The sequence below is a fragment of the Melopsittacus undulatus genome, chromosome Z, assembly GCF_012275295.1.
Source record: "Melopsittacus undulatus isolate bMelUnd1 chromosome Z, bMelUnd1.mat.Z, whole genome shotgun sequence".
NCBI classification, from domain to species: domain Eukaryota; kingdom Metazoa; phylum Chordata; class Aves; order Psittaciformes; family Psittaculidae; genus Melopsittacus; species Melopsittacus undulatus.
Window position 1 is genome coordinate 73,643,681 of NC_047557.1, and position 144,179 is coordinate 73,787,859.

Here is a 144,179-nt window from a genome sequence, read left to right on the forward strand (position 1 = left end):
TGCAAGAGACACCCAGTTATATATATGTATTGCCATGTCTTGCAGGGGTTGTTTTACACATATTTAACAGTACGGCAGGAGGAGAGAATGTATTGCATGAGAGTAAAGATAAATCTTTTGTCACATTCTTCTGCACAAAACAAAATTAATGGTGGGACAGTAGATACAGCTGTAATAAACAGTTTGTGCACTACAGTCACAGTTCACTGTTAGCTGTGTAACAATTTAATACATAGATGAAATGAAAATAATGGGAATAAAATGGTTTAATCTTTTTAGAGTGCAGCTACTGAATGTTCAGTGAAGGCTATATCCTAGAATCCTACCTCAGTTGCAGTAGAAGAAAACATCAGAGTTTACTACAGAGTTGACTACATTGTAAATACTCGACTGATGTTTTACAGGAGACCTCAGTATTGTAGATCCATTCCTTGCATGCTACCTAGTGATAGTTTTGATTCCAAACTTCTGAAATGAGCTAAAGGGTTTTTCTACATCTAATCTGAGCTATAATCTGTTCCATATTTTACACAAAAGTAACTTTAACTGCCTTGTAACTGTAAGTGCTTATTTTAATCCACATGCAATATTTACCGTTCACAAAGAGGGTGATATGGTATTTGGGCAGAAGAGTAGTAATCAAAGTTCATACACATAAATCATCTTGGCAGGACCCTACAACTGCTTTCACTGAAACTGGTGACAAAACACCAAGAGAGCTTATTAGTACAGAAGCAGTTTTCTAAAAAACCTCACGGTAATACAAACAGAAATACTAATACTAATACTAATGCTAGTGCTACATACTAGTAGTTCTACTACTAATGATAATAATGGAGAAGAGTAAACAACTGGAAAAACAAATAGTTTCATGGCCCATGCAGAAGAAATTAAAGTTTTTCTGAGGTTTTCATGATAACTTTTTGTTCTGCACTGCAGCTGATAACTATCTCTATGATGTTTTGTGCAAGAGTGATTTTATGTTGGTGTTGATGCCAGTTTTAACCCAAGCATACCTTGCCAGAAGTTGGAATCTGCGGCTGTTTTATAACATCTATCATGTTTTCACATGTTTAGCAGCAGTGCTAATGAAAGTATGATATGTAGAGGGTGTGATATTTTTATGTTTAGCTAAAACATGTACAATGCTTAGGTTTGAAAATGAAGGTGGTAATAACGAGATTAATGGGGTCTAGATAAATGGTTGCTAACAGATTAAGTTATAATGTTCAACATATACATTCTATTCTGAAAACAAAATTGCATTGTGTTGTCTAACTGTTAAAGAAATTTCTTAGCCTGGAAAGAATATGCTGAAAAAAGAATTGATAATGTATAGTTATTATCTCTTAAATTGCTTCAGATTTTGGCAGCAGTTTATTTATTGGTACAGAGGCTAACAATCTAGTCATGAATCATGGCAGAGTATTTGAGATACCTCTGTGGACAAAACTGTAAATCTTTACTTGTTGTGGCCGAATTTACAAAATATTTGTGCTTACTGTGTATTAGGAAATTACTTAAATAACACACTAAATGCCCATTTAGCATGTAGCTTGATTCATTGCTGTATGCAATAGGAAGACATAAACATCTTAAGTGTGGATTTAACATTTTAGTTGCTCTCTAAAATGTGAATATGGCCAACAAGTGAGCTCAATAGAAAACTGAAATCTGTATTTATATCCCACTAACAATACAGGTCTGAACTACAGAGTGAAGGATGCCAGGTAGTGACTGCAAAATCCTCTGACAGCCCTTAGATAAGTAAGATCAACCTTTTTGTCACTACCTCATACCCTGTCTGTGAACACTGCCAGGGATGAGGCAGCCACAGCTTCTCTGGGCAGCCTGTGCCAGCACCTCACCACCCTCACAAGGAAGAACTTCTGCCTAAGAGCTCATCTCAATCTCTCTTCTGTCAGGTTAAAGCCATTCCCCTTTGTCCTGTCCCTATAGGCCCTTGTCAAAAGCCCCTCTCCAGGTTTCTTGTAGCCCCTTTAGGCACTGGAAGCTGCTCTAAGGTCTCCTGGAGTCTTCTGTTCTCGAGGCTGAACAAACCCAACTCTCAGCCTCTCTCCAGAGCAGAGTATCTCTGTGACCTCCTCTGGACTCGCTCCAACAGCTCCATGTCCCTCTTCTGAAGCTCTTGGGAGCTTCAAAGCTGAACACAGGGCTGCAGAGGGAATTCTTGCAGGAGCATACTATTAAGGTGTAGCTCTTGGCAAGTAAGTTTTTTGACCATTTAGAACATGTCAGTAGGTAACATTTGTCAAAAGATTTTATTCTGGATTCTGGCTTTGCTACTGGTGGCTTAGGGTTACATGGTGGGAGCGCTTGGTCCTTCTGATCAGCAATTAGGGGACAAATGCTGATCCAAGTGCAGAGCAATTTCAGGGTCTTTCTGCACCTCAGTTGCTCAGATACATGGTATGACTGAGAACTGCTGGATTGGTTTTGAGACAGTTTCTCTCTGCTAAAAAAACAGGGTTGCAGTCTACACATGATTGATCAGAACAGTAACATGCTAGTCAGAAGTCTGATGTGGATGACCTCTGCAGTTGACTTCAGGGGGTGCAGAATTGCTCTTTGCAGGAGGAAAATATGATGCAGTATGAACAAGGACTGTATTGTCAAAAATGTGAATCTCCTGTGCTAGAACCAGCCCATGCTATTCAACACAAGGTAGCATAGCAGGATCTGTTCTTCAGCTGAGGTGGTACGCACATGGCTCTCCCCTGGAGCAGTCTGGAAAATGTTATTTCAGAGTAGTGCACAATGACTGTTTTCACGTAGCTCTGTGTGCTAATGTAGCTTCCACAAAGTGTAGCAGGAGCTACACTGCAATACAGAGATAAATGGCTTGCTGCTTGAGAATCACTCTCAGTCTTTTTTGCCTGTACATTTTTTGAAGGATGCTGTGGTGCTCTAAGAGTATATTAAACATATCCCAAAATCAAAAGTGTTCTGACTGATGATGCAAAAGATTAAATTTCTCATCTAAGAGCTGAGCTTGGTAATACAAGGATAGGGAGTTCAGCTAGGAAGCAAGTTTAATACTTCGTTTGTGTTATAAAAATGCATTGACAGTTTACAGTGTCCAGAGACTGCTCACAAAAGTCCCATGAGAGCTAGCCTGTTTCTCCACAGCCTGGCAAGCATTAGTCTTCATCACCATTCACCACCACCCTGCCCAACCTTTACATTATTTACTTTCCCGTGGTAGTAAAAAATGTTTCCTGTCTGTTTGGTATACCAGCAGTTAGATGTAGCAAAGATGCAAGAAATATTTCTCTAAAATACACACATCAGCTAGCGTAGGAAAGGATTTTTTTTTTAATGAACAGAATTAAACTGATTTATCTGATTAGTACTAGGAAATGTGTTCATTATATGATTATGTAGCTATTACATAGTGGCATGCCTGTATTTATAACTATTCTGTGCCACCACTATAATTTCTGTAGAGTATTTGTGTGTCCTTCATGTTTTCTCTTTTGGGAGGGAAAATGGTTACTGTTACTCTGTTAAGTCTACACACCAGTATTTTTGGCTGGGGAGGATAAATGGCTCATCAGACTGGCATAGCTTCACACAAGTATTCTAAAAATTTATGTGTTGCAATCTGGGAGGGAATAATACAAGCATGGATGTAGCCATTGTCAAAGCAGCAGAACACTTGCTTGTACAATCTAAGTTGTATTCCCTCTAAACAATTAGCTGAGCAGGGTGTAACAGTTCTGGAAGTTGAAGAAGTGAAACCAAAGCAGAGCTAGTGCTGCTATATTTTTAAAACAGGGTGCGTGAGGAATTTGGAAAAAGATACTTCACCCCCCCCCGGAGAAAGAGATAAAAAAAAAAGAGTTAAATGAGTTCCTGTGAGATTTTTTGAAAAGGGGTTAGTTAGAACTTCTGCTCCTTTTCATTGAAGGAAATGTATTATTGATATGTTGGAAGGTTTTTTCTTGCAATGAAGCATTGCTGGGGGAATCCGGATCCCCTCCCCTGATCCCCCAAAATTTTTTTGTGGGTTTATGAAAGAGCCATGGTAGTACCAGAAAAGTGGTTCCTGATTTTAGACCCCACTACTAAAGCCTTCATCCATTTGTGGGCTACAGGAGTCATGAAGGGATAATCAGTGAGTGCATCAGAGGCTAGGTATGACAGAACAGCTTCCAAAGTGGCAGCAGGATTGCTCTCTCCCAGCTCAGGTCACAGCACCACCCTTATGGTCTCATCACAAAGCTCTGGTGCTTGAACATCAAATAAAGTCACAGGATGGTTCTCTCTTGTATTACCCAACATCTTCATCTTTGTTTCCATATGGAGGGTTTCAGGGCAGCCCTTTCCAGTGATTACAAAACCCCTCATCTCCCATCCCTGGTCTTTGCCTGTGTGCATCCCTTTGAGCCTCTGCTCTCTAAACAATCTGCTCTGATGTATTCTGTCCTTTCTATATTTACTCCCAGTCCAGGCCTAATGCACTCACTTCTTGTGAACTGGTAATCCTGAGTATTAGACCACCTATTTCATCAATGTTTATGTTACTAAAGGTTTATAGTAAGTGGTATTGTATGGATAGTAACTTCCTGTGACTGACAGGCACATTTCCTGCTGACAAGTGTGTAATAACTTCTCCAGTCTTCTGGCTGAAGTTTTCCAGGCCAATTTTCCACATCCAACTTAGGCACGTAAATAAACATGCTTATATTTTGGAGTTAGATGGTCATACAGTGTTTTTCACAGGTACTCGTGCCCTGTCAGTGACCAGGGCGATCTGGTTGTGCATGAACCATCACTTGGAAGAATGTTTTCTGTTAAGACTTCCAACTCATTTGGCCTTGAAAGTAGAAGGTATTTGGCTGTTAAGTCAAGATATTGCTAACATAGAAAGGACCCTTTAATGGTTAAAACCATTGAATCCTACCCTGGTAAATCCCATGACAAGACTCTGGCTCTGTCATGGGATTCATACGTGACATAAAGCAAGTCATTAAATTAAATTTATCACAGGTGGCCACTATCTGTGCCCTCCTCTTTCTAGCTTTCCTACCTGGAGACTCTTCAACCTCATTTGTGGAAACTGTGAGTGTTCAGGGTTGCAAACAAAATCAGAGGGGACTGTTCTTGGCATATATAAGTTCTCTGAAACAAAAAAAAAAAAGAAGTCCTAAGCAGATCAAATTGACAGATATCTCAATTTTTCTTCTATGTACCACAGCTCTCTGCTATAAATGGTGTACAGTCATAGAAAGTACTGCCCATCTCGCACATAATAGTGAAGATTCCTCTGATGAAGTGGAATGCTTAAAAGACACCCCAAAAAGCATTAAAGAACTGAGTCTTCCACACAGGGCTTAAATTCAGTACAGTAAATAAAACCTGCAACAACATACTAGAGAATGGGGAAATGCATAAAAAATGTATAGCTGCTCATTAAAAGAACATAATCTATTCTCTGCTCTGAAAAGGTGGGCAGGTACTATACAATTCAGTCACTAATTACTATACCAGAATGCTGATCTGGAAGGCAGCCAAAGTAAAGCTTAATTCTATATTTTGTGACTTTTGAGTACTTAACTTTGCAAGTCTAATAATATTTTAACATATTTGTCTGTGTGCAGTATGTACAAATGCTGATAGTATTGCTAATACAAACATTGCTCTTCAGAGGGCCACTTTAGTAGTGGGAGAGTATCTTAAAGCTCTGGATGAATCCCCATTTTATGAAACCAAAGAAGTAATAAACATAAAAGTACCCAAAGAAATAAGCCTGTATATATATTTTAATCCCTCAGCAGGCTTCATAAAATACTAAAGGGCACTTCTTAATGAGGTAAACACAACCAAAAAATTGAAGCAAGGATTCCAGAGAAAAGTTCAGACAAAAAAACTCCAAACCCAACAACCCAAAAACCCAAACCAAAAAGAATTTTCAGCTTGTCTTCAAAAGATGCAATTCAGTATCTTATTTTATACATTTTACAAAAGTAGCATAAAAAATCTTATTTGGAAGTAGAGAAGGATGTAGCATTTTAGGGGAAGTTGTTTTATTACACAGAAGCTAAAAAGGGCAAAGGGAAAAAATGCTTAAAATCATGTGTATATCAGAAAGCAAATTTTTACTTTATCTCTAAAGTAGCTATTGCAACCTTTTAACACAAGATCAGGATAGCTATGAAGACAGAGATAATGCAAAGGTGGTAAGGCTGTTTTTCCTTCATATGGTGGGTTTTGGAAAGACAGATGTTGTGATTTCATATTTGATTTAAAACTGTAGCTTTTACAAGGAATTATGTTTTAATTGCATAATAACTGTACAGTAATGCTGAGCTCTGTGGCAACACTCTTAAGGTTTCTAAATATACTGGTAGCTGTTCAGGAGTATAATACATACCTAGTGCTCTGAGTGCTGACATACAAGCTGTCAGCGAACATTTCAGGTAACCAAAATAACCCAGGCTGGAAAGGACCTCAGGAGGTTTTATGTCCTACCTTCTGCCCAAAGCAGGGTGAGTTATGAGATCAGACCCAGTTACTCAGCACTTTGATCAGTTGGGTCTTGAAAGCCTCAAAGGCTGGAGACTGGAGACAACCTTGACTGTACTAATGATGTTTTCTCCCCATATCTAAGCCAGAACTTCTCTCATATCAGCCTGCATTGTTATAAAGCATATTTTAATTGGATTGCAGATGTTATACATGACTCCTCATCAACAGCATTTTAAATAAATAGATAATTTCAGCTGTTGTTGAAAGTGGTTGATATTAAAAGTGATTTTAGTATGGAATAGTAACTTTGCATGATTAGAACGCTCCAAATTCGAAACAAAATTGTAACATCGAAATAGAAGAATCACTGGGTGATAAAATATGTTTGTTAGCATCATAAATATAAGCTATGAATAATGCAGGTACTCCCCAATGAGAGTACCACTCAGCAAAATGAATCTAAATACAAAACTAGACAAGCTCCAATTTGTACAAACTTGCCCTGCACACACCTTCAATAAATATTATATACTGCTGTGATCAAAAGGATCATCTGCAGTTTCCGTATGATACCATCATTTTATGACTGGCATTTAGTGTTATAGCTCATGGATACAAACTCTGAAGAAAATTAACAATATCCCATCTAATGACCCTGTCTTCTTTACCTTCTCTGCCTCAGCACGTCTACTCGGTGAGAGGTTTTCTTCTTTCTAACGAGCTTTTCTCAGTACCATTCAAAAAGTTTGTGATGTAATTAGTTGACAGTGACAGAAGGCATACCTGTAACTGAAGTGCTGAGTAAATAAATCAAGAAAAAAGGGCACAGGACTAGTAGGAAGGTGGCATCCCATCATAGTTCCAAACTATTCTTAATCATCCATCCCATTAGGCAGCAGGTCAGGGCTATAGTAAAGAACATGTAGGACAGAAAGTTTCCCTTTATGGACTATATACTTTTTGCAACATGCATTTATCTGACTAAAATCTGAGTCAGAACATTCCAGTGTTTCAGGTTACTTCTTTATAAAGCTGCAGGTCAAATGATGTCTAAAATGTGTAGTAAGATTTGATCACCTACAACCAGCTGCTATAGATCCTGTAGACTTAAAAAGACTACATACTAACATTATAGGACGAAAAGATCTATACTTACAGGACAGATAAATGTTTCAAAAGTAAGACCAAGTGCCAACAGAGTCATGAAGTTTATGCTAAGCATTGCACTGTAACCACATGCCCTGGAATGAATTATTGAGCTTCTTAAATGGTCATGCTGATGTTTTTACTTATGAGTTCTTACCTGTAGAGGTATGGTCTCATAATTACTGTAATTACAAGGCTTATGAGTCTCATCACTCAAATCACGTTGCTCCCTCAAGACATTCTCAAAATTGCTATCTGTCTGATTCCCACACACTAAAAAAGGTAATTTTGGAGTAAAGTTTCTACCCTGAAAAAAACCCAGCCAAACAAGTCAGAGAAAAGAAATATGCAGTGATGTAATTCCTTTAGACACCCTAAACTTATGCTGTGTCATCCCCACCATCCAGAGGTGACACAATGACCCCTGTACTTCAATCAGACACACCACAGCATGTACAATTAGCTTCTGATGATGACCACAGGTAAATCACATAAATTATGTAGTGAAAACTGCTGCACATCATTTTCTTGGCTAGTGTTTGTGTGAATGTCAGATGAGGTGGTGATAAAGAAATATTTATCTGTAGTGCCACTCTTGATATTTCTAATAGCATCAGCTACAATTCTGAGACCTGCACAAAGGGATGCACTGGCAAGTGTACTCAAGATTAAGGTTGTTTAATATTTACTGAGTTTATTTTTTGCCTTAAAAACTAGCATCATGGCGTGGTTTGGGTTGGAAGACATAAAGCTCATACAGTCCAGCCCCTTGCCATGGGCAGGGACACTTTCCACTAGACCACATTGCTCCAAGCGCCATCTGACTTGGCCTTAAGCACTGCCAGGGATGGGGCAGCCACAGTTTTACTGGGCAAACTGTGCCAGGGCCTCACCATCCTCACAGGGAAGAACTTCTGCCTAAGAGCTCACCTCAGGCTCCCCTCTGTCAGGTGAAAGCCATTCCCCCTTGTCCTGTCCCTATGGGCCTTTGTCACTACCTCACTTTTGTCACTACATCATAACCTGTCTGAACGCTGCCAGGGATGGGGCAGCCACAGCTTCTCTGGGCAGCCTGTGCCAGCACCTCACCATCCTCACAGGGAAGAACTTCTGCCTAAGAGCTCATCTCAGTCTCCCCTCTGTCAGGTTAAAGCCATTCCCCCTTGTCCTGTCCCTCCAGGCCTTTGTCTAATGCCCTCTCCAGGTTTCTTGTAGCCCCTTTAGGCACTGGCAGCTGCTCTAAGGTCTCCCCTTAAGGACCCTTCTCTTCTTCAGGCTGAAAAAGCCCAGCTCTCTCAGCCTGTCTCCAGAGCAGAGCTGCTCCAGCCCTTGCTGCATCTCTGTGGCCTCCTCTGAACGCACTCCAACAGCTTCATGTCCCTCTTGTGTCATTGCCCCAGAGCTGGATGCAGGACTACAGGGCGGTCTCCCCAGGGTGCAGTAGAGGGAGAGAATCCCCTCCCTTGACCTGGTGTTCATGCTCTGGGGATGCAGCCCAGCACACAGGGGGGTTCTGGTCTTCGAGCACACACTGAACCTGGGTCATGGGGAGCTTCTTGTCAACAAAAACCCCAAAGCCCTTCTCCTCATGCCTGCTGCATCCAGTCTGACCCAGCCTGTGTTTGGGCTGGGGATCAGGGCCAAGAAGACCTTGCACTTGGCCTAGTTGAAGTTCATGAGGTTCACATGGTCCCACCTTTCCAACCTCCACAAGTCCCTCTGGATCCCATCCCTTCCCTCCAGTTTGTTAACCTCACCACACAGCCTGGTGTCAGTAAACTTGCTACGGGCACATCAATCCCACTGTCCATGTAACTCTGAAGATACTCAACAGCATTGGTCCCAGCAGAGACTCTTGAGGGACACCAGTCATTACTGGTTTCCACTTGGATCTGAGCCATTGACTGTAACTCTGGACACACCCATACAGACAGTTCCATGTCCATTGAACAGTCCTTCCTTCAAACCTATCTCTCTCAGCAGAGAAGTCTGAGTCTAGTTAAGCATCCCACAGAGCTAAGTAGTTCCCCTGGCTATCAAGGCAGAAATTATTTAGAATGCAAAATAAATCTATCCTACAGGGAATAGCTGTATGCTTAATTTTGAAAGTTCAGAATTGCCTTATGGCTAAATACATGCATGTGTGAAATCTGAAATTTGTAGCAATGGGACTGTTTAGCCCCAAAATACATAAAACAAAAACAGGAGGAAATGTAAAGGAGTAACATTTAGAAATGTGTCCTCTTTCACAGACCCAAAGAACTATAAAAAACATCTTTTGAAAGAATACTGGGTAACTTTTGAATCTAAATTCAATTATTAAAGGTATCTTAATTCTGCTTGAAGGGCCTAATTACTGCTTCATTGAAATTAATGGAGGGGCATCCAATGAAGACAGAGCATGCTATAAATAGAAATCCCAGCTTAGAGGGCTGCTACTACTATGTTCATGTGTAATCCAAAGAAGTGGATAAATTAAAGAAAGTTCAATGAATTAAATGTAGGGTAATAAAACTTTTACTTTCCTAGTGTTACATCTCATGTATGTCTAGCTGTACATCATGAACAGTACAGTCACAGCTAAATCTGATTTGTGGCAACCCGAGATTTATAAATGTCACCCCTTTAGCTTTTTCTGGATTAAGTTGTAGATACCCCATTTCATGAAGTACTAGATATTCTCTGAAAAAAGAACATTTGTTACGGAAATAACATTGGCTTCTCAGGAGAAGTTAAGTGCCGTGAGGACAACTGTGGGTTAGTTTGGACCTTTCATCTCTTGGAAATCCATATATGGTTAATCTTCATGTACTTTAAAAAGTCTCACAGTATTAATAAACTGATATTGTCTCCAGTAGATCTTTATCTGGCAGTGTAACCAATAATAATAAAACAGAAGGAATCTAAATTGGGTCTTACCTTGCTAATGTTTTATCCTCTGGGACTGTGAACATGGTTAAAGGATCATGCCCTTAAAACACTATTTTACAACTTCTTATTTCCAAGCATACTGTGACCTCCTACATCTTGTTTCGGATACTGAAAAGAAAAATAAAAGAAATCATGAAGGAAATGAAGAACTTTTTTTTTTGTTTTGCTAGGAAACCCCTCCCTAAGCTCAATTAAGTGTTCTGCTTTTTACTTATTTAATACCATGTCTCAAAATCCTTCACTTCTAGTGGTCTCATTATCTCATCATCCTAGCTTCAATTCCCTTTTACTCTAAACAATAATGTACATTTTCATAATAATTATACTTTGATTTTCTATACACCCATGTTTTCACTTGCGTATCCGAAAAGGCCTGAAGTACTATTGAGTTAATCTTCAAAACACCTATTACATTATCATCCTCATCCTCATTCTGCAGGTAGATGGAAATAACAGCAAGAAGCAAGTAACCTGACAAAGGTAAAAAGGAGAGTGGTAGTGGCAGAGATGGATGCAGATGTGAGCTGGAAATTGATGACGCCACTCTCATGATTTGCTATCAGTAATCCTCCAGTTAATAAAAAAAGGACACAGCAGCTGTTTCTCAACTTCTGGACACCTGCAAAGAGTTGTCTTTTCCCAGAGTGATAACCACAGCTTTTAAACCAGAGAGACAACATTTGTAAGTGCTAAGTTACACTTGAAAACTTAAATGAAATTGTTCTTTACATAAAGAAAATACACCCATCCTTAGAGCCATGCCATTTGACTGTGAGAGAGTGAGGGGACAGGAAAAGTTATGGAGTGTTGGTATAGATTAAACAGAAAGTGACCTGGGGTTGTGTATGCCTTTGGGATGGCAGGCAAAAGAAACAAGGCTGGGAAAACACAGCACTCCACTTGTGCTGGGTGGGTCTCATTTGAATTGATGCTTGGGGGCACGTTCCATTATTGCTATGTAGGAAACTTCTACCTCTGAATTACAAATCACATACAAGATGTATATATTGTACATCAGGGATCCACAATTTAAATTTACATCTTATTTTGGCTTTGCTTCTTGAATTTGGCTGGTTAAGTGAAAATTCCTATAAAAAGAAATCTCTTAAAAATGATTTAGTTTGTATCATATTCAGTTAACTCTCAATTATTTGTGGACAATGTGTGCCAGATGTGGCCCATTTTGGTATAGAGCTATATGTAATCTAAATGCTTATAAGCTGTATTTTAGTGATATATCAGCAATAAACCAACTATAAATTCATGCCAGCTCTGTGCAGATCCAGCCACAATGTCTCAGCATTGTCCTGCAGCTACCAGGACAGCGGGAATGAGTTGCTTTTCTGATGCTGCATGGACCTGTCTGGCTGATGCTGAAATGGAGCAATAAAACTGGTGGAAGGAGACCTGATTCCTCCACCTTTCCACTGTGCTGCTCTGTGCTCAGGGAGGACATACCAGGTCTGGAATGTGCACTTGGCCTGCAGCATCTTGGAGCACTGTACATAGGTACCTGAGAAGTTCATTTCGTCTCCCATTCTGGGCCTGTGCTGGCTATGCTGGATCTCAGTTATTTCCAAGCTGTGTGCCACAGTACCTGTGCTATCCAGATTTGTCTATTGCCAGGTGTTGTAGCCCCACCATTACTCCACATCATGGAGAGTAATTGCCAGACTAAATTAGTTCTGACATACCTTCATCAACATCTGCAGAGTTACACTAGATGGAAATTTGGACCATGGATATGTGGGCCCTCTCCAGAAGGAAACAGAAGACCTGTTTACTTGGGACATGGAAAAGGCCAAGGCATTTAATGACTTTTCTAACTTGGTCTTTGCCAGCAGGAGCTCCAGCCACACTGCCCTAGTCACAGAAGGAAAAGGAAGGGGCTTGGAGAAGGAAGAACTGTCACTGTAGAAGATCAGGTTCAAGATCATCTGAGGAACCCAAAGGTGCATAAGTCCATGAGACCTGATGAGATACATCTATGGGTCCTAAGGGAACTGGGGGATGACCTGGCAGTGCTTGAGCTCAGAACCCTGTCATGTGCTGGGCTGCATTCCCAGAGCATGAGCAGCAGGTTGAAGAAGGGGATTTTCCCCCTCTACAGCACTCTGGGGAGACGTCCCCTGCAGTCTTGCATCCAGATCTGGGGCAGGAACACAAGAGAGACATGGAGCTGTTGAAGCGAGTCCAGAGGAGGCCACAGAGATGCTGCGAGGGGTGGAGCAGCTCTGCTCTGGAAACAGCCTGAGAGAGTTGGGCTTGTTCAGCCTGGAGAAGGCTCCAGGGAGACCTTAGAGCAGCTGCTAGTGTCTGAAGGGGCTACAAGAAACCTGGAAAGGGGCTTTGGACAAGGGTCTGTAGGGACAGGACAAGGGGGAATGGCTTTAACCTGACAGAGGGGAGATTGAGATGAGATCTTAGACAGTTCTTCCCTGTAAGGATGGTGAGGTGCTGGCACAGTCTGCACAGAGAAGTTATGGCTGCCCCATCCCTGCCAGTGCTCAAGGCCAAGTTGGATGGCGCTTGGAACAATGTGGTCTAGTGGAAGGTGTTCCTGCTTGTGATGGGGGATTGAAAGTGTGTGGGCTTTAAGGTTTTTTCCAACCCAAATCATTCTATGATTCTGTGATTTCACTTTTAAGAAGCTCTGTCAGTGTCAGTGTTGCATACAGATTAGGGGAACTGACACTGATGAGCTGGTGAAGGTAAAGCATGCTAGGTCATAGTCTTATTTAATAAACCATTCTAATTTCATTAACAGTCTGCTCTTCATCCTCTTGTCTTCCTGAGTTTGACTCTTGTATTATTTACCTTGCACAAATGCTGCACATGACTGAAGTAGAACAGCCGAAGCTCAGGACTGGCAGTGGTCTGGGAAACCTCTACACCTACCCTGTGTGAAATATTCCAGTGAAGTGTAACTGTGTTACAGGTAAATGTCAATGAAGCGGAGCTACAGCCTCTTATGCCAGGGTAGATTTAGTCAACTGGGTCAGTGCATTTGGGAATCACAGAGAAGTAAAAGATGACAAGTGAGTATTAGGAGGGAAAGGAGTAATGACACTGCAAAATAGCTTATTTTGAAATTCTGTTTACAGTGGTTTGGAGGACTGGACCCCTTCAAATCCTTTTTTGCATTCACCTCTGTAGTGGCAATTACCAGTGGGTAAAGCGTCAGGAGAGTATTTCTCCTGTTCAAACGACCATCTTACTTGATACAAGCAATGATTTTATGCAGCCATGCTGCAAGTTAAACTCCATCTGAATGAATATATGTTCTTTTGCTGGGGGAAAATTACAGTTGGATAATATATCAGTAACTTAACAGCTGATTTTAATTTTGAAGATCTGGTAAATTTCTGGACTATATCATTCAAGGGAAAGAAAAAAAACCTGTGGCCTTGTCCAAATAAGGATGAACAAAAACATGACTGTCATATATTAACTTATGCTAGTTAACAGAATTTTGGGCAGTCTAGTATAGGGACAACATTTTAGCATGTGCTAACCTGTCAATTTTAAATGACAGGTCCTTTATTTAGTGTAAAGAAAAATATTTACATTAATAGTTCACTGTCAATTGAATGGTCAGTTCCTTGCTGCTCACTTCAGCATTCTACCAGGCCAGCTTCTGATTTTCTTCCAGTCTGGCAGGTGACATGTATAATTTTCAGGCAACAAGAATTTTCTTTGTTAGTCCAAACTGATAAGGAAACAAACTTGGCAGATTTACTCCTGAAGTCTCTATTAGTTGGTGCAATGTTCTTCCACTGGGCTTCTAGAAATCTCATTTGTATACCCTGATGAAAACAGCTGACATGCTGCTCTTGTCTTGCATTCTGAAGCACTCAGTACATTCATAATGTTGGTAGTAAGTCTGGAAAACAAGACTCATGACAACAGAAGATGAAGTGTTAGGAATCAACCCTATTCTCAATTTGCAGTACATGCTGTATGATAAAAGAAATGTAATTTTAGGAAGGATTGTAACTGTGTTACCATGCTGAGGCTCTTCACTTGCTAGATTGCTCACAAATGGGATAAAGAGGTATACTGAAATCAAGTTAGAGGACGTGATCTTATGCTGATGAAGACAATAAACTAGGGGGCTTTTTTCCAGTGCTTTACATCAAGCTGGATAAATACTCTTTCTCACGTTTCTATGGCAGGAACTTCCAAGTATGAATAGGTGGCTATGCTATTCGGAAAGATGAACAAGTGAACAGTCCAGCATTCAGAAAATGAGAACAAATGTTAGATACTGTGTTTGAGAAACAATACTGAGTGAGGAACAGAGGAGGTGGATTTGGCAGCTATGAAAGGGAACTGCAACAGAAAGTGAAAACTGAAGTGACAGCCTGGTTGGTGAGACGCAGGGCCTTACAAACCTGACTAGCCCACCTCTGGAAGCAGCAACAGGAGAAGCAATTTCAGGATCAGAAGTCAGCGTTGTCTTTTCTCTGGTCCACTCCCTGGCAGACACAATTGTATTAGGAACACTAGAGAGCAATAAAATGTTAAAAAACCTTTAGTTTGTGAGGAGAGGCCTGAAGGATTGCTGTGCAGTGACCAAGTACATCAGCAGTGGCTCTCACCAAGTGCCAAATACACGGTTGTTCATGCAAGGGCTGTGTAAGTGCAAATGCCTCTTGCTCCCGCTCCTTGCTGTGCACAGCTCCACAGGGTGTGGGAATCCTGTGAACTGGATGCTTCAGCCTTGGCTTGGGAAAAGGCCAATACACTTGAACTTCTGTGTGAACCCCTGCAACACATGTGAGAAGAGGCATTGAGAAGAGCAGACCAGGGGCATACCAGATGGCAAAACCAATTCTCCCTCTATCTGGTTGCAGTTTTAGTTATTGCTTTCTCTGTTGCATATTAAGGTGGAGTTCTGTGCTTTAGGTTGATTTGTTTCTGCACCCAGTTAGCTTGTATTTAAAAAAGTGGCTTTGAGGTAGCAGAAAGATCATCACCAGGCTATGCACCTGCACCTGAAAGATATTTAATAACTTTTCTTCAGAGTAAACTTGTAAATTTCTTACAGAAGTATCTCCAATCTGCACTTCCTGACACCACAAATCAGTTTAATTTCACTATCGTAGATTCACGTCCATAGCCAACTGAATCTTTTTTAGGGTACAGATGTCCAGAGCCATACCTACTGCTTTTACTCAGCTGGCATCAGAAGTTATTTCCACAGCTTTAGTCAGTCATATGCACACTCAAGTTCCAATAATTCACTGCTAGCTGGGAAACATTTGTCTCCCTGGACCTGTGCAGTTAAAAAAGGATTCCATGGTCTTTAATAAGAGAAATTGGTTGCTACTAAAATATAACATGGAGCTGTATTATTCTGTGGGTAACAAGGTTACTGGGAAGGACCTAATTTTGCCTATGAGCTAAAGCACTTGTGTTCATTACCTTCAGTGTGACAGGTTTTGCCATATTTCCCATACTTCCCAAACACTGTCCTTATCCATCAAGCCTTTACTGAGATAGAACACATCACTCTTCTGGCTGGTTTAAGTCTTTAAGCACAACCCGGGAGCATCTTCTCTCCATTAGTGTCTCTAGATCTGTCCAGAACCTATTGCAGCTACAAAAGCATTGGTCTCTGAAAACTATTTAATTTCCACTTCAGGAAAAACAAGGGTATACAAAGCAAAATGAAACTCAATAAACACAATCTAATTCCTGGAAAGCCACCCATGATGATCAGATCCTTACCTGATCCCAAAAGTCATCAAAAACCAAAAAAGTGGAAGAAATATTATGACACCCAGAAATCCTGAAATAAATGTGTAGCCCACATACATCCCTAGTGTGCAGGATATTGTGTGCGTACAATGACGTAGCATGAATAACATATATTAAGTAAAAAAGGCTGGGATCCAATATGTACTGAACTATATACATAAAGACTTTTTAGCAGGCATACCTCTGCTCTGTTCTGGGGAAAGCCCCCCTGCAATCCTGCGTCTAGCTCTGGAGTCCCCAGTACAGGAAAGACATGGGCCTGTTGGAGAGAGTCCAGAGAGCTGCTGTTATCTTTTATATTAATGACTTGAGTATTCTGTATAGTAGCCTGTCTCAAATTGATTTCAGTTTGTCTAATAGGAAATAAAACCAAAACAAACAAAAAACCCCATACTGGAACATCAGTAACAGCAGCAGAAAGAGAACACAAAACAATGAAAAAAATCTGAAAGAAGTATTAAAATTTTAGATAAAAAAATAGAAAGAAGTAGGAAAAGCTGCCAAAACCAGAATGTGGCAACAATTGCTGCATTGTGCTATTACTTTTTTTTCCAGTGCTGGTTGGTAGCTGCTGGAATGGAATAAAAATATTCATGAAAAATGTATGATGTTTGTATACCTCTCAGTTTGTTTCCTTTTGAACTTTCTCTCAGCACAATCAAAGGGCTCAAGAGCAAGTATGTTCAAGGCACAGACCATGTATCTACAAAACTGAGCTCTGTTCACTAGCCTAATAATTTCCACACCCTTGTACAACTTATTTAATTCCTACTTTTCTGCCAGCAAAACGAAAATATCACTACTAGCCTAGTTTGTAAAAGCACTGTGGTATTGTGCTCTTATGTGATTATTGGAAAGTGATTGTTGGAAAATAAGCTCTCCATCTACAAAGCTCTTAACAGGAATTTCAACTATAAAGTCTCCTAAAGGGACAAAGCAAAAGAATGCAGAGTAGTTTACTTTTAATTCTTATTATGTATTACTGGGGCAGAATCTCCATAAGCACTGTTAATCTAATGACAGACAATGAAGAGATTTAAATTCAGCAGTCACCCATGGTGTATGACAGCTAGTATCAACTGGAATGAGGTCCAGCATTTTGGTTTTGCAGATGTTGCCTGTATATGTAGTTCTTCCTATACTGTAGATAGAGAGCATTTCCTCCTATGACTATACTAGTACAGCAAATTAAGAAATTATTTGTTGCAGCACAAATGATATGCTGGGTTTAAATGTGTTGTCCAATAGCCTCATGAGATATCTTCACAAGCATTTTGCTTTGGTGATACCATTATTTCTCATTTGGGTTACCTGGCAATATTCTTTTATTATAAAACTTTGCAACCCAGGTCCTGCCAGGCATTGGTAATAACAGATTGTGATTTCTTTTTGCTTAGCAATATCGCTCGGCATTGGAAGCTAAGGGTAATAAAAAACCAAAGTAGAAGAAATAGCATTAGAATGACTGTGGATCTTAACCATACTAAAGAGAATTTTTGAAACTGAATGTACATGATGTTAAACCTATCAGAGCTGTAATGTTATCTGTTTCTTTGAAGAGTTGACTGTTGCCTAAACTGCTTGACTCATCAATGGGTTCTGGATGAAGCTGTTTCTTGGGATCAAATTACATGATGAAGAGATGAAAAACACCTTTTAGAGATCAACCAGTTCACAGCCTGGCTTATGAAGGATTGCTGTCTAAGATCTTAGTTTAGTTCTAAACATCTCAGCCAACAAAGTTCCTACAACAATCACAGTTGACTCTTAAAAATTATCAATATGTGATAATTAATTAATCATAGAATCACAGACTGGTTTGGATTGGAAGAGACACTAAAGATCATTCAGTTCCAACCCCCTGCCATGGGCAGGACCACCTTCCACTAGACCAGGCTGCTCCAAGCCCTGTCCAGCCTGGCCTTGAGCACTGCCAGGGATGGGGCAGCCACAGCTGCTCTGGGCACCCTGTGCCAGGGCCTCACCACCCTCACAGGGAAGAACTTCTTCCTAGGACCTCTCATCACAATCCCCCCTGTCAGGTTAAAGCCATTCCCCCTTGTTGTGTCCCTACAAGCCCTTGTCAAAAGCCCCTCTCCAGCTTTCTTTGTGCTTGTGATTGCCCTGATCCATGTGCAGGACATTGCACTTGGCTTTTGTTGCTGCAGTTCAGGTGCTCCCTTGCTGACCTGTGGTCACTCTACAGGCTCTGGGCACCTACTGGAACCAGAATCAAACTGGTCTGATGACTTATTATGCATTTGCTTTAAGTATATAAACATCTCACTAGCGACTCAAGGAACAGGACTATTAAAACCTTTGTATGCAGAGATGAGGTGGAAATCTGAGGCATTGATTCAGAGTACAGACAAAAGAAGGAAAGGAGAGAAACCTGTGTTGAGAGTTCTTGCCAAGTAATTTTAGAACTACAGCAAATGCATTTCCTTTGATAAAGCGGCACTCACTGCAACTTGCTGAAACGCCCTGGCAACAATACTGGAGATGACCAAGCTGATACCAGATGCTGTAAGAATATTCCATGAATCTGATCTGCTCTGCAGACAGACAAAAAGGGAAACAGACACAAAAAACTGAAACAGCTCAAATTTGTCAACAGCAGAGCCAGGATTAGAACCCATCTCTGGTAAGTACAGTATCCTGTCTACATAGAGAGATATGGAATTTCTGTTAGCAGTAACATATGGATACTAATAATTTTTCAAAGCTGAGTGCTTCAGACCTTAACTTTCATAACACAATGAGTCAGTTAAGCTCACCAGCAAGTCCTGGAAAGGGATACTCAGGTCAACAGTTCATTATTTTTAACAACACGTAATTAGTAAACATTGTGTATGTTCAATTTAATGCCCACAGATAATATTTGTGATGTGCCAATGGTATGGCCAAAGCCTATACTCTTTAAAAAAGTTGCTGCATGTTCTTAATTTTTACAGCGACTGCATGCTCACAATTTTAAATAAAGTAAATGGATCCGAGTAGATGGATCTGAATATACGGAAACTATGGCTTAGCTTCCTAAAAGCTGCCACTCATGGTGACTCCTTTGCTAACTTCAGTACAAAATTAGGGTCCTATCATGCACTTTTAAAATGAGCCATGCCCTAAACTTGATGATTCTTCCCTAAGAAAATCCAGAGAGACAGTAACAAAGCTAAAATTAGAAATCAGGAGCTGTAGATTCCAAGGCAATACACACTGCTTGACATTTTTTCAATACCACAGGCATTTTCTGCTAGCAAAAAATGGTTTAAGGAATAGAGTCCCACAATGTAAAAACCTTCCTTTAAAACTCAGAGTCAGATGACAACACAGTGTTTACTTACCAAATTTCATGAGCCCAAACATTTAAAAGAATCAGTGAATAACAATATAAATAATTAATTATGATGATTAAATAATGACTACAGCATCACAATTTGTGGTTGTAATAGCATAACCCAAACTGTGTAACTGCTTTCAAAAATAATATATGCAGTCAAAATAATGATCTGTGGAGGTACTACGATCCATTCAAAGCACATCATACAATCATTCTCTAGAATAATGTCACAAAACAAAACTTTGCTTATCTATACCTAATGCTGAAAATTACAGACTTGGATAGAACTCTTCACTGCTCACAAATAGTTGTGAAAATTATCTTTAAATATGAATCACAGTGCATATTCGAAGAACTTGGCTGCTAACAGCCACAATACAGTAAATGTAATTTTAAGTACAAAGAGAAATGGTTTACCTCGGGAATATTCCAACAAAATGCCTTGGGCCTTGTGAGCTCTCCACACCCAGCAAATTACAATCAAACTGGGAGCTCCATGGTTGCAGAACATCACATTATCACCAACAGCAAAGCACCATCTGCCTGTGGAGGTTCTCCATTGCAGTGTGGTCTCCAAAGCCAATGGGGTAGTTCATTTACTTTAAATGCAAACCACAAAACTCTTTAAAATGGCAGTTTTCCTGCTAAACAGGCAAACCCCACATTTTAAAGCACTGGAACAGGAAGCCCAGAGAAGTGGTGAAGTTACCATCCCTGGGGGGTATTAAAAAAACGTGCAGATGTGGTCCTTAGTGACATGGTTTAGTGGTGGACTTGGGAGTGTTAGGTTAACAGCTAGACTTGAGAATCTTAAGAGCCTTTTCCAAGTATTCTTTGATTTTGGGCTCCATTCATCCATCCAGATATATTACTATGTACTATATACTGTAAACCATAGTTTGGATATTTGTATTTCTGCACATACTATTGTTTGGATGGCTGAGTCATGCCAGACAAGACCTTACCACTAGAAGATGCATGGCTTAATAGACTTGTAAATTTTAAAAATATTTTAATATCTGTGTGGCAAAACAGCTTCTGTGCACTTGGCAAATTTTCACACCTAAAAGCAATTATACAGTCAACACAGCTGGGTAACAAAGTGCAACACACATCAGATATCTTGTGGAAGTAGCTCAGCATTAGTATTTTAGTGAGACCCTGGTTTTTCTTCTTTTTACCCAGACAGCTGCATAACCATAGAATAAGAATCCTAGACAGGTTTGGGTTGGAAGGGACCTTAAAGCTCATCCAGTTCCAACCCCCTGTTCACTGGCAGGGACACCTTCCACTAGACCAGGTTGCTCGAAGTCCTGTCCAACCTGGCCTTGAGCACTGCCAGGGATGGGGCAGCCACAGCTTCTCTGGGCAACCTGTGCCAGGGCCTCACCACCCTCAGACAGAAAAACTACTTCCTTATATCCAGCCTAAATCTTCCAGTTAAGTTTGAAGCCATTCCCCCTTGTCCTGTCACTAGGGTCCCAGATGAAGAATCCGTCGCTTCATCACGGATAACCACACTGAATACTCCTTCACTCATCCACCATGTTACATTCCAAGACAGCACTTAAGTGAGTTGGCCATTTTAATTTCGCGTTCTTCCCTCCTCACTAGGAGGAAAAAATATTTTATATTTATCCTGTAAGGAGCGAACGGCGGTGAAGCCTGCAAAACCGATCAGAAACACGCAGATGTGTCACTGCTGAGCTCTTGGAGCGAGGCCAGCGGGTCTGAATTAACCCGAGGCTAGCACGGGACGGTGGCGGAGGGAGCTGACACCGGAGCTAGGCACAGTTTCGGTACCGCGCAGCTCGCTGTGACCGCTCCCGGCCCATTGCCTCACACTGACAGCGCCCACAGACACCGACAGCGACCAAACCCCACTCCCTTCTGCTCGCGGCTAACGCCAGCACCTTCCGCTACGCATGCGCTACCGCCCCCTTTCTCCCGCCGACAGCGGACCGCCGCACGGCCCGCATGCGCGGAGGCCGGGCCTGGAGCGCGGCGCTGGCGGGAGGCGGAGGCACGGTATGCGGAGGGTGGTGTGGTGGGACAGCTCCCCTCCACCCCGTGCTTGCTCGCCTCACTTCACCTCAGGCGGGGTGGACTGCCTACGGCTCCCCTCGGGCCCCGCCGCTTGCCTCTCCCTCCGGTAGCCCCCGGCGGAAGGCCTGAGGGGCTCCACATGGCGGGGCGGGCAGGGAGGAGAGGGGCCGGCCTGGCCTGGGTTTGCCTTGTCTCTGCTGCCTGCGAGCCCTGGACGAGCGCGGCTGGTTAGCTCAGCCCTGCTCGTCGCTGTTAAGTGTTTTCGGGTTAATTAGAGGGAAGAAAGATGTGCTGCGCGGGTACCAGCAGCCTGGTGTTACTGCACAGCTGTTATGTTCCAGAGCATACCTCTTGCCTGTGCCAGCGGGTTGAACTAAATGATCTTAAGGTCCTTTCCAACCCACACCGTTCTGTGATTCTGTGATCTCTGCTTAAAACGTATGTGAGAGCTGCACTCTCCTTTACATGTACTTAAGCAGTTGAGCGGTCCATCATACGAACTGGGAAATTTGGGAACTGCGGAAGCGTTTACCCTGTCTGTTTTCCACATTTCCTCTTTCTTGGCAACTGGGTATCACAGAGTAGCGGGGGCTTGAGTTAACTGCCATTGAAAATGAGGTGTTTTCAAGTGCGAGATTAATGATTTATGTTATGGGCTGACACGGTGATGTTGTGATTGTGAGCCAGATCCTGAGATATAATGAACTTTACATGAGGTGCTGTGTCCTCTGTGTTTTTTTTTTTGTTAAGAAAAAACATGTAATAGTTACTATTTGAATGCGGTGCTGCAGTGATGCCTGATGTCTGTAAACTGGCTGTGTCTATGATAAATCCTCTCTGAAAGAGGGGAAAAAAGGTAAAATTGGAAAGATCCTCTGGAAGCTTTTATGTTACCTTTAAGATCCTGGAGGGAAGCATCCAAGGGGAAGGGAAGGTACTCATTTGAAGCATGTTGTGACCCCCTAAAGCCACATTGTTGGGCCATTGAGAGCTGTGTTGCTGGCATGAACAGGAGCAATTGTTTTTTCGGGGCTCTGATGGCCATTGTGGAGGTTCTGGGTTTGCAAACACTTTGTTAAGGTGTTGTGGAGCCGTTCAGTTCTGCAAGATAAAGGTGGTAGGCCTATGGAGTCTTTCATGCACTGGCTGGGCCATGCTGCTAAGGAAATGTATGTCAAACCAACCGTACTGTGTCCAGCTCTGGTGTCCCTAGTACAAGAAAGACAGTGCCATACAGGAGTAAATCCAGTGCGGGGCCACAAAGATGATTAGGAGTGTCTTGACATACAAGGCAGGGCGGAGGGATTGGGACTCATCAGCCTGGAGATGAGAAATGTCAGTGTGAAATACTGGTGGGAGAGAATAAGGAAGAGGGAGCCAAGCTTTTTGCACTTTATGTTGTGAATGCACTAGAGGCGTTTATCACCAATAGATACATAGACTTTCGTTTAAACAGAAAGCAAATTATTTACTGCTGTGGTAATTAAACACTGGAACAGGTTTTCGGGAGAGGCTGTGGCATCTTCAGGCTTTGAGATCATCAAAACCCAACTGGAAATGGTCCTGAGCGACCTACTCTAGTTGATCCTCCTGTGAACAGGCAGATTGGACTAGATAATCTCCAGAGGTCCATTCCAGCTTCACCCATTTTGTGTGTCTGTTTTCTAATGTACTTGAAGAAATTTGTCTTAGTTTTAAAGAACTTGTCTTCTCTCCTCCCGCCCTTCCCAGTACTTTGTTGTTTTACTATTTAATTGCTAGAAATTAGTGAAAGTTTTTAGTATTCACTTTATGTGCCAGTACTAACATTTAGTTTGCTCTGCATATGTCCCATAGCATGGCAGGTGAAAAGGACTTCTTTTTGGAAGAAAAGAGATTCAAGCAGTACTGTGAAGAATTTATCAAACATTCACAGCAGATAGCAGATGGTTGGGAGTGGAGAACTAACAAGGTAAAATAATCGTGTCCATTTTTAGATACCCTTTCTGGCCTTTTTGAACTGTTGACAACTGCCACAAGCTGGAACATCCTTCTCAAGGGGAGTTTACAACATATGAAATAAATGGTATTTTGCACAGCTGGTCCAAGATCAAAATAGTGCATAGATGATTTACATGAGGACATAGGCCTGTATCTGTATTGAATAGGGTTCATGAATCCAAAAACTACTGCACCTTCTGGTGTAACCTTGTAGGGTTACCCAAGGTGATTTCTGTTTTGGTCCAGAAATGTCTTTTAAGGCATTAAACAGTCTTTGTTTTCAGAATTTCCAGTGTTAGAAAAACAGTCACAGCTTTCAAGAAGTCTTTCAAGTGGCTGGCTATGCTTAAAGTGAATTAAAAAAAAAAAAAAAAGAGGCTGTTCCTTCTAATCTTAACTGCCTAGCTTCATGTTCCAGCCGTTGGTATCTGTACCTTTGTCTTCTAAGCTGGGCACCCTTTTTTCATCAGAATTCTCTTTGTTTTGGTACTTCAGCTTTAGACCCTATAGAACCTTGTAATTGTAAAAGCAAACCATGTTGAGATCCCTTGGCTACTTGACATGTTTTTCAGTAGTTTAACCATTCTCAGGGATCTCCTCTGAATCTTGTCCAGTATATAAAAATCCTTTTTCAGCTGTGGGCACAACTAGACAATAGATGTTGTATCATTGTGAAATTCAGACCTTCCTACTCTGGGCAAGAGGTTGTGGTTATGTATCCAAGGATTACTTTAACCCTGTAAACTGAAATAGCGTGTAGTTTTTGTTCTAAATATGTGACTTAATGTTTTGCATTAAAATATGTGTTAGTTGCATACAGCAAGTGGAAAAATCCATATAATGATCAATCCGCCTTATTTGTTGGTTCCCCAATAATTTTCAAACCTCACCAATAATAATTACTATTGTTTCTAGGTCATTAATCAAAATTTTAAATAAACGTGGGGCCAAGAAGAGTCCCGCAGGACCCCATTAAAATAACTTCTTTTATGATGATTCCCCGTTTTTTTAAGTTACATTTGACATCTGTGAATTAATCATATTTTCATCCTTTAGTGGGAGTCAGATTAGCATGCGATTATTTTAATGTTTTAATTTCCACTCATGAAATCAGCAGTTTTCTTACAGAAGTCTGAGCATATATTGTTTGTGTTTATCAAATATGTCTTTACTGTGATAAAACCTATTTTTATTAAAAAACAACTACATGTACTATATGTTTTTATTTATTGCATTCTACATGATGACTGCTGTTCTTTTGCGTGGGATGACTTTAGTGCATGGAGATGTGTACAGTTACTCAAATAAGCCAGTATATAAATATATATTGATACATGCTGGCTTTATCCAAGCTTCCGTGAATCTTCTACAATGCTCGAAAACTTAAAGATCAGCTCTTCTTATGTACTGATTTAAAAATACCTAACAATAGCCACGTCATGTTAATGTCCTGCTTACCCACTACTGAAATGAAAACTTCTTAATAGTTACGGGTTATAGCTACATAATGTATCTGTTCTCTAAATAAGAACAGAAATATTTTGAGTAGTTGCAGTTTCTACTTTGAATGCTTCTGTTATTTTCCATCTAATAATAAATCCACACTGTTCTAGGATATCTTTTTGCCCCACTTTTTTTGATGTGTGAGCAATACAGGTTTTCCTATGTTTTCTTGGTTTTCTGACTGGTTTTCAGTGTGACAGTTTGGGATACTCATTATTATCTGTGTATTTCTTCTCTTTGCTGTAGAAAATTTACTGCTTTAGGTTTCGTGGTTTACTTTAATGGATTTAGTGGTTTTGCATGCTTTCATGATTTTTGGGGAGAAAAATCCTGCTTCTACCGTTTTGAAGTACAGTAAGTCCTGCAGTAAATGTATGCCATCACTTCTGTGGCAGTTGTACATTAGCATTTGTAAATGACAAATTAACAGAATTTCAGTAAGAAGTGGGATTCTGGCCTTAGGTACATTCTGTTTAGAAGTTTTTAAAAGAGTGCAAATATTAGCTAAGTATTATAGAGAACCCTTTTTTACAATGAGCCATTTGAAACTTTAGTTTTCAGTCCAAGTCTATATTTGTGAGGATTTATTCAACAAAAAAGGATGCTCTAAGCCTCTATTGGGAATTTAATACATGGGTCAAAGTTTGAACTTCCTGTGAAATAAGAAGCTTTGCTGAAAATAGCAGAATGAGATAGAATTTTGTTTTTATCTATGAAAAAAATTGTAAGAGGTGTTGTTTTTTTCTTTTTTTTTTTTAAATGGGTCAAGTTGGTGATTCTGTGATTTCAGTGTGATAAAAACCTGGCCATTGAGATAATCCATTTATGTAGTATGTAGTCTGGGAAGGAAGATTGTTGTTAACAAGATGTCCCATTGTTTTTTTCCTTTTTTTTTTTTTTTTTCTTTACCCAATGTATGCGTTGTGGGTAGTTCAGGGCACTCTTAGTTTTGCTGATGTAATGCACTTGGATCCTGTTCCTCATTTTTTACTCATGTGAATAGACCCATTGATAGCAATAAGACCACACAAGTAAACCAGGATTGTAGAACTGTGTTCTTGCGTTCCTGTGTTTTCTGTAGAGATGAAGTTTGGATGGTGAAATACTCATTGTTTTTGTGGAGCTGGCTTTTGTGACATAGGCTCACACGGCCCAAGCAGAACCCTGTATTTATAGCTGTAAGTGAAATATTCTAACCTATGTTATTTTTATAATCTGTTTCTTTCTCCCAGAAGAAAGCTGTAAAAAAGCCAAGAGCACCTCTACTGTAGGACTTGATGAAGCTAAACTGGAGTGCTGTTATTAGGGGTGGATAGTTAAATCTTGGCTGTGAAAACTGCCCCCGTTAGCTTTCTGCTTTGTTTCTTATTCCCACTCTTCCAGCAGCACTTACTCCAGTATGATTTTGTTGATATCCTGAGTGAAGAATCTCTCTCTGCCTTCTGCCTTGGCAGTTGTGGCAGCCTGGAAATTGGGAAACAACACAAGACACAATAAGTTCCCAGATGCAGTCAACAAGAGCATCACGAACAGAGATAAAGATGTCATTATCCCACTCAGTGCTTGGCAGGCTCCACCTTGAATAATGTACTCAGTCTGGGTCCCTGACTTACTTAGGTTAATCTAGGTAATCATATCAGAGGCTGTATCAGTTCACTTTTGGTTATGATACTCACAGGATAGCTGGAGTAGAAATGAACTTCCTTTCCACACTAATGAGATCAAAGTCCTTGCTAAAGTATCGATACATTCATAGGGGCAGAAGGGTGCAAAACAGGTATCACAACAGGGGGTGCAACAGGAGGGTTGCTTCTCTTCCCTGCCACCTCTCCTCTAGCCTCTGACATGCAGCGATCAAATACAGAGACTGTTAAATCCAGCTGTCCATAGGTATGTTTTCACGGCACTCAAATGCTACAGAATGCACAGGCTATGGCACTTGGCTCCTTCCTGCTGACAGGAAGAACTGGTTCAGGGAGGTGAATGCTTCAGTGAAGCAGCCCTTCTCTGGCAAACCTCACTGTGCCTTGGGGCATTTTACCTCTGTGGGTGGCTGTTGTAGTTTCTTTGCTGCTCTTATGGGGATGAATACCAGTACATGTAGCTGTAATTCTGCTGACACTCCCATGAAGCTCAACAAGGAGAGACTTGAGAGAGTGTTGAGATAGAGGGAAATGGCTGCTGCTTTGGCAAGTTAGCATTAATTTGTCTGTCACTGTTGCCCTCTGCATACTCAATTCTCCACTGCACAGGCTGCAGTTGGTTCTGCACCCGTGACATCCAGTGAAGTGAAGCTTAATGAGGAAATAGGGCAAGCAGTAGGAAATGTTGTAAGCCAGGGCTGAAGTATACAAATGGTGTGTATGTGTGTGTATATGAAGTGTACAAACATAGTATGATTCATGGTTAAAAATTCATGGACAAAAATAGGTGTAAAGAGCATTATAATTTTTAATGTGTGGCTTGGTGAGAAAAAAGTGAACGAGTAGCCCATAGTGGATTTTGGAGGTACATATATTCTACAGTAGCCTTGAAAAGAGATAACTAATGTGCTGGAATAAAACTGGTGTTGATTTAAAGGTCAGAATACATAAGATAAAACTGTGTCAGCAATGAGAGATTAACCAAAGAGTTAAATTACAGTGAAATTTGCAGCCAGTCAACAATTTAATGCTACTTAATGAACTTTGTGGAGAGACTGTTCTGAATAGAATCGTTTTTCATCAGATGTTGTGCGTATGGTTTCTGTGTTTGTTTAAAATAAAATGTAATGAAACAGCTAATAAAACCCCTATTCATTTGTTTCCTTTGAGAAACAAGTTTTTAACATGCAGCTACTGTGCTTTGTGTTCTGTATACTTTTTCTTCCTTTCAGAGTGTTTTTCCAGTGATCTGTTACTAAAGTTTTTCTCTCCTCTTGATTCGAATTTAAAAAAAATTCATGTTTTTATATGTGTGTAGACAGCCATGTCAGCAAGGAGAGAAAGCTCCTAAAACCTCCTGCCACTCTGAAATTGCAAAGGGGCTTTTTACAGGAGTAGGCCTTGTGGGCCTGAGAAGCAGAATGATAAAAAAGAAACTGGGATAAGGTACAGCTTTGTCTCCTTTCTCTTACATTTGACCCTCAGAGGTGATAAAAGAGAAGGGAGCGAATAGTGACACTGCACACATGTGTTCTGAAGTGTTGCTTTTTTTTGGGTTTGTTTGCTTTTAGGGCTTTAAGAAAGTTAGAGGGGGAACAGAGCAAGAAATCAATCTAAAGAACTGGGAAGTTTATACAGGCATGTATGCATTGCTAGAAATAGGTCAAAATCATTAATATCTGCTCGTCTCCTAATGACTTTGGTGCAGTGACTTTCCTGTTTGGTGCATATCTTGATTCCCATTTAGCAGTTGTCCTATTCAGTTAATAGCTGTATAAAATTTTATTTTTACTGTTCAGGTCTCTGACTTCCTTTAATGGCAACAGCTAGTGTAAACTACTTAGGAGAAGATGCTGAAGAGCAGTGCAGTCATGGTGACTATAAAAACACTTGGAGTTTACACCTAAATACCATGCTCTGTTTATCTTCTAGAACAGTGATAGCATTTAGCATTTGGTTACAGTTTTTTTTTTTCTTGTTTTCTGAACACAGGATCTTGGTGATGGCTATCTTAGTAAAACTCACTTCCAAGTAAGAAATAGAAGCATCCCACCAGATCTCAAGGAGAAATGCAGTGATAACATTGAACAGCCATTACCTACACATGCTGAAGTAAGTACACGTTCTAGACTTTTGTGTTTGTAAAATAAATTATGAACAGGATTTTTAAAAGATACTATACTGTTAAATTTAGTCCTGCCAGAAAGATTTCAGATTTACCAGTGGCTTTAATTATTTTTCCTGTGGTTGTTCTCATTCAGATGTACAGCTCTATTAGTGATGAGAACTGGGATGAAATGGGAAGGCTCCAGCACCTTGTATATATCTGTTTTCCTCATGGAAGGATACCTCTTTGCACTTTGATTCACTGACATTAAGGAAACTTTTGTGTGTGTGGAAAAAAGATTAAGCATTAAAATCTAGCGATCTTAGAGATAAATATTAATTAAAAAATAAAGAAAATTTTATGTTAATACTCATTTAAATGAAACTTACTGAGTAAGTTGCGTATAAATATTTTACAATTAGTCTATATTTTTCTATTGCGGAACTAACCTAAAATACGGAGCAATGTTTTGAAACTGGTGAGGGGAAATAAAATAAATCTGGTGTTCTTGAAGGAGAATAAACTTCTTTATTCCAGAAAATGAAAACGAATCATTAAACCCAGGGTGAACTGATCTGAATAATTACTTGATTGTTTGATTCTGCATTACTTCAAATTACTGAGTAATCAAGATATAAACAGTAGATATTCACTGTCTTGTTATGTTGTTACCATAAATATGAAGAGAAATCTGGGGTTATAATTGACTGAAAACAATGTATTCCGTATACTATAAACTGTTGAACAGATGGAGATGGTGTATTTTCCAGGTACCTTTTTCAGTAGCAGTTCCTTTTCTTTTTTCCTCAGCCTATCAATTTTTCTTTTTTTTTTTTTTCTTCTTTTTTTCTTCCACAGAGACTATGGTACAGGGTCTGAAATGAGTGTTCTTTTGGCATGGTTTCTGAAGGAAATGACACTTAAAACAACCATGCTGTTTGATAGTCTTTGGGGTAGTAATCTCTACTGGTTTTTTAGTTTACTCACAGGTTTCAGCTGTATTTTGAAGAGGGGTAGGTATCAAAAAGTGTTTGGTTCTAAAAAATTTTGTGAAAGCAGACATCTGGCTAGAGGAAAGGTACTTTTACTGGCAGGTAAAAGCCTGCTCTTCGTATTCTGTTTGTCTACTCAGTGCAAGTGACTAGTGCAAGTACAGGACTAGACTAAAGCAGCATCTTGGTCCCTCAGACTTCCATAAGGAGCAGCAAGGATTCTCGTGACACAGAAGCTGTAAAAAAGATTTCTTTTATCAGCAAGACAACTTGTTCAATCAACCGAAAAAAATTAAAAAAGAGACCATTTTACAACTACTTAGCTGATACACCAATTTTGATATGAATTGGAAGCTGTATAATCTTTAAAACCATAACATTGCATTTGTTTGATAAACACCAATTATAAGCATACAATGTAAGTCACAGCTGAAGCATTTTAAGTTTTCCTTTAATTTGCATTCTAGTATTTGTTAAAATGAAGGTTAAGCAGTGCTTCAGAAGTTGTTACTTACTTCTCACTATGACATTGTTTGTGTACTTCAGTCCTGGCTAGTAAGAGCAGATGAAGAGTGAAGCAAGGTCTTGGAAAATATTGTAGATTATGTAGGGTATGCATAAGAGAAAAAATTAGTTTCTTCTTCAAAATACTCACTGCCTAATGCAGATTATGTGTAATTTTTGTTCTTCATTGAACTGAAGGTTAAACAGGCTGTTAAAGTTATTTGATCTAGAAAATGGTAGAAGCATACCAGTAACTTGGAAAATGAAATTTGCTGCAGATACATGAAGTAAAACTGTGCATTTCACCCTAAGGAGAAATATGGAAACGGTAACTGTGTAGGGGATAAATTTGCTCAATATACAGCTCAGTATACAGCAGTGGCTGTGTAAGATGCATATTCTTTCCATGGATGTTCAATGTGAGAGTCCTATTGCGCTAACAGCCTGATGTTATGAAGTTACTGCAGTGTCTTTCAGTAAGTTACTGAAATATATTCTGTTGAATAGAGTTCAGCAAAAGTTGTGGTCTTGTTAGAAATTTGAAAGGTTTCCACTGGCTACATGCTTTCAATATTTGGCATTTTTTTCCTTAGAAAATTTGTAAATTTTAGTTTTATATATTTGAATTCTGACAGAGTTCTAGATAAGAATTTTAATTTATTTTGAAAAAAAGTCATCTGATAGTTGCATATTCAATTTTCAGTTTCAGAATTACTGTTATGATCTAGATTTTTCTATACTGTATCTCTACTACTTGTGTCTTACTGAGGTACTTCCATCTCCTAGTAGTCAGATCTTCAAGGCATGGTAGGAGATATCATATATAGTTTTATGTGAGATAATTAAATTAGGAACCGTAAGGAAATTAAAGTCGAATCAATATCCAATGTTAGGAACAACCTGTGTTGTCAAAAAGATAAGGAAAAAAATGTACTGTGGCATATGCAGGCCATATGAGGCTACAAGATTTTCCTCTTCTCTTGCTGGGAAGTCAGTTGAGAGATTAGAAATAAAATGTTAATTTTGGGATTCAAGGTGAAAATCAGGATGCAAATTAGAAGTCAGATTTTTGAAGTTGGGTGGAAATATGGGCAAGTTACTGCTATTTAAGTAACCAGAGACACATCAGAGGAGAGGTAATGGTGAGTAAATTGGTGAGTATATTGTGTTGTAGCAAAGAGTATAGTTAGGATATTGAAACTGCAGAGAAGCAAAAGTACCTGTTAATCTGTGAAGAAATGGTAAAGTCTGTGATACAGTAGAGAAAATATATAGAATAACTGAAGCAACTTTATTAAAACAGCAAAATTAGTTACCAGTCAACACAGCATCAAAAATGTGCTAATTGTATGGCATCTCCAGAGAACACGATAAAATTATTTGAGCAGTTTATTTCAGCTCATTGGTCATATGGATAGTTAATGTTTCCAGTTTTCTGTCTCGTTGTCTGGTATCTAAATATTTGGAGCCTTCTTGGTGAAGGTGTGATGAGTAACTGTGTATTCTGGTGTTTTCTAGAGCAGTCTGTAGTATGTGGTAATGTTGGTGCCATTTATACAAGTTGTGTTTTCCTCTGAAAACCAAGAATAAATTTTTGTGTGGGTTTCTTTCTGCTTATTTTAGATATCTGCAATACAGAGCTTGTCACTTAGATCTTTGTTTCAGCCTGAGGAGGTAAAAAATGCATTTTTTGGTACAAATAAGTCAACCTATTTTAGGTGTGTTCTCTAGGAGAAGATGAGCTAAAAAGTGTCTGGTTTGCTTCACTGATGATCAAGGAAAGCTAGATGGTTAACCTGGATGTAGATGTCTGCCTTTTGTCATGTGGATCTCATACAACAAAATCTCATACAACCAAATACAGATCTGAGCTCCTTAAAAGTAGTAGCAATTTTTTCTGGTGACTTCACCAAAGCTGAGATTTCACTTCAGCAGTGAAGCTCAACCTTAGTTGAGGCCTGTATTTTGTAAAGTAGCAATTAAAAAAAAGGGATTTAAGGATAAACCATTAGAGCAATTGGCATTGATTTAAGTTTTGATTGAAATCCCTACATTGTCACTGGCATGCTCATGCAGCGAAATGCCTTGGTCATACAGAAGATGAGAATGTGTACTTGGTGCGTGCAGTGGATTTGCATGTGCTAGTGCAGCAAAGTACCACCCTTCTTTGGGGTGGTGGTAGTGTGAATTGTTTTATTCCAGTTCCTGTTGGAGCAGCTTACTTGCATGGAGGTTCCTGTATTGCAGGAACTGTGAGAACTAGGGGTCAGTTGATGGAAAATAAGTTGCTGTGTTGGAGACAGTCTTCTCTGTAGGACCAAGGGGAGTACAGCAGAAGCCAAGAAAGGTTTGGCAGTCACTGTGCTGTGCTGCAGCAAGTTGTCATGTTACCTAGAATGAAGCAGGTTTTCAGTTTTTACGGAACTTGAAGGGTTACGCCATGCACGTAATAGTTAATTGATGTTTTCTTCAGCTCGTTGGCAAGCCTGCTGAATTCAGATTGTCTCCTTGTTATCCTTTGATATCTGCTAGTTTCCAGACACACTCTTGTTAACTCCTGAACTGTCCTAGGCAGTAGATTATGAACTCATATGGATTTATGTCCACATAAATTCACTGACACTATGAAGCAAGGTATCTGAAGACAGGTGTGCTTAAATTCTAGTAACTACTTAGAGCAGTTTTAGAAAATTTCTCTCTTTATCCTTGGCAGTAACGAGTTGTCAAGCCTGGAGACCCTTCGTTTCATTTGCCATCATCTTTCATTTGCTATCTTACTAGAAAGGGATTGAGAATGTTCCTCTTGATTTCTGTGAATTTGGTTTAATGAAGGTATTTGTTGTAATGTCTGGCTTCATAAACAGAAACTACTAATAACGTTATGACTAACCATAAACAAACTTTAGACCAGGTTTGTGGAGAACACTCTTCTAACCAGTGAGATCAGATTCAGTCCCTAGGATATCATTCTGTGATTCTGTATGAGCTGAAGGGTACATAAATCTTTTAGAGTATCTTCCAACAGAAGGAAAACAGCATGACATGCAAAGCAAGTAGCTAATACAAACACATGGTGCCATTTGAAAATTAGTAGGTTGCAGTTTTGTTCTGGTTAAATTTTTATTGAATCAGTTGTTGTCTTTCTGTGTTCTCCTGACTTTATGCCAGATGAGTGTCATCTATACTTCTCCACAGACAGCATAAATTTTGTGTAACCACCATACTGTGTTCTGGCTAATTTAGCAACAATCTTCAGTGTATATTCTTTCTTGATCCAAGTCAAATATGTTCTGCCAAGTGATCTGTCAGGGTCTGTATCAATGAACGTGGAATTACATATTTTTTATAACTTTGTTGATACGTGGAAGCATGTTTCAAATATTTCTGTACTGACATTCTTATATTACCCAAAGTTATAGCAGAGATTCATGTAACTTGTTCATTACAAGCTCTTCAGTGAGACTAGATGCAAAGATAATCAATTTGATGAGCTTAACCTGGGCTTGGTTTTGAGGGATGCTTGTGGCACTGGTTTCTTGACTGTCCAAGGCAGTAGCTTCTGCTTCCATTGAAACTGGAAGCATACCCCTATATATTTTTAGATTTTTTTTTCCTTTTTTAATCATCCCTTTTTCCAGTCTATCATAGTGACTGGAATGGTTTTTCCTCCCTATGACTGAAACTATTCAAATGCTACAAAGTCATATTTAACTTACTTTATTTTGAACCCAGGTAGGCAACTGCACTGAAATTACGCCTTTCATTCTAGATTTTGGTATTTACCATTCCCCAACTCCAGCTTTTGTTAAGTGCTGTGTAGACGTATCTCAAGCAAGGACAGAAGAGTTACATACGTTACTATCTGAATTGTTGATAAAGTGAAGAATATTATAAAAATTTAAAATGAAGATAGTCTTCTTGCCTCAAAGAATTTATATTCTAAAAGAGCAGAACAGAAAAATCTGGATTCATTTTATGCATCCTTTTTGTTTGTTATTCAAATAGCTCAAGGGAGGCAATAACTTGGAGTAATAATTCTCTGTGTGTGGTTTGTCTCAGCTCCTCTGGGTATTGCAGAAGAAGTGAGTCAGGGTGGAACCATTTCTGAAGCTAGAGCCATTGCTACTTTATAAAGGAGTGGGCAGGTTGGGAATATTGAAGGTCTGTTAGTACCTCAAAGTAGCCTTTGGAAAATGAGCGCTGAACTTCACAAACATGTTGTGTAAGTTACATGGTTACTTTTACGTGTGGACTTCACCTTTGCTGACAAAGGTTCCTTGGTGTTAGCAGAGATCTGCTTGGTGGAGGATGTGGGAATGAGTTTTACATCTTTCTTAAACTTCATAATGCCATGTTATTTGCTGTTCAGCTGTGCAGTTCTGTGTACAACAACTAAAAAAGTTACAATTCTTAATAATTATTAATATTTTTTCTATAAACAAGTCCAGTATTTTTAGAATTAATAACAACTCATTTTTTGTGCAAAAGTAAATAAGATGAACTCTGTGTAAACATCTGCATAACCACAGTATTTGTTGAATGGTTAAAACATGTGAAGTGAAAACCCAGCGAACAATGCTTAAGGAGAAAAACGTAAATAAATTTAATAGAATCCAACAGTCACTGCAGGAAGTAATGAAGGGACCTTAGTAAAAAGGGAGAAAATCAGTTATGACATACTCAGCTGAAACACCACTTTTCAATGAACTGTCTGAGCTTAGGAGCAGTGCAGTTGCTCAGAAACAGGTGAGTTTACCCTTCGTCTTTTTGATAGTTTCCCTGTTGCTTTGAGAAAGGAAATAAATCATACTGCATCTGTATTCAACCTAGAATATGTTCCCTTGAAAAACTGATGTGGAAAGCTTTGATATGAAGGAAGTATTCTCATTTCAGTTTGTCTCGGATCTACTCAGACCCTTTTAATCACACTTGGCTTCCTATTCCAATTCCGTTGTTTCCTGGGAGTAAGCTCTTCCATTGGTGTTGCTACCCAAAATGTTGCTAGTCAGCCTTAGCTGGGCCACAGAACTTGTCTGTGCCCCATAGAAACCGCTTAGTCTGAGGAGATCTAGAGTGCGTTACAAAACACAGTGAAGATGCTTGTGATTTTGCTTAAAAAATATTAATCTGAAAATGGAGTTAGCCTTTATTAAACCACAAGAAAATTTTCTGGTGTGGATTTTATTAACTGTTTTCTACATGAAAAGGCTTGGCAACAGGACATTGTGTAGAAATATCAAGGCTGGAAGAAACTTTGGTGTAGACGTTACACTTGAGCTGGAGAAACCTCAATAAAAGAAGAGTGCTGTGGTGACAGAAGTAATTTGAATCCCAGATATGTCCTGCTTCTGGGCTACTTCACTGATGGGGTGTCTGAAATTTCGTGGAAGAGGCTTAAATGCTTCTGTTCCTGTAAAGTTTTGGAGACAAGGGAAGTTTCTGTCTCCCATGCACAGACCTTTGTAGATAATTTTCTGTGTGTCACTTTGGTATCCTGGCAAATCTTGTTAACGGTTAGTTACATTTAGTTTTCAGCGGCTTTGACGACATGCTGTTGGCTTGACTATCATTGTGGATGGTGGGACTCTGATCTGAATTCTCGTATCTCTTACATTCTTTAATTGCTGTTCTGTTTTACCCAATAGGGTATGCTTTGTATTCACAAAAATTAGAAATTACATCAAAGAAAATACATAAACTAATTATGAAGCTTTTGAAATAACTGAAAAGCCATACTGTATGACCTCCAAAAGCAATTTCTTTTTAGTTTAGATGTTAACATAGAGTGATTCCAACTTTTTCTCTTCTCTCTTAGTATTCAGAGTTGTCGCTTAACATTAGCAAATGAATGCTACATCAAACACAGAAAAAGATGCCCTAATTCAGATTTGGTAACTGAATGTGACAGTTTAGTCAGAGTTACCATGGTGTAATCCCAGTAGAATGCCTTCCTTCTGCAATAAATAAACCTCCATTTCCCATGGAGCACACACTGAGTTTGTGGTAAGTGAAGATGGTTTTGTGAGGATCTGAACTTTGAGAGACTATGAAGTATTTTAAACATTTTAATTCCTCAAGTTAAAATTAAATACTTTAAAAGTGTGATTTAATTTCATAAATGTACAGTCTGTCTTTTTTTTCTTTTGTGTGTGTGTGTGTCTGTGTATGTACCTCTTGGTAAATTAAGGCATTATTATGAGAGTGTAAAAAATAGCTTTTAGAAATGGTGTCAGAGTGTACCTCAGCAGTTGTCATTGCCCTGTAAATTATGCTAATTCATCTTAAAGCTGCGTATGATTACATGTACAAAGAAGTGACAGAGGCATGTAGACCACATATTCAGATACTAACCTACCTGGGCTGTGTGTTTCACCTGTCAGTTTGCTAGAGCACTGTCTTGTACAAGGCTCAGTGACTTTTTCATCGAATGTTTTTATATCCACAAGGTTGATGTGCCTTGATGCCTGGGCAAAACATCCAGAAATCCTAGCTTCTACAGTTTTATTATGGAAAGGGCTTGTGAGAAATTAAAATTCTTTTTTTCTGTTTTCAATTTAAAAATATTACTGTAGTAGTCTAAATAAGAACTGTTGTAAAAAAATATTCACAATACAGTGGTTTGCTGCTACTATGTGTTGTTTATCACCTGTCCCTTTTCTGCCAAAAGCTGAAATTTAGCTACCATGAGTAAAAGCGATAATCATAGACTTTAGAAGCACAGACTGGTTTAAGTGACCTTAAAGCTCATCCAGTTCCAACCCCCTGACATGGGCAGGGGCATCTTCCACTAGACCAGGTTGCTCCAAGACCCATCCAGCCTTACCTTGAACACTGCCAGGGATGGGGCAAGCCACAGCTTCTCTGGGCAACCAGAGCTTCTGTGGGAAATCTGTGCCAGGGCCTCAGCACCCTCACAGGGAAGAACTTCTGCCTAAGACGTCTTCTCAATCTCCCCTCCATCAGGTTAAAGCCTTGTCCTGTTCCTACAGGCTCTTGTAATGAAGTCGTACGTATATCAACAGTGCTTATGGTGGCACAAATGGCTACACTGTGGCATTCAATTATATCATTTAATATATTAAAACTAATTTGTATGCTGTAAAGTCATACTGTTGTGGCATTTCCTAAACTGGGCTGTACTTGTGGATAACGAGAATGAAAGGTTTGGGGCGAGAATATCAGCAGTATACAATGATTCTTTTTCACATATGAGTAAGAAGATCCCAAATACATCCCAGTTAAGCTTCCAAAACTAGATTGTTCAGGACAATTGTACACTACAGTGTTTTTATTCAGTGCAGCTCAGGAATGGGGACAGGCATGTGGTGAATACTCACTAGAATTTATACAAGACCTACATGTGTTACTCTGAATTTTACTTTCTGAGTTTGTGTGGTCTCTAAACTGTGCATCTTTGTACTAAGACTTAAGGATTTGGTAGAACACATGATAGGTACTGGTGGTAGTTGTTTGGAGTTGATTAATCTCTGAGATGTGCAAAAGGATTATGCCTCGATTATGCCTCAAGCCTGTTCATTAAAACTGATGGTGATGTTAAATATAGTAGAAATCTAATGTTAAAAATTTTTGCATTGTTCAAAACAATTCTTCATGTACGTTTTTAATAACCTGGCTTTAACAAGGTAAAGGGAAAGAATTTTTTAGCAATAGAAATACCTTTGACATTAATTGATACAGAACTGTATTTTAGTTTGGCCAGTGCAGGGTATGGAAGTGCAAGAGCCAACCAATCCTGAATAGTGTTTTGGAAACCTGGGTTTTAAAGTATGCTTCTGTTTCATACCCATAGAATCATAGAATCATGGAATAGTTAGGATTGGAAAGGACCTCAAGATCATCTAGTTCTAACTCCCCTGCCATGGGCAGGGACACCTCACACTAAACCAGATCACCCAAGGCTTCATCCAACCTGGTCTTGAACACTGCCAGGGATGGAGCATTCACAACCTCCCTGGGCAACCCATTCCAGTATCTCACCACCCTCACAGCAAAGAATTTCTTCCTTATATCCAGTCTAAACCTCTGCTGTTTACGTTTCAACCCGTTAACCCCTTGTCTTGTCACTACAGTCCCTAATGAATAGTCCCTCTCCAGCATCCCTGTAGGCCCCCTTCAGATACTGGAAGGCTGCTATGAGGTCTCCACGCAGCCTTCTCTTCTCCAGGATGAACAGCCCCAACTTTCTCAGCCTGTCTTCATACAGGAGATGCTCCAGTCCCCTGATCATCCTCATGTCCCTCCTCTGGACTTGTTCTAACAGTTCCATGTCCTTTTGATGTTGAGGACACCAGAACTGCACACAATACTCCAAGTGAGGTCTCACGAGAGCAGAGCAGAGGGGCAGGATCACCTCCTTCGACCTGCTGGTCACACTCCTTTTGATGCAGCCCAGGATACGGTTGGCTTTCTGGGCTGTGAGTGCACACTGAAGCTGGCTCATGTTCAACTTCTCATTGACCAACACCCCCAAGTCCTGCTCCGCAGGACTACCATGAATTTCCTTTTTGCCCAACCTGTAGCTGTGCCTGGGATTGCTCTGATCCAGGTGTAGGACCTTGTACTTGGCATAGTTAAACTTCATGAGGTTGGCATCAGCCCACCTCACAAGTGAGTCAAGGCTCCTCTGAATGGCATTCCTTCCCTCTAGCGTATCAACAGAACCACACAGCTTGGTGTCATCGGCAAACTTGCAGTAAGGTAGTGGTGGTGGCAAATAGGGCTAAATGGAATGAAGAAGAGTGATCTTTGTTTCAAGTGCTTGGGGTGGCATTCCTGCACCAGAACCTTGTATTTGGATCAGTTTGCTTCCACCCAGAGTAGCCAGGGCATCCCGAGGGACATTGTATTACCCTGATCATAATCTCAGCCTTTGGCTGCTCCAGGGGCAATCTGGCGATGCACTGCCCTAATTCCAGGCAGAGGATTGTCTTTTTGTCAAGACTGTATTTTTTCAAATGTTTATGACATTAGGTCACAAGCAACATGACACCATATGTTTATCAATACTGTTTTACCACAAAGGAAACAAAATCACAATCCAGTCAGTTTGTGGATTTTGTCAGCTAGCATTTTCCTTTTTATGGTGGATCTCAAAATACTTCATGTTGCCAGTTTTGCATATATGCTTTCCTTTGTTTCTTTTAAACTGTACTGGTGCAGTATTATGCTGTAATGTTCTAGGGACAGCGATCACCTCTATTGGAGGAATACTTTTTTTCTGGCTAAGGGCCTGTATTTTGTAGCAGTTACGTGATTCAGTGTGTTTCACCTGCAACACACTGGTTATATTGGCTTGGAGTGAATATTGCGGATTTAGGGCCCTACAGTGAGCAATGGCTTCTTGAGAACTAGGCAAAATGGCCAAACTTCTGTATGTTGCTGCTTTGTAGAAAATTCATTGTTACTGTCCTTTTAGCTGTGAGGTCTAACCAATAGTTTTGTTTCGTCTGCAGTACCATCTTACCATCACTGTCTCTGAACTGTTCACCTGGGTCAGTCTTAAGATACATGAAACAATCCTTTTCCCGCCTTTTGTTACTAAGAGCAATTATTATTTCCTACACTGGAAAAAGATTCCATCTCATACTTCTTCTCTACATGCTGAATCTTTCTATACTCCAGATCTTACTTCTCAGCTTTATTAATGAATAAGCAGCCATTGCTGGTTTTATGTTAATATTGTGAAGATAATAATTTAGCTTTTTTTTGACGTCAGAATGTGGTGTTCCTTGAGGACATTATAGAGTTATACTGTGTTTTTAAAGTCTAGTCCTTCTTAGATAGAACTAAATAATACTGAAGTTCATTGAGATTTAGGAACTTATGCTGCGGAAAATATGTTCTAGATTTATGAATTGTTTTGTTGCCAGTAGTAACGATAACTGATTTTTCCTTATGCAGACAAATGCACAGTCAGGAGACACTGCTTTCTTCCCTTTTATAAGTCCGGTCTTAGTGTATGCCCTTTAAAAACACAGTAAAGGAAATAAGATTTTTTTTTCGTACTTTACTGGTATGGACGTGATACTACCAAGTCAGAGTGTTAAATTTGGTGGTTATGAACACCCCAATTTAAAAATTTTTGTCCCTCTAATTTACAGATGAAAGGAATTTGGTTATGTGAATTTGTAAGGCATATAGGTGTTTTCCTGAATGAACAAGATAATACATCTTTAATATATAGTGGGTATTTTTTCACTTGAAATCAGCTTGTCAGTGTTGTGTAATCTTTCTGCCCTGGTTTGACAGGGACTAGATCAGACATTGCTTACACATGCTTATTGACAACTTCAATGAGACACTCTCAGTTCTACTGTATACCAGATACTGATTCAGATCAAAGGAATGATTTGAGACAGGAAAATACACTGCTTAGCATAAATAGTTGTCTGTAACCGGGAGTATGTTGCTCAGTGGGTGGGTAACTTTTTCCTTATGATATGTGGTGGTAGCAGTGCAAATAAGTAATTTCAATTGACCCAAACATCTTTTACCATTTTGCTCTGAATTGTGGAGGAGGACATAATGTCATATGGCAAGTAAGATTAAAGTTTGCTTTCTGAAAAAGGCAACAGTAAAGTGTAAAAACTCTTTGGGATCATGAGGTGAGCATTTCTCTGGGATAAGTAGTAAACCAAGATGCAGAAAGGCAGGCAGTTCTAGCATAGAAGAGAGAAAGCTGTGGCTTGTGAGAGGTGAAAGACTTGTGCTGTAGGTAGTAGGTCATACTTCATAGCATAAGCTTTAAGTACATCTAGTGGTTTTTTTTAACATGATCATCAGTATTTATTTCCATTTGTATTTTCTATTTTTCTCTGTTTGATAGCTTGCCAATAGAATTTCTTCCCAAACAGTTGAACCTAGCTTGCAGACTGACAGGGCACAAAAAACCACCTTCAGAGGAAAGCACTTTAAAAACCTTAGAAATTGCCAGAAAGTGTTAACGGCTCTGTTGGCTGTTACACAATGCAATGTAGGAATTGCAATAATGTTCTTCTTCCATCTGGTGCCTGCAAACTTGATGTTTTCACAGGCATTCATTGCTGTGGCAAACTGTTCACTTATTCATTCGTGTGTAGTTGCCTGTTATTCTTTGGAAAAAGAGTTGGGTTGAAATCGGATCAGTTCTTTGTTACAGAAGTGTTCAGTGTCAAACATTATAAGAAGATGTCAGTCCAAATGCAAATAACATGAAATTTCAAAGCATCTTTGCATGTTGTATATATTTGGAATGTACTGTGAAGGTGTAGTCCCAGGAGTGAGGATCTTGACTGACAATACTCAAAGGAAAATCATGCAGTATCAGTGCCAAAATGTCAGTCTTAGACTGAATTTTCAATTTCTGTTTTAGATTTCCTGGCTTATGTTAGCTAACATCCCAGCCTTAAATTCCCTTCTTTTCTTACAGTCTCTGTAGTTGTTTTCTTTGTTGCATCTGGACTGGGTAATTTTCAGGGCTGTGAGATAACCTGCTGACTGAAGGTGTCACTCTGAGAGTGAAGGTGGACTAAATGATGGTTTCATTTCATGAACTAAAGCATGGATCTGACGCTTCTCACTCCCTGTAGCAAAAGGAGACAACTTTATTTTGGAACGTGCTTCCTGATTTCCTTATATTGGTTGCTGGTTGGGGCAGTATTGGGGTTACCAGTTTTGTCACTTTACTGCAAAACAAGGACCACTTTAGTTCCTCATGAGGAATGCTGGAGGAAGCATGGGACTCAGCTTGCTGGCAGGGTTTGTATTTACAGCTTCATAGGGAAAGCTTCAGAATTCTTTTAGCAGGAAAGTGAGTGAAGACAGAGACAGGACACTTACTTCTAGTTGCCAGATCAGGAGATAAAGGAGTTGATAGGTAATTTCTGAGCACAAACTGGTTAAAAATGTCCAACTCTTGGTCCTCCCAAGATGTCTGAAATAACCACATCCATGATGAAGATGTGGATGGAGGGCTGGAACAGCTCTGCTCTGGAGACAGTCTGAGAGGTGGGCTTATTCAGCATGGAGAAGAAAAGGCTCCGGGAGACTTAAGAGCAGCTGACAGTGCCTAAATGGTCTGGGAAGAAACGTTGAGAGGGGCTTTGGACAAGGGTCTTAGGGACAGGACAAGGGGGAATGGCTTTAATCTGACAGAAGGAGATTGAGATGAGCTCTTAGGCAGTTCTTCCTTGTGAGGGTGGTGAGGCCTTGGCACAGGTTGCCAGAGAAGCTGTGGCTGCCCCATTGCTGGCAGTGCTCAAGGCCAGGTTGGATGGGCTTGGAGCAGCCTGGTCTAGTGGAGTTGGGGAGTTGGAACTCTTTGCTGTGGTATAGGAAGTCTTTGATGGTGTTTTCATAGCAAGACAGGCTTGAAGGTTTAGCCATTGCCTATTATTTGGGCTTTTTTTCCAGAATATAAATTAATCTCTCCAGTCCTGCAGTAGTGAGCAGGTAATGAATTTACTAGTAGTATTCCTGTAAGTATTATAGGATTTATAGGCCTTGAATACTGCCAGGGGTGGGGCAGTGGTAACTCAATGACTAATTTGCACCCAAGGATGAAGAAGAGGAAAGGAGGGTTTGGAAGCTGGAGTGAGATCCTAAGATGTATTTAACCTGTGTCTACATTAGTACTGTGGTTCAGAGGAGTAGTGTAGTTTTGGAGCAGAGCCTCCAGCTGACCTCACTTACTATGAGTTGGCTGATTTGGTGTACATGAACTAGATTACTTTTGAAGGAAGCTTGGCTAGATCAGTTCCAGCTATCTGCTGCGTGGGCATCAACTCATAATTCAGGGATGAGGGTCCAGACCAATGACTGATTTTTATAGCTTTGAACTACGTGGAGTTGGTCTTTCAGTTCACTGAATAACACCAAGTCCAGTCTTCAGTAAAATCTTGGAGCTGCATACAGTGTAGGTCTGGGGGTCTTTGCACCAACTATCAATGCCCTTGATATCTTCCTGTAGTTTCGCATTACTTGTGGATGCAGGGGTAGTCCTAAGTACCTTACTGCACCAGCACTTTTGCCTAAAAAGCAGTCTTCCTAAAACACTGGGTAGTCAGTGGAGAGCAGTATGTGCTTTATGTGTCTCTGAATAAAGATGTTGTCTGTTTGAGTTTAGGCAGCAGTTAATCAGATGTGGCCTGCTTTGGACCATCTTCAAAGCCAATTATTTCTTTGGCAGCTAAGTTGGGACTTAAGACCTGAATCTGAATCAATGAATCTGAATTAAGTATCTAGCTTAAGCAAACTCAGTTCTCTCTTCCAGCTTCATTAGTTCCTCAGCTTGTGTTTTTTTGGTTTTTTTTTTTTTTATTTTCCCATGCTTTTTGGGATGTTAGCAAATAATGTCGATCCTGTTAGAAGCAAGGTGTGTCAGAAGAATTAGTTAAATATGTCTAAAGATCGTGCAAGTTTTGACATCTGGGCAATATGATTTTCAGCAGTTGCTAGAAGCTAAGTGTAGTTTTTTGAACTGACCTGATACTTAGCAGTGGTGAGTCCTGCAATCTTTAGTGGAAACTTCTGAGTACATGATGCTTTGGAAAATTAGACCACATAAGGAGTTAAATAGAAACGTGCTAGTCTAAATGGAAGTTTGTGATTTTGAGGGTTTTGTCCCAAGATTTAGAAGCTAAGGCAACTGAAGAGTTACATGGGTTTGCAAAAATGAACGCGAGCAAGAAAAAGCTACCTATCTGAAATACTAAATCCCAGGTAGGATGCATGGTATACAGTTGTTTCCTTTATAGGATCCTTGTGCTTCAGCAGTGTCACAGCATGTGTTTTAATGTATGTTTAGTGCATGTTTAACTAATCCACTGATTAAGACATAGAAATGCAGTTAAGGAACAGCTGAAGTGAGTATACAATCAAAATTTTGATCTCATGGTCTTGTCTTAGCTAGAATTCTTCAGCTTTCAAAAATAAACATTACAGTTGCAGCCATTTAAACACAAGTGTAAATGGTAGAAACTCTCATGAGTTTCTAATTTTAAAAATATTTTTATTTGCTGTCTGTTGTTAGATGGTTATTTTCACATTCCTCAGTTGTTTTTTCCCCCCCACATTTCGAAAGAGTAGAAACATACTTGCCATTTAACATCAAAGACATAGTTTCTGTGTAAACCATAACTGCACAAATTTGAATTCTAAGAAAAACGTTAAGCATTGGAAAGATGAGAATGCAAAGGGTCTGCTATACAACAGTTAGCAAGGCATAATGCTCTCCTTTAGGTTGTATTGGGAAAGCTGTTTTGCTTTGATTTTCTGTGATACGTATTTCTGTCTCTGCCCTTGCCTTTATCCAGAAATTCTTCCATCAGTGAAATGATAACCACATTTGAGCAAGGTAGAGGTTTTTAGAGATAATTAAGTTCCTTAAGCTTTAAGAAGTTAAATAGCTGAGTGGAGGACAGAGACTATAAAAGTTTTCTGCCTGAGGGAAAACTTGAAACATGTGCTGGTGACTAACTATGTGCCAGAGAGTCCACATGAGAAAGACCTTATAAATGTCCTAGCTGGAGAAAAGCCTTTCCTTGAACTTGAAACCTAGTTGACCACAAGTTGCAAATCTGCAGAAAAGAAATATCAATCAGGCAAAACATTTCAAAATAATTCAAGGTAATTTGCAGTGTACAGTATTTAACAAGCAACTTGATGAACAATTTCAAAATGTTTTGTCATGTGGATTTGATGCAATATGAAAAAAAACAAACATGAGTTGATTAAAGAGCAATGCTCACATAAATAAAAGATTGGTTTTTGCCATTCATTTCCCCCCCCTCTTTCTTGAAGTACCAATGCTTCGGGAGCACAGAGAGTGCATTTGACTGAAGTGTCTCAATGGACAGCCTTGTAGCCCTATCAGAAAATGCCAGGTGTATGGATACTAAAACATTACATTATTTGGTGAAATTTGGCATACCTTTAGTTGCTCCTGTCTTTGTTAATGGAAGGTTTGAATGTCTGTGAATAGTAGAGCTGTGCTGAACTTTTCATTTTTAATCTTAAATTATATAGATATCTGGGACTTGCTAAGTCTGTCCTAAATTAGTGGACATAAAAAATCCTATGCAAAGCTACTCTTGTGTCCGTGTATGGTGCTGAAATACATAATCTATACAGCACCCAGTGATTCCACCAAGCTTTATTACCCAGTTCTTCATATGTGCAAAATTCTTAACACTTCTAGGGAGAGCATCTCTCATATTTAGATATTGCCATCTTTGAAAGCAACATGCAGTGGAAATATTCTTTTTTAATTCAGTATGAGTGCTTTCTTTTCCTATCTTTCTGCATTTTTGAAGATTTTATTCTGTTTTCTTGGTCAATTTAATAATTTTACAACTATAGTATTGCATGGACATTAATTGATATAGTGGATTTCAGAGCAAGAATACATTAAAATTCTATTCAGCTTTCACAGAAGTCAATATAAGGACTCACTGTACTGTGGACTGTATCTGATTCTGCTTTACAGGTAACAGTCTTAGTAGCCAGACATGCAAAGCTCCTTATTATCCAAGTTCTTCAATCAAAGTGAATCATACCTTACAGATAAAGTTATTTCTAAACCCTGTTTTCAAACACTGGACCTAGTCTAAACTTTTATATAGAACTTCTTGAGCACCAGGAGTAGTGTGGCCATCAGTAATCTAGACAAGGTATTATTTGGCACTGCTAATCAGATTTGTTGTATTAAACTTTATATACTGCTCCATGTAGTACTCCAGGTTTTTCACCTCTTCTACTAACAGTACTTGTTTTCTTTTTCTCTGTGTGAAAAGAGCGTTCTGCTGCCACTGTATAGTCTTGTTACAGAATTTTGTTTTAAAAGTATCTTGAAAAATACCTCTAAAAGTAGCTAGATTTTAATGTAATTTAAAAAAAATACTTGTTTCTGAAAACTGTGATAATGCTTTGCTGGAAATATTGGTAAAAAGGAAGAAATAAAAAAATAACATGAGAGGGGTTGTAACTGATGGCTTTTAGTTAATACATTTCATTGTCTTCACTTTAAATCCCTGCTGTAATCTGATACACTTATTTTTCTGGAAGGTGTCCTCACAGTGTTTTATTTAGCTGGTACATTCATATTTTGTCCATTTATATTTTAAACTACATCTGAGAATTCACTTCCATCTGTTGTTTTTCAAAGGCAGCCCTTAATCGTAGATGTCTTAACTATGTGTAAACATCAGTTTTGTAAAATAAGCTGTCCTGGCAGATGATTATGTTGTAGGTGTTCCAGGGAATGGTACTCCTTTTTTCAGTCATGTCTAGAAATCTTGCTGTGATGAGTTGTTCTCCTATATGTGTGACATCCTTCATAAAGGACAGCACTCTTCAAAGATGTAAATAATGCGTAATTAAAAAGCGTAATCTGTTTTGTGATTGAAGAACATATAATGAGTAATATAACAAGGTGCTTAAGCAAGTCAAATTACAATCAAGGGCCTAGAAAATTTAAAAATAATAACAATTAAGGATTAAACACATAACACTTTGAACAGAACTTACTAATAATATGTAGACATACAGGGAGCGAATGGATGAATAAAAACAAATGTTAAGAGTAGGAGGGGCGTGAGCTGATGCAGTACTTTGGTGAGGAAAGGGATGAGCCTGTTCTAGACAGAGGTCAATTTAGAGCATTTTCAGAATGCCAGAAGTTAGATTACAAATAGTTTCATTTTCAGATCAGGGAAGCAGAATGGTGGGGTTTTTTGCCTTTTTTTTTTTTCCCCTCCTTTTCATCTTTTGATCTGTCTTAAATTTTCCCCCATCAGTATTAAAGAACAGATATTTAAATACCTTATCTCTGACTGTAGAGTAGATACAGTTGTATTCAGCTGGTTCTAGAATAATAATTTTGTAAAATGCTAAAACCTCAAAACACTGAGTAAATCTTATGAGGTGATGGAATTAGCCAGTAGTAGATGCCACTTAGAGTAGGGAGAACCCTTGCAAATGGATTCTCCCCCTACACTCATGCAGTTTCCAAATATGTGTTATATGTTGCAGATAATAAATAAATAAAAAGAGAAAACATTTTTCAGATGTCTCATGGCTAGAACAAGGACATAAGTTAGGTCATAAGCTGTTTTTCAAAGACCTTCTGTTTATTCTCAATAAAGTTGTGTGTACTTCCGCAGGCAGAGTAGCTATTATTTATGCACTGCTTTGTTAGACATATTTATCGCTAGCAGAGTATCATACTCATGTAGCTGTGTTCTTTCTGATATCTGACCCATCTCTCTATAAGTTGTGAACATGCCTTGCTGAAATAGATGATTCATTCTGGTAATGTCAGGAAACCAACAGTATAATAAAATGACTGCAAACACTGAATAGTTTCCATCTGTCCATACTTTACATATTTGTGTTCAAAAGTGTGTTATTCCCTGAATCTTATTGTAAAATAGACAAGAATACATGTAATTCTTTCTTTATTTTCCACCTTTCTTTTTTGCTCCACTTTATATTTTTTATTTTTATATTTTCATATTTTTGAGTGTTTTTAGTAATGATAGGTAAATAGCAAATGATACCCATAGTATTTGGAAGAATACAGAAAGGTTTCTCAACACATCTCTCCAAAAGCAGGTTAGGAAAAGAACTTCTTATGGAACTAAAAAATAGTTCTGGAGTATTTACAACTTTTTAGATTAAAAGAACATTTGAAACAAGGAGTTTTTATCATGTTAGTAATAGCATTTGAAGGTAAACTTGTAAAATTATTTTTCTCTGGTAGTCTATTGCAAGTGGTTTGTTGATAACTATGACATTTTAAAATTTATTATTCTGGTATTATTTCTCAAAGTGATAAGAATCTTCTGTATGTAACAGCTGATGGGATTTTTCAGTAGTTGGGTTTCTTAATGAACAACACCTGAAACTCTTTCAGATTTGGTTTTAGCATGTAGTTAGAATTACAGAATAGTTGTCCTTAGAAAACAAGCTTGAATGGATGTAGCATGAATTGATTCTGTTTAAAGAGATGGACAACTTAAGCATTCAAGTTTCTTAATTTCAGAAGGACAAATTTTAATTCATTAATGATGTTTAATAATTTTGGCTGATGTATGCTTTGACTTCCTTTCAGTCTAAAGTGCAGAATAATCTGAAACATAATCACTGTAGCAGGACCATTGGGAAAATAAAGTAATCTTAAAGGATGAGGCAAAGCTATAGCTTAGACTTTCATAGATAAGAATTCCCCAAAACAGAACTTGGTATATATCTTGAAAACAAGTGTGAAAAGATGCTAAGACATATGTCAGAAAGTTCTTCAACCCTGAGTATGAGAAGATTAAAGGAAGAGAAGCAAGCCCAGGGAAAAGATTGCAGACAAATTATGTTTTACTCTTTCCGGATACAAACAGTTCCAGGAAATATATTCCTATTTTCAGTAAAGATGATTTCAGAGAAGGCAGGATGGCTAATGAGAATGGGGGTGCATGTAGATGCAAATTACTTCAATCAACTGAGAAGCAAAATTAAAGAGATCATCTAGTAGAAGGCAAGAGATAACTTCAGTCCCAGAATTCCTGTCAGGTATCAGTCTTGCTGCATGATAGTGTTGAAATGACCAAAAAAAAAATTCTTTTTAAAAAGGCAAAAATCTGTAGTATGGTTTATTAGCCTAACATTAGAGTTACTAAAGGTTTTTGAACACATTCTTAAGAAATAAGTAAAGGTTGAAAATAGGATCATGGAATCATGGAATAGTTAGGGTTGGAAAGGACCTTAAGATCATCTTGTTCCAACCCCCCTGCCATGAGCAGGGACACCTCACACTAAAGCATATCACCCAAGGCTTTGTCCAGCCTGGCCTTGAACACTACCAGGGATGGAGCATTCACAACTTCCCTGGGCAACCCATTCCAGTGCCTCACCACACACACAGTAAAGAGCTTCTTCCTTATATCTAACCTGAACATCCCCTGTTTAAGTTTCAACCCATTACCCCTTGTCCTATCACTACAGTCCCTAATGAATAGTCCCTCTCCAGCATCCCTGTAGGCCCCCTTCAGATACTGGAAGGCTGCTATGAGGTCTCCACGCAGCCTTCTCTTCTCCAGGATGAACAGCCCCAACTTTCTCAGCCTGTCTTCATACAGGAGGTGCTCCAGTCCCCTGATCATCCTCGTGGCCCTCCTCTGGACTTGTTCCAACAGTTCCATGTCCTTTTTGTGCTGAGGACACCAGAACTGCACACAATGCTCGAAGTGAGGTCTCATGAGAGCAGAGTAGAGGGGCAGGATCACCTCCTTCGACCTGCTGGTCATGCTTCTTTTGATGCAGCCCAGAATACGGTTGGCTTTCTGAGTTGCGAGCACACACTGAAGCCAGCTCATGTTCAGTTTCTCATCTACCAACACTCCCAAATCCTTCTCCGCAGGGCTGCTCTGAATCTCTTCTTTGCCCAACTTGTAGCTGTGCCTGGGATTGCTCCAACCCAGGTGTAGGACCTTGTACTTGGCATGGTTAAACTTCATGAGACTGGCATCAGCCCACCTCACAAGCATGTCAAGGTCCCTCTGGATGGCATTCCTTCCCTCTAGCGTATCAACAGAACCACACAGCTTGGTGTCATCAGCAAACTTGTTGTGGGTGCACTCTATCCCACTGTCCATGTCAGCGACAAAGATGTTGAACAAGACTGGTCCCAACAGTGATCCCTGAGGGACACCGCTCGTTACTGGTCTCTAGAGGGACCAGTCTCCAGCCATTGACCACAATTGCTTGCATGTGGTCATCCAGCCAGTAGAGAGAAAATAGGATGGAATGCAAGATGGGGTGACAAAAGGTAGTGGTTGTATTGAACCATTACACGTTATTTTGCAAAATATCTGATTTTTTGGAGAAAGAAAATTCAGTGCTTCTAATCTATTTGGAGTATATTGAAACTTTTTATATTAGCAACCCAGAGGAAGGCAAAGCTGAGTCATATCTCAAAAATTCACATTTGAACAAAAGTCTTTAATTTTAACTACTAATTATAGTACAGGAGGTAGGAAAGGGTTAATTAAACTTGCTGACAGCAAAATATCTGGAAGCACTGGAAATACAGCAAAAGATTAGAAACTTCTGTGGAGAGAACCGGAGGACTTTGAGGACTGACATATCAAAACCAGGATGAACTTCAGTGGTGCAAAGTGTAACATCATGTACTTGGGGAGTAAAGTAAGGATTCTGTTTCACAATCTTGTGGCTCATTAGTTGGAAATGACTGAGGAGAAGAAATAAATGGGTGGTTTTAGCTTGTTGTAGGACTGCTGTGAACTGCTGATAGGCATCAATGAAGACAGTTTAGGTTCTGTCTGGGTGTTGCTCTCATCTGAAATTGGTATTATCACACACAGAAGCACACAGAATCCCAAGGATTGGAAGGGACCTCAAAAGATCATCTAGTCCAACCCCCCTGCAAGAGCAGGGTAACCTAGAGTACATCACACAGGAACTTGTCCAGGCGGGCCTTGAATATCTCCAACGTAGGAGACTCCACAACCCCCCTGGGCAACCTGTTCCAGTGCTCTGTCACTCTTACAGTAAAGAAGTTCTTCCTGATGTTAATGTGGAATCTCCTATGCTCCAGTTTACACCCACTGCCCCTTGTCCTATCACTGGATATCACTGAAAAAAGCCTAGCTCCATCATCCTGACACCCACCCTTTACATATTTGTAAACACTGATGAGGTCACCCCTCAGTCTCCTCCAAGCTAAAGAGACCCAGCTCCCTCAGCCTCTCCTCATAAGGGAGGTGTTCCACTCTCTTAATCATCTTTGTGGCTCTACGCTGGACTCTTTCAAGCAATTCCCTGTCCTTCTTGAACTGAGGGGCCCAGAACTGGATGCAATATTCCAGATGCGGCCTCACCAAGGCAGAGTAGAGGGGTAGGAGAACCTCTCTTGCCCTACTAACCACACCCTTTCTAATGCACCCTAGGATGCCATTTGCCTTCTTGGCCACAAGGGCACATTGCTGGCTCATGGTCATCCTCCTATCCACCAGGACCCCCAGGTCCCTTTCCCCTTCACTCCTTTCCAGCAGGTCAACCCCCAACCTGTACTGGTACATGGGGTTGTTCTTCCCCAGATGCAAGACTCTACACTTGCCCTTGTTGAATTTCATCAAGTTTCTCCCCGCCCAACTCTCCAGCCTGTCCAGGTCTGGCTGAATGGCAACACAGCCTTCTGGTGTGTCAGCCGCTCCTCCCAGTTTAGTGTCATCAGCGAACTTGCTGAGGGTACACTCAGTTCCCTCATCCAGGTCGTTGATGAAAATATTAAACAGCACTGGTCCCAGCACCGACCCCTGAGGGACTCCACTAGTCACAGACCTCCAGCTAGATTCTGTGCCATTGACCACAACTCTCTGCCTTCTTCCTTTCAACCAGTTCTTGATCCACCTCACTACCTGATCGTCAAGCCCACGCTTTCTTAGCTTATCTATGAGAATGCTGTGGGAGACAGTGTCAAATGCCTTACTGAAATCAAGAAAAACCGCATCTACCGCTCTACCATCATCCCTCCACCTAGTCACTTCCTCATAGAAGGCTATAAGGTTGGTCAAGCATGACTTCCCCTTCATAAAACCATGTTGGCTGTTCTTAATAACCACCTCATCCTTAATATGCCTAGAGACGGAGTCAAGAATAAGTTGTTCCATCACCTTTCCAGGGATGGAGGTAAGGCTGACCGGTCTATAATTACCCGGGTCCTCCTTCTTGCCTTTCTTATAGACTGGTGTGACATTTGCCAACTTCCAATCCTCAGGCACCTCTCCCGTTTCCCACGATTTACCAAAGATGATGGAGAGTGGCCTAGCAATGACCTCCGCCAGCTCCCTCAGCACCCGTGGGTGCATTCCATCTGGACCCATTGATTTACAGATGTCCAGATTGCATAGCTGATCCCTAACCCAATCCTCATCTACCGAAGCAAACTCCTCCTTTGTCCTGACTCTTTCTGGGGCTAAAGGAATCTGGGGCCCCTGGGGAGAGTCTGCAGGAGTAAAGACAGAGGCAAAGAGAGCATTCAGCACTTCTGCCTTCCTTGTATCCTCTGTCTCCAGGGCACCCACCTCGTTCAACAGTGGGCCTATATTGCCTCTTGTGCTAGTTTTATTTGCTATGTATTTGAAGAAGCCCTTTCTGTTGTCCTTAATCTGACTTGCAAGATTAAGTTCCAAGGAGGCCTTAGCTGTCCTAATTGCCTCCCTACATCCTCTAACAACTGTCCTATATTCCTCCCAAGTGGCCAGCCCCTCTTTCCATAATCCATAGATTCTCCTTTTCCACTTGAGTTTGCCCAGCAGCTCCTTGTTTAACCACACTGGTCTCCTAGATCCCTTACTTGATTTCCTACCCATTGGGACGCTCTGATCCTGAGCTTGGAAGAAGTGGTCCTTGAATTCTGACCAGCTATCATGAGCTCCTTTACCACCTAGTACCCTTTCCCATGGGACTTCCCTTAGCAGTTGATTGAACAGGCCAAAGTTGGCCCTTCGGAAATCCAGAACTGTGGCCTTGCTAGGTATTCTATTCCTCCCACACAGGACCCTCCACCATCTCATGGTCACTGCAGCCAAGGCTGCCATTGACCATCACCACTTCAACCAAACCCTCCTTGTTGGTGAGTACTAAATCTAGCAGCGCTCCTCTCCTAGTTGGTTTGTCCACCATTTGCATTAAGAAGTTATCGTCAATGCACTGGAGGAACCTCCTAGACTGTGAATGATTGGCTGTGTGAGTCTTCCAGGAAATATCAGGGTAGTTAAAATCCCCCATGAGGACTAAGGCATGTAGTCGTGAGGCTACTTCCAGTTGCCTGTAGAAAGCCTCATCAACTCCTTCATCCTGATCAGGAGGTCTATAATAGACTCCCACAACTGTATCACCCGTACCAGCCTGTCCCTTAATTCGTACCCACAGACATTCCACTTTCTCCTCATCTGCCCCTGGACAGAACTCCATACATTCTAGTCGCTCTCTCACATAAAGAGCAACTCCACCACCTCGCTTTGCTGACCTATCTTTCCTAAAAAGGACAGAGCCATCCATGAGCACATTCCAGTCATGTGAGCTGTCCCACCATGTCTCTGTAATTGCCACTAGGTCATAACCTTTAGACCACACACAGACTTCTAACTCCTCCTGTTTATTCCCCATGCTGCGTGCATTGGTGTACAGGCATTTCAGGGAGCGAGCAGAGCACGCTGATGGCACCCTTGGGAGGTGGGAGGCCTTTTGGTGTTCATTAATAGTAGAACAATGCCTCACTAGTTCAGCTACGACCCCCTCGCACTTTGAATCTAACCTGAAGCTCTGTGAGTTAGCTCTGCTAACTCTTGTCCTAGTACCCTTTTTCCCCTGCAGTACAGGGTCTATAAACAACTATCCTTTCCCACAAATGAAACAATAGATTGATAGTCCTCCCTAGTCCGCCATCCTTCAAGCCCTAGCATGTTTCTCTTGGGCTTGTCCCTAACAGGCCCAGTTAAATCCCCTCCCCCCCTTCATATCTAGTTTAAAGTCCTGTCAATAAGCCCTGCTAACCCCTGCCCCAAAACCCTTTTCCCCCTCTGGGACTGGTGTATCCCACCTGCCACCAGCAAACCAGGTGTCTCATACAGCAGCCCATGATTGAAAAATCCAAAACCCTGCCTATGGCACCAGTCACATAGCCATACATTAATCTGTAGACTCTTCCTATTTATCTCTTCACCCTTCCTTGAAACAGGTACAGAGGCAAACACCACTTGCGCTCCAGACCCTTTAACCAGCTGTCCCAGGGCCCTGAAGTCTCTCTTCATTGCCCTTGCCCTCCTTGTAATAATTTCATCACTGCCAACCTGAAAAAACAGCAGTGGATAGCAGTCAGAGGGCTGCACCAGACCAGAGAGTTTCTTTTTAACATCTCTAATCCGAGCCCCAGGTAGGAAGCAGACTTCCCTGTGGGATGGATCCGGTGGACAAATGGGCCCTTCTGTTCCTCTCAGAAGGGAGTCACCCACCACAATTACTCTTCTTCTTGGTTGGGAAAGTTCTAAGGCATGGGGGTGAGTGACAAGCCCTAAGTGACTCACTAGATAGATGTATCTCTCCATCTCCATTTACCTGGCCTTCTAGTTCCAAGACCTCATACCTGTTATTCAAGGGCAACTGGGAGGGAGGAAGGGATTGCGAGGGTTTTCGCTTACCTCTCCGAGGAGGGACCTCCCTCCATACGTCCTTGTCCCTTCTCTCCTTCTGTCTGATGGTAGGAGGGAAGGGGATCCATCACTTGTTCAACCACTTCCCTCTGCCCTGCCTTAGGGTGTGGCTCCACCAATCTATTTCACTTTTGCATTCCCTGCTGGCTCTCAACCTTTTTACCTCCTCCCTCAGTTCAACCACCTGCCTGAGCAGATCATTTATTTGCTCACAGCGAACACAAGCAGTGTCACTGGCTCCCTTCAATACAAGTGCCGTGCTCAGGCATTCGCTGCAGCCAGAGACCTGCACGGCCGCATGTCTGCAGGAAGGCTCAATCTGGATACCCACGTTATTACTCACTACTGGTTTTGATCGTGTTGTAACCATGACCTATCTGGTCAATCGATCCGTCTACGTCTCTCCACACAAACAAGCACTCCTTCCCCTCCTGAGCTCCAAGCGAGTCTTCTTGATAAGGCGGTTAGCCCGCTTGCCTGCCCGCTTGCCTGCCCGCGCAAACTGCCTCGACCCACTCTGTTCGCTGCGCTCCCTGGGTAGGTTTTTAACCACTCGCAGCTGGTGCCACTCCTCCTGGCTCCGCCCCCCGGTGAGTCAGCCCCTCGGGTAGGCTGAACTGGGCAGGCTGTCCTGTTGAGGACTTGGGACTCCCTCCTCAGTGGCTCTTGTTGCTCTGTGGTGAAGATCCTGGACGCAGATCTCTCCCCGCTCCCCTCCGGTGTTGCAGGCGTCCTCTCTCCAGCTACTCACCTCAGCAAATGATACAAATTATACAACAAGCAAATTATACAACAAGGATATTGAGGACTCGTATCTGTTATGCAGCATGTTTAATTTCAGTTGCTCCCACTCAAAAAAAAAGGGAATTTAAGAAAATTGTAGAATTGTTGCTGTGATTGGGCAAATCAGGTGGGGAAAATGAGAAAAGACCAGAAGAATTCATTGTTTAAAGCCAAAGCAACAAAGCCTGAAAAGAAATATGATTTATCTCTGTTAATACTTTGGGATAGAAAAAAAGAGGTCTGAAATGCCAGTGAATGAAAAAGTTATTTAAACTAGAGTGTTGGCACTGGAATTGTAAGTTATAAACTGAGCTTGGATAAGCTCGCACTAGAACCAGAGGAGAATTTAGATCCTAAAATGGCTTTCCAAAAGAAAGTAGTGTCCTTAAGTTTTCAGATGAAACTATTTAATTTTATAAAAGCCATTATAGGTTGTTTGATACTTGTAACAATGAGATAGTGAATGTAATGACCCAGAAGTTCCCTTGCCCTCCTATTTTATACTTCATTATTACTCATTTTGTGTTACCCAGTACTGTGGTGAAAGATGGGTAGTTAGAGTTTATGCCTTTGTTAATATATACATATATATATATATCATATTTTGCAAGGCTGCTCGGAAAGTCGGGAGTTTAGAGCAGAGGTTGCACAAGAATGTGTTATTTTCGCTTGTAAAACAGGGACTTCGTCTTTATGTTATCTGTGTGAGAGATTTTCTCTTTTGCTCTAGATAAAAGGTCCAAAAAGCTTGGGGCCTGATTTTGAGAACACGTGATTCTCAAAATCCCTCAGATTTTATTAATTCAAAACCTGGCTCCCAAGTTCCATTTTCATATGATCTTTAGCTAGAAATTTTTCTTTCTCCTCTGTCCTTCCAAAAACAAATCAGAGAGATCCTTTACCTTCACAGCAGAGGAAACAGAGGGAAGGGGATACAGGAAGTTTATGAAGAATTAGGCTAACAATTCACAGTGCTAGCTTTTTCCCTATATTATTTTGCGTCCTGCTTCATCACTGAGATTCCTGTATACTGTTGGGAATGCCTGTTTTAAGGTAAGCTTTCAAAAGAAAATGAGGCAATAATTTGGCTTAGTTAGAGCAAGTAGGCTTAGAATTCATTGGTGAGGTTGCATGAATGGTCACCCTGCATATGTGTGAGAAAGAGGGCCAATTGTGATTGCTGCAGTTAAACTGTGAAGAGAAACATGTAGAGAAGGTCTGGGATAATCAGACTGTTGTTGGTATCGACTGAGATTGTGCCTTGGTAAAACTTGCTTAGCGATGCTACAAATTGCATTTTTTTTCTACAGAGGCTGAAGAGGGAACTTTTGCAGAATCCCAGACTGGTTTGGACTGGGAGAGACCTTAAAGCTCATTCAGATCCAACCCCCATTCACTAAACCAGGTTGCTTCAGGGCCTGTCCAACCTGGCTGTGAGCACTGCCAGGAATGTGGCAGCCACAGCTTCTTTGGGCAACCTGTGCCAGGGCCTCACCACCCTCTCAGGGAAGAACTTCTGCCCAGTGTCTAACCTAAATCTTCACTTTTGTTACGTTTTTTAAACCCAATTGCTCATCTGCCTTTATCTCCATGTTAGGACTAATGGTCCTAGTTTGGATTTGTGTAGGCACTAATCTCTTGGCTCATTCGTACTGGTGTTCTCCCTCTAATGAGTCATGCAGCCTCAGGAGGATCCCCCAGGAAACGAGTCTGTATTGCATGTAAGGGTTGTATATGTTCCATAGAGGTTTGTTCAAGCCTGTCCTTTGGTCATGTGTGCCTGTTAAAGCACATCCATGCAGTCACAAGTGGGGAAGAGAGTAGACCATCTGTATAGTCAGTGTCTTTGTAGAGGCTTGTACTGGAAAAAAAAAAAAAAAGCCAACCCTGATTATAGAATTACAGTTTTATATGAGAAAATCTAATATTAATGTGCTCTTTTTAGGTTAATTTTGTCTGAGTGACTCAGACAGTTCCCAGTTGTGATTGGCAGTCAATAGCAATAATATGAGCACTGTCATGTTTCTTCATCAAAATGACAAACCTCAGAGCAGACAATATAATTGTTTGCTTTTCTGCATGGAGACTTGATTGCTTTGCTTGTTTTCCAAAGAATGAGTTCATGGGGGCTGAAGAAATTAATGTGTGAATTACCAGTGACAAAGACTTCTGTAATAATAGGGAAGTGTAAATATAAAACAGAATGGGCTTTTAAGAAGTCACCCTAAACATTTGCAGCGCCCTAAAAATAGTGACAGATATCTTATAAATACCCTTTAGAAATCTGAATCAGAGTGGAGCTTGTACATGGCATCTCAGAGTCCTTTTAATGTGAAATTAGAACTGTGTTAGGTACACGTGAAGTCACCTTTATGAAGAGAAACAAGGATTTTAGAGTTCATGCAAGTAGTACAGCTGATGGAACTGCTATATCCCAACAGTGTTTAACCTTAAACCTTAAAGCCAAACTACAATATCTAGGTTTTTTTTTTTTTTTAAATCTTCCCAACGTGGCATGTGATTTTTTCCTGTTCTCTTGAGTCTTACCTACATAACAAAGATTTAAACATCACCATGTTCTTTCTATTTTTAGTTAACAAAGTTATGTATTCCTGTTTAGCATCTAAGTTTTTTATGTGTGTTCCTAATTGTATATGTCTTTTGGCTCAGTTATGTGTGTGTTGCTTAATATCTACAATATCAACAATTCCTTCAATACCCATGTGATTAAGAGATAAGCCAGAAAAAAGTGTTATTTTGAGAGCACCTGGTATCAAAGAGATGAAGGCTACATAAATTCTGTTGAAAGAGGTTGTTTCTCACTGTGAAATTCCAAGACCTTTAGCAAAAGTAGTGTGAGGAGTCTTAATGCTTTTGAGATGGAGCTAGCATCTCTGAGAGGATCTGTGGTGTGGGATTGCTGGGCTTGATGCTGCATCCTGTTCTTGTTCATGATCATCTAAATGACATTTTGTCCCTGGTAACAGTTATTTTTCTCCTTCTTAGTAGCTAGTGCAGTGCTACCATGGCACATTTCAAGTATTTTGGTTGATGTGCAGGCAGGAGTTTTATCTCACATTAATGCATTTTAGAAAACCTGGACACCAATAAAGGCCAACAGGTCATCTGCCAAGCTAACATGATTCAAGTGTTATACATGTATTTGTATGGGGGGTTTTTATCCCTTTTTAATTCCAGATCAAATGGAATTGTGTAAAACTCTCATGTATCAAGAAGATTGCTCATTGACAACCGCCATGAACACATAAAGCAAATACACTGTACTGGTCAGTCTGTTCTAGAAAGCTGATGCCTGCTCTTTTACAGACACATAATCCTTCATAATTTTAAGGAAGTATGTGTATGTTTAGTTGTTCTTACAAAATTAATTTTTTTCTTTCTCATTTTCATCTTTTCTCCAAAGATTATAAGAATTGTGATTTTCTACTACTGTTTTATGTAAAAAACCTAAGAAAAACTTTATGATTGAAAAGCTAACAGAGGAGAACATGGGGAAAGAATTTTTAATATGTTAAACTGTGTTGTAAGTATGCTTTCAGCACCTACTTCTGTAATTAATTGGTACTTGAATAGAAGGTGAATTTGTGAAATAATTATCTCAGTGTCTAAATTATATTTCTGAGCTAAAGATACAAACACATCTCTCATCTGCAGTTGCTTCTCTGGCATTAAGTTTTGTGCATGGGTTTAGACTGGAAGTTACTAGTGTGGTAATACTAGTTTTAGAGGCACAGTTCTGTGGCTTTCTTTGGTTATATCCAGCAATAGTCTTGCATGAGCTGAAGAAATTCACAAATCTTGGTGTTACCAGGTTCAGGTCTTACTACACTGTGTTCTTTGAGGTTGCTGAAAACTGTTTATTTTTGCTGATGTAGGGGCACCCAGGTTTTGAAAGCAAGTTTTCTAATAGTTCACAGAACAACTTGGCACTATTTTTGTTCTTAGGTATTCCGGAAAGAGAGTTACCACTCTTCTTTAAGTTATTTCTTAGATTGTTTCAAAGCACAACTTTTATAGTAGTTAAAGCTGTGAAGGTGCCAGGATGTATAAGATCATCTGACACAAGATTATGTTAGTATTGTCCTGTGTTGAAAAGTGGTACTGGCCTTTGATAAGCCATTAAGCATGGTTTGTACTAATTTCAATTTTAAAATTGAACAGTTACGAAAAGGACTTTCTAAACATGTTACTTCACCACTGAATGATTACAGCTTGATAATATTTGATCTGTATTTCAAAATGTTTGGTTTTGAAAACAAAAATATCTTTAATATGTCTTCCTTGTTTTACTGACATTCCTTATTTTAAAGCTTGCTGATGTTCATAAATGGTTTACCTACTGAAGCTTCAGAACTGGTTTTGAAGTTATTTTGCCGAAATAGTGAGTTGCAAGGTAGCTTATTATTATTTTGAGTGTTTGGACATACACAGCATTTTTGCATTAGGAGTCAGAATAATTAAATTATACTCTCTGTTGCGAATTTAGCATGTAAGCTTGATCACTTCAGCTTTCTGTCTCAGTTTTCACAGAGTAGCTTGTGTTTGTAGGGGGTAGGAGTTAAAGTAAAATAACTTTGTAAAAGGGTAATGTTGATACAGAATATGCAGTGAATGTTGTAATGCCACTTTGTATTAAAAAAAATCCTTAGAATATTCAGTAAAACTGCTAAGGTGAGAACTTTACCTTGGATTAGTCCATCATTGCATTTGGCTATTTTCAGCTATTCCCATCTTAAGCAAGGAATAGATACGTTTAAGACCTTGCCTTTCCCTGTTATATCTTGGTTCTCCTTGGTCTTATTGCTAAAGATTTTGCTCATTATTTTTGTTAAAGCTGTAACTGGAGTAGCTTGAGAAAGGACACTTGTAACACCGGAGTGGAGCCAGGGGAGATCAGCGTCCAGAAATCTCACCACAGAGTGACAAGAGCCACTGAGAAGGGAGCCTCAAGCCCTCGACAGACTTGCCCAAGAGCTCAGCTACTGCGAGGTGACTCACCGGGGGCGGAGACAGGAGGCTCGGTGGAAGATTCAAACCAGCCATCAGCGGCCATTGTTAGTCAATTGCTGAGGGGAGTAGCTTGAGAAAGGACGCCTGTGGAACTGGAGTGGAGCCGGGGGAGATCAGAGTCCAGAAGCCTCACCACAGAGCAATAAGAGCCACTGAGGAGGGAGCCTCAGGTCCTCGACAGGACTTGCAAAGAGCTCAGCTACTGCGAGGAGGTGACTCACCGGGGGCGGAGACAGGAGGAGTCGCACCAACTATGAGTGGTTAAAAATCTACCCAGGGAGCACGGCGACCAGGAGCGCGGCGAACAGAGCGGACAAACAGTGGGTCAATGCAGTTTGCGCGGCAGTTCGCGCGGGCAGGCGAGCGGGATGGTGAGCACTCGCCGTACGACCAGGGTCTGGTTTGGGAGCTCTGCCCCGGCCGCCCCAGTGGTGGCCAGCGTAGGCACCCAGACAGAGCCGGTAAGTGGGGAGGTTGCTGTGCAGAGCTTGGAGTGTAGAGAATGCCTGCACTGGTCTGGTGAGGGAAAGGTGCAGAATGGGCAGGGCTGCGCTCGCTGCTCCCTGATGGAGGTCCTCCTCCAGCAGGTGGCTGAGCTACGGGATGCTGTCAGTAAGCTGCAAGATGTCAGGGAAGCTGAGAGGAAGCAGGACTGCTTGCTCCAGGACCAAACAGCACAGGGGCCTCAAGATTCTCCTCTAACTCATGAAGGAAAGAAGGAGGCTGTTGATCAGGGAAGCTGGGAATTAGTAACAAAAAAATCCCAACCAAAGGAGGAAGAGAGCAATTAAAAGCAAGGGGCTTCCTCCTAAATCTGCTGTACCCACCCAGAACCACTTTGCTGTCCTGCAGGGGGCTGATGAGGAAATGCACTTGCATCAGAAACAGTCGGCTGGTGCACTGGTACAGAAGATCTCTACTGGTGCCGCCAGGAAAAAGCGGCGGGTTGTAGTAGTAGGGGACTCTGCCTTGAAAGGGACAGAAGCGCTCATCTGTCGGCCTGACCCGGTCGCAAGGGAGGTGTGTTGCCTACCTGGGGCATGGATCAGGGATGTTGCAGAGAGGCTGCCTGCTCTAGTAAGTCCCACGGACTATTACCCGCTTCTAGTGATACATGTGGGTGCTAAGGATATAGATAGTAGTAGCCTGAGGAGTATGAAGAAGGACTACAGAGCTCTGGGAGAGGTGGTCGGGGGCTCTGGAGCTCAGATAGTCTTTTTGACAATTCTCCAAGACACAGGGGAGGACCTTCCAAAGGCAACAGGGTGAGCTCGTTGGAAATGTGACTCTCCAGGGAAGTCTTGGATGCAGTGATCACGAGATGGTCGAATTTGAGGTCCTCAAGACAGTGAGAAGAGCATGCAGTAAGCTCACTGCCCTGGCCTTCAAGAGAGCAGACTTTGGCCTCTTCAGGATCCTGCTTAGCAATGTTCCATGGGATATAGCCTTGAGGGCCAGGGTGCCCAAGACTCTTGGTTAACATTCAAGGATCACCTGCTACAGGCTCAGGAGTGTTGCATCCCGACTAGAAGGAAGTGCAGCAGGAGGGCCAGGGGACCTCCTTGGATGGATAAGGAGCTGCTGAGAAAAATTCACAGGAAAAAAGAGGCTTATAAAAGGTGGAAGCAAGGACAGGTGGCCTGGGATGAATACAGGGATGTTGTCAGGGTAGTTAAGGACCAAGTTAGGAAAGCTAAGGCCCAATTGGAGCTAAACTTGCAAGGGATGTTAAAGATAACAGGAAGGGATTTTATAGGTATGTAGTGGCTAAAAAACAGACTAAGGACAATGTAGGCCCCCTCCGGAAACTTTCGAGAGAACTGGCTACACAGGACTTGGAGAAGGCTGAGGTTCTGAATGGCTTCTTTGCCTCGGTCTTCACTGGCAAAGGCTCTGACCGCAGCACCTGAGTCTTGGAAGGCGGACACAGGGACTGTGAAAACCTAGACCTTGGGCCCACTGTAGGAGAGGATCTGGTTCAAGACCATCCTAAGAACCTGAATGTACACAAGTCCATGGGACCTGATGAAATCCATCTGTGGGTCCTGAAGGAGCTGGCGAATGAAGTTGCAAAGCCACTGGCCATCATATTTGAAAAATCATGGCAGACAGGTGAAGTTCCTGATGACTGGAAAAAGGGAAATATAACCCCCATTTTCAAGAAGGGGAAATTGGATGACCCGGGGAATTACAGACCAGTCAGTCTCACCTCTGTGCCTGGCAAAATCTGAGAGCAGATTCTCTTGGAAGGCATGCTAGAGCACATGAAAAAGAGAAAGGTGCTTGGTGACAGCCAGCATGGCTTTACTAGGGGAAAATCCTGCCTGACCAATTTGGTGGCCTTCTATGATGGGGCTACAAAAATGATGGACAGGGGTGGAGCAGTTGATGTCATCTACCTGGACTTGTGCAAAGCCTTCGACACTGTCCCACATGACATCCTTGTCTCTAAATTGGAGAGACATCAATTTGATAGGTGGACCACTCGGTGGATAAAGAACTGGCTGCATGGCCGCATGCAAAGTGTTGTGGTCAACGGTTCAGTGTCCGGTTGGAGGTCAGTAACAAGTGGTGTCCCTCAGGGATCGGTGTTGGGAACAGTCTTTTTTAATATCTTTGTCACTGACATGGACAATGGAATTGAGTGTGCCCTCAGCAAGTTTGCCGATGACATCAAGCTGTGTGGTTCTGTTGATACGCTAGAGGGAAGGAATGCCATCCAGAGGGACCTTGACACACTTGTGAGGTGGGCTGATGCCAACCTCATGAAGTTTAACCATGCCAAGTGCAAGGTCCTACACCTGAGTTGGAGCAATCCCAGGCAAAGCTACAGGTTGGGCAAAAAGGAAATTCATGGTAGTCCTGTGGAGAAGGACTTGGGGGTGTTAGTCAATGAGAAAATGAACATGAGCCAGCAGTGTGCACTCACAGCCCAGAAAGCCAACCGTATCCTGGGCTGCATCAAAAGGAGCGTGACCAGCAGGTCAAAGGAGGTGATCCTGCCCCTCTACTCTGCTCTCGTGAGACCTCACTTGGAGTATTGTGTGCAGTTCTGGTGTCCTCAACATCAAAAGGACATGGAACTGTTAGAACAAGTCCAGAGGAGGGCCACGAGGATGATCAGGGGACTGGAGCACCTCCCGTATGAAGACAGGCTGAGAAAGTTGGGGCTGTTCATCCTGGAGAAGAGAAGGCTGCGTGGAGACCTCAGAGCAGCCTTCCAGTATCTGAAGGGGGCCTACAGGGATGCTGGAGAGGGACTATTCATTAGGGACTGTAGTGACAGGACAAGGGGTAACGGGTTGAAACTTAAACAGCAGAGGTTTAGACTGGATATAAGGAAGAAATTCTTTACTGTGTGTATGGTGAGCTACTGGAATGGGTTGCCCAGGGTGGTTGTGAATGCTCCATCCCTGGCAGTGTTCAAGACCAGGTTGGATGAAGCCTTGGGTGATATGGTTTAGTGTGAGGTGTCCCTGCCCATGGCAGGGGGGTTGGAACTAGATGATCTTGAGGTCCTTTCCAATCCTAACTATTCTATGATTCTATGGTACAACTTAAAACAAATGAATAAAGACTGTTTTGGAGGGTAGAGATCTCAGGACTGAGCTCTTTGGAATTTGTGTTACAGATGATCAACATATAATTTAAAGCTAAAACAAACTGTATTTCACAGTCGAACTGTATATAACCAGTATTAGTACAATGGTCTACATTCTTCTTCCACGTGACATCTTAAAACATGTAGAATTAAGAAAGGGGTAAGTTTGATCCCATTTTCCTTGTTTTTATTGTCATCCAATTTTAATTTTACAGTTTTTCCTGAGCAGTGGAGAGGGGGAAACTTTACGTTGCCCAAATGAAACACCCTGTATGATGTGAAGAATTCCTACTGCAGGTTCTGTAGTAATGAGAGTGTGTTTATCGTTATGGATTCCCCTGCTGTAGGTTGTTTATTCGGCAGCTACCATGTTTTCTATTTGAGTACTAACATACTGTACTGTAAGCAGTTACACGTTTCTCTGGTGACTCCTATCTCTGAGCAGTTGGAGGACAATTCAAAATGAAGAAAAAGAATTGGCATTAAAGGAGGACTAGAGGGCTAACTTAACCCCCTCTATCCTCAAATTAAGTTTGAAATACAGCTTCCTGTTGGAGGTCTGCCTCTCTAGTGGGAGTGGGAGGAAAATATTTTTTCCTACTCTATGTTCTCAGTGCTGGGAAATGTGGCATGCGTTTGTGTGAATGTTGAAACTTGAGGGGAAGACAGAACCGTTGTTTCTAATTCCATTAAATTGTAGATATTTTTAAAAGCTTTCTTAGGAAAATGTAATAAGCTGCTTGCAAGCATCTCAGTAATACAACAAGTCTGCGGTAAGCATGTTGTACCTGCAGCATATACCGGCAAAGAGCTGGTGGTATGAGCACAGTTCATAGAATCATAGAATCATAGACTTGCTTGTGTTGAAAGGGGCCTTAAAGCTCATCCAGTCCAACCCCCTGCCCTTCCACTAGACCAGGTTGCTCCAAGCCCCTGTGTCCAGCCTGGCCTTGAGCACTGCCAGGGATGGGGCAGCCACAGCTTCTCTGGGCACCCTGTGCCAGGGCCTCACCACCCTCACAGGGAAGAACTTCTGCCTAAAATGTTGTCTCAGGTTCCCCTCTGTCAGCTTGAAGCCATTCCCCCTTGTCCTGTCCTTACAGGCCCTTGCCAAAAACCCCTCTCCAGCTTTCTTGTTGCTCTTTAGGCACTGGCAGACTGTTCAAGATCCACTGTTTGTGATTTCTGCCATATGTAGAACCATCTCTTGCTGCATATAAGACAAATTTGGCTGATAAAGCTACAGATTTGCCTGTATGATTGCACCACCTGCACCATCTTAGGGGCTGCTGCTGTCTCACTTCTTCACATTAGATGTTTTAGGTGATACATTAAGCAGATCTGTAGAAGTGGTAGATGCTTTAACTCTGGACCTTGGGGACTGGGCTGTTTTGAAGTTAGACTTTCAGATTTTATGTTAATTCTGATTTGCATATTGTCAGTTGTTTTCCGAGGCAAAGAACAAAATTGATACAACCATAGTCTTCTATGTGGTGAGCTGCAATAAACTGATTTTGGTTTTACATTCTGTACTGTAAATGCATACTTTGGCTTTCGGTTGTTTTTTTTTTTTCACTATGTGTGGTATGTTCATGTAGTAAAAGCCTTACAAAAGGATTTGAAATGTCCCTGGTATCAGTATGAAATAAATGGATTTTCTTTGACTAGTGACTTTAATTTTTTCATAGTGAATAATTGCAGTCAGGCTTATAAACGTGCTATTCTCTTTTCTTTGGTGTTCTGTGGATTCTGTGGTGGAGGTTATAGGTGTTAGGGAATTTTTAAATGGAAAATTAATTTTCTACAAACTCAGATTTTCTTCAGGAATTAATTTTTCTAATTAGAGAAAAGAAAACAAAGTAGCTTACCTGGGATCAATTTAATCCTGTTGAAAGTGTGTCAGTGTATTGAAGTTTTCTGATTTTTTTCATCATCAGTTCAACATCATGCTCTGTTGCCCAGCTGAGCTGTATTTTTTTTAGATCTTCTGCCACTAATGCTCTGTGGGGGAAAATGCCAGTATACTTCTGCTGGTGGAGTACTTCCCTTGCCTATATGGCCATTAGGGTAGTGAAGTGCCTTTGAATGCCTCAAGATAGAGATAGGCTGAAACTGTGTTTTGTGGGTGAGAATTGGATGTGCATTAGGTTACACACACTGCTAGGACTATCAAAACAAACGTGCAGCTGATGCCAAGTGAATCGATTCAGCTGATATGTGTGGTACACTTTAATTTAGAAATACTGATATTTCCTTTTTAATATTTACCATCTCTATTCAGAAAGCTTTTGTCCTGTGAAAAATGTTGTATTTAACTTGTATGTTGATTACAGAAACAGACAAATGTTAAAATGCTGGAATTTATTGTGGAATGGAAATTGCAGGTTTTGGTCAGGTGTCAGCATTCTGAGTTCTCTTTTCTCTGTGTAAAATACAGTTGAGCTGATGAGATCTGTGTAGTGTAGGGGGAATCCCTAGTTGCAATAGGAGAAAGAGGGGCATTTGTCTTCTGATTTGTTGACACTGTCAGTACTTTTGTGACAGAGAGGGACAGAAGAGCTGAGATCAGCTTGTGGGTAATCTTGATATGGCAACACTTGTGTTATAAAGTCTGTTTCCTCTAACAGGTTATATCTCCTGGTCTATTGACTGTCCTTCCCAGCTTCCTATCATCAGCAAAATTTGTCAACAACTCTTGCTCTTATGCTCGGTTTATTAAGGAATATTTTAACTAAGATTACTTTACAGGCCAGTATTAGAGGTTTTTGGTAAGTTGACTATTCCCCGGTCAATACTTCGCATTTTGGCACATCCCATTATGATCTCTCCTTTTTCCAGTTTCTCATATGTTATGTTTTTAATCCTCATCTTCTCCAGTTTAAGCAATAATTTCCCATTTGGCACACTACCGAGTGTTTTACTGAATCCAGCCAGACTGCATCTCCTGCATTTCCTTGTCCACTAATTGAGTTATCTAATCAGAGGAAGATATTAGGTTAGTTTTGTATGCTCTGTCTTTGGTAAACCAGTGTTGTGTTTTATCCCAGTTTCTATATAGCTCTGTATGTTTAATTATTCTTTCCTTCAACAATGGTTCTAACCCCTGTATACACTGAGGTCAGATAATGGTTACTGAAGTAGCTTCCCCCCCCCTTCTTAAATGCAGATAATTAATTTTTTATTTTTCATTCAGGCATTATCACTCCAGCATGATTCAGTTATAAAAAAACTTTGCTGCTGGATGTGTATCCTCATGTTTTCATTCTTTTAGGCTGCAGATTGTTCCAGTCCTCCCTCCTTGGCTCTCATCCCAGTGACCGAGACACATCATGGTCATCTGTCACAGGATGAATGTACCCTCATCCTCCTAAACCTCTATATCATACTCCCCTCCTCTGAATGCACAAACTGGGCACAGGGACAAAATCTGAATTATGCTTGGGGCTGTTTCTTTGTTATTTTTAATACAAACCTCAGCCTTACTGCATTTTTGCACTACTTCTTTCCTTGTTTTTCTTCTGCTAGTGTCTGTGAGGCTTTTGCCATTTGTAAGTGTAAATCCAGCTTGAATTTTGGCAGTTCTTGCTTTCTCCTTTTAATTTAGACTTCCAACATGTAGCTTTTTTTGCTTGCCATTCCTCTTTGCTATTCTCTGTAGAGGTTTTTTTATGCATACTCCTGGTATCCTTTCTGAGGTGATTATTCACTCAGTTAAGTCTTGCAGTTTTATGCTAGTGACTTTTCTTCAGGGTGGATTTTTTTTTTAATTTCAGGACTTTTTGTGTCTCTGATTGAAATAAATCAAGACTTTCTCAAATTCCAGTTGCTCACCTATTTAATTAGTCTGCTTTAACTCGTTATCTCCCTTAATTTCTCAAATATTTAAAAAAAAAAGCATTAACATAAGATTTAGAAAGTTTTGTCATAGACAGTTTCTCTGAATAGATACTCAGTACAGGAGGATCCGTAAAATACCTGTTCTGGGATTATCTGCATCGTGCAGGCTAAAACTCATTTCTGAGTTCATAATGCGAAGTGAAGATCTGTTGTAAAATAACCAAAAGCCATTTCTTTAGCTTGTAAAATGCCTAGCTGATCCTAGAAAGCAGAACACACTGGCATTAAAATTTCAGTGTTCTCTGCCAGTCTGATGATGGAGAGATTCCCACCTGGTTTGCAGGCTTGCAGTTGATTGTTTTTGAGAGCTTGAGCAAGACACAGCAGTCAGATAAGCTTAGTATCATATATGCACCTATCATGTATTTGTTTGTAATTGAAGTATTTGAGTCACATTAATTTTACATAAGCAACCATAATAATCTTGAAACGTTGTTAATCTACATAAATTTTTTTTTGTTAATTCAATGAGTTTTCAGTGGAGAAGCGTCATATCTAAGAAAAAGTGAGTCTTGCCAGTATTAGTAACATCGTCTCTTGCAGTTCCTGGCAGTACTTATCTCTCTGAATAGTATTTGAGACATTTCTATCCAAATAAAATCCTACTGGTCCTACACATATGACCCTATTTTTATAATTCCTCCTCCAGATTATATTTGACCCAAGCTGAGATATTTTCATCTACATTACTTCTGTTTTCCTGCAGCATTCACAATTGGACTATAGGCGCTGAAAGCATTTTCTTTCAAAGGGAGAAGCTGTTGTGATACCTTCCTCCAAGTCTTGCACCACATGTACACCACAAATCTCTGGTTCTTCCCATGTACCCAGAGTTCTTAAATCAGTATACAGACACTGCAAGTGCTTCCTTTTGACATCTCCCCATCTCCTGTATAACTCAGCTACAGCCCTTTCACTAGCAGTGTGCACCAGTGTAAAGAATCATACTTCCTCCCCGCTAATGGTGTTTCCAGCACTGTTAATTTTTAAAATATTCTTTTATTTTTATTTATATTTTTACTGTTTCTTTAGTTATGGTTTTATTCTCTGTTTGGATAGCAAAGCAGTCTTTCACAACACTTCTGTTTTAAGACACTTGCTAACTGTACTAGACATGACTATAAACATGAGAGAGCCATGCTTAAATGATGTATTTTTATGGAGAGTATTGTATGAATGTCTCCCAATGATGAACCATTCCCAAACCTTCTGAACTTAATCATTGTGTGCTGATTGACACTGTGAGTTTATGCCTCCACCTTACTTCTGTTGAACAGGCAAATCCCAAAGAATCACAAAATTTCCACTGAAAGTTTCATGCAACCTTTATTACTTTGAGCATTTTCCTCTGCCTGGTGCAATTGTCTATAAATCATGCCTGTAGAAATGCAGATTTATGGTTTGTCTCAATATCAGGGACATGCAGTGGAGTTTGGAATCATAGAAGCAACTAGGTTGGAAAGAGCATCAAGTCCATCCATTGCCCCAGCACTGCCAAGGCCACCACTAAACCGTGTTAAAAAGAGCCTGATCTGCGTGGTTTGTGAACACTCCCAGAGGCGGTGATCCACCATTGCCCTGGGCATCCTGTTCCAATGCCTGACCACCCTTTTGGGGAAGAAATTGTTCCTAATATTCAGTCTAAACCTCCCGTGGTGCAGCTTGAGGTCATTTCCTCTTGTCCTGTCACTTGTTCCTTGGGAGCAGAGATCAGCCACTTCCTGGCTCCATCCTCCTTTCAGGCAGTTGTAGAGAACAGTAAGGTCCCCCTTGAGCCTTCTCTTCTCCAGCCTAAACCACCCAGTTCCCTCAGCCATTCCTCATCAGACTTCTAGTCCAGGCCCTTCACCAGCTCCACTGACCTTCACAGGACCCACTCCTGCACCTCAATGTCTCTCTTGTAGTGGGGGGCCCAGATGTTTCTCATGCTTCATCTGGGGCTTGAAAGTCACAGGGGCTTGAAAGTCACATAGTGCGTGACAAGAATACAAAGTGTGGCACTGCTGATGGCTCTGTCCTGTGTGCCACACAAGGTGAAGAGTCCTGTGGGAAAGAGTCTGCTATTAAAAAAAATATTTAATCTATTTGTGTTTATCCTGTGCCAGGGTATGCAAATGTTTGTGGAAACATATCCTTTGATACAAAAAACCAACATTTGCCTTTTTTATGTAAAATGAATACAGTTCTGTAGAACTCAGTATATGAAAGATCCTGATACTTGGAAACTGATTCCTACAGCTATGACTTCCTGATCTGCTCATGTATTACTTCCAGACTCAGACAAGTAAAAAATGCAGGGGTTCTCTTTTACCTGAAACATTAGGGAATAGGGATTTCAGCCGTATTGTTTGAAATATCATATGGACAGCAGACTTTTATTCTAAAATTACTCCTTTAGGGATTACAGTTGAGTTGTAGAAACCTATAAGCAGAAGTTAAGACAAAATCTATTAAGTTGTGTCTTTGATTTTGGTGCAACATTACCAATCATAAAGTTATCATATAGGATGTTAAAAATATATTTAATGTATTTTTAGTTGCCTTTTCTTCCCCTGCTTCCTTTGTTTTGCTCATGACTGAAGTTTAATATTTAGGAAAGCATAGTCTTAGTTGATGCAATACGGATTCATTTATATAATCAGAAATAATTTAAGTAGTAAATATCTTGCCATTTCTGTGGGACCCTGTTTGGGGTACATGCAGCAGCATACAGTACAATAAAAGGTTCTTTCAGTAATTGTTTAGGAAAATACTTTCCAAGAGATCTGCACATGATTAGAATTACTAAGTGCTCTCCTCTTCAGCTTCCTGTTTTGGAATTAAATGCCTTCGGGACACTTGGAATATCTCAGTTTTGAAAAGCAAGAGCAATTTAACCAATTAAATTCTTCATCGTCTTAGCTCTGATTTCAGTTAGCTGTAGATAGGGACAAATATATGAAATAGTCCATGGGATACGTTAATCACATTGAAGGACTAAATTAACTCCAGTAGACACAGAAGTAGCTTTTGAGTGAAATGAAAGCAGATAAAACACAACAGTCAAAGCAGCATTCTGGCTCTCTTCTTGAACATGTATGCATATATACATATATATATATAAAATGTGAATATATATACACATACATATATATGCATATATATACACATATATAATGTATATATAATAGTATATATACACATTTATTATATATCTACATACTGTATATATATTTATATAAAATATGAGTATTTTTGAATCCCAGACTGGTTTGGGTTTAAAGGGACGTTAACGCTCATCCAGTTCCAACCCCCTGCCACAGGCAGGGACACCTTCCACTAGATCAGGTTGCTTCAAGCCCTGTCCAACCTGGCCTAGAACACTGCCAGGCATGGGGCAGCCACAGCTTCTCTGGGCACCCTGTGCCAGAGCCTCACCACCCTCACAGGAAAAACTTCTGCCTAAGAGCTCATCTCAATCTCCCTCTGTCAGGTTAAAGCCATTCCCCCTTGTCCTGTCCCTACAAGCCCTTGTCCAAAGCCCCTCTCCAGGTTTCTTGTAGCCCCTTTAGGCACTGGCAGCTGCTCTAAGGTTTCCCCTTAAGGAGCCTTCTCTTCTCCAGGCTGAACCAGCCCAGCTGTCTCAGCCTGTCTCCAGAGCAGAGCTGCTCCAGCCCTTGCAGCATCTCCGTGGCCTCCTCTGGACTCACTCCAAGAGCTCCGCGTCCCCCTTGTGGTGTTTTCCCAGAGCTGAACACAGGACTGCAGCTGGAGTATTAGCTCTTGCTTTACCTGTATCATGTGTTTCCGATCCTGTGTGATGCTGAGCAAATCACTTTTTAATACAGTCCGGGAAGATGGGTCTGTGGAGCTCCCATGTTTTGTGCCCAATGAATACAAAAATCACCTGCAGAGGATAGTGTGTCATGCTGTTGTTCACTGTGTAGTGTTTGGTGACTCACACAAAGTGGTACAGGAGTGATGTGTCCTCTAGTGCTTTGTGCACAACATCTGAAGGGAGGAGAAATGTCCCTTTGAGCTTCCCCATGCAGGAGAATCCGCAAGAATATGTGAATGCAGCATTGATTGAGAAGAGGCTAAGGTAGCAGCTGTCCTCAAATTTTGTGCTGCTCTCAAAAAAGAAGTTTGAACATTTAGGAGGAATGGTTTGCTAATTGCTTGAAGTATTTTATGTCCGTTGTTTATGGAGTTTGAAAGAAAATTTAGGCATGCTTGTTGAATAGTTGTGCAGAGAACACTCTCTTTTGGTCCCTCCATTTCATACTGAGCAATTCAAGTGCAAGAAGAATTCCTTAAAAGGAGATAAACTAGTTTGTCTTTAAAAGCTCCCCCATTATATGGATTTTGCATGTGTAAAATCTCTATAGTAACACTGTTCATGAGCTTGCCCAGGTGTAGCTATGAACAGCTTGTACCATTTCTTGATTTTTGTAAGCCAGTTGTGTTGTCTGTATTGTATTAAAATAGTACTGTTAACCATTACAGGTGTTTTCCACCACATACTGCATTGGGAATATTTGGGTATTCCTAACTCTGCACTGGGCTTTCTTGTCAAATAAAGCAAGAGTCTGCATGGAGACTGTTAGAAGATTCATTCCAAACAGAAACATTATGAATAATTCACACAAATTTTCTACTTGTCTTTAAAGAATTGTAAAGCAAATTTCAATTTCTTAGTTTTCAAGTATGGTTGGCTTCAAAGTGCAGTTGCATTGAATTGTACAAAGCTCTTGGTGGTGTATTATTGTAGCCAAGATCCTTTTTTACTTGTGTGTTTTCTTTATTTCTCCACAGACATCTCCTAGCCGTATTTTTCAGCCATAGGAACATAGTATATTGATATATCTATTGTTAGCTAAAGCTGACACAGGCAATTTTTAATTGCAAGATTTGTGTATTACATTTTGTCTTCTCATTTGATTTTTGTGAATTTTAGCTGCATTTTGTCAAACTACAATTACTTCTTTGTAAAGCTCACTAGCAGTTGAGTTTGCTTTGAGGTCTATTATATACCACATTCCTGGAAATCTATATTACTATGTTGTACAGCATGGCAGCTTTCATTTGACATCACAGTACTTTCTTTTTGGCTACTGTGCATGTCCTCAATATACACTTGGGCTGGTTGTGATTGATGACATTGATAACAGTATGTTTATTAATATTTAGAATAATCTTACAGAGTATTGTGTTTGAAAATGAACTGAAGGGTTTTCTACCTCCCAAATCTGAATTAGGAATTGCATTTACTAAGCAACAGTGATTAGAAAGTAGAAAGTAAGTACGTCTGTGTTATATCGTGTATTAATTAAATAAACAGTTTTTAAGGGCAAGCAAAAGCTGAGCTAACTTGACTTGGTAGGATCTGACCCTGCTACATTGAAAACCATATTTATTATATTTAGGTGTTTCTAAACAGAAAAAAACACTGGATCCTAGTATGCTACAAGTTGTAATTTAAGTAGGATTTTTTTTGAGAATTTGCAAGAAAATAATTATTTGAGTGATAGTTATAATTTTAAAATTAATATTATTTTGAATTTTAAGTAGATCATTGTGGATCTGTTACCTTCCTGTTATCTTAATATGAGAATAATATATATGCTTTAGCCTTAACCTGTAGTTAGTATCTTTGAATTTCTCATATTCAGATAAACTAGTTGTAAATAACGAGTCTTCTTTCTCTTATTTCTCCTTTCTTCTTTCTCACTTCCCCTTTCCTCTTTCTTCTTTCTCCTTGTCCTTGTCCTCATTCTTTTTCTCCTTCTCCTTTTCTTCCTTCTTCTCCTACAGGCATCTCAGGTACATTTTAAAGTTTATAATTTGGACAGATATTAACTTAACCGGATCCTGTTTCCTTTTTCGAGTGAGCAGCATGCAACTCTTACTGCAGTAAGTCACTGTCCCAGTGACACTGCCTATCTCTTATGGTGTCCTGGGGGGTCACTGGTGCAGACAAACCTCCCTGAAGTGCTTCCCTGGCCTGCTTGCCCTTTAGCCACTTCTAATTGTAACCTTTAACTTAAAATTCCATGGTTTTTCACATTTTGTGACAACTTGAGCATTTCTGTCTGTAACTTTTTCTCTTGAATTACTGCTAAACACTGTCAGTCTTGGCACCATTTTCATGCATCAGAAATGTTTCTCATCAGAGAAATTAATGAGTATGTGAGTTTGTCTCCTATAAAGTAAGGTTTGTAGGCATTCGCTGTCAGTCTCCCTGTTGAATTAAGCATCGCCAAAACTGGGTTGCTGCTGAGATTATCAAAGCAGAAATAATAATTGTTGTTCTAAAAGAAATGACTGACCTGAAATACAGCTGAACTGCTACTGTTGTCTTCTAGTGTGGCAGGTATTTTTTACTTATTGCCTATTATAAATCACAGATTCCAATCCTGGAAGCACTTCAGTTCAAAAAAGTAATAATCTTGTGAAATAGTACTTAACTTAAAAGTAGTAACTTACTCTAATTTGTACAAATGCAAGATCATGGCAAAAACAATGGGGAAATCCTGCAGTCTGCATTATGTTTGGATGAAATTCAGTGATACAAAACTTGTCTTGTGTGTGAATTTTAATTATTATACTCTAATAACTGCAAACTAACTTCAGCAACATGTGGTATACCTACCTGATCTGTTTTTGATGAGCCTTGAAAATTCTGCACACCTCTGCATGTGTGTACCTTGTTCTTGTATGGTAGCACTGTTGAGGTCTTGGGTACTCAATGTGTGTTTGGCACGTGTTTCCTTTGAAGGCTTGGGAATAAAATTCCAAAACCTCATGTTAAACATAATTTTTAGTTGTTATAGTAATCCTAGAGTATGAAAAGTCACAGATTGAAATCACTAGAATTTATATCCATGAAAAGATGTGAATGTATGTAGCAGCACTGCCCAAAATTTGGTCTGATAGAACCCCTTCTCACATGCCCCTTTACCTGGGATGTGTCTGGGAGCGTGATCCTAGTCTGTGGATGAACTTCCACAGCCTATCTCACCCTCAGTACCAGATCTAGCAAGGCTTCTGTGGATACAGATGCCAAAATACGCCCTGCAAAAGATGGCTGGAGAAGATGAAAAGCTGTGGCTGCCCAGTTCCTGACAGTGTTTTCAAGGCCAGGCTGGACGGGGCTTGGAGCAGCCTGTTCTAGTGAAAGGTGTCCCTGCCTGCGGCAGGGGATTGGAACTGAATGAGCTTTAATGTTCCCTCCAACCCAAACCAGTCTGGGATTCTGTGATTCTAAATGAGTAATTCCAAGAAACAATATTGACAAAGAATATTGGTTGGAAGTAGAGGAAATAAATCAATCTCTACAGTTCACATCTGAGATTGCTTTGTTTTTCTGTGAGATGTGTGTCCTTAGCTTTGGGTGGAGCCTTGTTCTAAGAATCTCAGATGGCTTGGCTTAGTCTGTCTTCCCTCAGCATGTGGGCTGTGTCCCTCTCACTCCTTCATCTCCTGACTTTGCAGGATCTTAGCTGTAGTTTCCCCTAGAAGAGGTTTCCTATGTACTGTGTCTCTGTGCTTCAGCCCTATTCAGACCAGTCAGTCTCAGCTCTGTGCCTGGCAGGATCATGGAGCAGATTCTCCTGGAAACTGTGCTGGGCACATGAAAAACAATGAGGTGGTTGGTGGCAGCCAGCATGGCTTCACTGAGGGCAAATCATGCTTGATCAATTTGGTGGCCTTCTATGATGTGGCTACAGAACTGATGGACATGGGTAGAGCAGTTGATGTCATCTACCTGGGTTTGTGCAAAGCATTCAACACTGTCCCACAGGACATCCTTGTCTCTAGATTGGAGAGACATCACTTTGATAGGTGGACCACCAGGTGGATAAAGAACTGGCTGGATGGCAGCACACAATGAGTTGTAGTCAATGTTTCAATGTCCGGCTGGAAACCAGTAACAAGTGGTGTCCCTCAGGGATCGATATTGGGACCGGTCTTGTTCAGTGTCTTTGTTGGTGATATGGACAGTGGGATTGAGTGCACCCTCAGCCAGTTTGCTGATGACAGCAAGCTGTGTGGTTCGGTTGATACACTGGAGGGAAGGAATGCCATCCAGAGGGACCTTGACACACTTGTGAGGTGGGCTGATGCCAACCTCATGAAGTTTAACCATGCCAAGTGCAAGGTCCTACGTGGGGGTTGGGGCAATCCCAGGCAGAGGAGCCCTGAGGAGAAGGACTTGGGGGTGTTGGTCAATGAGAAGTTGAACATGAGCTGGTTTCAGTGTGCACTCACAGCCCAGAAAGCCTACCATTTTCTGGGCTGCATCAAAAGGAGCGTGACCAGCAGGTCAAAGGACGTGATCCTGCCCCTCTACTCTGCTCTTGTGAGACCTCACCTGGAGTATTGTGTGCAGTTGTGGTGTCTTCAACACATAAAGGACATGGAAGTGTTGAAGCAAGTCCAGAGGAGAGCCACGAGGATGATCAGGGGACTGGAGCACCTCCTGTATGAAGACATGAGGTGGGTTGCTGGCCAGAAAACCCCTGTTCCCCTCTCTGGTTACCTCCCTGACTGTCTCAACTCCACACTGTATTTTCAACATGGAATGGAAAGGGAGGATCAAACACAGAGAGTCAAGGTCTGTGTAAAGGTAGGGGATGACTTGAGACTGTGCACAGGAGGGACGAAAACCAGCAGCACAATGACCTGCAGAGACTAGACCTGTGGGGTCTGCAGGCAAAAAAGTGGGACATGGTCCAAATAGATGTGGAGAACACCCAGGAGGAAGAAGAAAGCACACAGATACAATCTCACCATGCTGCCACACCCGACACATTAAGTTCTGTTTTAATTCCATCTGATGAATGCTGTCCTATCATTCTGTTTCATGTTCAGATCTCCCTGTTTGCCAAAGGAAAAGTGTTGAATGGGGAGGGGAGCTGCTCCCTAAAAGCTCTTGTGTTTCACATGGTAGCTTACAGTCATCTGAAGAAAGAGAAACACTACTCTGGGGAAACAGCAGTATGTTTATTTTCAACGTTGGAGGCTGAAATGAAATTAAGTGTAAATGTATTCCAAAGCAGTGAAATCAGATTTGCTTACGAATCTGGATTCCACCTCCTTTCTTCCCTGTCCCACCGAAACTAGCAGTACCAGTCATTGTGCCTGTGTCGCCTCTTCCTCCCTTTCCTGCTTGCAGCCCAATCCTGCTGTGCTCCTGCAGGAGAATTTCCCAGGAGACTGGCCTGCAGCAGGAGTAAATAGAGGCCAAGACAAGAAAAAAGAGAGGAAGAACATGGGAATTTGAAGAAAGGCAACCGTGACTTGAGATCCAGGAGGAATGTGCCTGCTGTTCTTAAAACCACTTCTCTTAGCTTTCCCCCCAGAAAAGGGCATTAGGGCATGCTTCTGCATTTCAAAGGGAATTTAGGCTGAACAAGGAAGGCTGGCCTCCCTCCAAAGGTGACCTTCCTTAACCCATGCCTTCCTGCTGCTCTTCAGTCTCTGGAGAACAGCTCTCTCTAAGGAGCATCAAAACATACTATTAACTCTTTCCTGCTGTCAAATTAACTTGTTGCAAGGGCTTTTAAACTGGACTTCTTCATCAGGAGAAATAAAAATAGTACAAATGTGTTATTTTGCCTTTGGAATGACGTGTAGTGTCATTTCTTGTGTATTGATTTAAATAATGTTAGCATTTTAAAAGGAGCAAATTGACTTAATTTGTTTAGGGGCTACTTAAAGGTTGAGAACAATTTTATGTGAGTTAAAATTAGTGATAATTCATTTATGATGGAACTGATATATTTTAGGTAGTTGCTGCTTATCTTTTTTCTAATACCTATATTGCTTTTAAACATCTGCTCAGTAGTCCATTATGGTAGCACAAGAATGATTTTATGTGAGACCAATGGGGGAGCAGATGCTTCCTGATGACAACTTCCCTGTTAGTTTAGGAAACAGCCAGGGAGTCCTGGCTTTAACCTGAAGCATGGCAAGCGTGCAAGCAAATTTGCAAAGCAAAAACACAAAATTGAGAAATCAAATTACTTCATAGCGTTTTTATTGATGGCAGTTTCAGCAATCCCCCCTCCTTCCCCCCCCCCCCCCCCCCTTTATTTTTGTTGTTTTTTTTTCTTAATGCAGGTATGTTTGCTTTGTCTTTGACAGATCTAAGCAAAATGTTGGATTTGTCTTGTGGTGTGTGTACATGCATAACTGTTTTGTGGCAGTTACAGAGTCTTTCAAACTTAAAATTGATTTGATATTGTTTGATGCAGTAACTAAAATTCAACATTGGCTCAAAAAGAGGTAGGACAACAGTTAAAGAATAAAAAATTAATCTCTTCTTTTGGGCTGATATGAAACTCTCCGAGGCTCCATTGCTTTATTCAGCCATGCATAGTTTTTCAGATGTTCCAAAAACCACCTGAAATGACTATACTAATTTTGTTCATCTCATCAGCAAAGTTCATCTCATTAGTGAGGGAGATACCATCAAAACTTTTAAGCTCCAAAATGTATTTTCCCTGCATTGATACTGTATGCTGTACTTACAGAGACTGTAAAGTACAGGATTGCACATCAGTGCTGTATCTTTTTATGTGAGAAATCTTGAAGCTGCTGTTTAAGGAAGGAAAGGGTATTATTAGAGGTAGCCCTAAGAAGATTCAGCTATCTACCTTTGTATGCAAATCACAAATACAGTGTGCCGATTTGTCACTAGAAACAGCAGAAAAAGATTTGAGTATCAGAAACATATTTCGAGTAAGTGTGGAAACTTAGTATGAGACTGAAGTCCATATTACAGAGCAGAAATGTCAGTTTCAGAGTTTTTTTGAGCTTTGTGTTCAGGCGAATACTTGCTTTCAGAAACTGCCTAAACCATCAGTCCCCAAAAAAATTCCAAAATAATGCAGAATTAATGTGTTCAAATGTATTCTGCTCTCCAAAAGAATAAAGCAGTAAAGCTGCTGTGTTCTCTTCTGCTTCTCCTGCCATCAGACTGTGTGCATCTACTGGGAAGGCCACTCTGGGATAAGATCAGCTTTCTCTGGAAATAATAGGATGTTTTGGGAAGTACCTGTGTCTGATAATGGCAGGAATTCTTATGCCTTTTCCATGGCTGTCTGAAGGAACAGTGAAAGTAGAAAGTCTTCCCTTTGTTTTCCTTCATCTAATCTAGCAAAAGATACTTACCAGCTGAAATCTGTGCTAACCTAGTAAGTTGAATTCTTAATGATGAAGTTGTTCCTAGCGAAATTTATGACTTTCTGAGAAAAGAAGCAGGGTTTTAGTAAAGTGTGTTTTCCCTCAGGGTATACAGGTTTGAGTATTTAATTTTTGAACGAGTATTAACTTACTTGTCTTCCTAAGTATTTGGAGGTAATAAAGACTATGACTCCTTTATCAGTCTAAAATAGTCACTAAGTAGATATCAGTATTTCTTTAAGGGTATGCAGTCATTTTACCATTATATGTAGAAGAGTATATAGGAGTGAGACATATGTGTGTACATACAGCTTTTTTCTAGAACAATAATATTTAATACATGAATGGGCAGTCTTGCCATTTCCAGGAGAAGTATTCTTCTAGGACAACATAAGCTAGTGACTAAGCAGTAGACAAGGCCATAATATCTGGTGAAACATTGATGTCTGTAAAGCAGTATGATTTTAATTGCAGGAGGCTCATCTGAAGGGCCTTTTTAAAGTTTAATGTAGGTTCAGTTCTGAATAAGGACTCTTTCTCATCCCCACCCCTACAAACTTGAAAACCAGTGTGTATTTGTCTTTTGTTCCCACAGGCTGCTGCTGTTCTTTCTGTTACTATTCTCACTAAAGCCTTGAAAATGGATCAATTTTAAAGAAAGCTCAGCCTACTGTAGAGAAGAAACTTCTTGTTTTAATCTGTATTTCACATCTGATCAGTAGGTAGGACATGTGTGAGGAGGAAAGAACTTGCCTTCTTCATCTGTTACACATTTACATGGGAACTGGGCATACAGTACCTAACCTGTGAAGGCAGATACTGTTATCATCATTGTCCTTTATATCCTTAGGATCCCTTCACATACAGTTGTTAAAACTAGGTTAACACAGAGCATTTTCTTTAACATTCCTTTTCAGTGCCTCAGATACCTATTTCCCGGTAAGATAAAATCAACCGTTCCTGCAGCCATCCAGAATTTCTCAGAAACCTTCTGTTCTGTGCCCATTTACGACTTTTCCATTCAATGTCCAAAAACGTATTTACAGTATTTGGGTCTGTAACCTCCCAAAGTCTGCCTTTCCAGTTGTGATCTTCTCTCCGTGTGCCTCTGCAGCATCTGGTTGTCCAATACACTCAATTTGGGGGAAATCACTTTTATGTGGGATATCACAAAAAATTGGAAGCATCTTGTGTATCAATACTGTTATAGTTCATCAGGTTTTATATCTCTTCGTAGATCAATTTGTTGCTGAGTTAAGGATGTGAGATAGAAATTAAAACAGCTTTAAATTTCTTGTGTGTTAAACCTGCAGAGTATTCAAAGGAGGATGGTTCTTCTCTCTTCAGTCATTTCTACTTAGCTTTTACAGGGCCAGTAAGCCAGTATTCACCGTTGCTTGGCAATAGTCAAATTATGAAATGCACACCCAACCTGTGGGGCATTATGGTTGCTTAGTTCATGCATGTAAATTTAGGGGTTTGAAAACCAAACAAGTCCACACCCATGGTGTCTTCTTGGAAAGTTTGTTCTAACATTTAATGTTACTATGAATTTAATGGTTCAATTTTCAGAGAGGTTAGGTAGCAACAATTTTTGGAAAGTCAGGACAACTGTGTGCTTACCACTGTTTGACTATAGATTTGAAATGTTAGGAAATCTGTGCTGCAGCTGGGTATATCTCAGTGCAGTAAGTTCAATCTCTTGTGTTTTATTTCAAGTTTACCGTAAGTTTTAATTACTTTACACCTGAAATCTACATTAGCAGGAAAAAAAAGTCTCAGTTTTAGAAGTACTATTAGCAAAAACAACTGCTGGCAGAAAGTCTTTAAAGAAGGTAGAAGAGAATTTTTGGTGGATACATCTGATTTGTCTTTTAGCAAGCAAAACTATATTATTTAAGGATACATTTTTGAAGTGATCTCTACTAAAGGTACTGAGGAGAGCTGCAGCTCTACTCACCTTGTTGTACCAGTTAATTGTGCTATAAACATTTTAGAGAGCTTTTGTATTTTGCTTAGAAAGGCAGCCTGAACTTAAACTTCAGTTCTGCAGATGCTTACACACAGTTCACATTTTGTGGAAGTAAGTCTGTAAGATGTCTTTGTAGGGTTTGGGCTTCAATTTCTTTTTTTCCTGGGAATCCACATAAGTACTGCTGTGAAAGGGGTGATGGCCATTATTTCTGTTCTGTGTATTTACTGAATGTATTACAATAGTAGTAATTACTTTTCTCTTGATACACAGATAAAAAAGTTGATTTATTACTTGTTTGTGTTTGTTGTTATAGGAGTTTTTGGATGATTCTCAAGTAGCTGGAGTTTGTGCAACAGAAGAAGTGATTCGCTATGAATATCATGTCTTGTACTCCAGCAGCTACCAAGTACCTGTGCTCTACTTTAGGGCATGCTTTTTAGGTAAGACCAATCTTCTGTTAGACAAAGTAAAGAATAAAAATAATTTGGATGTGATATTTGTTAAATACACAGATTTTGTATTACATTGAGATACATATTAATGATCATATGTAATAAGAAAGTAAGAGATGAGGCTGTTCAGTAAATTTTGTAATAGTCCTGACAAAGAGCTTCAGGACCTCAGAGTAGATGATATAATCTCAGCCTGAAAGAGGCTGATCTTTGGCTCCTGGCATCTTGCCTGGGGTTGAAACTGCAGGTCATTTTTCTTTTTCTTTTCTTCAACTGAATACAAAAACTTAAAGGTACAGGTTTGAATTTGGCTACAAAATAAGGGGACATAATGACAGTGCTTCTGCAGAGCTGTGTCTGTTTATTTTGGAGCCTGAACTTGAGCCACAAGGCTGGGGTCTAAATGTGCCTTCAAAAGTGTATGCTGTTTTCCATTTAAATTTGCTTTATAATAATACCAATAAGGTGTTGCCTTCTTCTACCTGTTAGAACTGGCTCCTGAAACACCAACTGACACTCTTTCCTCTCTGACACACACAACTTGTAACCCATTACTTAATTGCTATAGCCACTGTGATTTCACTCACCATCCTGTCAGGAAGGAAAGAGGAGCACACAGCCTCCCGCCAAGGCCACTGTTAGAGTCACTTATTTAATCAGCAAACAGAGTAATCACACTGCAGCAGTGGCTGTACTCTCTTCCTCTCTGCCCAAATACTGTGTAGCTAGAGGGATTGAAATCTTCCAACTCATTTCATTCAGTCTCCTTCAATGCATCATGGTAGGTTGGGGAAGAGTGGCTGGGAAAAGGACCTGGGGGTGCTGATTGACAGGTGAACATGAGCCAGCTTGTGCCCAGGTAGCCAACAGCCTTTTGGCATGTATCAGCAATAGTGTGGCCAGCAGGGCCAGGGCAGTGATTGTGCCCCTGTACTGGGCACTGAAGGTGCCCTGAGGTGAGGCTGCATCCTGAATCCTGTGTTCAGTTCTGAGCTCCTCACTACAAGAGAGACATTGAGGTGCTAGAGTGGGTCCAGAAAAGGGCAACGGAGCTGGTGAAGGGCTTGGAGCAGAAGTCTGATGAGGAATGGCTGAGGTAACTGGGGGGATTTAGTCTGGAGAAGAGAAGGCTCAGAGGGACCTTCATGCTTTCTACAACTGCCTGAAAAGAGAACAGAGCCAAGAGGTGGCTGATCTCCCAAGGAACAAGTGACAGGGCAAGAGCAAATGGCCTCAAGCTGCATCAGGGGAGGTTCAGATGTATATTAGGAACAATTTCTTCACTGTGAACTGGTGGTCAGGCATTGGAACAGGCTGCCCAGGGCACTGTCCCTGGAGGAATTTAAAAGTTGTGTGGATGTGCTGCTTAGGGTCAGGGTGGATTTGGCAGTGTTAGGTTAACAGTTGGACTAGATGATCTTAAGGGTCTTTTCCAACCTAATTAATTCTGTGATCGGCATCTTTTGTGTTGTGAATAATCTTCTAATCTTTATTTAGATAAAAATGTCTGAATGTTGCCAGTGATATCTTTTCATTTTTAATTAAAAAGTAGCTTAAGCTGCTTTGAATGTGTTTGGAAAATTTAATCACTCTCTGCCTTATATTGTTTAATGGTTTCTAATTTTGCAGTGTTAGCCTTTTAAAAGTCACTTCAGATTTAAAATTGAAGAACAAATTCTCATAGACTCCCTGGTGGAAAGGTTTCAATCTGAGGTGCAGTTTCAGGAATGGATAATTTGGGGTAAATTTTCAAACTGGGACATGGAGAACTGGGGACATTGCTCTGCCTTTACCACCAACAGAACTCATTTACACACATCCTGCTGCAGATCTATTTCTAGAATTATTACAGGCATTTACAAATGTGCAGTGTTTTGCCTTTAAATTTACTGTGCTGACAGGAAGATGAAGAAACTTTTGCTGTAAGAGACAGATTAACCTATTTGTGGTCCTGAGAAATGTCATCTTGGTTTTTAGCTGAATTAATAGTTTTCTGTCTCTAAAGAAGAAGATGGAGATGCTGCAGGTAGAGGAAATAGGACACTATTTCTACTGTACTGTACTTTCATATAATTAGGATTCACCATAAGCAGTTAATCACCAGAGGAGAGCTCACAGAGACAAAACAAGTTGTTTGGCTTGTCAGCATCAGGGAATCCGAGGTGTTGAAACATGACTCCTTATAGCTGGAAGTGCCTATTACAAAGTTAGTGGATGATCTAATGCACAATCATAGTATTACGTGCCAACAGCTCCCCTTGCAGTACAAACCCGTAATTGTTCCTACAAGTACAATTGTGTTTTAAAGCACTTCTTGAGAACCTTCACCATTTAAAACAATGATTTTTTTGGGGGTAACTCCTAAATTCACCTGGATTCTCCTCAGCATATAACATTCTCTTTTAACATTTAAGAACCTCTGACTCTTCAAGATAGAAGGATACAGAATGCTGGCAATAATTACATTTCCTGTAATGTTTTCAGCTAATATTCTCTGATTTTAACTATTAATAGCTTACTGTTGAAAATCTAAAATTTTTTGTCCCTGCAAATTGCTTGCCTGTGTGACACTGTGAAGGTCCAAACATGGGATTTTGAGGAACTTGCAGATGACAGTCGCTCACAATCATGTGGGGTATCTGAGCAAAGTATCTTTTGTCTTGTCCTGAACCTGTTATGAGAAAAACTCTAGGTAATGCCCTGAATTTTCTTTTTTTCATTTGAAGTAATTAATAATCTTCATGTGATAGGCTCCTCACCTTGTTCCTCAGACAGGTGGTAATACTCACTTTTATAAAATAATCAGAGAAGAATCTTCTGAGACCTACACCAATTTCCCAGTCTAAATTCCTAGCATTATTTGTAGATTAAGTAATACAATCGGTTCCTCATAAGTCTCTTGTGAGCTGTTCTTGGTTTCCCTTGAATTCTGTCCGTACTGATCCTCGTATTAATTAGAACTTGTTGCAGAAGATGAAGGTGAGCTCTCTTCCTTCCAGTGTTTCAACAGCCCTGCCCTGTCTTGCCTTCCCCAGGAGCAAGGCAGAGAGTTTGAATTAAAAACTCTGCTTCCTCTCTGGCAGAATGTTAAGTGGCCATTACACCTCAAGGCCTGCCTAGAAAATAGTAATTCTTCTGTTCAGCCTAAGTAGTTTTGCTTGTTTTACAATATTCACTTCCTTATTTTGTGTGTTATAATAGCAGCTGGTGCCAGTCTGTGCAAATCTGCACTCTTCCAAATAGTCTCTTTCAAAACTTCTAGAACAATTAAACCATAACTTTCTCCCATCATACATGAGTTCAGTTTTCATTGACTTGCAGTCCCTCCCAGGAAAAAGGCTTCTGATAAAGTTGCTGAGAGATTTTCCTGTCATCTCTAGTGTAGTTATCATCTTCAGGAGCTTGTGTCAGTGAGGACACCCAGTTTTCACTCCTCTCTGCTAGCAGTTGTGCTCAGACATTGTAGATCAGCTCTTCCTGCAGAAGGGCAGAAAGAAGTTCCATCCTATGGTTACCTTGCTGCTGTCTAAATTGAATGGTTCTGAGGGACCTTGACACACTTGAGATGTGGCCAGCGCAAACCTCCTGAAGTTCAACAAAGCTAAGTGCAAGGTCCTGCATAGGGGTTGGGGCAATCCCAGGCACAGCTACAAGATGGGCGGAGAAGCGATTCAGAGCAGCCCTGTGGAGAAGGACCCTGGGTCTGTTGGGTTATGAGAAACTGAACATGAGCTGGTTTCAGTGTGTGCTCGCAGCCCAGAAAGCCAACCGTATCCTGGGCTGCATCAAAAGGAGTGTGACCAGCAGGTCAAAGGAGGTGATCCTGCCCCTCTACTCTGCTCTCGTGAGACCTCACTTTGAGCATTGTGTGCAGTTCTGGTGTCCTCAACATAAAAAGGACATGGAAGTGTTGGAACAAGTCCAGAGGAGGGCCACGAGGATGATCAGGGGACTGGAGCACCTCCCGTATGAAGACAGGCTGAGAAAGCTGGGGCTGTTCATCCTGGAGAAGAGAAGGCTGCGTGGAGACCTCATAGCAGCCTTCCAGTATCTGAAGGGGGCCTACAGGGATGCTGGAGAGGGACTGTTCATTAGGGACTGTAGTGATAGAAGAGGTAATGGGTTCAAACAGAGGAAATTCTGGTTAGATATAAGGAAGAAGTTCTTTACTGTGTGTGTGGTGAGGCACTAGGGTGGTTTACCCAGGGAAGCTGTGAATGCTCCATCAAGTCCAGGTTGGACAGAGGCTTTGGTGACATGGTTTAGTGTGAGGTGTCTCTGCCCATGGCAGGGGGGTTGGAACTAGATCATCTTAAGGCCCTTTTAAACCCAGACCATTCTATGATTCTATGATTTTCTGGAATTCTTCTTTAGATCTCTATTTTTGGTGAAGATAGCGTAAGGTAAGGGCTTGAATTTTTAATTGCAACTGAGCACTTTTGAGAGACATCAAAACTTGTTTAGATTTACAGAGAAGATCTTGTTTGTGCAAGGGCAAATACTTAAGCTGAAAATAACAATCAAGTATTATGACTGTCTGAAAACATGTTTGGGATCGTTGCTGGATACAAGAAGGTATGTTTATGCTACATATATATACACAGGTAGGAAACATTTTTCAGTACCTTATGGTACTTCCCATGTGGCATGTATTCATAAAATCACACTTACTGAAGCCCCACTCTTGTCAGGAGCCCAGGGCAATGGTACTCAATACTTCAGAGCATCAGAGACCTAGCTATTACTTCTCCAAAATCAGTCTTACGCATGCCATACCGTTCAGAAGTGGGAGCCCTTCTTTCTTTCTCTGGCTTCTGAGATTACCATATAGGTTGTTGAAGAAAAGCATGAACCCCTGCTGATATCTGATGTCAGCAATTAGCCCTCTTAGAGACAGATGGTTTAGGCAATTAGCCTTCCCCTTCAATGCTGGCATGAGCCAGATGGGCTGGGTTAGGTCCAGTAAGCTTTCTTTAATCAGCGGAGTATTTTTGCCTTTTATTAGTCCTTAAGATGTCAAGGAACTTTGGTCTTTTCTTGAACTGTCATTGTATGAAGCCAGATATTCAAAAAACCTCTTCCACCAATGGTGAGGTAGCAGCAACACAGACATCGTTCAGGAATCACCCTGCATTTCTCAAACATCTCTTCGTATTTTTTCCTACAAAGGCAGAAGAATAATCATGACACTGAGCACTGAAAAGAAAGAGCAGAACTAATGGGAGTCAATAAGGACTGCAGCCTAACTCCTCTAGAAAAGAGAGAAGTAATGGGATTCTCATGTTAACCTGCTCAAAATACATCTAGCTCTCTGACATACAGATAGATCTCTCCCAACAAAAAAAACCCATGCTAATCAGTAGTTATAGAGAGAGGAAGCTTGTAAAGGTAATGTGACTTTCTCCAGCCCTGAAGGCATGACATTCTGTACTCATAACCATGTTGGGCTTCACTGATGCTCTTTCCAGAATACGAATTTACTCCCTGAACTCAGAAGCATGCGACCACTATCTTCTTTCTCACAAAGACAGCTCTTCCTAAGGCTGTGTCCCATATGAACTGCTTTTATTGTGGCCTTGGACAGAAATAAAATGGAATAATTTGTATAATCAGATATTCTCCTAAGGTGTAAGAGTATTTTTTTCTTTTGTGGCAATGTTTTCTTAAGAGCGTTTCTTTGGAAAGTGTGCCAGAATGAAGCCTCAAAATGATTTGTGCACTGTTTCACCAGAAGTGTCAAATAACCTTTAATTGGAAACCCAGGAAATTATTAAAAGCCCTCAGTAAACATCAAGAAAACAGAATACAGCAACTTGGGAAGCTTGAAAATTTTCTCTGAAAATGGATATGAAATTTGTATGTTTAAGGAATTTCTGCTCTTTACAGAAATTAAGGTGCCAAGTCAGCTGGGATCTGTAACTCATAAGTTAGTCTTAATGCTGCACCTTGCTACTGTGAGGGGGCACTCAACCATCTGCTTTGTAACTGTTTCTTATTTGGGTGACATAAGTGAGTTAACCCCAAGTGGACCATCAAGGAGCTTTTCTCAGAATAAAGTTGTCATAGTCTGGACAGTTTGAATAATAAAAATTTGAGGTTGTGGTGGAAAGGCTGTAGTCATTCTTGCCCGACTGGTAAGACAGATGAACTGGTTGATGGAGCCTATAATTATATCAGAGACAAAACCCATAGTTTGGAGTGCTTGACTCCTATCCTTTATCTCCTTTCTCTTAATAAAAATACTAGTTGGCTACTGCCCATGTTCTTCTGGCCTTTCTTGCTAGGTACATGTCAAGTTCATTCTGTCCAAGCCCGGGTTAGTAATGATGAGCTGGTGATGTGGTGCATGCCAGATCTGTGACAGTATCGGCAAGAGCTCTGGACAAAGGTACAGTAAATCTGGCATGACCCACAAGCAGCTGTTTCTTTGTAATATACATTTTCTTTCACTGTCATTATTTAATGGGCTGAATGATAGAAAATATACATGTAATCACAAGCTTTCACTTTGGTCTGCATACCTGCTCCCAGCTAGACTTGGGATGAGACTTGGGACAAGCTGCAAGCACCTCAGCATCTGTGTTGTTGTGGGTGGATGATGAATAAATGTATTGCTGGGTGAATCTGAAGCCTCTGCCTTCCTTTCCTGCCACTTCTCTTGGCTTGATGCTGATGCTGCCTTCTTTTTCTGGCTGAACTTTTTTGAGTTCAGCTCCATCACAGGAAAGAATAAAACAAGAAACAGAGAGGCTGCTTGGCTCAGCAGGTACCACAGTGGCCTCTTGTTGCTAGCAGCAACAATTACAGGCTGCTCTGCCAGCCCAGCTGGATATTTGAGGTCTCAGTGGGCTGCTAAACATGTGAATACTGGCAGCCTTGGAAAAAGGGGTTTCAGAGTGTCCAAAGAATACAGATACATGTTTTATACAAACCTTGTGAATATACAAAAGCTTGTGAATAAAATGAGTTCACTTATATTACCCTAAAGAGCTGACCAAATTCTCACAGAGAAGTTTTGAAATATGAAACACAGATCCAGATGCTACCTGAAATGGGTTTTATTGTCCACACTTACCTTCTGACACAGAAACAGGAGAAAACCCAAAAGAGACTGCAAAAAGTAAAAACTATTCTTCTTCCTCCCCAGATGCTTTCTAACAAATAGTCCTTCTGTCATTCATTTTAAGATCTTACCATAGTTGGGGGTTTTCTTTTCCTTTTCTTTTTCTTGTTCTTTTTTTTTTTTCTTCTTCTTTTTCTCGCCTTTTTTTTTTTTTTATGAGGAAACATCAGACTTTCAGGTCTTCACCCTGCAAAAGAGGATGGGGAAACTACCCATCCACCACATCTCCTTTTGCAAGGGTCTTGAGTTCCTAGCTCTGTAGCTGAACTTCTCATTCATTTTAAGTATTGATAACTTATTCTTTTCCTGCTGTATTTGGCCTTCCATCTTCTAGAAAAGTCAGCTAGTCAGTTAAATAAGAGTTTACAGGAATACACTACTTGGGAGCATGTGTGAAAGCTTATTCAGTTTAAAAACCACATTCCATTCAAAACTTATTTAAAGCTTAGTGAATTGTGTTAAAATAGTGCAGAGAATTAAAAACTTAGGGAAATTTAAATCCAAACCTATTTCAGTATGGAAGTGCATCATCGGAATGCCCAGGTCAATTTTTTATACCTATGTGAAACACTGCAATTACTCTCTAGTTACTGTCTATTATCTCACTTGAATGTGAAGTGAAACTTTCGGGTTGGATGTATTTGTATTTTTCTCTGAAATTAAATTAATTTATACTGAAATAGGATTGAAGATAAACTGCTTCACATGCATGAAATAATAAGGTAAAGACAAAACTCAATTTTAACTATGATTAATGCTTCAATAATACTTGATTGTTTCTGTAAATGAGATTAGTGGTAAGGGTCAGAGTAAAATCCATTCCATATGTACAATCTGAATTTGCTTGTTGTAAAAACTCACAAAGAAGGGTGTACAGAACAAAATATAGAATGGCATATCAAATCCTGCATTAGAATGTGTGTTGTTGTAGATGTTACATTTGGGCTTTCTCTGGATTCTTTTTGCAGGGTGAAATAGAAAACAGAGAATTACAAGTATGCACAGCATCTTGCTGTTACCGGCACACAGATGATCTGAGCATAAATATATCCTTCTAAACTTAACTTACATTCTTGTAACAGATTTCTTAGAAATGTAGACTATCTCCAGCACAGCTCTGGTGTCTGCCATCATAAGACATAGGGCGTGACAACTTCAGTAGTCTCATGTTCATGAGGATGGCATAGTATAGCAAGTTTATAAGCTGTTACCTCATCAGATACATGAATTGCCACATGCTTCTGCTCTATGGTGCTTTCTTAAGTTCAGAATTTGGTGCTTTTTTATAAAGATGTGCAGAAAATAAGATAAAACAGAGGCTGTAGGCAGCTGGTTTTAAGTTATATCTAAACATGGCATTCAAATGTTAATTGGGTGAATAAATCTTCATTTTAGAGACATGAAAATGTCAGTAGGATAAAATTATTTAAGACAGAATAATGGTTTCTGACACCTAATAAATACTAGGATGGAGCCACTTACTGAAAGTATACAAAAATATTCTATTGCTGCTTGCCAAAAACAAAAATTCAGGAAAAAATGGACATGCTTATTTTCCAAGAGGTTGACACTAATATCTTTGGCATAATTCTAATATCACAGATAAAAACCTGATACAACAATGCTATATAAATGCTGCTGAAGAAAAAAATATAGGCATGTAGGTTACCAAATTGTGGTAAATTTTGTTAGCAGAATTTTGCAGATTTTTTTCCACTCTTTCAATGTGAATTGCATGTATTTACAGTGGAATAGCTGTTAATGATATTATTTGTAGTTTTGAATTTATCTTACCCAAGCATTATTTTACAAAATCAGTTAGACTTCACACCTTACAAACAGAACAGTAAGTTGTTGCTCTCAGGTGACAGAAAGGAAAGCTGAAGAGGGAATCAGGATAGTTTTATATGCACCCTCAAGTCAGCATTGGAACAATGTGGCTTTGGAGTTATGGGTCCAGGAGGGAGTGTTTTGCTGTTATTTTCCCATCTGTTTCATGGTAATCTGTATTTTCAGACTTACTTTTGCTGTTCTGTATTAAAGATACAGCATGCTTAAAAGCTTTGACTTTGGGTGGTGGTTTCTCCCCCTCCACAGATGGAAGACCTTTAACTCTGGATGAAATATGGAGAAGTGTTCATGCATGTTACCAGGATCGTCTGCAGGAGGGGCCCTGGGACACTATTACACAGCAGGTGAGAAACCATTGGTCCTTTACAAAACTGATGAATACAATATGTGCCTGAATCCTCAATAGTCTTATTCCCCTCCTGGACACAAGTGGAATACATAAAAGTCTGAGGTTGTGCTGAGTGAGCTACAACTACCAACAGTAGTTTTAGCCCTGAATTTTGAAGGATGTGTGAGTGTTCACCATATAAGACTTAATGTATTTCTCACTTAAAATACTTTTCCAGAGCCAGTCCTGAAAACTTCAGGCCATGTCTGAATAATCATGGATTTGGGTAAATACAAAAGTAGACTTATTTGTGTAAGTAATATATACTAGTGTAACATTTCAAAGATTGTGAGTCAAATGAGCAAAAAAACCTGTTATTTTCAATTTTAAATAGACTTCCAGTCCTTAGGATTGAAGGAGAGAAAAAATTGGTCTCCCAACCAAATGGTAAGTTATTGCTGACTAAAGTCCTTGAGAATCAGTAGTTAATGAATACCGTGTTTTACGAAAGGTAGAAGATTAGTAAACTGTGATATCACTAACTTCTTTTAGAGCTCTTCAACTTGCTTTTATTTAAAGTGGTTTTAAAGTCACCACATCATTTCAGCAGCTCTTTCCAGACTTGTGAAATGGCTGCACTTACTCAAGGAAGAGTCAGAAATGTTTCAGAGCTGAGTTGGTTCCTATGGTTTCTTCTTTCAGGTCCAGGCCTCAAGTGCAAGTTTGGACAAAGAATAGAGACACTCCAGGTGTCAACTGTTTATCGTCAAAGATACTAATGTGTCCTTTCTTCCTCCACTTTCCTTCCTTGACTTTTTGGGTGTAGCTGTTCCAGATACACAGGTCTCTTACTGCACAGCTGGCACAACAGGGATGTAGTCTCAACCGAGTTCTGCAGGTGTTTCCTTAATTCAGCTAATACAATTTAATTACAGGATGCCTGTTTGTAGATGGTACTCAGTCATGGGAACACAAGCAGAATTCATGTTTTTGCCGCCATGGACTATTATTTACATTATAATAGCTCCCTGAGAACCTAACAAGCGTTGGTTTTCTGATGTTTCTGTGCATATCTGAATTCCAGGTGAGAGTTTGCAGATTCTTGCTAGACGCATTTTTACATAAAGCATTAATTACCTGACTTGTCTAATACAGAATGAAGATGAGAGAGGTTTTAACAAAATAATGTAAAATGGTAACAGATAACTGATCTGCACAAGAAAATTCAGATTTTTCAGTAAAGTTTTATGATTTATATCTGAAGTTCCAGGTATGTTTCTGCATAGAGAGTGTTGTCCTGGATTCAGCTGTAGCAATCATTTTTCTCTTTCTCAGTAGCTGGTGCAGTGCTGTGTTTTCGACTTTAGTCTGAGAGCAATGCTGATAACACACTTGCTGTGGAAAGGACTCAGTCAGAGATCAAAATGATCAGACAAAAAGCCATTTATTGCAAAGCATACCTCCTTATATACTATTGCTTACACACACCTGCAGCAATTTGGCATATCATGATTGGATACTTGTCTTGAAGACCCTTATTGACTAACATATAATTGGTTAAGCACAGGTGTGAGAACTTGACCTCGAACGCTTGCCAACAGTCCACAGTTCTCATAACTCAGTGAATTCCAGCTTCTTCTTATCTTGCTTGCTTAGGCTTCCTCGGGCCTCCCACGGCCTTGTTGTATCCCTCGGAGTTATTCAGAGCTCATGTACCAAATACCCATTCTGCTGTGAGAACACTGTCTCCACACACACTGATGTTTTTAGTTGTTGCTCAGTAATGTTTACTCTGATCAACGACTTTTCCAGTCTCACGCTCTGCCAGTGAGGAGGGGCATGGGAAACTGGGAGGAAGCAGAGACAGGACACCTGACCCAAACTGGCCAAAGGGGTATTCCACACCACAGCACATCATGCTTAGTATAGAAACTGAGATTGCTGCTCAGGTCGAGCTGGGTTTCAATCGGCGGGTGATGAGCAATTGTATTCTCTTCCCTTATTATTTCCCTTATCATTATTATTGGTGGTAGCAGTAGTGGTTTGTGTTATACCTTAGTTACGGGACTGTTCTTATCTCGACCTGTGGGAGTTACATTCTTACAGTTCTTCTCCCCATCATTTTGGGAACCAGAAGGAAGAAGGTGGGGAAGGGAGTGAGCAGCTGCGTGGTTCTGAGTTACCATGTGGGCTTAAACCATGATGGAGAGGCAGAGGATTCAGGTAATTTTGTCTTCACTGCATCCATGTTCTTCCATTCCTAGCTGACAGAGATCAATATCCCTGTGGTTAGATGCTAGGAATACTTTAGGGCTGATGTCTCTGGTATTTCGCAGCTGAGCTGCTTTGGCTTATGGATAGTTTATATTCCCACCTGCAGAAATGTTCAGGACACTCTGTTGTGTGCACTCTAGAGATGGCATGCCTTCTCTGCACTCATCTTATACTGTGGCCTGAAGCCATGTTAAAGCTCCTCTGTGGAAAGCACAGACTGTATTCATCTGCAAAATGCAGCAAGAGCCTACAGTTCTGTGTAGGTAATAAATCATAATGCAGTGCTACTGAGAATAAAGCATAAGCGCTATGTTTGGAATGTGTAAAGTCAGAATGTTGGAAGCCAAAAGTAAAACCAGGTCACTTTGACCTAGAGATTTGAAGACTGGAAAAAGGGTAATATAACCGCCATTTTCAAGAAGGGGAAAATGGATGACCCAGGGAACTACAGACCAGTCAGTCTCACCTCTGTGCCTGGCAAAATCTGGGAGCAGATTCTTCAGGAAATAATGCTGGGGAACATGAAAAACAACGATGTGGTTGGTGGCAGCCAGCATGGCTTCACTAAGGGGAAATCCTGCCTGACAAATTTGATGGCCTTCTATGATGGGGCTACAGAGAACTGATGGACAGGGGTGGAGCAGTTGACGTAATCTACCTGGATTGTGCAAGGCGTTAGACACTGTCCCGCACGACATCCTTATCTCTAAATTGGAGAGACATCAATTTGATAGGTGGACCACACAGTGGATAAAGAGCAGTGGTGTGCACACAGGCAAGCAGTGGTGTGCTCAGTGCCCAACTAGAGACCAGTAATGAGTGGTGTCTCTCAGGGATTGGTGTTGGGACCAGTCTTGTTCAACATCTTTGTCGCTGACATGGACAGTGGAATTGAGTGTGCCCTCAGCAAGTTTGCCGATGACACCAAGCTGTGTGGTTTGGTTGATAACGCTGGAGGGAAGGAATGTCATCCAGAGGGACCTTGACATGCTTGTGAGGTGGGCTGACGCCAACCTCATGAAGTTTAACCATGCCAAGTGCAAGGTCCTACACCTGGGTCACAGCAATACTAGGCACAGCTACAGGATGGGCAAAAACGAAATTCAGAGCAGCCCTGCAGAGAAGGACTTGGGGGTGTTGGTTGATGAGAAAATGAACATGAGCTGGTTTCAGTGTGCGCTCGCAGTCCAGAAAGCCATCCGTATTCTGGGCTGCATCAAAAGGAGCGTGACCAGCAGGTCAAAGGAGGTGATCCTGCCCCTCTACTTTGCTCTCGTGAGACCTCACCTGGAGCATTGTGTGCAGTTCTGGTGTCCTCAGCACAAAAAGGACATGGAACTGTTGGAACAAGTCCAGAGGAGGGCCATGAGAATGATCAGGGGACTGGAGCACCTCCTGTATGAAGACAGGCTGAGAAAGTTGGGGCTGTTCATCCTGGAGAAGAGAAGGCTGCGTGGAGACCTCATAGCAGCCTTCCAGTATCTGAAGGGGGCCTACAGGGATGCTGGAGAGGGACTATTCATTAGGGACTGTAGTGATAGGACAAGGTTAACAGGTTGAAACTTAAACAGGGGAAATTTAGGTTAGATATGAGGAAAAAGTTCTTTACTGTGTGTGTGGTGAGGCACTGGAATGGGTTGCCCAGGGAAGTTGTGAATTCTCCATCCCTGGTGGTGTTCAGGGCCAGGTTGGACAGAGGCTTTGGTGACATGGTTTAGTGTGAGGTGTCTCTGCCCATGGCAGGGGGATTGGAACAAGATGATCTTAAGGTCCTTTCCAACCCTACCTATTCTATGATTATTTTTGCCTCTGAAGGAATAATAAAGTAAAGCTGTCCTGTGTCTAATAATTAGATATGTATGTGAGATACATACACACGAAGGCCTGCAGAAACAGATTTTTTGTGTGGTAAAATGTGTGGAATGCTGAACCTGTGACACCACTCCAGAGGTGGTTCAGCCAGTGTGAGCAGTGACAAAACACAAGCTGAGATGTAAGAAAGAGCATTTTGGAGAAATTAGCAAAGGTTATAGCAGCAAAGAAACTGCTTAATGTAAGATCGATATGAGTTTAGTTTAAATAAGGCGATTACAGAATAAGTTAAACTATTCATCACAGAGCACAATACTGGAACTGCTGTCAGGTAGCAGAAGCCAGAGAAGTTAAGATTCTCCAGCAATACCACTACATACATTGGAATTACTTTACTTCTTTTTCTACACTATTTCATGTCCGCCTTCTTTCTCAGTACCATGTACTTAGGTTTGTGTATACCATGTACAAGGCTTAAGGTGCTTGAATTCCACTACTTCAGTGAGGTTATCGTGCTTTACCTCAGTATTGAACTTCATTCAGAGGCCCCAGCTGCATTCCTGGATTGGAAATGTACTTTCCCACATGGCTGCAAAAGAAAGCCTCTGGGAAATCAGCTTTAAGAGTTCTACAGTTTTAATTATAGATGAAAGCAAAAGGGCACCAGGGAGGGTGCATTTGCTTGTGGTCATTCAGCCAAATGATAAGAAGACAAAGGAATGTGTGGTTGGTAGAAGCATACATTTTTGGAGCTGAATCAAAGCTGAGGAAAGCACTAATATATGCAGCAGTGTCAACACTATCACATATTCACTGGCAGCAACCACTGGTGCAACAAACACATCCCCCTGTAAGCTGAGAGATGCATATGCCAGTCCAAATAGAAATACCAGTAAACCCCAGAGTATTCTCAAAGAATTACGAAATATAATATAAACATACTGTAAGCAGTAGCCGGCAAACCACAGATCAAAGCAAGAGTTAGGTTTACAAGAAAAAGAGCATTCAATTCAGGGTTCTGTCTTGAAATACAGCCTTCTTTCCCTTCCTGCTTTTGTGCTGACCCATTTTGTTATGTGGGTTAGGCTTTGCCTGCAGGGACACAGATCGCATAATACAAGTCACTGGGCAAACTCACCAAATCAGGCTTGAAGTCTCAGTACAGATGAACAGCAGAGAGAAAAGGTTTAGGATTTTGCTTCAAACAGACATAGATTGAAAATTCTACAAACAGTTCATCCTTGGGAAGAAAAACTGAGCTTTCCATTGGCCATGCATGTTACTTACCTTTTAACTAGGGCCGATTTTGCACTTTGATTCAATATTTGGCAGATTAGGAAAAGAAAGTCATACTGCTTTTTTTCTCCCAGATCCAGAATCTTACACTAATAATTTGGGACTCATATCCAGTGTATTTAATGAAATATTGGTTCCATGCCTATGCACGTTTTTGGTACAACTGTATTTTGGCTTATAGTCTCTATGGTAAAATATATGAGATCAGGAACTGAGACATTGCCTAAACTCCAACCAATTTAGTTTTTTTTGGCAATTATATTGCCAAAACCAAATTTTAGGTAAAATTTGAACTTTTTCTACTTACTCTTGATTACTGTGGAAAGCCATGCTCAGTTTCAGAAAAGGCATCTTCCGATATTTTTACTGACTAGATTATTATTGCAAAAAAGCAAAAGTCAACTAGTTACCTTCTCATAAATAAATTAACATGATAAGGTTGCATAGTATTTTATAATGATAATTGATAAATGGTGATGATTTAATTGCACTTCCTCTAGTAATAATCTTAAAATGCTCAAATGAAGTTCCTATGATTGGCTTTCTTCTGAGTTAAATCTCCCTAGAGTCTTCAGTCATCCCTTTTCTACACCCGGTGATAACTTGCTTTAGCTGTTTTAAAGAATACAAATCAATTATAACACACAGCTGTTTAACAAAACTTCTAAATGTTGCTACAGGTCTCTGTAGGTATTTCCTGATGGCTTATAATGACATCAATTAAGCACATCTGGTAAGATCTGTGTGAGCTGGAAGTAGTTTAAATCTGAAATGACAGGAAAATTAAGGATTATTTATGGATTATATTGCATTTCAAAACCATTGCCAACTGTTATTTTAACTTATTTTTATGAAGAGTCAGAAGTGGAATTGCAGACATTGCATGCACATCTCCTGAATAGTTAACTTGTAACTTGGTGGTGGGTGCCTTTGAAGATACCCTGTGTATTAGTTACATTTCTCTGTACAATCTACATGAAAGGATGTCTCTTCATCTTTTTGAATCAATGGATGCTAGAAATGTACTCTTTCCAGAAAGTTCCCTTCCAAGTCTTTATAGCTTGTCCTGAACTGTAAACAGGGCTTTACTCAGTTGTCCCTTACTTGGGTTTTCCTGTTCAGATTGATTTTCAGTGGATGGAATCCCAGCCCTGCATCCTCCACATCACCATGCTGTGTAACCCTCTGGGCTCCTCAGCCTCCCAGCCCTGGTGTTTTCCTGAATGCATTGCTTTTTAAAAGTACTTAGCCAGTTATATATCAGCCATAAGAGCACATAAAAGATGTTTGGAAGAGTGCAAGGAGAGAGAAGTTGCAAATAGATGAGTATAAAGATAACACTAAGGCTCTTGGGAACATTTCAGTTAATAGTGGAAAACAAAACCAAGACATATTCTCCAAAAATTCAGGCAAAAGTCTCCAGCTAAAAGAAAGTTACAGTAAGGGGAAAGAAAAGTCTCGACAAAAGAATAATGAAGTACGACATCGTGGTAATGGATGACATCAAGAGACACGTATTTCTCTCCCATGTGCTGTGATACTTGACAGAGATGTCCAGTAGAGCTTTAGGTAAATACATAATGGCATTGTGTAAACCAACTCAAACATAAATGTCCTTCTTTGTAGTAACGGAGCAGCAGATCCACCACACTAATATCCAGGTATAATATGCTAGAGGCACAGCTAAGCTGGCAGCAGTCTGAAAGTGCCATGGTCAAATGCTTGAATGCTGAGACATTTTGAAAGGAAAAAAACAGCAGAATAGGGAAAAGGTTCAGAAATGAAGAACAGAGAGTAAAGAATACAAACGAAACAAAGGGGAAGAAATCTTTGTGATGATAAATGTGTACATATTTTGCCACATGACAGTGCATGATTTAACAACCAGGAATTTATAAAACAAAGACCAGCTAAAATATAGTTAGTATGTAAAGGTTACATTTTACCTTTTATCATTTTGGAAATCTCTCCCAGGGTAGATGAAAAGATGTGAAGCAGCAGAAGACGACTTTATAGTTAAAGCTGGAACTTCTGTCTTCAGACTATATAGTATTAGGTCCTTGCTGTAGAAGTTGGAAATACAGTGACCATAAGGACCTGAGAATATCGCATTTTTTCATATAAGTTTTAATAACCCACTTTTCAAACTTACAGCCTTTTAATCATGAAAGTTTAAGAGCATAATAACTTCACCAGATAATATATATACACTTCCATATAAGCTATATGCATTATCGCATGCAGCAGTAAAGCTGCTTTGAAGGTTTTAATGTATGTGTAATGGCCAAACTTTAAAATAATAGTTGAAGTATTTAAAAATACAGATAAAAAAACTAACACAAAGATGCTCAGCTGTCCTAGTGATCCATGTTGATGTTTTTTCTACCTATAAGATAACTGATTATCTGTGAAGAGTTGCTGAGATAACAGTTTTCAGGACTGAAGCCCTCTTTTTTTTGTGTGGAATGAGCATAGGGTAGGCATTGACAGTGCATGAATTTTCATCCTGGTATGGCTAGGAGCTCCAAAACCTGTTTTGAAGTACCTGCATCAAGGACCAAGACAGTAGTATAGCCTCTGCATGCAGCTGAGTCATTGTTTTCTGCAGAGGGTGTGAAATGATACTGGATTAGTGATGTGTACAGTCACCTATTAGAAGGTAAAGAGACCTATTTATTTCCCAAATTTGTTTAAGAATAGTATAATATTTACCCGATTGGGTAAAAAAAAGGAAGGAAAGACACTAGTAATTTTTCATCCTTTCTTTGCCATGGTGGGTATACAAAGTAGAATGACTTCCAACAGGAGGAAGTGAAGCATTCCTGCCTTAGAATACCGTGTAGGTCAGTGGTGAACTGGTCTTCTTGGAAGTTAGGACATTTACTCTAAATCAAGCAGAAAAGAAATTTCAGTCTAGATCTCTTGTGTCTCAGGTGAGTTCTTTGTGTGTTTGTAGAGTAAAGGGGAGGTGTAACTGCCTTCTCGTCTGTCTTTAAACTGGCTTTAATCTGGCAGAGGGGAGACTGAAATGAGCTCCTAGGCAGAAGTTCTTCCCTGTGAGGGTGGTGAGGCTGTGGCACAGGGTGCCTAGAGAAGCTGTGGCTGCCCCATCCCTGGCAGTGCTCAAGGCCAGGCTGGACAGGGCTTGGAGCAACCTGGTCTAGTGGAAGGTGTCTTTGCCTGTGTCAGGGGTTTGGAACTAGATGAGCTTTAAGGTCCCTTCCAGGCCAAACCAGGCTGTGATTCTGTGATTCTTTCTGGTATCCTTGTGCAAGGCCTGCTTTAGCAGGCATGCTGCGCAAATGCTGCATGAATGTCATAGACAGGTTCTTGGAGTCCTGTCAGGGCATAGACTGTAAACGGATCACCCTTTCAAAATGTTGTTTATGCATGTGCCCAATGACTGGAAAGTGTGTGTGTGTGGTGTTTTGTTTTTCCCATGGGGAGAGACAACACTCGTGAAAAACTTGCATTTCTAAAGCTGCAGTGAAGCTAAATAATAATTTTATAAATTTTAAATGTAAGCTCTTGAACAGATGTGCTCAAGTCTGGTTTGGATTCTTTCACTTGTGCAATTCCATGGCCTAGTTAGTTATTTGTTTCCTGTATGGAAGCAAACTATCAAGAGAATTTTAAGAGCTGGTAAATGAACCTGATCACAGCACCGAGTATCACCAGAAGTTCTAACAGTGTGATGCTGTCATAAAGCCTGACCTTCCCCTAAGAAAACAAAGTCATAAACACAATCAAGAGTATGTGCTAAGGCTTAATCAATGCTTAGTGATGATGGAATGTGAAATCAAACATCCAAGGATAGAAATCGAATTTCATTGTTACAGGAGGCTCAGCAGTTGAAAAACTGCCTAATAAAACAAGAGTGAAAGCTTGGTGACTTGAAGGTCCTGCAGAAATAGTCTAAAGAAAACAATCTGTGAGTCAGGATTCTGAAGGATTGTGGAAGTTATAGAGCACATATGTCCTTACATCCTTTCCCCTCCTGCCCTTTTTAAAAAAACTGTTCACTTCTGTTACCAAAACTCGATTTAGAGGTGTATGTGTGGGGCCCTCCCCTCAACCACGGGAGGGGACACGTTTCATGTGTAATACCTTGGTTGTTGGTTTGACAACAATAAATAGCATTTCCGTTGTTTATGTTCAAATATTCACAGCATTCAGATACTGACTGTAAATACAACAGTGTGTAAGGACAGTGCAAAGGATTATATTACCTGAGGATGTAATCCACAGGATTGTAGTAACTCAGATCTTCTGCCAGTCGGGAATTCTGCTTCCATCAGGGTGCAAAACCACTCTGGGTTTCCTAAGAATCAGAAGTTTCCTGTGGTTGCATTGATTGTCTTATTCTGCCACTCTGTCTTTTCATAAAACTTCTTTTTCAGGAGTGTCTCCTTCGTGGCACTGCAGAAAAGATAAACCTAATGGTCTAATTTATCATAGAATGGTTTGGGTTGGAGGGGACCTTAAAGATAAGAACAGCAGTTTCTGCAAATACACATTCCTTCAAAGTTTATTTCTCCTTTGGTGTGTTCCTGCTGTTCTGTAACCTTGAACAAATTTTTAAATATGGAAGATCATTGTTGGCTCTGGTAGTCTATTAAAAGGTCCTTCACAGTGCTTTAGGCCTTAGCTGAAAGGCTCACCTTAAAATAAAAAGGTGTGGACTGTTGATACCCATGCTAGTCAAGTGAGGACTGAAAGTGTTTCTGCAGGTTTCTTTCTGCATTGTATATGCATCTTCAGGTCCAGACTGCTCAACCCTTTTTTGAATATTCATCTACAGTGAATAGAGATGTTCCCATTTACTAATAGCACTATTACTACTACAAGAAGGGATAAGTTAGCAATTCTGTTCTGCAAAGTACCAATCTTAAGTTTCAGAATAGTGAGTGGTAAGGAATTCTGTGTCTGGTTTGGGATTTTTTTTCTCCTCAACATTTATTTCTCAATTTCACGTGAATGAAGTGGTTTTCTTGTGTTGCTTGATACTTAGCAGGTAGATGTAGTATCTTCTCTGTTATATGTCCATTCTGTCATACAAGAAGTAGTCAACCAAACTTCAACTACTAAAAAAACAGAACAGAACTGCACTATTTCTACATTAATCCAGAGTCTGCTCTTTTTAAACATCTAGTTAAGAATCTGGAAGACATATTCTTTATAGTACTTCAATAATCCTGTCCATTACATCACTGAATTTATAGCAGTGTTAACATAAAAATCAATAAACATTATTTCTAAAATGTCAGGGATGTTAATGGTGTGATTTAAAAACGGGGAAAGATTCAAAACTCTGAGCAGAACACACTGGTGTAGTATTGTAGATACACATCTTGCTGAAATTGTGATAGGATTTAAATCATTATGGCTCAGTCATCTTGAAAAATGCGTGTAGGTAGCTATTCTTAGACATACAAATCTTTCTTGCCATATTGTGGGATTTTGCTAAGTGGGGGAGGCTGTATACAGTATATCTTAACAGAAGGTTGCTAAGATTGCTCTTAAATCATTTTGAGTCATATCAACAGTTGCTATGGAACCCCTGCTAATATTTTTGGAAAATTATTAGTACAACTTCCTGAGGAAAGAGATTCTTACCAGTAGAGACTGGAAAGCTGTTTCACAGGGAAAAAAATGTAAGAGTGGGAAAGCTGGGTGGATATTTATTTCCAACTAACCTTTTTTTGTGATGTATTGAACTCCGTGATTTGAACCAAGTGGTAGTATTGTACAAGCTAGCAAGTAGTTTTTATTTTAAAACTAAGCATTAATTAATTTATAGCTTCCCTACAGTTTAATCATGTTTTTTCCCAGTAAGACTTCATGGATATGGACCTAGTCCAACTAATATCATAGGAGAAAAAGAACAAATAGAGGACCAATACTCGATGATGCAAAGGAAAATACAAAGGCTTAATGGATAATTTACATGTAGAGATAAGAAGCATTAGGAGGATCCTTGCCAATTTCTGGAGCACAGTTGAGGACAGAATTTCAGGTCCTGGTACGATTGTTGCTAGAGCTGATCTAGCTGATTTCAGTTACTCTGAAATGAAGATTCAGTAACACTGAACACACAGATATGTAATTAATGAATTATGGAGTAATAGTATTGATTTTCTCAATTCTTTTCTACTTCTATGGAAAAAATGTTTCAGTGCTATACATTGCATTTGCAGCTAATTTATCTAGAAGTGATTTTCCTTCCACAGAGCTTTCCAAGCAGAGAATTTGTGGCAGAAGTTGTAATAGTATGTTATCTTTTTGGTCTGGCATTTCTCCTTGTAGGCAGAGGTGGGTTGCTCTTCTGTCTTCCTGCTGCCATGGCCTCTAACAATTCACTACTGGCATAAAGCTGTTGCTGAACATTACACCTTACTGAATGTTATTGTAAAAAAGTCTAAAACACAGAACAATATTGGTTGCACAATATGAAATAATTGGATGTCAAATATAACACATTCAGCTCCATTTAAAAGGCAGCTGGTATGGTCACAAGGTACTGAAAACCTTATAATCCCTGTTTGTTTTCTGCAGCAAAGGTCAAGCCCTTTGGCAGATTTTTTTTTATTACTATTTTAAAAGTGTTTTAGGTGCCATATGCATACATGTTCACAGAAAGCAATTTATACCTAAACACCTGTGCTCTGTGGAGACAGATGGTATTAGCAGTTCAGAAGCTGATTCGGACAGATACATTAGACTACTTGTCCATGGATGGATGCAAAATTACCAGGCAGAAATGTGTCCTCCATCATCCTTAATACAGAAGACATGCTGGAGCAGTACAAGGAGATTGAGACACAGAAAGAGGCCATACTTGTATTCTCCTGAAAGAACCTTCTATTGGAGATGGGTATGAAGCTGTATACACTCTCAAAGACTCACAAAACCAGTTGAAAGTCACCCAGAATCCCGTTTTGGCTCCTCTTTTTGTATGTTGTATTTCTGATGGTATAGCAGTCCAATTCAAGAACAATGGGAGAGACTACCCAAAATCCCTCTGCAGAGCAGGTGCTATGGCTCCTGCAGAAATGGTGACTTCAAACTTCCATCAGCTGTAGCTCTTCGGTGCTCTCAGAAGAGAGCTTGTCTCAGTAGTGATTCAGAGTGCTTGGTCCAGCAAATGTTTCAAATGATAGCTAATGTAAGATGGTTTGACTGGAGGATGGGAGGACAGACATCTGCCACTGCAGGGAGAGATGGAAAACAAAGAAAGCCTTCTCTTGTCTTGAACTAAAAATGAGGACTGAGTCACAGTTCTGTGGACATGTCATTGCCTCTTTCTATTTGATACGATTAAATAAGTTTTCTAGTGCTCTGCTGCAGCAGAAATTTGCTTTCCATTCATTACCTAGTGGTAATTATTGCCTGATTTCTGTTACAGTTATCAGTTATACTACCTTCTTGATAAACTGTAAAGAGGAGCTAGGAGTAGATGCCATCCATCGCATTTGCTTGATTCCAGTATTTCAAACTCAAAAGTGTTATGAAATTTCTCAATATCTTTCTGTCCAGGAATTCCTGAGATTATAAAATGAACACTTTCAGGGCACATTTATGAAATGTTGGTATGGATTTTTTTTTTCTTATCTTACAATTTCTTTAACCAGGGTAGGAAATCTGTCTGCAAAATCTTTTGCGTACTTCCACAGCTTGTTGGATCGTTCAGTTTTGCACCTTAGATGAGTCTCTTAAGAACAGATTTTAAATATTAATTAATTAAGACTATATGCTACATAGCTAAAATGGTGACAACTGAATTAGTCTTATTTTTTCAAGTATGGGAGAAGAATCATCTGTTTGTTTTCTTAGGAAAATGTCTGAGATGTCATTTCTTGACAATATAACTATGGGCCTGCCAGTTTTTAACTGTAAAGATTTATTAAAGAATCCTAAAAGGAAGTTACATGCTTCCGAGAAGTTTTAGCTTTAAAAATATAGTCTTGTGTGAGCATCTCCTAGTGCTTTGATTCCTCTTGTTGTCAAAATTAATAATTCAAATGTTATTCTAGATACATCTAAATAGATAAATAAAAATATACATGTATAAATATATATCAGCAGTGTTGGCTGTTCTTAATTAATGTTGTGCTTGTCCTGCATTGTCTCTTAGGTATGCCTCTCATGGATGTTAGTTTAGCTATTCAATATCTTTTAAAAAACTAATAAAATCATAAACTGTAGAAAAGGATCACCACCCCTTTAAAACTGTGAATATTCTGGAATTGGGCAGATTTGGGGGAGGAAATATGGAATATTTGGTCATCTAGTTATATTTTGTATTCTGTAGGATCAAATATTACAATAATAAGTTCTGCAGAAAATGCACATATGCACATCAGGTTTTATGGCAGTTTTCTCAGTTATCATTCTCCTAGTTATAGAAATCACTATATGAAGAAAATATGTAGTTTCTGAATACAGCTGAACAGGAAGATGTAAACTAAAGTAAAACTTCCCATTTAAACCCATTACCGTCTGCAACCTTTGCCAGCCTTGAAAACACTTTACTTCTGGCAAACTGGCTTTGTCTGTGACTTTCTAACTTGCAATGAGCAATACTGAAAGAGAAAGAAAGCTGTCTTCAGAGATTGTGGGTAGAGTTATTGTTCCTGTTTTGGATGCACCTGGATAGTTCTGATAGCTTTAAAAATGGAAAATCAACATTGATGTTTCAGTAGCATCAAACTGTAGATGTATTCAGCTGTCACATTCAGCAGAAGCTGCAGCTGCCAATATAAGCAGCAGTAAGTTAGCAATATATAGCAGTGATGTGCGTGTGGGGAGAACAGGGGCCAGAGCTCTGTCCAAAGGAGAAGACAGTTTTATTCAGAGCTGTAGTTATTCAGGCTGTGATCAGCCAGGCTTGATAACATAAGCAGGGTTATAAGACATCCGTTACACAAAGAGCAGTTTGTACCATAAAGTGTGGTTGATCTGAAAGATTAATTCTGGCTGTGTTAAGTGTCCTCATGTGTTTGTACTTGTAGGGTCTGCTGAAGCAACTCCATTTTCCTCAGAAAAATTTGGCTATTTGATTAATTGCCTCTTCAGCTTATACTTTGTATTTGATGGAAGGGTAGGATCCACCTTAGTTGTCTGTGTGGGGCTAGTAGTAGTAAAAGTGTTGATAAAAACTTGTAACTAAAGTTAGTTGGTATGTATTTTGGAATACACAAGGAACAGATACATTAAATCATATGGGTGATGCAACTGTTCATCTGCAAAGAAGAACTTGAGCATAAATCAAAATCCCTCTTCAGCCTTCTCCTTCAAAAAGAGGTTCGGTAATGACAGAAATTTGCTTTTTTTGTCTAGTTTGCACTTCTCTGTCTCATCAGGGTCTCTTTAAGTTTTCTCTTGCTCAATACTATCGCAGATTTATTTTGATTGTCTAAGAAAATGCAGAACAGTGGTAGCTGCACTTTCATAGTCGTTCTTCAGTACCCATTACAGGCAGAAGTAGGTTGTTTCATCTTCAACAGGCTCATCAGTGGGAGTGCTTCTCTGGGTTTTATGGCAAAGTTGCAAAAACTTTCCTCAGTTATATCAGTAAGGGTGACTTGGGTTCTTCCTGTAAATTGAAATCAAGGTGACTATAAATATGTTATCTGTCCCAGATAATAAATTTTATCCCAAGCCCTCTAGATAAATGGCCTTTTTTGAGGGTTCTTTTTAGGCTTTTTTTGAGTTGCTGGCTACTTCAGCAAGCACATTTTTTCTACAGCCATTTTTGCCCTCTGAAAATTTTTAAAATGATAACTTCTCTGTATACAGTACTGTCAGTAAAACATTTTTATGAAATGGCTGCATTAATAGTAATGTTGCAACCTGTGTCAGTAGGATGGAGCAGCCCTTTACAATTAGTATCCTAACAACAGCTTTGTTACTATGGTCTATACTTCTTATCAGGATGATAAAAGTTCCCTGTGTGATTACATTTTCTTCACATTGCATCTGCAATGTAGTGATTCCATATTAATAGAGTTTCTGTTGTAGTAATTCCTTTATTAGAGGAGAAGGGGATAGAGAGATGTTCGGAACATATTTCTTGTGATGCCTTTTACCCTCCTGTTGCTTTTGCAAGCATCATTACTGGTCCTTGTAAAGACAACGTGCATGTACTTGTCCAGATTCAGTGCTCTGGCTTAAAGTCTCCCAGCCCTCATTCATAAAAATGTGCTTTGTACAGTTGAACCTGAGCATGTGTAATTTAAGCATAAAGTAATCCCTTTGAACTCTAGTTCTACACTGTATAGGTAAGTTCCACATGTGCACAGTTAACTGTTCTGGTTGTGGGACAGACAGTCAATCTGAAGAGCAAAGTTGTATTACTTTCTTTCTGAATAAGCAGAGTTAAGTTTTGTTAACAAATAAGTTATTAAGGTAAAGTGTGAATTCAAGGACATAAATACATAAAATAGCATAATCTCGAGTGAAGGATTTTTACTTAAAAGAAGGCATTTGTTTCAGTGGTGTGTAATGTAATGGGTGAAAAAGGAAGAACATGCAACTTCTTTATTCACTGCATCACTATTTCTGTTTCTTTAAATGGAAGAGATTATGGAAGATATGTTTTATGTATTCTGCCTTCTTTTCCTGACCTGATAACTGGGATTGTGAGCACTTCTGGGAAAATAACTGAAAAGAATCGGTCCTAGCTATGATGTAAAGTTTGGTGGTAGTTACCTGTGTGAAAGTTTTGACACCCTTCCATGAATTTGTTTTTGCAAAGCAACATGATGCAAACTGGATCAGGGAAAAGGCAATTTCAGGCACAAATCCCTTTGCACTATCATAAATGTTATGATGGGTGCTCAAAGGCAGTTTAATGTAGCACTGGAGAAAATAGAGGCCATTACTACTGGAAGACTTTCAGTTATGACAGAGAAAATGAATGGTGATGTTACAAGAAAGATACTGACAACAAAATACCTGCTGGCTGGGGAAGAGATGAGCAGAGCCCAGTACAAAAACCTACAGGCAATTACCTATTACCTGAAATAATGTTTATTTTTAGTTTAAATCTGACAGGGATAGTATTTCCCATATTCACTGCTGACAAAATTATATAATCCAATCTGATGGAAGTTTTAGACTTAATTATACCTGTACTTAGGAGCTACCAAGTCTTTGCCAGTGTTCAGATTCATGTCTTTAATATTTCACTGTGCTACAAGCACTGCACAGGAGAGAGGATGAAGTTAGGTTTTTACATCTTAGCTCTTGATGACCCTGTGAAGTCCAGTTCCATTAGTAAATGAGGACAGAACAGGCTGATGAAGCCTTCCTATCTCTGATGCGAAGAGTCTGCCTTAGACCTCCTGAAAAAAGCTGCTCAGCTGATTAGTGTCTCAGTCCTCAAGGAGCCTGACCACTCAGATTTTGTTGTTGCTGTGAGCTGAGGAACACTATTTAACCTAAACTTCAGCAAAAGAGGCTTAAGCTCACCAGTTTATCTTCACACTGTGGCTGCTCTGCATATGTGCACAATGGTTATGATTGAGCAGCTAAGGAATAGAAAGCTGTTGTGCTGTCAGCACGCAGTCACATTAAATCTTGTGTAGCATTCCTGAAACAGAACTACTTTAATTTCCAGGCTACCTAATGAAACATTTCACATCTTTGTTCTGTCCATCCCTTGCATAGTTTTGTATGGGAGGAGTTGAGGTAGAGGCTACAGAGATGGGTACAAAGCATCCTTACAAATCTTTCTTGAAGTCACCTAGTAAAGAAGCCTTCCTACAGAAAACAGACGAAACAACATTTTGAGCTTTCAAATTCAATGAAGCTAGTTGCTGCCTGGAAAGATTTTATTTCACACGAATGTTGGGTAAGAGGAATATGCAGATAGATGATGGACTACAGTGTGTGGTGCAGAATGGGCAGTGTTATGAATCAGCTTCATAGATAGACAGATACATGATTATACATAGACACAAGAAAATAGTGCTGTTGATTTCAAATAAACTGTGTGTCAGGGTATTACCGTCCAGAAGACTTGTAGGCAACCTTAAAATGGGTTCATGCTGTACAATGTCAGCGAGTAATTGTGAGAATTGACTTGAAACTGTCATACATAGGTCTCTAAAATGCATTACTACATGACTGGTTGGAAAAAAGATTAATTTCTAAACTAAAACGGGGAAAACTCTTTTATACTATTTTAAATTTTGATATTTTTTGTTTGTTTGTTTTAGTTTTGGTTTTTTTTGTGTGCAGTCCAGTGTGATTTTATTTTTTTTTATGTAACTGGCTTATGGATCAGCCTAGCTGAAGGCTAATACTGCTGCCCTAGTGTTATGTTTAGGATGTATTCACTGTGTGTGGAACATCACAGGCAGTAGATAAGCTCACGAAGCAGATCCAGCACAAGCTTTCATTCATTTCTACAGTTTTGGTAGTGTTTGGAAAGGACTTGGGACATCAGAGGCGCATAACCCTGCCTCAGGATGTTACATAAACAGCAGAAGTTTGAGTTCCCTGGTTTTCCTGACTTCAGAGCTGGCCTACAGGGACTTCTCCCTATAGTGACAAGATAAACCATCATCTTCAGTTGTGGACTCATCTGCAGTGACTACCAACAAGGGCACTAATGAATGGCACTTTGATGGTATGAAATCTGTCAGTTGCACATAGTGTTGTACTGTAATGAGTTCTAGCTACTGCTAGCCTGGGCCAAGCCTGGACTAGTGACCTGGCAAAGAAAAGTCTCTGTAGCCCATTACCAATACTGAAATAATTCAGGGCTTTGATAACTCTTGCATTCTTTTTGGCAGCTCTCTGTTACTTCATTCTCAGAGCTGCTGTGTCAATGATTTTACCTTGAGTATACATTAAAGGCCTCATGGGGAGGCTGTTACGTACAGGATTTGGAATTTAGGGTTTGACTGAATCAGATCTGATGTTCTCAGTGTTTCCCCTGATGTTCAGGAGCTCTTCTTCCCTGCCTCAACCTTTTCCCTTTTTAGAAGCTCCCACTTAATGGGTTTTGGCTCAGGATTTCTTTTAATGTTGTGCTTTTTTGTTTTTCCTATTAGTGTGTGATATTTTCCTATCAGGTTTTGAATAAACAGCATGGCATTCTTTCAGTTTCATGCCTTTAGTTTAGAGTAAGAGAGGTATATGCAGCAAGATGATTGAAAAATTCCAGCTTTGGACACAGCTCTTTTGCATGACATTTTTGTGGACTTTGAGTGCTGAAGGATCTGTGCAATAATGAACTTCAGTTTTCTGGATTAGAGGTAAAAAAATTAGTGATCGTGCTCAGTTTTCAAAAATGACCTGCAAATGGAAGCGAGAGCAGCTCCTCCTGAATGTGTAGACATGCAGCTTTAGTGCACATGCCATTGTCAGAGCCTGGCGGAGGAGCAGCACGAGTTAAATTAAACCCCTGGGTCATTTGTTGCTGTTCAAAATTCTGTGGGTTATAGTGAGGTTTACACCCTGACACAGCTGTTACTTCAGGATGTGTATGGAGCACCCCTTGGTAATTCGAAGAATAAAGAGACAAGTTAGGAAGAGGATTTGACTAACCAGGTCCAACTGTCCTCATAGCTTTCATATCAGTGTAGAAGGTGATGGCTGTGTCCTGTAGCAGAAGCCTTTCCCTATTAGATCTGGAGGGATTCCACCCATGCAATGGATTCCATCCATACAAGAAGAATAGAGAAGGGATTGCAGTGAATTCAGTGTGTGAACAGATTTCATCTCTATCACATTGTCGTGGTTTAAACCAAGTCCCCCAACTCCCGGAGAGTTAGGAAGGAAAATCCAAAGAATGTAGCCCCCACGGATTGAGATAAGAACGGTTTAATTGCTAAGGCATAACACAAAACCCCTACTGCCATTTACTACTACAAATAATAATGATACAGCAAACAGCAAGCGAAAAGAATGTAACACCCCACCAGCCACCGATCCATAACTCACTCCACCCTGCCCGGCCGAGCACCACGTGCTCCCTCCTCCATTTTCCTCCAGAGCTCTACCCTCCTGCTCTCTCTCTCCCAGTTGCATCCTGGGCATCACGTGCTATGGTATGGAATACCTCATTGGCTAGCCTGGGTCAGGTGTCCTGTCTCTCCTTCCTTCCGGCCTCCCCTCCTCCACCTGACTGGAGCACGTGCTCAGAAAAAACCTTGAACAAAAACACCCTCAAAACATACTTGCTATCAGTATGTTACTGATATCAAGTATGTAACTATCAGTATGTAACTGTTCCCAGCCCAGAAGTCAAAACACAGCACTGCACCAGCTACAAGAAGGAGAAAAATGACTGCTATGGCTGAACCCATGACACACATGCTCTTAAGTCACTGATTGACGATGAAGATGGTGGGACCAAGGATTTTTACCCTTTTGGAAAACTAAGTACCAATGCACTCTGCTTTTTCATATGGACATTTAATGTTTAAAGTTTGGAGGTTTCTTCAGTGTCACTCTGTTGTGTTGTAACAAGAGGAAGGACCTGACCTATTAGTGTGCACTGGTAGCCCAGAAACCACCCATGTCCTGGGCTGCATCCCCAGCAGGATAAGCAGCAGATCAAGGGAGGGGATTCTCCCCCTCTGCTGCACTCTGGGAAGAACCCCACTGCAGTCCTGCATCCAGCTCTGGGGCAGCAACACAAGAGAGAAGTGGAGCTGTTGGAGTGAATCCAGAGGAGGCCATGGACTTGCTACAAGGGCTGGAGCAGCTCTGCTCTGGAGACAGGCTGAGACAGCTGGGCTGGTTCAGCCTGGAGAAGAGAAGGCTTCTTAAGGGGGGACCTTAGAGCAGCTCCAGTGCCTAAAGGGGCTGCAAGAAACCTGGAGAGGGGCTTTGGACAAGGGTCTGTAAGGACAGGACAGGGGGGAATGGCTTTAACCTGACAGAGCAGAGATTGAGATGAGATCTTCGGCAGAAGTTCTTCCCTGTGAGGGTGGTGAGGTGCTGGCACAGGGTGCCCAGAGGACCTGTGGCTGCCCCATCCCTGGCAGTGATTCTGTGATCAAAAGAAGAAAGATGTTGAATGCAAAGTTAATAAGCTGTTTTAAAAGATCAAGTCTGGCATCCATTTGTCGCTCACTGGTGGTTTGCTGAAGAAGAAAGTGCAGGACAGAATCAAATACCTGGTAACAGGGTAATTGGCAATGACTTCAGGCAGAACATTCAGCTTTGGAATTCTCTTTATCCCTTGTTGTAATTTCCAAATCACTTAAAGACCAGATTCTCTTCTCTCTTCTTTTTAGGAGTGTGTGCTACATCTTTAAGCTCTTTCTTTATGTAAGGAAAGGAGTTGGCTGAAATTGCTGCCCAATCTACCTCAATCTAAAAAAATTTTTTTTTTTGGTAATAGTTTTGTAGACATTATCTGTCTTTTTTTGCTATCTTTAGGAATACCATTGGTACGTGTTATATATTTTTTAGGATTATTGAGAGACCTAATATAAGCAGATAAAAAGAAAGGGTTTTTAATTTAAACTACCACTCTTTTTGTCAGTGGAAAACAGCATCAGTTCACTTCTACCAACAGCAGATGATAGCAGTCTTGAACAGCATTATCTGCTTGCACTGGAGTGTCAAACAAAGCTTTCTGCATATTGCTTTTTTTGTGTTCTGAAGTTTCTGGAAGTGTTTTGAAGTTCTCTTAGACATAAGATGATTGGTCCTCATGAGTGCATTTTCAATATAACAATCAGGTGTCATTCAGCGGTAAGAGACTCTGTTTAATATTTAATATTATAGAACATGTCTTTTTGCTGAAAATGACGGGATGATTTGGGTTTATTTCTGGCTGTTTTGGAGCATCCATTTAGTGTTTCTTTTTTACTGTTGAGAAACAGAGCCACACAAGAAGCACATCTAAGGAAAAGGATCTTTTTTTCCAGAATAAAACACCCATCACATTAATCCTTACAGTCAGTCTCTGCTTTGGTTTTGGTGAGTAGCACAACACAGTGGAGGAGGTTCACACAGCTGAATGGACACTGTGCAGAGGTGGTGATCCTGTGGTTTATTCCATCATTGTCCATGCCTGCTTCTCCCCACCCCACTGCCTTGCACTGTGTGCTTCTCAGCTCCAGCTTAGCAGCATCTGAGCATGGTCCATGCTTGGTTGTTAATAGGCTGTTGTGGCATTTATATTTGACACCTTGTCTGGAATCCCTTTCTAGCCATTCCCTGCTGTACTGTTATGCTTCTTACTGCAGATGAGGATCCTAGAATCACAGACTGATTTGGCTTGGAAGGGAACTGAACTGAAAGTTCATCCAGTTCCAACCCCCTGCTACAGGCGGGGACACCTTCCACTAGACCAGGTTGCTCCAAGCCCCGTCCAACCTGGTCTTGAACACTGCCAGGGATGGGGCATCTTTGTTTATGTTGGTGTAGAAATACTTAGCAGTGAGCTCAGCAGCATTAAAGGAAAATCAGTTCCCTAGGGTATGGTACATAAGACAGTCAGATAGGCTGATCTTGTGCTATCATCACTCACGTAAGAGCTGATGAGATCACTGTTACGGCTTTGCATTGACTACAAGTGTGATTAAGTTAGAACATGTATTCTGTTCAAGTGCTGCCTGGAGATGAAAGTGAAGGCTTTACAGAGCATTGGGTTCAGTTTTCAGCAGTACTGTTGTGTGAAGCTAGAGAAAAACAGGCGGAGCCTTATCATGTCATAGGGAGTGTGTTGACTTAACTGTCCCTACATGATTTTCGTGTTTTCCTCAGGACGGTTTTGACAGGGCTACTTGAACAACTGGTTTAAGACTTTGTTTATTTATTTTTTTAGAGTAGCCTAAAGTGGGGATATGCCACTTAGTGCCAGTCAAAGCCACCTCAGGGGCTCTTCCTTCTTCCTTCTTGCTCTCCCTCTAAGGCTCCAAATTAAACCATGTTTACTTCCCAGCTACTGTATGAGAATATACAAGGATAAGAGGTCAAGGTAGTTAAAGAGCTTTCCTTGGAGTGGGTTTATTTTATTGTCATGGTTTAAGCCCAGCTGGTAACTCAGCACCACACAGCCGCTCGCTCACTCCCCCTTTCTTCCTTCCCCATCTCCTGGAGGGATGGAGGAGAAAATTGAAAAGAGTGTAACTCCCACAGGTTGAGACAAGAACAGTCCAGTAACTAAGGTACAACACAAAACTAAACCCCAACCCAAGCAGTGATCTAGCGCTTTCAGGTAACTTCCCCCAGTTTATATACTGGTCCTGATGTGCTGTGGTATGGAATACCCCTTTGGCTAGTTTGGGTCAGGTGTCCTGTCTCTGCTTCCTCCTGGCTTCCTGTGCCCCTCCTCACTGGCAGGGCATGAGACTGAAAAGTCCTTGATCGGAGTAAACATTACATACCAAGAACTAAAAACATTGGTGTTATCAGAGTTGTTCTCAGGCTAAAGAAATAAAAAACACAGCGCTGCACCAGCTACTGAGAAGGAGAAAAATGACTGCTACAGCTGAAACCAGGAGATTTTTTATATTAATTACACTTGATCAGATACTTGTTTATTCAGTATCTTTGCCTGTTTGTTTTCAGGTAATAGCAGTAACAGTAACTTGAGTTACTTTTGAAAACCATTACTTTTTAGCTAAATTGGTGATCTTCCTTTCCAAGATAGGAGAGTATGGTCTCAATTTGTCATGACTATCAGTAGGAGAGCAATGTGGGTTAGATTCTGAAATGAGAAAAGTTACATCAAGGATTAATTGGACCCTGCTTTGCCCCTTAGGAGCACCCCTTGCTTGGGCAACCGTTCTTTGTTCTACACCCTTGCCGGACTAATGAATTCATCTCTTCTATACTGACCAGTTCATGGAAATTCAACAGGTGGGAAACACTTCTGTGCTTTGCAAGGCTTTATGCAATGCAGGTAAAGTCAATTAACTGGGAAGTCAAAATGCTCAAAACAACTTCCTTGGTCCATACACAGTAAGATTCTATAGTGTCACCTAAGGGCTGACAGTTAAAAACATTTGCTATAGATGACGTGAAGGAATAGCCTCATATCAAGTTATTCTATGATTGTAATGCAGAAAAGGTTGTGATAATGTTTATGGTGCTTTTTTGTTTGTTTGTTTTTTTTCCTAGACACACGAATTACATTATATTGTGGCTCAGTACTGTAGGCCCAGTTGTGGGTCTAAACCTGCCCCTGAGTTATGCAACACTAGCACATGAGCAGAATACAAATACTGATTCAGTTGAAAGGTAAGAGAAAATCAAATCACCCTTTTTCTCTGTCATCCTCCTATGAAATTAAAAACATCAGACAGATAACTGGCAAAACCATTATGTTCTCCTTTGGAGCTCTTGGTTCAGGTCATTTAGGACTCACCTTATGATATTTTGCTTACATGGCTGCCTTATTGCCCTACTTACTTTGCAGTGAAAATTTACGCTGAGAGAGATGTGCTTGGCACCCTGCTGATGCCCTTCATAACTGTCAGAAAGTCCTTGATGTCCTGAGGTCTTTCTCAGGCATGTAAAAGCATTTTGGGGGTCTCTCCAGCACATGGCACATTTAGCATAATTCTGTACAATGATTTTAATTTAATCTTTTTTTTTTTTCCTCCTGTTTGATGTCATCACTTCAGACCTCTGAGCTGATGACAAATGGTGGTTAGCTATAGCGAAGCTACTGCAGACTGTCCTAGGGTTGAAATCAAACAAAGGAATCCTTCTCGACTGGTAAGCAGTGCAGTGTGGACGGATGACTGTCACGGCTCTTTTTCTGGTGAGAACCTGCCTGAATACAGTGGAAGACCTAAGAGCTGCTTGCAGTTGTGACAACTTTCGATCACCACTAAGACCTGCAACCCCTTGCAATTGCTTTGACCCCTCACAGTAATTTTATTATCATTAATTAAGACATTTTATTATCTCCTTCCTCTGTTTTTCTGTGGTTATGGCCTTGGTAAGACTGCACACAAATATGCAAGCAAGAAAGAGCTGAAATGCTGAGTTTGGATCTACTAAATTTACCTGCTAAAAATCACATCTATAGAAAATCTGCACCATCTGTGAGGATATGTACAATAAAATCCTTTAAGAATGTGGTTTTGATAATCCATGTATGGACTGAGACTGCTTCGCTTAGGGACCACCTTTTCCACCACAACATGATGCATGGGTCACTGTCACGTTCCACACTACACACAGAGTATCCTAATCCTAGGACTGAATAATAGTTTTGTTTTGCTTTGATTTTGTTTTTGTTTTTTTGAGACTATTTTGTGTATTTTGTGTACATCGTGCTTCAGGGAACAAACAGCATCAGGATTGTAGACAGAGTACATACAGTCTACATCCGATTAAGCATGTACAGTTCTAGAGTTCAAGGTGTCTGATGCTGTTGTATGAGAACATCTGACTTTTCCATGCTTCACTGCCTCCAAAGGAAGCTTTGCCATGCTCTGTGGGAGTTACTGTTGTAGTTAATTAGTATTTCTCATTGTTCTAGTAGTTGTTCACAGGTTTAGTCCCTATCCTGCAGTATTTATGCAACCCTCTCCTGACAGCTGTTTACTTTTTGGGCAAGTAGGAATTGTATGGTAGTGCAATCAGTGAAAAAGAAGATTAGAAGTAACTTCCACTCAAGTCCTCTTGGATTCTTTCCAAATCCCATTTTATTTGTAGTATAAAACAGGCCACAAGTCCTGAGCAGTGGAGATGGAATTACACATTTTACTTTGTATGTTCAGCAATATGTCACTTGCATACAGAGTTCACCTATGACAGAGCCACATCAGAGCCAAAAATATGAAAGTCATCAGGTTTTGAATTCTATGTTTTCGCATATTTTGATTGGATGCATATTTTTAACTTACATCACATGTTATTGGTGGATTGAAATACAGTGCAGTCCTTAAAATTCCATTGGTGCAGAATTCTTTTGCCAGCCATTTGGAATTAATAATGAAAGTGCATAATTTATCTCATTCTGGATCATAGCAACCTGCAAAGCCATTTTTCCATGTAAGATTTGTAAAATGAGGCCTTCCATTCATGTACAATGCCAGCAGCCACACTGTTTTTTTAACAGTGTTGGTAACCTATGCTTGATAATTCCATTCATAGCCCATTTTCAACTTTAAGGAGACCTACACAGGAGGAAAAACAAAAAAATGCCAGATAACAGCAGTTTTAAGAGCTGTTAAGTGTTCATCCCTTCAATATGATCTTCATTTGTGATACAGTGGAACAAAGGATTAAAAGCAATCATCAGCCCTTCTCAGCTGCCCAGCATTGCAAATTATGTCTTTGTCAGCTCCTCCTACTCTACCCAGCATATTGGCACACTCACACTGTGCTGGCTAGCGCTGGGGACCTTTATTCCTAGTATAACTTAGAACTGGTAGCTTTATTTAAAGCAAGTTCTGAATTAGGTCCTCCTGACCTTAGGATCAGGGAAGTGGAAAGGATTGATGGAGCTGTTCCGTATGAACTGTCAGCACTGAATGCTGCATCAGCGTATCCAAGGACCAGTTAAGCTTATTTTCCCAAAGCATCACAGATGTTACTTGGTACTTCACTGGGGGTTGAATGTACAGAGCAAATTGCACCTTAATATTCTCTTGTTTGTTTGTTTGGGTTTTTTTGGTGGTGGTGGTTTTGTTTGTTTGGGTTTTTTTTGGTTTTGGTTTTTTTTTGTTTTTCCCAAGAGTTACAAGAAAGTGGCATTTATATGTAGGTATAAAAAAATATTTTTCTTTTACATGGACGAAGTCTCAGCACCCAGTACTTTCTGCCTTAATTTATCATTTGTAAACAGAATCAACAATTATTTCAACTGGGCATTGCACGTTGTACCACACTTAGTATTTCCTCTGTCAGAAACAGCTCTAGGCACTTGTCCAGTGGATGGCTGCACACAGAGATAGTGCTTTGTCACACTCTTAACTCCTCGTCAGCCTCTGCCAGCAATCTGGATATCTGTCGTAGTTTAAAACCCCATGACAATATCTTACAACCATACGTTCACTGGGCTGCACACTCAAGTTGTTCCCAGTTGCTGAAGCTGTCTCTGTCTTGCTTCCTTCCTGCTGATAAAGCTCCTCCAAATTCCTCTTTGGTGCCTTGACCTTGTTCCCACAGTTACTGAGACACAATGGTGTCAGATAATGGGGATCATGAAGTGGATAAGCAAACAGTTCCCCTGCCCTGCTATAAGTCTTAACCATTTAACACCATAAACAATGAAGTAACAGCAGTATCATCATCAGGATCAGTGTTCTTCTAAAATTTGTCTAGAAATACCACTGGCCAAAAATTCAGCTCAGTTAGTACAAATACACTACACTTAGATTGAGAAACGAATGCAGGATAACATAAATATCTATGATCAAAGGGAGACACAGTCCTGTTTAGATATCTGCTTTCTAATGGCTTAAGTGGGAGGTAGGCATCTAATTTCCCTTAGTGCCTTAATGACTTATAGGATATTTTATGCAGAATGTTTATGTACAAAAATCCTATTTTATTTCAAAATCAAGTTAATTGCAGCATTATGTTGTAATTTTATATTGCAAATCTACTGAAGATTCTTAGTTCTGAACTAAGGTTTTTGGCTACTTACATTATCTGAAATCTTGCAGCTTACAAAAAAGAAAATTTCCAGTTCCAGACACTTTTGGAAATCTGTTCAGTTGATCATCCTTGCTAATCTGGAAAGATGTATTGAGGACCATTGCTTGTGGGGACTTCTGCTTCTGAGAGCTTACTCTTTCCTGCCTTTGGGTACAAGGATCAGCAAGAGGAATGGATTTTGTATGTTCACCTAAGCCAAAAATATGCTTTGCTTTGGAATCATATTGCTACCTACATAATCCCTAATTTCTGCCAGCATGATCAAGTTAGAGTTTAACCCCCATCTGTTCTGCCAGAAGGTTTGCAGTTAGTTGGTTTTGGTTACTAAAACAAATGGTCCTTTGGTCACATTGCATGCTTGTTTTCCCAACAGTAAATGTTGAGCTAGTTGGTTAGAGCTGAATATAGTGAACAGTATAAATTCCATGAATTTCAGCAAAACCTTTTCAGTAACTTTTTTTTTTGCTATTTGCCTTAATGAATTTGTTTGGACATTTATATTAAATAGTGTTTCACCTCCAGCACAAAGGAAAACTGATTGCTCTTTCCTCTGAACTGTGAGGTTAGTTATTTTCTCCAAAACACTCTCTTCTAGAGAACAGTATATGTATGAATATCTGCACATATTTTTGGTAATGTGAGCTTTTAAAAGGGTTTCAAAGTGTTTAGAACGTTTCTTAACAATAAATTATTATGATTTGGAATTAAAAAAAAAAAAACATACCTGAACTTCAGAGCTGCAAAACAAGCTGTGTATTGACTCCTCAGGACAAATTATGAAGGTGTCACATGTTACCTTTATGTTGGACTTCATTGGTCTTAAAACACACCACACCACAAGGAAGCTTTTTCTTCACAGCTTGAGACCTTCCTGTAACTGTCACCTGCTGAAGATGAATTTCAGCTTAAGGTGAGAGAGAAGTCTACTGCCGTGCTTGAAAAGAGAATGGATTTGCAGAGCCTTGCATTGAACACCACCGTTTTCCTCAAGCCTGTTAGAAAACAATGCGTTTTCCTATAGTATTACTTTATAGTAGTGTTGTTAATGCAGCATGCTGGAAGAGATAGCCTTGTCTAAAGAGGCTGGGCTGTGTTTTTCCCTGTGCACTGCTGCAGTCAAGTGCATTAGCCTCATCAGCAGATGGAGATACTGTTCAGGTGCTTCCTTTCCTCACCTTTGTTGCTGTTGAGGATTAGGCTATAGATAGAGAAGAATCCCCTTAAGCAGATTTCACCAGCAGTCATCTGCATCACCAGAAGCAATCGCTGATGTTGGGTCTGTCTCTTGGAATACATCACCTTAAAATGCAGAGGCTGGTCTTGATTTTTGCTTCTGAGCAAGCAACACAGTTGATGCCACTCCACCTTCAGGGGCAGGCAAGAGATCACAGCAGGATAGAACACAGGCTGAGCATTGCCTGGAGAAGATTTTGTCAGATAGTGGAAATGAACTAACCCTTCTTTCCTTTGCACTCGATTCAAATAAAAATCTGGAACTGAATTTTGGTGGATTCCAGCCAGGCTTCACTCTGCCAAGCACTGGTTTCTCCCAGGGCTTTGTAAAGTTCATTCTTATTCATCCACCAGTCATGTATTGTTCGCTTCATATGATTAGCCAACTGCTTTAATGTTTACTCTTATATGTTGGTAATGAAGCAGAAACATGGACTGCTGTATCTGGAGAGGGACTTCTGGTACAGGACAAGGGGGAATGGCTTTAACCTGACAGAGGGGAGACTGAGATGAGCTCTTAAGCAGAAGTTCTTCCCTGTGAGGGTGGTGAGGCCCTGGCACAGGGTGCCCAGAGAAGCTGTGGCTGCCCCATCCCTGGCAGTGTTCAAGGCCAGGTTGGATGGAGCTTGGAGCAACCTGGTCTAGTGGAAGGTGTTCCTGCTCATGGCAGTCTTTGGAACTGGTTGAGTGTTAAGGTCCCTTCCAACCCAAACCAATCTGTGATTCTGTGATCCTATGATCTGTTGCATGATTTCACTGTTCTGTGGATTCCCCTCCATTAAATAGGATTTGGGTTGTACCACACATAGTTCCAATGCTTCTTTATTAGGCTTAAAACCCCTCTAATAGTGACTTGGTGATGAGGTTTGGTTTGGCTCATCTTCCTTTATTTCCTCCTACCATGTCCAGATAACACAAGCTATTCTTGCTATTCTGACCGAATCCAGGACACGTTTGCTGGAAGAATTCTGGTGCCCAAGTGTTGACTGGATATGCTAAATGTGCTTCTAAAAAAAATCGTAATAAACTGCAACTCAAAAGGTGCAACGAACTTCAGTAACTTTGGGCTTTACGTGCCCTGCTCCCAGTTCTGTGTGTTTTTTTACTCCTGTCCCTTCACTTAGTCTCACTTCTGCTACATTGCAAGAAATTAAAATAAAACCAAAACCAACCCCCCCAAAACCACAAACAAAACACCACCCAAAATCCAAAAAGAGCCAAGCCCCTAATTCAACCAAAATAGACATGCTTGATAGAGCAATAAGCACCTGTGTTCTTCCATGTTTTTGATCCAGCAATATTTCAGGTGAATTTACTCAATAAGCTCTCATCCTTATGTGTCTTTCTGTTTGGGTTCGCAAAGGCAGCAAGACAGTAGGTGCCCCATTTTCCTAACAGAAAATCATTGAATCAGTTAAAAGCGGAATTTCCCTTTTCGAAGATTTCCTTTGTTAAAGTCCGCAAGAGCAACTTTCCGCTTTCCCTTTCAGGTTTCAGCCTTTCCTCATTGTACTGATAGCAACATCTAGTGGCAAGGTTTCCTCATTACAATGCCCTGCTTACCTGGTTTAGCTCCATTTACCTCCATGTAGGTCTTCCGTTACATAGAATCAGAGTGGTTTGGGTTGGAAGCGACCTTAAAGCTTATCCAGTCCCAACCCCCTGCCACGGGCAGGGACACCTTCCACTAGACCTGGTTGCTCCAAGCAAAATCAAATCTCTACCGCCAGAATTGAACCACAAGGCCTTTGATAGTTTTGTTTGGGTTTTTTTTTTTTTTTTTTTTTTTTTTTTTTTTTGAACACCAGCAGTTGTGTAGGACAACATTTGCATATGTAAGACCATGATTTCTAGATTAAACTGGCTGACTGGGATCTTTCTCCTCGACTAGGAACTGGTGTCAGATCTGCAAGCTGTGAGTCACAGTTCAGTGCTTGGGTTTGCTTTTGCAGTAGCTTCTAGTCTTAGAATCACAGAATCACAGCCTAGTTTGGATTTTAAAGCTCATCCAGTTCCAACCCATGGCAGGGACACCTTCCACTAGATCAGGTTGCTCCAAGCCCTGTCCAACGTCTTGAACACTGCCAGGAATGGGGCAGCCACAGCTTGTCTGGGTAACCTGTGTCAGGGCCTCAACCCTCACAGGGAAGAACTGTGTAAGAGCTCAGTCTCCCCTCTGTCAGGTTAAAGCCATTCCCCCTTGTCTGTCCCTACAGGCCCTTGTCCAAAGCCCCTCTCCAGGTTTCTTGTAGCCCCTTCAGGCACTGGCAGCTGCTCTAAGGTCTCCCCATAAGGAGCCTTCTCTTCTCCAGGCTGAACCAGCCCAGCTCTCTCAGCCTGTCTCCAGAGCAGAGCTGCTCCAGCCCTCACAGCATCTCTATGGCCTCCTCTGGACTCACTCCAAGAGCTCCGCGTCCCTCTTGTGGTGTTGCCCCAGAGCTGGACACAGGACTGCGGGGCGGGTGGTTCTCAGGAATAAACTGTAATTTCTCTCTTGCTATAATCAAGAATCACCCACCAAAAATAGTCATGTTCTTGCTGTTTTGCGTGCGATTTTTTAATCTGATTTATCTCACACATTTACCTACAGTTGGTTTGATGCTTATTATTAATAAAAACAGCTGTACTGATGGCAGCCAATGCTTTCAAACCTGGCTGTCAGCTTAAGATTTTTCTGCTCCTACGTGAAGGCTGGATTTCATAGACTTTATTGTAGCATATGTATGCATCTCTACTACATGCTGCCTCCGGTTATTGCATTGTCTATTCCAAGTTTCACAGAAGCATTAGGCAGAGCCACAGCAGACATGGAAATGGCATTCCTGGGATTTCTGGGCATACAATAGCATGGTTGAAGTGATTGTGCATAAACGGTAGGTTCAACTCAGTGAAGGTGTTAAGAAACACCGAGCAGAAGATCCCTCAAAACCCATCCATGTAACATTTTTGGGTGAAAAGAGAATATATCCAGAACACATAGGGTTGCATGAGAGAAAAAAATTACCAGCAGTTAACCCTGCACTTACGAAGAAAACAGAAGGGGTGGGAAACAAGAAAAGCATAGTAAAAATAGACATGACAGTGGGTACCCGTAGCTGATGGCATGATCTCAACCTCTTCACTTACCCACTCATGTGCTAGTTGCTTGTTGCAGTGCCCAACAACAGTTGAGGTTTAAGGCCTCACTCTGAAAATCTTGAAGGGTATTCAGGTACTTGATTTTGGAAGCAACTTTTCTAGAGTTTGCCCATCACTGCATTGACATGGGTAAGGGAAATCAAAGTTCAACATTGCTTCTGTGCCTTAACAAGGATTTGAATCCAGATCTCACACAGTAGTAGTGATTCTCAGTCTGTTCTTTTACACCATTTTCATACAAATTAGTGAATACTAATTGAAGCAGAGCTTTTTGGATCAACACACAGATGAACTGTGATTATAATGGAATTGTTTACACCCTAACTTCAGCCGAATAAATATTTTGAGGTTTTCTTGCATAAGCCAGCTCTAACATGAACCAAAGAAAGCAACACTGCTATAAGCTTTGTGCAAAATGTACTTTAACGGGAACAAATTAAAGATAAAATATGTAAATCCAAGTGGTGTTAACCGTGTGGGAGATCTGGCAATGATTTAAAGGCGGATAGAGGGACATGTTGGCTTCTTGTTCTTGTCTATAATGCTGTATTAGTTCTGACAACATTTTAAAGTGGTGTTGAAAAAGTGGACAGTACAGAGAAGATATAAAATTATGAAATACAACTTATGGTACAGACATCTTCAAAAAGTTAAATCCACCTATTCAGAAATATTTTTAATCTAGCATAGAAAGCCAAAAAACCCTACTCACAAACATTTTCAAGTCAGTACATAGCCATTAAATGGTAACAGCTAGAACACACTAAAAGAACACTAAGAGTCTTCAAATCAGGCAGGCTTGCTTAAGTCCAACCTGTAGGACTTTGAATTGCAAATAACATGAAGGCATGTGGGTCAAGTTCTGTGGACCAAGCAGGGCAGAGATGAGATTAGATAAATGGTTTAATAATCCCTTCAGGACGTAAACCCCATCAGTTGTATATCAGGTGCCATTGCTTATCTTCACACCACAAACTAGAACTGCTGTTGTTTCAGTAAACACCATTTTTTCAGCATTTGCAGCTATTTTAGATATGAAAAAAGCTTTCAGATATGAGGAAGACTTCCAGACTGTACGTTAAAATCCATGCAGTTTCTTCTCCTAGCTTCCCAGAGAGAATGTTTTGATTCCTGATAGTCCCAAAGAAACATTAGGGCTTTTAGTAGACCTAGCAGTGAGAAATTTTGTTTTAGTTTCCATGGGAAGAGTCTTGAGACTGAAGGTAAAATTCCAGCCACCTCAGACAGCAGACTGTGTCTTCTAAAGATGGAGTCTGTAATTCAGGTCTGGAGTGTATTTATTAACACAGACATCTCACAAGCAGTTATCTGTGCTCAGCCACTGAACAGATGCTAATCATACACTGATTTGTACTGATGCGTAGAGATTGTTATGGCTGTTACAACACTTTCATTTCTGGTGCACATAGCACATGCCATGCTCTGCACACTGGCAGCATTCACAGTCCAGATTTTTTTTTTTTTCACAACAGCTTTAGGGAAGAAGGGTTTATGTTTTTGTAACAGGTTAAGGGCAGAGGCTTCAAAAGGATTCATACAATGGTTTGTGCTGGAAGGGACCTTAAAGCTCACCCAGTTCCAACCCCCTGCCATGGGCAGGGACATCTTCCACTAGACCAGGTTGCTCCAAGACCCATCCAGCCTGGCCTTGAACACTGCCAGGGATGGGGCAGCCACAGCTTCTCTGGGCACCCTGTGCCAAGGCCTCACCACCCTCACAGGGAAGAACTTCTGCCTAAGAGCTCATCTCAGTCTCCCCTCTGGCAGTTTAAAGACATTCTCCCTTGTCCTGTCCCTACAGGCCCTTGTCCACAGCCCCTCTCCACATTTCTTTTAGGTGTCTTGTCATCAAGGCAGTTTTGACTCTAGTTACTAAGCTGAAGAAACCTTCATGAAGGCACTAGCAGTCAGGGACCGTCCACAAGCCAGTACACCACCTCTTCATTCTACGAAGTAATTCTCTTCGTATAAGTTCCCCTGCACACAACTGTGTTGGCTCCACACAACAAAGGCAAATTTGGAAAGGTAAGTACTTCTCAGGCTCACCTGCTGGTTGAAAAGATTCACTCAGCAGCAAAGCATTCCTTACATAACAGAAAACTAGTCAGCAACAAAGACAGTACACGCTAATGCCTGAGGTATGCCACTTGCAGATAGACATTAAAAAAATATAGTACGTCTTAAATAACGAGCTACAAGTTTTTCCAATGAAAAGTTTTATTCACCTTCTTGTCAAATTAATTGAAATTTATGATCTTGGTCTCTCCTTCTTGCCCTTGTACAAGGCCAAGAGAGAAACATTGGCTACTTTAACAACCTTGAAGCGAACTCCAGGAATGTCACCAACAGCATGACCCTTCCGGCCAAAACCAGCAACCAGAACTTCATCGTTCTCCTGCAGTCAAAAACGCATAGTTACAAAGCCACGAACATCAAAACAGTGCCTCCTTCTGAAACTGGTAACATTGAACTTGAGTGACTTTCTAAGGAAAGGGTGGAAATACTGAAGGCTGTTGACAGATTTACATAAATTAAGGACAATTATCACCTTCGGTGTTTTGGAAACACAAGCCAAGACAACATCTCTGGTGTTTTCATCTGCCTCTGCAGTTACAGCTTTTAAGATGCACAAGGTGCAGCATGGCACTACCCACCCACTAAATCTGTCAATTACGCGTTTTTATTGTGTATTCACTGTAACATGCAACTTCTTATAGATGACTTCTGGAAAATTACTCACCTCAATGAAGTTCAGGCACCCATCGTTGGGAACAAAAGCAGTTATTTTTTTGCCGTTCTTGATCAGCTGGACTCTCACACACTTCCTGATGGCAGAGTTGGGCTGTTTAGCTTCTACACCACTAAAATGGATGCACATGGAAAGGTATTAACAAAACATCCATATGACGAACCAGCAGACATTCATTACAAAACTTACGGCATTAATCTGTACAAAATGCAGGTTGCATCTGTACTTCCAAACAAAAAAATATTAGATGTTTAGATTAGTAAATATATATTAAATACGTTTATATACTCAATATATAAACCTCAATTCCTAAACTAAGTAAAAATTTAAAATTAATCACATACCGATACTGTTTTAGTAACTAAAAATCTGGAGGGGGAAATAAAGACAAGCATCTTCGAGCCCTGGCAATGTCCCAGTGAAGCTTATAAATTATTAAAGTAAAAAAAGCCAGAAAACAAGTGGATGGGATCTTTGAGATCAGGCACACACACAAAATTTCCTCCCCTCCCCCCTCAAACCCTAAACTGAGGCGAAATAAGGGATTGGAACTGGGTGAGCTTTAAAGTCCCTTTGAACCCAAACGAGTCTGGGATTCCACAGTAAAAAATAACTTTAAACACAGCCACGTGGAATAAACGTTAAAATCTAACGCACACGCTACCAGAAACGTGTCACTACACAGGTAACGTAACAGTTTAGCGTCCGTTCTCGAAGTTCCTCCCCAAAAAGCCTCGCTGTCCGGGCACATCGTGGGGTGCCGTGTGGCTGTACCTACACTTTCTCCAGGACAATGCCCTTGGCGTGTGAGGCGCCGCCGAAGGGGTTGGCCTTCAGTGCCGTGCCCAAGTGCGCCTTCTTGTACTGCTTGTCGTGCCACTTCTGGTCGCGGCGGTGGCTGCGGAGCTTCCGGGCGGTGCGGAGACCTCGGCACTTCCCTGCAGAACAAAGTGGAGAGGACTGAGTAGGCCGCAGCTCGCTTAACCCTAGCCAGGCCCGGCCACCCGGCGCTGCCTATGTGGAGACAGAGCTCCGCTAGGCCCTGCCGCGCTGTGCAGAGTAATGGCGGCGGCGGCGCGGCCGCACAGCCTAGCGTTACGGCGCGCGGGGCCGGAGCCAGCAGCAGCTCGCGGAGCAGCGAGGCAGAGCGCTGCGAGATCCTCCTTGGTGCCGCCCAGGCGGCCCCCTCGCCCGACCGGTGCCACCCCTGCCTGGCCTGGCCCGGCCCGGCCCGGCCCGGCTGTCTCACCCATCTTTCCCCCTCGGCTGCCGAGTGCGAAAGAGACTCAACCCCCACGCGGCGGTGACTAGTGCGGCCGCGAGGCCCCTACGCGGGCTGCCCGCGATCCGCCTGACGAAAATTCCTGCCAGGCACCGGAATGGGCGGCCCGGCCCGACCCGGCCCTACGACGGTTCCCGCAGCGGGTGCGGCAAGTTTCGTCCCGGTATCACGGACCCGCTCCGGGCGTTACCGACCTCGCTGGGGGGGGGGGGGGGGGGGTCGGAGTGAAGCAGCGCCGCAGCGCCCTGAGGAGCCGCGGGGTCCGGAGGAGGCTGAGCTTGCGGTTGGCTTCACCAGACACAGTTGCCCAACCAACCGAGTGGCCTCCGATGGTGGAGTTACTGTGTCAGTGGGCAAAGTGAGAACGATGGATACCTGTCTGGACTGGTGTTGATACAGGGGTAACCAGTGTGCAGGGGGGTAATACAGAGAAATTGTACAAGGGGGTTAAAGGAATTCCTTTGCTTAAACAAAAGTATTGTCTGTCCTAAGTACCTGCCATTGCCATCTTGCCAAGGCATTGATTACTGCTGGAGGGGGAGAAGCAGATGCTAGTTCTACTGACAAAAGCAGATGATTGGTCCTGCTGATAAGCCGGGGAGAGGCAGACTGGGCAACCAAGCCATAAGACCATGACAAAAGCACAGGTGTTTGGTCCTACTGAGAAGCGGGGAGAAGCAGACTGGGCGCCGACTAAACCCTAAGGCCATGTCTGAATGTTAAAAGGTGTAAAGGTTAAGAAGGGGAAGACTCCTTTACTTCATCCTGAGACCCCTGCCCATGACCAGAAGGGGCACTGCACAGGTGCAAAGGACCTTCTGGCTCATTATAATACGAAGCGAGGATAGATACTAAATATGTATAGGCAGATTGAGCAACCTCATGTCTATGTATACCTGAAGAGAATAAATGTGAAGGGGAAAACAACCCTGAGGTGTGCATGCTTTGGAGGAGCTATCCCCATGCACCTCAGCACTGAATAAAAGCATACCTACTTTACAACTTTAAAAGAGTTTTGGAGTCTATCCGCGCATCAGTGTAAAGCCTTTGACAGAGTCCTTACACAGCATACTTCTGTCTGATCTGGAGAGATACGGATTTGATGGGTGGACTCTTTGGTGGATGAGGAATTGGCTGGATGGTGACATCCAGAGGGTAGTTTTAAGTGTCTGGGTGGACCAGTGACAAGTGACGGCCGTCAGGTTTTGGTACTGGGACCAACACTGCTTACTATCTTCACCAATGACACAGACAGTGGGATTCAGTGCGTCATCAGCACGTTTGCAGGTGACACACAAGACCAAGTAGGTCTGTTTGCAGTGAAAGAGCCCTAGATTAGTGACATGGCCAGGAACCAGCCCCCCAGAGCACTATAGGCTGGTGCATGGAAACAGGTTATTTCCTTTTGTTACAACAGTGCTTCCAAAATTAAACATTTGGTTTGCCAAGCAGATAAATCCACCCAAGTCCCACAATTTATTTTAAAACTCCCAATATAATCTGATCTCTGGCATTTGCTGTGGAATCTGATTTCTCTTGTCCTGCACAGCTGTGAAACAAAAGCTTCAACTTGGAGAGTGAGCTACAGCACCCTGCAGTGTCCTGAGGGGCTGTTGGCCACCACAATCACCATGCAGCCCTGTCTGCTGGTGTGTGAGGTACCTTTCATGTTCCCTTGTGAGACATAGACAGCAGGGAGAACAACAAAAAAGTAGGTTGGATCCAAAATAGAGAATTAGGGCTTTGACTGTCTTGTCTGGTACCTCAGAACCCGTGGCTTTCTCTCACTTGAAAGGCAAGTGCTATGTAAAACACTGTTGATTGTAAAATAAACCAGAACCCCTGGCTGACACATTCTCCAGGGAATGAAGACACACAAGTGTTGGGACCTCCTCCGCAGTGGTAGATCTACAATGTAATGGAGACTGCAGGGTTTTGTTTGTTTTGTTTTGTATTGGTGGGGTTTGCTGACCCTAAAGGTAGACCAAGAATCAGAATCATAGACTCATAGAATCAGCTAGGATGGAAAGGACCTTTAAATCATTAAGTTCAACCATTTCCCCAGGATTGCCAAGGTCACTGCTAATCCATGTCTCTGAGGGCCTTGTCTACATGGTTTATGAACACTTATAGGGAAAGAAGCTTCATTCGTGATCCAGTCTCCATCCAGAACATTTGCAGTAGTGCCTGGAGTCTGTATGGAGATTTCTCAGGGTAGGATGGCATCCTTTGGGCTTCTTAGGAAGGGTGCAAGGAGTACATGGGAATCACAGAATCCCAAACTGGGTTGGTTGAAAGGGATCCTAAAGCTCATCCAGTTCCAACCCCCTGCCATGGGCAGAGGCACCTTCCACTAGACCAGGTTGCTCCAAGCCCTGTCCAACCTGGCCTTGAACTGCCAGGAATGGAGCAACCACAGCTTCTCTGGGCACCCTGTGCCAGGGCCTCAGCACCCTCACAAGGAAGAACTTCTGCCTAAGAGCTCACCTCAGTCTCCCTTCTGTCAGGTTAAAGCCATTCCCCCCTGTCCTGTCCCTACAGGCCCTTGTCCAAAGCCCCTCTCCAGGTTTCCTGTAGCCCCTTTAGGCACTGGCAGCTGCTCTAAGGTCTCCCCTTAAGAAGCCTTCTCTTCTCCAGGCTGAACCAGCCCAGCTCTCTCAGCCTGTCTCCAGAGCAGAGCTGCTCCAGCCCTTGCAGCATCTCCGTGGCCTCCTCTGGGCTCATTCCAACAGCTCAATGTCCCCCTTGTGTTGCTCCAGAGCTGGACACAGAACTGCAAGAAGGGTTTCCCCAGAGCACAGCAGATTGGAGAATCCACCCCCTAATACCCCCCCCCCCCCCCCCCCCGCCCCACCTGCTGGAACCTCTTGTTTTGGTGCAGCCCAGCACACACATTAAATGGCAAATATTTACTGTGTTCTTGTTAGAATGAATTTCCCAGGCCACTTGCTTTGTCCTAAGAGGAAGCTGTGCTCCATCTGACATGACTTGTGGATCGGCAAGTACTCTGAAGATGAAGGCATGTCTAAATCCATGCATCTCCAGTCATGTATCACCAGTGGCTGAGGTCTCCTAATGCTCATATCTCCTCTTTAGGGAATTACAAGGGCACTGGTTTGGCCGAAGGAGCACCTGCATCACAGGGGCAGCAAGGACTCCTGGAGTATATACAAGGTGTATAACCAGTGTCCCATTATAGGGACCCTTCACAGAACCGTCCTGCTTTATCAGAGGACAATTTGGCTGACTTGTTCAGGTAAAGACACCAGCAGCATAAGTGAGACCCCTCAGCAGGTCTGCCCACTTTATCTGAATGTGTTATCCACTGCCAGCAGCTTCTGGCACACACAAAGGACTGACACTGACAGTTTATGGAATAACACTTTTTATTAATACAAAATAGTGAGTAATTAAGGTCCATGACAGTGACTTTCTGCAAAAACAAGCTTGAAGTGATATACAACAACATCTGGCACGAGCTAGTTATTAGATAGTGAGCATAAGATGAAGTTCTTACCCAGTAGGCGTCCCTACGGGGAAGAAGACAGGTTCAGCCCATCGGCTGATCCCAGAAGTTACGATGGAGTCTTCTCTATCTGCCCTCCTCTCTCGTTCACTTTTATACTTTTCTTAGCTCTCAGGTGGAGCTTGGGTGGCTCCAGTCATACATTCTTTTATTATTGATTGGTGTAAAAATCTCTCACTTCTCATTTAAAGATACAGCCAATAAACAATCCAAAGTGCATGCTTGGCCAGGAGTGGTCGTACCTTGGAGGTGGAAACTCTGGGATGGAGGTGTGAGGTATTACTGTAACGAGATTATAAGGAGCAAGGCTAGCTTAAGGAAAGTGATTTGGCCACAGTTGTTGGCTCAGAAATGGACATCTTCTCCTATATTTCCCATTTGGCAGCTGCTATGTGGCTTGTCAGCTGCACGGTGCCATCAAGCTCCCAGTCCTGCAGGGAGTACAACAGAGGCTGGCCGTGGTGTCTCCACTCCTCTCCACCCTCTATTGCTCCTCTGGGATAGCAGGCTGTGTGGCCCAGGGAACCGTGGTGGAGCAGATTCCGTGCATTCCAACTGTGCTGAAAATGGCAAGCATATTTTACCTGAAAAAGGTTTCTCTAATGCTGCAACTTCTGTTAGACCCCGGCTTTCTCTAATTCCACCCCGCATAACAGTGATTTTCCCACACTTGGTTGTCTCTACATTTCCTTATTTCATTCTTCAAGCTGGAATTCTTACATAAGTATATGGATTCCTACTTAAATTGGATAGGAGCAGTACTACTGAGGACAAACTGTTTAGAGATTATTGAGATTAGTGAATACTCTCTGTATCACTGAAGGAGAAATGAATTAAGATTGTAAGTCCCTTTTAATAGACATGATGCTAAAGCCCCTGTCTTTATCTTATGTCTGGAATGCAACACACAGGAGCCTAAGTCAGTGAAGCAGGGTTTACTGTATGATCACATCAGCAGACAGCTGCTGTTAGCTGCTGAGCAGGAAAGCCATGAGAACAGGAAAACCATGGGAGTATTTGTGTACATAGACAGGTATATACATATATGAGCACACCTGAATACTGGTGCCTGCGAGCCACCTCTCTTGAGAATGACCCCTCTCACACAAAACCTGCTGTGTGAATGCACCTTGGTGACTTGGTCTGACAGTCCGAACCAGGGCACTGTAATTCTGTGGGCTTCTCACAGTTGTAGTCTGCTTAGAGTTATCTGTAGGTATAAAACAATAGAGCTTGAAAGCAGGTCACATGCAAACTGAGTTAGTGCTGAAGAAAGGAATGCTTCCAAATCTGACATCTGTAAAATGGAGGTAATACTGTTACTCTGAAGGCATTATAAAACTTCAAAATGCATGTAATTCTTTGGTTATATATGGAAGGAGAAATTTCAGAGTGGTTTGGAAGACTTCACCTTTCATTAAGGTTAGGATTGAGTACAGATAAGAAGTGCTCTTCAGTGTGATTTTATAAACTGGAGAGACAATCTGATTTTATTCCTTTTTTCCGTTAGCAAGCAGCCCACATCCTGGTGTAATTTCCCCAGAATGTGTAAACTGGAATTCACAAGGAAGCTGGAAGGAGCTGTCAGTAGGTGTCTGCATTAGGATAAATCCTAGCACACGAAGGATTTCTCTGGTGGGTACCAGTGCAGCGATAAAGTGACGAAGCCCGGCCTAGATTGGCTGGATCTGCTGCCTGTCATGCTGCCAGACAGAGCGTGAGTGCCGTACCAGAAGAGCAAATGTGCTGCGTCTGGTGGGTCTGGGTCTCTTCTCCATGGAAAGAAACGCTACCTTTAGGATCCTCCTGCTTGTTTTGTACATGGGATTTGTAATGTCTGAGGATGAAATGAATGGCAGGTCAGTAACTGTGTGTGTATCAAACTGTTGGTGGAGTAGAACACATGATTTAAATGTTGTAATTTGGTAATTTGTGCTGTGTGTGAGCAGATTAGGATGTCAGGACATGGTTTTAACTTTATTTTCAGGTTTGAAAACGCCTGTGGCTAATACAGAAATGAATTATTTTGAAGTGTACAGTACATTGAAAGTGTAACTATAAAATAATTTTATTAAAAATACTATAAATGGTTTGAAAAATAGTGTTTTATGGGCATCTGTCTTATATATAATTTCATTTTAATGACTCTCACACTGACTTGCAGTGAACTGTGTAAAGAAGGAATTATAAATAGAATTAACAACAAGGGTGTGAAAACTTTCCAAGAAAGATAGGTGCTAAAACGTTATTCTTGTGTAGAATGGATATTTGAAACATGAGTTCAATATTTCAAAAATGTATTTAACTTACAAAATTACTAGAGATCTGGATTTAACATTGTTTATAATGCTATTTCATTCTGTAATGATATATAAATAGGAACCCCAAATTACAGCAGGGGAAAGAGGATTTTCTAGAGCCTAGCATTTAAAAAGTGAAAACAGCCTAAACTATATTAGTTGAATTGTGCCCCAAAGTCTCTAATAACACACAGATCAAATATGCTGATGAAAGTCACAGCTGGCAGTAAAACCTGTGCATTTAAGGCAAGACAGATACGTGGTGATTTGCTTAAGCTTGTATTAAGAGGTCTGGTAGTTGGTTACTGATAAATACTACAATATGTTTTCATTTAAATAGCTTACTTGCTGTTCTCCTCTGCTAGTTTTCAGATTTGTTAATGTCTTCTTGGTATAATTGCACTTTTTTGCAACAAGATCAGAATCCAAGAGAGTGCAAGCGGTGGAGCATTCATCACCTTTCATCAGAACTTTGTTTATAGTGCCTTTGAAGGTTTGCATGTTATTTTCCAATTAAATGGTTCATAAATCAGGTGAAACTAGTTCAGCAGCCAGTGAGGTAGTCTACAGCTGGACAATGACAGTATTAAAGTGATAATTCTGAAGTACATGAAATACTGCAGTAGAGTATACTCTGCCATCTGATGCAGTGTGTCAGGGCAGCAATACGAAGAGTAAAAGACAGTGTGAATGTGGCATGTGAATGTGACAGTGAATATGGCTTCGTTTAACCTGCTGGCATGGAAACTCTTTGTGGCCTCTGTACCCACCATTGATCGAGTGCACTTGATCACTGTTGGGTGCCAGGATTATTCATGCCACTCATCTGAGTGGACTAAAGACTGCTCACATGCAAGTTTTCAAGGGCTGGAGCCCACATGAACTTTTACAGGCAAACAAGGCAGACTTAGTTGTGTTATGTAGATGGATAATGTCATCTGATAAGAGGGAATTTGCACTTATTTTTTTCTTATAATCTTATTTAATTGGGGTTTACATAGTGATTAGTCATCTAAGTGCTTTGTATTAGGGCTAATCCAATTTCGCGGTGGGATCCTGACATTCTTGGGAGGTTAAATTCAACATACAACATACGTATCTGGGTGTATTTGGGGTGGTTATTTATGGATTGGTGTCCAAGGTTCAGCTGTAACAGCTATTTTTCTCCTTCCTAGAAGCTAGTACAGTGCTTTGTTTCGGCTTTAGTCTGAAAACAATGCTGATAATACACTGACATTTTAGGTTTTTGCTAAGTAATGGTTAGCCTGATCAAGGACTTTTTAGTCTCATGCTCTGCCAGTGAGGAGGGGAAGCTGGGAGGAAGCAGAGAGAGGACACCTGACCCAAACTAGCCAAAGAGGTATTCCATACCACAGCACATCATGCCCAGTATATAGAGTGGGGGCAGATCTAACACCAGGAGGGCTAGATCACTGCTCCAGTCAGGCTGGGTATTGGTTGGTGGGTGGTGAGTGGTTGTCTTCTCTTCCCTTGTTATTTCCCTCATCATTATTATTACTGGTGGTAGCAGTAGTGGTTTGTGTTATACCTTAGTTACCGGGCTGTTTTTTTCTTAACCTGTGGGAGTTACATTCTTTCCATTCTCCTCCCCATCCCTCCAGGAGCAGGGGGAAGAAGAAGAGGAAAGGTGAGTGAGCAGCTGCGTGGTTCTGAGTTACTGTCTGGGCTTAGACCAAGACAGATGTGGAGGAGTCACACTGCATTGTCATGAGCCTCCCACCTGCACTCATGGGCTTTGTGGATGCTGGTTATAACTGTTCTGCTCAGGATGTAACCCCACAGGGGCATTTACAATGAGTTATGCATCGTATGCTCTTCTCAAGGCCTGATGTTGCCTATCACTTAGCTTTCCTCAAGGTGATTTAATTGTCATAACCATGGTATTGGCCTTATTCCAGATGGTGAACTAAGTAATGACTTTAATTTTGGTTTTTTTTTTTTTTTTTTTATTGACAGTCAGGAAAACAACCTTCCTCTTTCCAGAACAGTATAAAGTCTTCATGGCTTTAAACATGAAGAGGGGAGACTGAGATGATCTCTTAGGCAGGAGTTCTTCCCTGTGAAGGTGGTGAGGCTCTGGCACAGGTTGCCCAGAGAAGCTGTGGCTGCCTCATCCCTGGCAGTGCTCAAGGACAGGTTGGATGAGGCTTGGAGCAGCCTGGTTTAGTAGAAGGTGTCCTTGCCTATGGCATGGGGTTGGAACTGGTTGGGCTTTAAGGTCCCTTCCAACCCAAACCAGTCTGGGATTCTGTCAAGTCCAGTGGGGAATGAAATGAATTACACGATTTTACACCAGTTTCCTCTTACAGAATCATAGAATCATAAAATAGTTAGAGTTGGAAAGCACCTTAAAATAGTCTAGTTCCAACCCCCCTGCCATGGGCAGGGACACCTCACACTAAACCATGTCACCCAAGGCTTTGTCCAACCTGGCCTTGAACACCACCAGGGATGGAGCATTCACAATTTCCCTGGGCAACCCATTCCAGTGCCTCAGCACCCTAACAGTAAAGAATTTCTTCCTTATATCCAAATTAAACTTCCTCTGTTAAAGTTTCAACCCGTTATCCCTTGTCCTGTCACTACAGTCCCTAATGAATAGTCCCTCTCCAGCATCCCTATAGCCCCCTTCAGATACTGGAAAGCTGCTATGAAATCTCCATGCAGCCTTCTGTTCTCCAGGCTAAACAGCCCCAACTTTCTCAGCCTGTCTTCATACAGGAGCTGCTCCAGTCCCCTGATCATCCTCATGGCCCTCTGGACTGTTCCAACAGTTGAGGACACCAGAACTGCACACAATACTCCAAGTGTGGTCTCACGAGAGCAGAGTAGAGGGGCAGGATCACCTCCTTTGACCTGCTGGTCATGCTCCTCTTGATGCAGCCCAGGATACGGTTGGCTTTCTGGGCTGTGAGTGCACACTGCTGGCTCATGTTCATTTTCTCATCAGCCAACACTCCCAAGTCCTTCTCCAGAGGGCTGCTCTGAATCTAATCCCAGTGTTTTATTCTGCACCCTGCAGTATGGTGATTTCTGGAGTGATGGGCTATAAGCTTTAAATTATGTATACAGGGAGGAACTAAAGATATAATGAAGCATAATGGCATTGTTTAAGCCCAGATGGTAACTCAGAACCATGCAGCTGCTCACTCACTCCCCCACCCTTTTCTCTCCTCCATCCCAGAGGGCTGCGAAGGAGAATGGAAAGAATGTAACTCCCGCGGGTTGAGATAAGAACAGTCCACTAACTAAGGTGTAACACAGACCACTACTGCTACCAGCAATAATAATAATGGTAAGGGAAATAACAAGGGGAGAGAATATAAAACTAAAAGGGGAAAAGAAACAACAAACACAAATGTTTCACAATACCATTGCTTGCCATCTGCTGGCAAATACCCTGCCGAACCCAAGTAATGATATGGAGCTTCTGGGTAACTCCCCCTCCACCAAACTCTGGCCCTCAACATCTTGAAGTCATGTAGTATGGCTTTTGATTTCTTGAACTCTTATTGAAACCAATCACTCTGATTTGGTTGTCATTCAGCAGCATAAAATGGAAGTGTTCAGATCTGTGGCCTTCTTGGAAGGTGCACCCTAAGTGTAACTAAAGTTAGTACAACTGAATAATTCACCTTTATTTTCTTGTGGCATGCCTCATACTTGTAACTATTATCATGAAAAAATGCTCCAAAATTGTCTTTTCCAGCCTGAATCCTCAACTATCATGAAGAATGACTATAAAACAAAAATAAGACTCAGTCAAATAACACATCCTGTGTTCCTAATCATTAAGCAGCCTAAGAGAGGTTTTTTTCCTGAGCAAAACCCAAAGGTTTGGTCCATTTTGGCTCTGTCTTTTGTAACCTATCTGTCAAAACGAGGATTATTTTACCCATTCTGAAGTCTGCTCACTGTTGATGTGAGACCTTCAAGTGGATTGCAGATCTCAGTCCGTCGCTAACCCTGCTGCCTAAGGGGCAGTGAGAGAAAGTGAGACCCGCTCTAAAAGTGCATAGCATCCTTGAAGTAACTGGGATTTAACAGTTCCAGCTAAGGAGAAGATTAGTCTAGCTCTCTGGAAATAAAACTGCCAGATTGCCTTTAAATAGTGTTACCAACATTGAACTTTTAAAGATATTTTTATGGTTCTTTCAGCTCAGATCACAAACACTGCTGCAGTGCTGTAGAGCCTAGCTGTCCTTTGTGCTGCATTATGTTTTCTCTGCAGCCTGTCTGCTGCTTTATTGCCCTGGCTGCTGAAGGGACTGAGCAGCCTTCCGGTGGGCTGAAGCAAAGCTGCTCATCAGACCTGTGTTTGGCAGCAAAGTCAGAAGCTGGAGCACAGACTCCGCTTCACTCTTGTCTGTTGTGCCTTCTGGATCTGAGGAGTTTGTGAGGGGACACAGGAGATCTATTTGTGGCTGCAGGGAGTGTCTGTGGAAGGCCATTCTCACCTGAGAGACACTGATTGGAACCTGCTGCCCTTTTGAACTTCAAGTGTAAACAAGATTGCATATGAAATAATGGGCTTTGCTGAGGCTGACAACCTTGCTGTGGGTTTCAGGCAGGCCAAGTTGTGTCAGTGATAATAGATAATGGTCTGTGGTGAAACGCACAGATATAGAAAAGTACTGTTTGGCACGGGTTGTGGGAACATAACCTTGAAAATAGGGGATTAAATCCACCTTTAGCAAAAGGGAGTCTTACACCAGTAAACCTCTGTTCACATGCTGGCCACATGTGCGCTGATGTTGCAACTGCCAATTTTCCACTCCAGCCTGAGAGGGGATATAAGGACCTGTGCAGGGACAGATGGGTGAGAAGGCCAGATGCGCATCTTGATTCGAGGGACACCCTGATGACGCACTGCCTACTGCCCCTCTGACCGGGCAACATGGTCCCTCTCCTCCTGCTCGGCGGTATCCCATGCAACCAGGGGTTGGTATGTATGTAACCTGCTTCGGGTTAACACATATATGTATATTTGCTTTGCACTGATAACTCAATGAATAGACCAGAGCATTTGATTGTTTACATTGTGTTTGGTATCCAGTCTTTGGGAATCCTATGAACCCGGAACACATGTTCAGTGTGATCAAACTGCAAGGGCATGGTAGCAAACAGTACAGGCTCTGAACCATCCCACATTTCTCCTTTGGTAATGTTACATTGTTCAGACTCATACTAATCTGCCATTAAGGATGCCACATTGGAAATTAGGATGGGATAACTCCTGCAGGATATGCTAGTGGGTTCACTCAGCTGTGCAAGGTCTCCCCAGCAAGGCCAAGGCTTGACTCTTCACTTCAAATACCTTATGGTACACTTTATGCATGAATGCTGAAAGCTGTTTTTATTCCTAGTCTTTATATGCTGATGTATAACTTTTTAAGTATTTGAGCTTTGTGTATGACTTTGCAAGTGTTTTTCTTCTGTGGTGGGTTGGAAAGAGAGTAAGAAAATAGGAAAGAAGAGGGAGGTGTACTTCCATGTGAAGCAGCTGTGAGGCACATCTGGCCACACCGTTGCTTTCCGCCTGGAAGGCACTGTGTGTGGCAGGGTCTAAGGAGTCTCTGTGGGATGATCATCAGCTGTGGGTGCTGGTGTGTTCACCTGCTAGGGAATGCTGAAGGCAGACTTGAGAAGCGAACACTTGTCATCAGATCATTAGGTAGCCCACTGTAGGGGGCTGGAGGTGTTCCTGTAGCTCGGGGAGTGGAGTGTGATCCTAAGGGAGAACCTTGTTTCTTGGACTTTGATCTTGTAGGTCTTTGGGTGATTTATGTGAATCTGCTGGGCTTCTCTAGTTCAGGAAAGCAGATCATACATGAGTTGCAGACTGATCTCTAAGTTGTGCCAAAGAATATCAAAGGCTGAAAATTTCATGAGCCTGTAGTTGTCACTTGAGGTGTGCTTCCCTTCTGCCCCATCTTGCAGCTTCATGGGATTTGGGATTGCTATGAACCATTCAGGAAGTGTCCTGAGATGGCTGTAAATCTGGGATGAAGGCATACTAGCCCAGTGCATTTGCTCTATCCTGGAAGAATTCAATGTGTTGCTTCTGATCCTCACTGGGAGCTGAGGATGGTGCAGCACTGTCCTTGTGTTCCCCTGATTGTGGGCTGGAACTGGTTCAATCTTTAACCCAAAACTGATGTCCCCTGAATAGTACAAGAGCGGTAATGGAGCCTTTAGTCAATATGGTAGGGACATGGGAATGCCTGTCAGGGCTGATCCACCTAAGGGGTTTCTGAAAAAGAGGCATTTTTATCCTGGGTACACTGGCTTTTGGATTCATTTATCCTATTCTTCTGACATTTATCAGTCAAGGATCTGAGTTATGTTTTAATATTGTAGTGAACAGAAGCTTTCCCCAGTAAACTTGCTGCATACTTTAAATACAGATGCTGTACAATAAATGTTTTTCTCCTCTCTTCCAGTTCACGTGTGTTTTCAGATCCAGATTCTCTGCAAAGAAATGGTAAGGCTTTCAGTTGGCTGAATGCCTAGATACTGGTTCTGCTAGTGTGGCTATAAAAGATCTTCATTCCCAGGTGTTGCTTCTATTGGCATTAGTGACTCTCCTGACAAATGCTTTGTTAAAGCCTATGCATTTTAAAAAAATACTTTTTAAAGTGTTTGCCTGGTTAAAATAAGTTACTGACTGACTCTCAGATACAGTGAGAAGAAAGTACAAGAAAAAAGTAATTTGGTTTGTTTATTTTTTAACCAAATGGAAACAAATGTTTGAAGGATGGAGCAGTGAGAGTGGCCATGAAATGAAGTGTCATCTGTGAAACTCTACTTTCCTGGCAAGCAGTCGGGCTATCAGGTTGTCAGTTTCCTGTCTCTGGCAAGTGCAGGGAAAGAAATTTCCACCCATAATTAACGTGCTTTGGCCATGCAGTTCAATACACACCCTTTGTCAATAGTTGGCTGTAAGAAGAAAGAAAAAACTTTTGTAAAGTGTATTTGGGGTGAATAAATACATATATAGACAAAATCCTGTCATTTCTGGGCAGTGAAATTCTTCCCAGTAGGGGTAGCAACATGATCAATGAAAAGAAGAGGAACCCTGCTGTACAAGTAAACTAGAAGATGCATGTATTGAAGAACCAATCCAGATATTTTTCACAACAGAATCAGGTATTCTGAAACACATGTTTTTGTGCAGGGGTAATTATTATTTGCATAGGAACCTGCAAGATTATGCTTTTACAAGTGATTGGATATTTTTTTTGTACAGTAATAACACATTTTCTTCTGCAGGTCGACATTATGATGGTGGTGTGAAGCCAAAAGTTAATGTAAATCAAATATCAATTACACAGGTAATATTTGAAGGGCTGGATCTGTAAACTTTTTTTCATAGCACATTAGTTTAATTTATGTTATTGAATCAAATAATGCTTGTTTACAAGAAATAGCCAACAAAACTGTCCCACTCATTGTGATATGGTGCTGAATCACAACCTGCAGTACAAGACATCTGCTTTTCGGAGAACCCATCTGAGACTTCAATTGGTGTTGCTGGTGCTGAGTGGCAGTGGGTTTGGGCACAGCATCTTACCAGGAACCAAATCTTATCATACATATTCTGTACAGTGCCATTTGATTGCTGTGGCCAGTATTTTGCTTTCATCACTTAGTACTGAAAGAATAGATGAAGCAAAACTGCAGATTGTTCAAAATTATTGGGAGTTTTTCCTGAGTTCAGCCAGGAGGTCTTGTCAGAAACAGAGCACAAAAGCTTCCTTACCAAAAACCCTGTAAGTGATGCAATCTCATGTAAATAATCTGCTGGTCAAATCTGTCTCATCTGTACTTCTGAGAAGACAGTTTTATCATTTATATAAACGATCGTCATAGTCAATGTTTCATCATATTTTCTGACCATGCATCATCTTACCTTGCTTTCAGCTTGTTCCTGTAGGTACTTCCTAAGTCAACCATAAGGCAGTCTTGTGCCATACATAAAGGGGTCTTTCAGGGTCTGAGCAGGGAGACATGATTCCCTAAACTGAACACAAAAAGAACTCTCTCTTTAAGTCAAAACAAAGCTTTGGGGCTTAACTGCTTGCCTGCTGGAGCCTGGTAGGATGCTGTTTATGATTGGGACTGAGAGTACATCTCTTCTTTGTGCATGATTTGTACTTAGTCATATGACATGCAGACATTGTGTATGTTATCAGATTTGGGTAGGACATATATGTAGATGGAAAAAAGCTGGTGTCTGGAAAGCTTAGTTTGAAATGTGGAAATGGTTAAATTTTGAAGTCTTTTTTAAGCCCTAACTCACTGTCTCAAAATATGTTGTCTGACAGCCAGATTGGCCTCCTTTGGCTATGAAATGTGGCTTAGAAGAAATAGTATTTCTCTAGTGTCTATGGATAACATAGAAATTGCAATCCTCAGGTTTTAATCTTGCAAATTACTGTTTTTTTGAGTGTTGTTTTCTGCAGCAGGTGTTTTCCCAATTTTAAAGCCATTAGGAGCCAAACTGTGTGCAAAGAGGTGTAGACTTGGGTATTTTCTTTCATCTGGACAGCTGCCCAGTGTGCTTTCTGCATGCTAGGCTGCGTCCTTGGCCCAAGCTGAGTCCTCTTTAATGTGTTGAGATAATTTTTACAGGTGTTGTCCTCTGCTGTGGTGAGCACCTTATGATTCTGGCTTTGCTTCAACTTTTTCTATTTGGCAGCTGTAGGTGTGCTGGGTGAGATGGGAGCATGATCAGAATGTGTTTTAAGCCAGTGATACCACCCTAGATTGGCTCTCTGGCAGTTGTGCTGGAGCTAGAGGTCAGTAGAGTGGCATTCTTGTGATGGGAAGGGGTTAGCCAGTGATTTCTCTGCTTTCTCAGTTTATTACTACTGCAGCTGAGAACTGGCTCCACAGATGCTCTCCAAGTGCTGGCCTCATTTATGTATTATATTGGTAGGATGGAGAGTAACTCCTGAAATATGCATCTTCTGATACTGATCTTTTATGTGGTCCATTCAGGTTTTCAGCTACAACTTGAGCAGGAAAGGACAGTGGGAAAGAGCAGCCACCCACAACCATTACAGCCCTCTCAACGTCACGGTTAATGGCATCCCCTGCATTCTGTTCTGGGCCAAGAGAATCATGATTAAGTTTGAAAACCACACGCAGCTGGATTTAACAGAGAAGACTTTTGGTGTTCATGCAACAGTGGATGTTGGAGAATCAAACTGCAGTGAAGACAATGCAGTGTAAGGTGGCATTATGCTCTGCCAAGGGAACTAGTACCAGATAATAAGTCTAGTAAATACATACTGAAGGTTAACAGACATTGTATTGTATAGTGTAGAGCCCTGTGAACAAGTTCCTTCCTATAATGTCCTGACATTGCAGGCAGCAGGACAGCATGGTTTATATACTTTCAGACCAGTCTTTTGTGTGACACATAGACACACATAGCTGCCTTCATCTCTTAGAGTCATAAATCAGTTTTGCTGTTATTGCTTATGAAGCTGAAGCTGTTGATCTTTTTAGTCTCTAGCTGGTTAACATAGGTGCTTAGGAGATGGAGTGGTGGATCTGATGCTGAATATGGGGTCTTAGGGGCTGGCTGCTCATGACTACTTATCCCCTCACAGGGGATTTAGAAACAGGTGACCCCATGTCTCAGTAGTGCTAAGAGTTGCTGAAGCCAAAGAGTCAATTCAACAGAGATTTACATGTGACCTGAAGAGTCTTCAAACCCCTGACTCTACAATGTAATCTGTCATGATTTTCTTTAGGATGAACAGCATGTAGCAGCTTGGCTGCTGCTAAACCTGAGGGAGAGCTATGTATTAACCTAACTGGATTCAAAATTCTCCAATCCCATGGCTATAATAGAAAGTCATGTACTTATTTCCTTTGTCATGTACCTGAACACTTCTCTCCCTCCGCATAGTGTGCTGGCTGGCTTCATGTGTAATACCATGTCATTGCTTGCATTCTGATAGGTAAGACTCTAAAAATTAGGAAGCGGGTATCTTGCTGGGCCTGTGCTGAACATGAGGATTGGGTCTACTCCATAAACATGTTTAAATATGTAATGACACACAACAATAAAAATAACATGACCAAATCCAGCAGTTTCCTTTAGCTCCTGTGCAACATTTCACCTCTGCATCTAAAGATGTTTCTGTAGAAAGTGCTCTAGTGGTGCACATCTGTGAAATCTGAAACCAAATGTTTGCATTTTTTTCATGCTCTAGTATTTTAAAAGATGAGAATGATGTGCCTCTTAACAATTCCTAGTGATGTACAAAGGTGCTGCACAACTTGAGATATATGCCATGGCTTGAGAAAGAGAACATAGATCAAATGAACCTAATTGTTAGCCAATGCTGGAAGCAGCAGGACTGAGTTGTGTTGAAAGTTGAACATGCAGTTCTGTTCTTTCTGGATAGTCTAGGCCTCATTTACTTTAAAAGGTGGACTACTGCAATTCACAGGTGGAAGATTTAAACTTTCCAGTTTTTCTCCCATTGACTTCAAAAGTATACTGAGCAGAAGGCTCCATCTGTAACTATGCTTCATCTTCTGTGTTGCTTTCAAGATCTCTGAAATTTTTATCTAGCCTCACAATACTTGCTTTTTGACCTAGGCTTTCTCTGAACTTTGGTGACATTGGCAATCTAAAGGGACTTGTTATTCGGTAAGTTTATATGATAAAGAAAATATTAGATAATCACATGTTAATGTACATTGTTATGCAGTTGCTTGAGGAGTTTGTTTCAGAACTTGTATAAACGAAATAATGTGATAGAAACTGGTGATTGTATAATTGAGACCCCTGCACTGAACAGGTCAGTCATTTGCTTGCCCTGTTTTATTAAGGCATTTCTTCTGGGTTGACTTTTCTATTCGTGAGAATCATTCGGGTCATCTCTTTTGTGCAGAATCTTTCCATGTCTGAGATTTTTGCTAAACTTTGCTAATTAGCTACATTTTTGTCTGGGAATCTTGCTGCAAGAGCTGATAGTGAGGGCCACTCAAGCATCAGACTATGACCTACTTTATGTTTGCTTCTTGATAAAAGAAAACAGCATTTCTTGATAGACAGTTTTATGTATCTTGGATGGAAGTACAAGACCAATGTTGTATATAGATTTTTCTCTATCTTTTGGGAAGAATCCTTCATATTTCTTCTCACAGTGAGGGAAAGCAGCAGATTAACTCCTTCAGCTGCAACAAGCAAGAACCTCAAATCACTTTCCACACTCAATAGTGTGGAAATATAATGGAAATATAAAGCTAGAGCTTTATAGTGATATATTTATACATATATATATACATGAAATATATATACACAGTCTAAGAAGGTTGTTCAACTTGTGAATTTAACAGTGCAACTCTTATTCAGACTTCTAATTTTTCTTCCCATACAATATTTCAGATTCTTATTAACAACCAGCTATTACCAGCTATCTGTTCAGAATTGGTTCAGCTTACACAGACTGCAGCTTCTTTACAACAATTCCATACAAGCGACGTTTAATGCAACTAGAATATATGCACCAGTAAGTTACTCCTACCACTGTGAACATGTGAGCAGCTTGCAGAGATATGATGCACTTCTCTTACCCAGCTCTGCAAATGATCCTTCAAAGCTTTGGGAAGTCACTTTTATTGATTTCCAGGTAATGTAATGGAAATAAGCCAAGTAGATCCCATAGGTAGATTGGTGGGAAATTTTGCTGCCAAGAAAAGATGATAACCTTCCATGTACAGTTTACAGGATCTTCATGGAAACTGAAATATAAATGAAGACTTCAATTATTATACTTAACCTTCCTGTCAAAGGAAATGAAGGGCTTTATAGATACTCTGTAGTCTTTTGCCTGGATTTCCATTTGGTGTGGGGAGTGAATTTAACTATTGGTGTTCTGTCTCTCTGAACTGGGCTCCTAAACCCAGAATCAATAACAGCATAAGTCACCAGGTATGGGACTCATTTCATTTAGCCTTCAAAACCTACTGATTTTAACCTTGTGCCCTGATTATAGTCACCCCAACCTGCCTTTAAAGCCAGTGGATA

At 41.0% G+C, this 144,179-nt stretch overlaps 3 protein-coding genes across 5 annotated transcripts in view; 2 read left to right on the top strand and 1 right to left on the bottom strand.

The window, feature by feature from the left end:
- The first annotated feature begins 21,632 nt into the window (after positions 1 to 21,632).
- On the top strand, positions 21,633 to 115,338 carry ATG10 (autophagy related 10). 3 transcript variants are annotated; one of them, XM_031044371.2, is made up of 8 exons: positions 21,633 to 21,700; positions 23,555 to 23,669; positions 28,837 to 28,956; positions 81,441 to 81,567; positions 90,800 to 90,897; positions 113,998 to 114,095; positions 114,357 to 114,476; positions 114,863 to 115,338. In XM_031044371.2, the coding sequence occupies exons 2-8, from the start codon at positions 23,556 to 23,558 to the stop codon at positions 114,873 to 114,875; spliced, it is 690 nt and encodes a 229-aa protein (XP_030900231.1). In that variant the 5' UTR covers positions 21,633 to 21,700; position 23,555; the 3' UTR covers positions 114,876 to 115,338. The 3 variants fall into 3 exon arrangements, with proteins under 3 accessions (XP_030900231.1, XP_030900232.1, XP_005143825.1); XM_031044372.2 differs by lacking the exon at positions 23,555 to 23,669; XM_005143768.2 differs by lacking the exon at positions 21,633 to 21,700 and having other exon boundaries at positions 23,544 to 23,669.
- A 9,107-nt stretch (positions 115,339 to 124,445) lies between these two features.
- Positions 124,446 to 126,382, bottom strand: RPS23 (ribosomal protein S23). Its single transcript, XM_005143780.2, has 4 exons — positions 126,245 to 126,382; positions 125,774 to 125,933; positions 124,987 to 125,107; positions 124,446 to 124,641 (listed from the first exon to the last, which is right to left on the bottom strand). Exons 1-4 carry the CDS (start codon positions 126,246 to 126,248, stop codon positions 124,495 to 124,497), a joined length of 432 nt encoding a protein of 143 aa, XP_005143837.1. The 5' UTR covers positions 126,249 to 126,382; the 3' UTR covers positions 124,446 to 124,494.
- A 5,197-nt stretch (positions 126,383 to 131,579) lies between these two features.
- The window catches only part of LOC101877440 (V-type proton ATPase subunit S1-like protein), a 13,712-nt gene continuing 1,112 nt past the window's right edge, over positions 131,580 to 144,179 (top strand). Inside the window, exons 1-6 of the mRNA XM_031044384.1 lie at positions 131,580 to 131,620; positions 138,532 to 138,608; positions 139,397 to 139,458; positions 141,128 to 141,357; positions 142,746 to 142,796; positions 143,538 to 143,781. Coding sequence (XP_030900244.1) covers positions 131,580 to 131,620; positions 138,532 to 138,608; positions 139,397 to 139,458; positions 141,128 to 141,357; positions 142,746 to 142,796; positions 143,538 to 143,781 — 705 coding nt within the window. The remainder of the gene's footprint in view (positions 131,621 to 138,531; positions 138,609 to 139,396; positions 139,459 to 141,127; positions 141,358 to 142,745; positions 142,797 to 143,537; positions 143,782 to 144,179) is intronic.

What these genes read in the sequence shown, in the direction of transcription:
- ATG10 (XM_005143768.2), top strand. Translation starts at nt 23,544, where the DNA reads ATGTCCCATAGCATGGCAGGTGAAAAGGACTTCTTTTTGGAAGAAAAG. An exon ending in CTTTAGGGCATGCTTTTTAG is followed by an intron (nt 81,568 to 90,799) that starts GTAAGACCAATC and finishes CCCCCTCCACAG; the next exon opens with ATGGAAGACCTTTAACTCTG. An exon ending in GGGACACTATTACACAGCAG is followed by an intron (nt 90,898 to 113,997) that starts GTGAGAAACCAT and finishes TTTGCCCCTTAG; the next exon opens with GAGCACCCCTTGCTTGGGCA.
- RPS23 (XM_005143780.2), bottom strand. An exon ending in GGCATTGTCCTGGAGAAAGT is followed by an intron (nt 125,108 to 125,773) that starts GTAGGTACAGCC and finishes CATCCATTTTAG; the next exon opens with TGGTGTAGAAGCTAAACAGC. An exon ending in GGTGCCTGAACTTCATTGAG is followed by an intron (nt 124,642 to 124,986) that starts GTGAGTAATTTT and finishes TTTTGACTGCAG; the next exon opens with GAGAACGATGAAGTTCTGGT.